The sequence below is a fragment of the Falco peregrinus genome, chromosome 5, assembly GCF_023634155.1.
Source record: "Falco peregrinus isolate bFalPer1 chromosome 5, bFalPer1.pri, whole genome shotgun sequence".
In the NCBI taxonomy this organism is placed as follows: domain Eukaryota; kingdom Metazoa; phylum Chordata; class Aves; order Falconiformes; family Falconidae; genus Falco; species Falco peregrinus.
The window spans coordinates 4936851-5080162 of NC_073725.1; the positions used below are offsets into that span (position 1 = coordinate 4936851).

Here is a 143312-nt window from a genome sequence, read left to right on the forward strand (position 1 = left end):
TGAACTTGGTTTGGGTTCTATCACCTTTCAGGACTTCCCTGCACTGCTGTGCCAGTGCTGAACTCTGCCATGGCCCTGGGGTCCCCCAGCTGTCCCCAGGGAGATGCCTATGCCCAGGGCTGGGGCTGCCCTGGTGTGTCCTGCTCCCTGGCTGGAGTGGTGGGACAGGGCCAGCCTGCAAGGTCCTGCCCTGCCACCCCAGGGGAGCTCCTGTGGTCCTAGACCCCAGGATTTATTGTACCAATTAGTTTAATAAAGAATGAAAAATAATTACAGCTGTTAAAGTAAATGAGCTAGGAGTGTTTTCCAATGCATTATCCTGACCATATATATATGTGTGTGTGTGTGTATGTATATTTGCTTGCTGAATTTTTCTGGTTTACAGTGAGAAAAAAAACCCCAATTTGCAGCAGTTTTCAGTTACTTGTGCCAATTAGCCTGTTTCTAGAAAAGCCATCACTATAACAAAGGGATGCATAAAGGCAAACTAAGCTGGCTTTTGCTGACAAACTGCACAGAACTGGGGAAATCTACCGAGGTAATGGCTGGCTGCGGGTGCTCCAGCTTGGCCTCAGCTCCAGCAGTGCTGATGCGCTGGTGCCAAGGGAGGCTGGGGAGCTGAGGCTTTGTTTCTCCCCTCCCTGTCTTGCTCCCTGCTAAGCCCAGAGTCCTCCTAACATCCCGCCTGTCAGGGTCTCGACTGACAAGCAGACTGATGAGAAATGTAGCCCTCAGGCAGATATTCCCAAACCAGCAGCATGGCAAATGCTCGTAAACAATGTTTGTAACAGCAAAGCTGCTTCCCAGCCATTTCTCAGAAAACACCAAGTATCTCACAAATGCAAACAAGACACTTGCAGGGTGAGTGATTCTCCTTCCCTCCACTGTCCTGTATACTTTGGCTATGCTGAAACTGTAAAGCAGAGACATAAAAATCCTCCCAGTCCCTCCTTGGCAGTCACCTATTACATTGCCAATTAAGAATAACCTGACCAATAAAGGCACATAAAAAGCAGCAACGTCTGCTACCAAATAGGTCAGACTTACGTATATCCCAAGATACTTATTTCTGATTGCAGCCTGCAGCCTGCTGGGTTGTCTCTCTTAAAACCTCTTGTTCCTTATAGCCTATACCAGGACCACCATGGGGCACGGTCTGTCATATATGTTATTTATTATGTTTGTACAGAGCCCAGCAGAGTGGAGCCTGTGCGTTGGCAGCCTTTGTTCCTGTACAAAACGGTAAATAAAATGTTGCGCTGTCTTGGAATTCAAATGGGAATCAGAGCATCGTTACACCGCTGCCCAAACCGCCGGTTCTGTGTGCAGAGAGGTGTGGGGACAGGCGAGAGGGTAGATCTGAAGTATGGACGAGCTTACATGAAGCTTGCGACTGAGAGAGGTCTGTAGGAGCATGGCCAGCATGACAAAAGCAAACAAGGCATGTTTTTTACTGTTTCTCCAAACACAGATCATATGATATAAGGGACAATTAATAAAATGGTCAGATAGCAGATTGCCCCGAGCAGCATACGAGGACTTTGTGGAGATCTAAAGGGCAAATGGGTTCAAAAGGGAATTTGATGAATCCATAGGAAATAGACCCAGGGACAGCTGATAAACATGACAGCCCAGATACAGCCTCTGGCAAGGGAAGAGCTGGTGCTGTGCATTTCCAGAAGCTGGAAGGGCTCAGCAGAGGAAGGATCCTGCCCTGCTCCTCACGCTCTTTTGATCAGCGCTGGAAATCAGTAGGTATAATGAATGATGTAGCTCCTGTTCACAGGCTGCAGTGATCCAAACACTAAATAACAATAGCTGAAAGTCCATTTACTATTAAAAATAGCAGTGAAAATGTGAAGTACGTCTTTCTTTTGTCCAAGCTCTGGAGGGACACATCCTTGCAGAACCTACTGCAGGAAGCTTCACCTAGAGGCAAGCGCTGTGACACCTAGGTGATTGCTATGAGCAAAGCCTCTGAAATCCATCGCTGCTTGGGAGTAGTGCTGAAGGTTTTCAGACCCTGCTCTGTGACATACAACTGTTTCCTGCACCACCAAAGAAATCTTACACTTCCTTTTGTGTGTGAATTTTCACAGAAATTGTAAGCTATTTCTTAGACAGATGGAGTGCTTGAGTCAGCCCTTCTATCGCTTTCTTTAATAGCAAAATGGATTTGTTGGGATTTTTCAGGAAGAGGGAGGAATAATTTTGATAGCTCTTCCATGAGCTCTCCTGCATTGCCGATTAAAAGGACCAGAATGACATCCAATAAAAAACCAGCAAAACTCTGCCCATTCTAGATCAAGAAGTGTATTTCTGACTCTAGCTGTGTGGACAGTTGTTTAGAATTTAGATATTACATTTAAAAAAAATCTGTACAATACCATATATAAATGCAATTTATAAATAGACACATTTGGGGAAGTGTCTTTACTCCTCATTTATCCAGGCCATGTGGACTGGTGTGATGATAAACTCAGTACATGCACATTCAGGATCTCTGGTTAGGCTAAATATTTGCCTGATTCAGCATAGCATGCTTTAATAATGTAATTCAATTTTTCCTCATTTTTAATGTTATTTCAGCCTGTTAACATAATTTGGTGGGCTATTACAGTTGTTACAGCTGCTAGTTTTGCCCTTAATACTGATTTCACTTATGACCTCAGTCAGAACTAGATTTAAAGTTTGAGATGATGTAAGTAAATAAGGATTATTAGATTTATTTGTATGGCAATTTAAATAAGAAACTGCCTGGCTTAGAATAAACGGTAAATGAAAAATGCATGTGATTTATAGACCTGTCCATTTCAAAGATTTATACATAGAGTAGGATGATTAAGTAAGAGACAGACCTGATTATATGAAATATGTAATTTTTATAATGCAATATTGGAAGCAAGCTGCTAAACAGCACCAGCATAACAATGATTGCCCAAACAGCTTTTATTACGATATTACTGTACAGCTGGTATGCAGTCATGTAAACACAAGCAGCAGGCCTCCAACCATTTCTATTCCTTGACAATTAGTAGATGGTGTTATGTTCTCATGAAAAGCTTCTTCCCCTCTCAGTGACTGCAGAACCATGTTCTGTAAGCAGGCTGTGAGACTGGAGTGGCCTCCAGGCTTTGTCTACCCCTCCCCTTTAAGGGTGTTGCAAGGCATCTCTGATGCTTTGCTATGAAAATTTGTTCAAGCACTTCCAGGGCTGCATGCCAGGATTACTGATCTTCTTCCATTAAAATCAGAAATACATAGAGATTTCTGAGATCTGGCAGAAGCAATCATACCTCTCCTTCAGGAACAAAGGTCCAGATGCATCGTCACAGAAACAATGGGATCAGCAAAAATCCTTCCACTCTTCTACTACATACCAGAAAGAACAAGTTCTTCAGTTCTTCCTTTGCTCTCCATCAAGCTTAAAGAGAAAGAAAAAAATATATATTTCTTTCATGGGTTTTAAGGCTGGAAGAAGCTGTTGCCATTATTTAGTCTCCTACCTGTATAATGCAAGCTGCAGACCTCCGTTCAGCAGTTCCAGCCACCTTCTTTAGCTCAAGGCTGGAAGAAGTCCTGAAGCTCACCATTAATACAGCAAAACGTCTTTGTGAATAACATCGGTGAATGGTGCTTTAACCTCCCTCATGTCAGAGTATTGCAACAACCTGCTGTGTCTCCTAAGGCACTATCTGCTCATGTAATCAAAAACCAGCAATACTGCTTGTGGTTATTGTGGCATTTTTGTGCATACAGATGTGGAAGTTTAAAAACCATGTGGGAAACATATATACACTGTGTATAGGAGCACTAGGCTATGCCATTCCACATGAATTAATACACTTTTTATGAGAAAGCTTAATAAATGTGTTCCAAACCAGGGGGTCTTCTATAACATAATTTGCATGAAACAGAATTGACCCAGAAAATTTTAATCTAAATCCCAATCTGATTTGTATAAAGTAATTTAATTTTCTCCCTAGTAGTTACGTGGATTTTATCAATTATACCAATTAAATTGTCAAGCAGATTTATTGACCAGTCATCTACAAGACACTTTCTTTGATGCACTATTCTGGTATCATCAACTGGTCATGCAAGTCTAGCTTTAGTTTTCAGTGTCATGTGTAGCTGAATACCCAAAAGAGGAGGTTCTAATAAACGAGTGGTATGAGCCAAGTTTTGAAATGAGGATGGAAAGCTCCTTCTTTTGAATTGCAGACAAAAAATTACAGGTAATGGCAGATGCAATCAATTTAGATGCTTAGCCATCCTACGTGCAAAACACACAGTTGATTTCTGACCTCAGAGCCTGGACCTCAGTTAGAGATCTCCATGCTAATAGCTGTTATCTAAATGTAATCATTCTTGCATAAATGCACATCCAGTTAATTTTAAATACAAAAACTGAGGCATAAAATTCAAGGTTGGGTTCGAAATTGGCAACCTATGTTTTTCAGTGTGTTGGATTTTTCTCTATTGCCTGGGTTCTAGACGGGTGGCAAATATTCCGAAACTACTTCATTATCCATCTTGAATAATTTCTTTATTCAAATAAATTCTAGTTTGCCAGAACAGATTACTAGAATCAGACATCTTCCATTGAGTGAGTCACAGTGCAACTTCCAATTTCTTCGTAATCTTTTCCTAATTTCCGTTTAGAAGTTAGCCAAGAAAATGAGAATAATACTTGACAAACAGTCAAGAAGTTACAGATCTTTGTAGTCCAGGAAAAAAACAGAAATACATAGTTGCTAAGTAAGGAGATTGCTGTGGAGCAGATTCAAAAGTCTAAAGAAAAAAAGCAAATGCCAATAATGAACCTGATGCCCACTGCAGTGTTGTAGTCCCCAGGCACGATGGCACGCAGCCCCCTCTGCCATTAGGGGTTCGGAGAATATCCACCATAGCCTGTAGCATGCTTGGTCTCCTAGAATATTCTTCTAGAACTAAGTTTTTTTAGAAATATTAGGCACCCAGCATGAACAGGAGAAGACAGAGTCGTCTACCATCAACAAAACTAAGTCCTGTGGTGTTGGTTGCAGGGAACCAGAAACCTGGTGGTAGGTGTTATCTCCAGTTACAACTAAACCTAAGATTTTGCTTTCCACCATTGACGTAGGAGGTCTGAATTTTTGGTTCGTATCACTGCAGTGCTTAAACTCAGTCTTAAAATATTTTGAGAAGCTTGTAAAAAGCAATAAATGCCATGAGATGGTAAACAGAGCTGACATGTAAAAGACAAATACCTTTTGGAAAGAAAATAACTTGTTGAAGCATTGAAGAGCCGCTTGGATTATTTCAGAAATACTTGGCGACATGCACAATCTCAGTATTTTTGGTAAGCATGACTGTGAATGTGTGCTTTAGCCAACAGCTCTGCATTGCTCTAGTGAATGATGGCATGAAAGATACTTCATGATGAACACGAAAGATAAATAACAGCTGGCTATGTCAGTGCCAAAAACAGACCACACGTGCCTCCTTAGCTGCTTGGTGGCTCAGGACTGTTTCTCTGTCATGTTTACCCTTTCCCATTCCATATCCGTGGTCCCTCCTTTTTCTCTCCAAACTCCCCAACATTTCTTCAGCCTTTATGTACATTTGAAATATAAAGAATAAGGGAACCAAAAGGTCAATACAAAAGCAAACAGTGTGGGAGAAAATTCTTATTTGAACAGGTAGCAGGTTGCTGATGGTTATGAAAACAGTCCACAGGAGTTCAGGGCAGCAGATACAGCTCTGGCCAGGACTGTGCCGAAGGCAACAGCACAGATGTTGAGCTGCACTAAAGCCACGCTAAGCAGGTTTGGAAACAGAAGAAAAACTTGATCCCAGGCACCTGGTTTCCCTTCACGGGACTTCACCCCCAGTCTGGTCTCCGATGTAGGGTAGCTGTTTTACTCACGAAGCACCTGAAGGTGATGCTGATGGGCAGAAGTGTGCAGGACAGTGAGAAGTCACACTTGTGCCAAAACAGAAGAAGGCAAGCCATTATAACACATATAGTCTGTATGAATCCCTCCACTTTGCCATCTGCTTTGCGTAGCCGGAGCAGCACAAAGCTGAAGAAGTTGCCTTTGGACCTGCACTGGGGCACGATGCAGATATGATATTGTGGAATTACTGATTGTCTTCATCCCATCTAGGAACCCTTTGAGTACTTCAGGTTGCAGAAACTTTAAGTTGCAGACAGGCACTGACTACAGCTCCCTTGTTCCCAAGGCAGATTTCTCACCGTGAGTAAGGCAGCAATGTTTCTGCTGGTTGGTTTTGTGATGCTTTCCCATTAAAGTTCAGGGGCAGAGAGCCAAAGCATACATGCCAAAATGTAGGGAGCAACTGAGCATTTGTCAGGCAGAAATCCAGGCTTTGCAGCAGGGACAACGGAATCAAAAGTGTCATTAACCTAGCTGGAGGGTGCCCTGCCAGAAAAATAATACTTTTCATTCTGAAGATGACACTGTAACACCCTGAATCTTAAGGAATATTATTTTTTAGCTACAGCAATTGAATAGTCTGAGTTTGATTTCTGGCCTTCAGTGTTTAACCTAGCTGTAATTACCTAGGACGGTGATTTAGGGAGGCAGTATTTCATTCCTTTCTCCCTATCTAAGAGTAGCTTAAAAAAATATATATTATTTAAAGTGGAGTCAAGAACGTACATCCGAATGACCTGAGGAGCAGGTATGGCAAAGAAGAATAAACCATTATTAAATGAACTCTTTCATCAGATGCAGGTCAGCATCTGACACCACGGGAGGAGGGAAGCAAGGTCAGGAGCGAGGTCCTTCTCTTGGCCGTGAGACCCTACTCCAGAAAGACTGGCAGGTCTCAGAGTTCGGTCCCAAACAAAGTGATGTGAGGGATATGAGTTGGCAGCAACTGATGTCTCCCGCTCTGCTGGCTCCTTTTGGCCACGAACATGGGCGATGCTGCCCTGTGGGCTGCCGAGCCGGCAGCACCTTGGTGGGTTACGCAGCAGGTGTCTGTACTCCCTGCACCGACCCACAGACCCATGAGGGGTGGTTTGTTTTTTTCATTGCCTCCTGTGAACAGCTCTGCCATTCAGACATTTAAAAACATCCCTTACCAAGTGACCAAAACAAGGCTCCAGGTTCAGAATGGTGTCAAATGTTCCCTAATATCTCCTTGCTTTAAAGACTTTAAAGAAGAAGAAGGATTTTTAGAAGTGCTTAAGAAAGTGGTGGTTCTAATTTAATTATGGGATTAAAATTCAGCTTTATACTCAGGCATACCTTTTACTCTATTAGCTTTGTGGGTTCAATACACACCAAGACAGAAGAGAGCGATTCAGCCAACATAGCATTTGCACATAAATGCAAATAGCAGCCTCCAACACTAGCAGACGCTGGGTGCTTTGCTGGTTCTTCAAATATCATTGTTATTGCTATTGTTAACATCCTTGTTGGTATTTTAGCAATAGCAACCATATTAAGGGTTTTGAAAGAGATGAGGTGCAGGATCCCAGCAGATATAAGAGATTTTAGCTTTTTATTTAGGCATGCATAGCTGGTGTCTTCCAACATGCTCATCACTTGAGGAAATTGGTGCAGAAGATGTTTTGCAAAAGGTTTTCAATCTGACAGTGGTGAATTGTTTTGTGTAAGTCATCCCAACCATAAAATGTGCCATGGGAGAAGACAAGCAGATACTCAAAAGAGACTGATACTGATGCTGAAAACATCAACAAAACAGAAAAAAAGAGATGTTTACCCAAACAGTGTCCAGGTAAACAGAGCATTAGCAATGCCTCTGTTTGCAAACTGCTTCCAAGAGAAAAAGCAGTATGGCACACATGCAGCTTCAACATATGTTTGCAGACTGAAGATACAGCCATTAAAAAGGTGGCAGCTGTTGTACTAATCTGGATCAATACAACATTTTCTACCTTTTCCACCCTTTCGCTGGAAGCATCCCAAAGCCAAACAGGTTGGGTACAGCGCATTGTTGGCACATAGCAACCTAGCGTGAGAGATCCATGAGTCATACAGATTTAAGATACCAGAAAGGAAAAAGAGACAGAAAGAGGTTTAGGAACCTTTAGAATGTTTTAAAGATACAGTTACAAAAAATTGTAAGCATCAATAGGCACTGAAGTAAGTTTCAAAAATTGCTCAGGCAACTAGAAATAACACAAATGCAGCTTGAGTAAGAAACATCAGAGCTGAAATCTTTTTCCACGCATAACAAAATATGTTCTGACAAGTGTGGATTCCTAAATGTGTAAGAATCAATCTTTTTACCTGGCATAGGCCTCTGCTAAAGAGAAACTCCCACATTCCAGCTGAAATCTCCAGCCTAACTTAAACTCCTGTATTTTCTGAATCATTTAAGACTGAGGTGAGTTTCAGAGCTACTTCCCTGAGCTCTTTGTGTCCCAGCATATGCACCTGAGTCAAACCATATTTGTTATTTGTTATTTAGCTCCACTGTGAACTCCATCGCCGGATGGACACTACCTTTCTAAATGCTGTGGCTGCAAAATACAGTGCAATCTCCCCTTTCACCTTGCACTCTCTTGCCTTTCTATCCTGAACTACTACAGTCTCAGTGACAACCTGGCATACCACTGCATCAGTAATGAAAAAGAAATGAAATGCATAAAAGATTTGTTTCTTCCAAGGGCTTTAGATGTACAGCTTGAAACGCATCTTGAAAGCACCAAGTGTTCTGTCTTTCCTATTTTCTTCTACTTTGGTAGTTAGTGGCCAACACTAGTGCAGCACTTCAGGCTATCAAGATTATCAAGATGCTGACTGCCTCCAAGAAGTCAGGACCTCTTATCGCATCACACTTCCTTGGATCCCTACCATGCCACTACCATGGCAGTGACAGCCAGCTTCAACAAAAAAGAAATGGAAATGTATTCCTTTCACCTGGTCAGTGCTAACCAGGTGTAGTAAGCAATGACTTGTCCTCTTCCCCTCCTGACTCCCAAACAAAAGCAACTCATTCCTGCCACCTCTGGTTATTTTCTGCATTTCAGTATATCTTGTTCTGGTTGAGATTGTTTAGAGGGTTTCTTGCTGGGATTTCCCCCCACCCCTCATCTTCTTTTCCTTTGGCTTTCAGCTAGTGTCCCTGCTGAGTTTTTTGTTGTTGTCTTTTGGCCTTGGGTGTTGGTTGGGGTTTTTTTTATATGAAAGGATCAATCACTTCTTATCACCCTCTCCAGGAAGAAGGCAAGTATTCCTCAGGTCACAACTGTTGTTTCCACTAGCCCTGCGCTCCAAGTATGTCTCTGTATGTGTGTGCCATCTTCTCCTTTGGCACATGCTGTCATGGCTGTGTTGGTAGGAGGAATTCCTGCTGAGCCATGGCCTCAGCTGGTCCCCAGCTACTGTCTGAAGAAGGAAGAAGGCATTAAGGCACAGATTTTCAAAAAAGCACGTAGGTGCCTAACACCCATCTGTACAGGGCCACTACAAACTGTCCTTGTACTGAGATCAGTCAATGCAATGAGAAGATGCCCACGGAAGGACAAAGGGGGGATTTTCCTGAGCTAAGGCTACTGGGCCAGGGCAAATGGCCTCCCATATGGAGGATGGAGAGGGAGTTCTCCTACCCAGGCACACCTCAAAGCAGGTGATACCGGACTTTGGAAGTCGGCTGTGTTTTGAACTGTGTCTCACAAGGAGGGAAAGCGATACCTTCCTGGTTTTAAAGGAATTGATATTATTTTATTTTCTCCAGATGGTTGAAAGAAATGCACTAAGTAGGTGGGCAAGGGCATGGGTCAAAAGAGAAGACCTGAGCCCACCAATTTTCTGTGGGAGCCTCCTGTGCATACGCAGAGCGCCAGCAAGAGGCGGGCAGTTTGGGTAGGGGTTTGGAGTAGAGTCGGCAGCTTGTTTAAGTTGTCGGGATGAATCTGGGGCATAGGTTGCAAAAAGCAGGTGATTTGCAGCTTCACATCACTTCTTGTTGCATGCTTAGCTAGTTGATTCTGTAAATGGGTGTCTCAATGGCCAGGGGATAGAGCTTTGTACTTTTTCAATATCTGGAACATAAGGTCTTTGTGTATGGAGACATAATTGACTTCTCATCCTGAGTGTGTGTGTGTATCTCTCTCTCTCTCTCTCTCTCTCTCTCCATATATATATTTTTTTTTTATATATATATATATTTATATATATATATATCTATATCTATCTCCCTTGCAAGAATACTGGGAGATGAAGCCTGAAAGCATGTATATGTCACAGACCTATTTTGGAGGATTTCATGAGCCACTCTCCTGTGATCTGTTGTCCAACGCTATAAACCATGGTCTCAGCAGCACTCATGCAGCTATTTCAGAACCTTGCCAAAGGATTTGTAGTAAGAGCTTAGTAAGATACGTGATCCATCCAGGTATTTACACAGTGATTTCACTGGTATAGTATCTGTGTATCTGACATGAAGGAGAGCTGGTTCGAGCCATGGGATAAAAGTGTGATGTGTAGAAAAGTGGGTCCCAGGTGTGTGCTCAGATGGTGCCGTTTGATTGAGAATATGCCAGATCTTGCCACTACAAGTTAATTGTCTTTTTCTCCTTTCTGCCCATGCAAACACCTTTAATTAATTATTTTTTTCCAAAGCACAGAGGAAAAATTTGACCAAAATTAACACTGCTAGGACTTACATATAGAAGGATTCACAAGAGACTGGTTAAAACTAATACCAGTTTTAGGATCTCTTACGCCAGAAGATGTGTGAAAGTAAAATTAGAACAGGGACACCCATTAGGAAAATATGAAAAATGTTGCTACCTTGGTCACTATCAGGGCGACAGACTAATGGGGTGGTAAGAAACCAGTCAGATAACAAAGTGGGAAAATGATTACAGTCTAAAACTAGGTGACAAATTCTTGACGTTCATACATTTGTGACTGACAGTACCTGCCTGCTCCGAATAAGGGTCTGAACTGAACATTTGTATTAGCTGCTGCAAGGATTTCTACTCGAACCCTTGGCCTCCACCATAAACACTGTGATGGTAAAGAGCCTGTCCTGCCTTTTCCATACTGGCATGAAGCACAAAGGCATGCTGGGGAGCAATGCACCCATCTGACACGGCAGAATCGATACCAAGTAATTGAGTAACATATTTATTAAAGCTGATGTTAATGCTTCTCTGAGAGAAGATTATCTATGAATTGCTTACCTCAATTAAAAGTATGTTTCACAAGAAAGGGGTTTATAAATTGAAATAATCAGAAACGATGCATGAAATGTCACATGCAAGAAATTTTGCTGATGTGTTATTAAACAGAATAAATTATTATCAGAATTTAGCAATGAGGAAAAACTAAACAGCTATTTACTAGATTCACTGAATGTAAGGCTAGCAGAGTACTTGAAACTACTGAGAGATTTTTCTGGAATAAATTACTACAGATGCATTTAGGAGCTGTAAACGGCTGAGATGTAATCTAAGCTCACCTGCAGCTCCATACACGGACACATATGCACTCTTTGTTCTCTAGGAATTCAGACCAGGAATCTGGTAAAAACACCGTGGAGCTTACCCAGGCTGCATGCCCAGCTCTCTCTTGTGCAGAGATGAGTCTGGGGGACCATATGCCATAGGGACCAACTGTCCTTTACATTCGAGTGACTCAGGAGAAACTGAGAAGTTACTGTATTGCAAATTGAGCTAAGAAAGGAGGAGGAGGCCTTCATTTTTACATCATAATATTTTTCACAGACTCTGATCAAGATTTTAGTCAGACCTAGGGAAGTCAGGTGCCTTTTCTCTGATCAGTGAGCTGCCAGAGCAGGGCAAGTGATAGAAAATGTCACGTTTGCTGTTGTGCTGAACTTGATTGAGAGGTTTGGGGAAATCTCTTGTTTAAGAAGTTCATTTTAGAAGCGTTCACGCTACAACATCATCTATGTAGTGGTCTTCGCGTTATGTATTAGTAAACAGGCACAGAAATAATAGTGACTTTGCACATCAGGATGAGGGGCTGACTGCCTTCGTACATGGCTTTGAATAGTGAATGCTGTGCCACTTATCTAAAGGATGACGCGCCTATGTTTAGTTAAAGTCGGGAGATGTCCAAGGACCCTTATTGCAACATGACGGATGCACAGACTGCTAAGGCCTTGGGTTGGTTATCTTTAAAAAGGGACATTTTGTCTTAGATTCCTGTTGTACATGCAACGTGGTGAAGATGGAGACTTTAAACGTGACCGCTAAGGAATAGAGTCTGCATAGAGACAACTCCTCAAGGACATTGTCCAGGCACAAGACATGTTAATGTTGTTAACTTGAGGATGTGCTAGGTCCTTGAATGGAATGTGCTGATTGTCCAGGCACAAGATATGTTAATGTTGTTAACTTGAGGATGTGCTAGGTCCTTGAATGGAATGTGCTGATTGTCCAGGTGTGAGATATGTTAATGAGTTCCTTGAAAGTTGATGAATAGACATGAGTGACTTGTATAAGGAGGGGGCTGAGGGGTTCCCTCGGTGGGTGTGCCTGACTTCGGTGGAGCCATCCCCCATGCACCCAGCGCTGCCAATAAAGGATACTTAGTCACTAAGAAATTTTGACTTCATTCTGTAAATCAATTTGGCGACCCAGATGGGACACCTCTCTGCCGGGCTGTAGGACCCGCTGGGGATAGGACCCCCTAGGGTACCCCTGGGATTTCCCAGAGGGACTTCTTGACTCAACGGATCACTGCTGAGGCAGACAAGGACCCCATTGCTGTGACGGTATTCTTTTTGCTGGTTTGTTTGTTTGGTAGACTGGTCATTTGGAACTGCCCATAAGTCAGAAGACAAAAGTTAACTTCTGCAGGGTGGTGTATACTTTTGTGGCTAGCACCTTAAGTATACGTTTGGTTTTGCTGGCATTCAATTGCCGTTTGGAGCCTGGCAAGTTCGCCTGTAGGGCTCGTTTGGTACTGTCTTGCTTATTACGGTTCTCTGACTTATTGGGTGTGGAATTTGACTCTTGATTATTGTTATCGTGATTTTGGCTATATTCTTGGTAATAATAGTGGGTTCTTGGTGTTGCTGTAGAAAGGTACCTGCGTGCTGCATTTTGTAAGTGCTAAGTGTGTTCTGTTAGTGTGAAGTGGGAAAATGGGAGGAAAACAAAGTGGTGGGATTTTAAAGAAAAGCCCTTTAGGATGTGTTTTGAGTCATTGGAAGGATATTGGAGGATCCACTGGTGGAAATGTGAATAGGAAAACATTGATAAAATATTGTAATCAATGGTGGCCGCTTTATAAGCTGGAATGTGGAGAAAAGTGGCCTTTTAATTAATAATTATAAGGTTATTAATAGTTGTTATACTCATTTATGCTGGAAATGTAAGAACATTTCTGTATTAAATATATTATAAATGTTGGTATGTCGTTATTGTCTTGAACAACCGAGGGGGGAATGTGAACCTCTATACATTTTAAAGTGTATATGGTGTAAAGAATTATTATCTGTATGGTGGGGACAAGAAATTGAATGCCCTTACTGTAAGGTTTGGATGCCTTGGGATAAGAGAGAGAGCTGTAAGTGAAAGTAGAGTCGTCTGCGGCTGGGATAGCGATTGAGGTAACAAAGTGGTGGAATAGTAAGAAAGAGTCCTTTGGGATGTGTTTTAAGTCACTGGAAGGAAATGGGGGGGCAGCCTGGGGGAAGCGTGAATAAGAGAACTTTGGTTAAGTACTGTAATCGGTGGTGGTCCCTGTATAAGTTAGGGGACGGAGAGACATGGCCCTTAAATGGGACACTGAATTATAATGTTTTATTACAGTTAATGTTGTTCTTGAGGCAAGAGGAAAATGGGATCAAGTAATGTGTGCCGATATGTTTCTGTGACAGGAGTGTGGGATTAACACCACCTGATCTTTGATTATGGCTCTAGAAAAAGATATAAAAAAACCTGAGACCTAAACTAGAAAGATGTTCTTGTTGAAATATTTGTGAAAAAAAAAAAAAAAAAAAAAAGAGAGAGAGCTCAGGTTGTGCTTCCTTCTGTAGAGCAACCAGAATGAAACACGTTATAAGATAAAAACTTGTACTAATGTATGTAAGATCTGAAGCAGGGGGGTGTGGGGGGTGTGGGGTGGAGAATCAAAGACCCTGTGAAAGTGTTAAAGTATTGGGGTGAGTTTGTACAAACCCCCATACCCCCTCGAAGGTGGATGCTGGACGCATGGCAGGGTGTTTGCTGTTTGCCTGCGAAGGCACGGTATGTAAGAACACAGAGCAACAAGTAGCAGATTTGCGTTCAGGGTAAGAAAGAGTTAAAACAGAAGTGCTGTTGCAGAGGCAGGCCTGTGTAACCTGCAGAGCAGGAAGAGCATCTCCTGCCCCGAACCCTTCTGATGGTGGGGAGGAGGGGGTTGCTGTTGCTGACAATTGAGCAGAAGGACCTGACAATGTCACCCCGATTGCTGCAGCATTTGCAGCACAACAGGACCGGTAACGGCCCCTTTAGGGCAAGGCAATGGCTCTGAGGAGAATAAAGGTGAATCTTTGATGGGGAAATGTAGATGTTTGAAAGTTGGTTGTGAATAGGACTGGATAAAGGTTCGAGTTGATTTTTACTAGGTAATCGTGATGTAGAAAAGTTGATAGAAGGAAAAGGAGACGTGTACAGAAGGTAAAAGAAGAAGAGCTTTAACTAGTAGAGGAGACGAAGCAGAGAGAGGAAGAATATCAGGCAGAAGTGAATGAACATATTGTAGGGAAAGTGGACACTGGAAGCGAGATTGCCCTGAGCTAAAGAACCAGCAAGGCGTTCTGGTGAACTAGGGACTAGGAAAAAATGGGGTGGAATTTTTAGTGAATACAAAACCAACTCATTTGGTGTTAAACTTCAGTGAAAAGAATTTGTTACAGTTGTGGGAGCTGCTGGCCACCAGGAAAACATCCTGAAACCTTTAAAGTACAAACTAGGTCCTTGAATGGAATGTGCTAATTGTCCAGACACAAGATATGTTAATGTTGTTAACTTGAAGATGTGCTGGGGTCCTTGAATGGAATGTGCTGATTGTCCAGGTGTGAGATATGTTAATGAGTTCCCCGAAAGCTGATGAATAGACATGAGTGACTTGTATAAGGAGGGGGCTGAGGGGTTCCCTCGGTGGGTGTGCATGACTTCGGTGGAGCCATCCCCCATGCACCCAGCGCTGCCAATAAAGGATATTTACTCACTAAGAAATTTTAACTTTGTTCTTTAAATCAACTTGCAAAACAGCCACCGTGTTAACTGGGAGGGGGAACCTGAGCTCTCTGACACCAACACCTTCTCTATGGGATGCTGCTAACTGAGCATACACTTATTCGCCACTGTTTGGGGGCAGGATTTTAAAGTCCTGAATACTGGGAGCCAGATTCCTGAACAGATCCCTAAATCCACCATCGTAAAATATCTCGAGTTGAAGGTAGCTGGGCTAGCCTGGCAGAGCTTTCAGTGCCTCGAGTGGCCCATGCACACTGCTGAGGATCTTAAGGACCACGACTCAAAACTCAGCTCAGATGAAAAACAAACAGCCGAAAGCAACTGCAACAGCACGGAGCTTCGGTGCCCTGTTAACCATTTAAACCTCATCACCTTGTAAAGGAAAAGACAAAGCGATTAGATGGTCTGTTTAACGCACGTTGCTGTATTAGCCTACAGTGGCCGAGAGGCTCTTGTCTCCCTTGAGGGCTGGGCTGCGCTAAGGGAAACACGACGCTGGTTTCTAGTACTGAGATGTGCCCCAACATCCCCCAGGGCCTCCTCCCCCACCGTACCCCCCCACACCTTCGAAACCTACGCTCCCTTCTCCATCCCTTGCAAGCAGTTCTATAGGCTATATTCAATTGTATATTTTCTTGTCACTGGAAGGCTTGAGCTACACGCTTAAAAATGACATGCAAAGATTTCGATTGTGCTGCAACCAAAAAAAAAAAAAAGAAAAAAAAAAGAAAAAAAAAAAAGAAAAAATGGTTAACACCAATGAATAGTGCAGAATGTAAGGACTTGTTGTGGTGGGTGTCTGTCTTGGCATTTGTGCCATGAATCAGAACATGTAAATGTAGTTCGCTTCAGACGTTTTTATTTTTGCAACAGCAAAATCAACATCGCTACTCTAGTTATACTTCTACTTAAGCCAAAGATCTTACTGCACCATGGGGAAAAAAAGCTGGCAGGGGAAGCCTCTATCAGATTCCAGTTCATTTGGATTTTTGAAAGAAAACTGTTATTTTACTGGAATTCAAGAAACAAGGTGCAGGCAGACGCTAGGAGTGTTGTAAGGCAGCCGTTGCACGGTATCACGCTGGATGTAACGAAAAAAAGGAAATGTCATCCGTGATAACAGAGAAATGAGAAACGGCGCCCATTACACACGGAGTTATCACTGAAGAAGTGATGCTCCAGGGTCTGCCCGAGCAGCCTTATGCCTTGCAAATGCCCAAACAAGTCTGAAACGCTCAGATAAGCAGAAGCGATGAGAAGTGATAAAAGGCCTTTGAGAGTGATATGGAGAAATAGTGCAAAATAGGGACAATAAACATCGATTGTGATTGTATATGTCTGCTCAAGGAGTGTAGGTATGATGATTGGTCACATAACCATATAGTTTTAAGGAAATGCCTACTCTTCTTCCTCTAACAAAGGGGCTATCTATAAAAAGGATGAGAAACATTCCAATGTTATCTAGAGATCTCCTCGCTAAAGAAAATCAGATGATCGACAAGGACATGAATTAGCTGCAAACTTGCAAGACCACCACATTCCAGGAAAAGGACTGATAAGCTAATTAACATACGAAGTGAGAGTATGTTTAGGTTTAGGTAACAAATATGTATAGGCGTTAATTGAATATTCATATGTTTTATTGTATAAATGTGAGATGGTTCGTCACTTCGGGCATGCACGCTTGCGGAGGAGCGATCCCCCGTGCATCTGCGCGCAATAAACATACCTACTTTATAACTTTCGAGTTATAGAGTCTAATTCCGTACGTCAAGAGGAGCCAGAGAACGGACCGGGGAAAGGTACCTCCAGCATGTGCGAGAGTAAGTTCGGGTGGCGCTGAGCAGATGTGCGGTGGAAAATGCAGTTCGGTCGGTGGGAAGGCAAAGGCATCGGAGAGGTGTTTAGACACCAGTCCGACTAATTAAAACCCGTACCTTGTGGGGTTTTTTTTACTTGGAGATTCAAAAAACCGGGAGGAGAAAAAAAATGTTTACTACCGGCGGCAGGTGGGGAATCTCTTTGCATTTTTAAATACAAATATTTTTTTCCCCTTCCCTCCCCCGCTGCCCTGCTTTCTTGACTCTCCTCCTTTTATCTCTAGCTCGCTCCAGCAGCCGGCGGCCGCCGTCCCCCCGGGCACGCCGGAGCCCCCGGACCCTCCGGACCCAGGTGAGGGTCCGGCCCCGCGGGGCGGCGCTGGGCGGAGCGCGGGGAGCCGGGGGGTGTCCGCGGCCCCGACCCCGGCCCCGGGCCGCCCTGGCGCCGCCTCCCGCCCGGGGGAAGGGCCGGTGCGGCGGGGGGCCGGCTCGGAGGGGCGGGTCTGTGCCGGGCTGCGGGAGCCGGGGCGGCCGCCCGCCCCCCTGCACGCCCCAGCACCGTACGGGGCGCGTCGGTTGCGGGGAGCAGCGGGCTCGCCGCCGGCAGCCATGGCTCAGTCACCCCCCGCGCCTCCCCGGGCTCCGCTGGCAGCCGGACCTGCCCTGCCGGGTGCCCGCCCCGCCCGGGAGGGCCGCCCCCCGCCCTGCCGCGGCAGGAGGACGGGCAGGCGGCGGCCCCACGGCGGAGGTAAGGGCGGCGGGACGGCCCCGGGGCGACGTAGGGGCTGCCCCGGCTGGGCTGTTCCGGGCGGCGGCGGGTGCCGGGCCTGCCCCGCCGAGCGAGGGGGGCGGGTGGGGGGGCGAGCGGAGGGGGGCGCGGAGGGGGGCGCTGCGCCGAGCCAGACGCGGCCCCCGCCCAGCGGCACGGTGAGGGGCCGCCCCAGGGCCGTGCGGGGGCCGTGCGCGCCCCCTTCCCGCGGCCGGGAGGGGCTCCCGGGCAGCCCGGCCGGCCCCACGGCGCTGGGTGCCGGAGGTAGCGCCGCGCAGCCTGTGCTGACGGAGCGACCGCCGGCGGCTCCCCCGGCTCCTGCGGCGCTGCCCCGGCCCACGCGGGGCCCCGGCGCCGCTCGCCCCCGGCCGGCCAGGGTCGCCAGAACGGCGCTGGCGCTTCTGCTCGGCGCGCCCTGCGGAGCCGCCGCCGTTTTCTGGATGCGGGCGCAGGGGCGGCTCGGGGAGACGCCGTACGGCAGCGGGCGGGCAGCGCCGCCGCGGGGCACCGCCGTGAGGGGCGAGCTGCGCCTGGGGCCGGTAACCACGCGTGTCGGGAGCGTCGCTTAACGTCCTGGGGGCCTTACTGTGCCGGGGCCGACCCCCCAGCCTCGCCGCATCTGCGCTGTTACCGGGCTGGCACCTTGAACAACACGCGCGGGTAGCGGGGACCCGGCGGCGGTGGCCGGTTTCCCAGCTTTGGCCACGCACCGAGCGGTCCGTACCGTGTGTGCCCAGCCGCGCAGACCCTCGTCCCACGGGAGAGCCGTGTGCGGCTGTGGCTCAGGAAGATGAGCTGGGCCACACGGCTGCAGGGGCTGGTGGGCACAGGGTTTCATTTTCCCCGAGTAGTTTATGATCCGAGACTTCTGTGATACCTTGTGCAGGTACAAAAGGTGCAGCAACCCCAGGGTGGGGGGTTGTGACTCTGACGTTCAGTACGTTTTGAAATATCGAGTGGAACTACCAGCATTTTTCAAGTTGGTTTTGAACTGTTACAAATAGCAGGTTCTTATCGTGAATTAACAGACCAGCATCAACTGGTAATTGTTAAATTTGTCTTGCATGGTAGGTTCTTTTTTTCTTCCTTTTCTTTTTCTCCTTTTCTTCTCCCCTCCCCTCCCCCATGTGTTAGCTTGGTTATTTTTGTAAAGTAGTTGGAAAACTAGTTTCAACACCCTAATTGTAAGGGATCACCCCTTTCTATGGAGAGAAGATGATTCATTTCTTTGCTAAATGTAGGTCTGCACCTCTTGCTTAAGCACATGGTTTTTAAGTGAAAGAATGATTGGAGCAGGATAAGGCAAGGAATGTTCAGTTCTTGACCTAAAATGTAAATGGACTTCTAAGTGAAAGCCCCCCATGCGTGTTCCACCAGACTTATTTTGAAGTGTGTGACAGGTCCAAAACATGAAACACTAAGGAAAAAGTTGTGTTTTAAAGGTGACCTCTGTAGGTCTGAGTAAGTCTACTTGTGCTGTCAAAATGTTATTGTAACAGTATAATGGATTTCAAACTGGTTTAGCTGATTCATAACCTTTGTTTTGCCTTTTGCAAAATTGACCTGAGATATTTAAAGTTACTCTTACCCATGCTGTATCAGGATGAAGAGCCTGTGTAAACAGATGAAAGTGATTGTTTTGTTCTGCTTGCTATTGTGTGGAGTTTTGAAAAGTTAGCAGTTGGATTCATCCACCCCTGGAATAACTTTATTTATTGGGCCCCAGTCCCTGCTGAGAACATTGCAGGCAACACAGTGCAAGCTGTGGATCCTCATCCTTTGGGAACTGGTATTTAAAACCGCTCTGGAGGACAACTGCAGATGAAAAAGAAAACTAATTCAGTGCCTGAAGCATGCTAAACTGCATGGAGCACCTGGCTTATTTTTTCTGTTCTGTGCTAAAATGAGAGAGAGTGCTGTTTAGGACAGTCTGGGCACTTCATCTTTGACGATGAGTAGAGCAAACAGGTGGGTTCCTACTTTCATCTTGCTGCCTAACATTCTGGGATCAGCCCTAACCTTTGCATTCACTATGTTCCCAGCAAACTGTTTCATTCATTCTGTTTCTGTAATCACATGTAAGTTTGCAGATGAAATGTAAGCCCCACAGTATTTTGCTGCCTTGGTAATAACCCCCCTAAAAATATATTTATTCTGAAATCATCTTTTAGTGGAGAAAATAATCATGTGGTCTCAGAGTCTGGCTACCCATTTTCTTAGGTGGATGTGTGTAACAGGACCAAGGATAAAGAGCGCTTGTACCCCAGCGGACACTACAGGTGAGAGTTTTCTGTTCTGAATCCTGTCCATAACTCACTGTCCTGCATTACCTACAGCAGGTCATAGCTGGTGCTTGGTAGAAGATGTGTAGGTTTGGTTCACACGCAGGTTTAAGATTGAGACTAAGGTTCTAGGGTTCCTGCCTAGGAACCATGAGTTACATCTTTAAAGAAAAAGCAGTGAACTTTTGCTTTGAGTAGCCAGGAAATTATGCATCAGTTCATGCAAGGAAACAGAGTAATTTCTGTAGTAATGAAAGCCAATTCAGGTCCTGGCCTTTGCAGAATGCTCCAAGATTTTAGGGTCCAGTGGGTATGTTTGCTAAGGAAATAGATAAAAAGCGTAAGAGTGAACCTTGTCTTTTCTTTGGGGTAATAATTTGTCATGGTACTTTGTTTCCAGGTACAACACTATTTATCCACCACCTAGTCTTCCTCTTCACGGTTTGCTGAAAAAAGAGATTGCAGTCTTGTTTTTTTAAGAAGTAATTCATAACGGGAGCACCACTGACTCCTTAATATTCAGCACCTATTTGAGTGCTGACATTCACTGTTGAAAACATGGTTGCCTAAACTTTTTTTGGCCTCGTCAAACCTACTCATGTAAGTAGGTCACATAGAATAGGCCATATGTGAGTGGGTCACACTGACTGACTTACACAGGTGAAGTGAGGCATGTCTGCTTTTTTTTTTTTTTTCCTCACTGACATGTGGAATTAAACTCTATAACTCAGTATAGATTATAAAGCTGGTATGTTTAATTCACCGGCGGGCATCAGGGTAGATAATTCCAAAAGCACCTGCTGCCCTGACTTCTTTGTGCACGTGTGATTTAAAGTATACATTCATACATCCTCAACAGATGCCCTATTTATATATATATATATAGAGAGAGAGAGAGAGAGAGAATAGGTTGGGTTAGGATAGTCTACTGAGAAGTCATTATCATAAGTTTCCTCCCATTCGCGCTTGCGCGCTGTCTCCTGATGGTGGTCATGGTGGTGGTTGAGGATGAAGGCTTAGCAGTCTCCCTCGCTCTGAACTTTTCACCTTCACTCTTTGCGCAGACTCAGTTGTGTCTCGAGTTTTTTCCAAACCATAAACCAGGACAGATCCAGTTTTCCTATCTCAAGGCACAGATGTACATACTGGTGTCATCTTATCGGCACACAGAGCGTCCCAGGTCCACCTTATCAGTACGAAGGGCCTCAGGACTGGGATAATTTGCAAAGTCATACTGTGAAGCTCCGCGCCTCATTTGCGAAGTCACACTACAAAACTCCTTTTTGCACGTACAATGAGAATTTTAATTATTCTAAGTTTTCCATATCCTATTAATCTAGTTATTGCTAAGCTTTCTATCACCACTGTGCTTCTAAAGTGTTGTTGGATTGCTCAAGGAATGCATTTTAAGGAAAACACTAAACTGAGACACTGTGGTGGGTAAATTTTGAAGTTTTAAGCATGGAAAAAGAAGAAGGAAATAAAAAGGAAAAAAGACATAGAGGTGTTACATTGGTAGGGAAGAGAGAGAAGCCAACCCACAGGCACGTAACCTGGGATGCAGTCCATGCCCCAGTCTAACTGCATTTTCCTTAGGCTTCTCTGTAACCCTGCCCCGACAACGCTTCCAAAAGCTGTTACGTTGAGCCATAAATCCATATGCAAAATGGATGAGGCACATTTTCCAAAGCACCTTAAACGGTGTGTGGGGAAATGGGAGGCCTCAGTGCTGCAGGATGTGGCATCACCCCTATGTATATGGTAATATTATTCACAAATACAGAGAAAGTCTCAAGAGGCTTTTCATAAAACAAGTTCTTAGCTGAAGATCTTGCAAGGGTTCAGAGCTGGCCTACTTGATTCAATAGTTTTCTTTCCCCTTTCTCTCTGTATATCAAGATTTCTGTGTGTGCATGTGTGTGTATATATGTGTAGACATTTGAAGAAAGGGAGTATAAAAATTGGATGCGTTCTTTGTCTTTCATGGAATATACGTGGGGATTTATTTAGATTAGCAGCAATGGGCTATGTATCTGTTCAGTTTTTTTATCTGTGGCCTGAATCTTACAGTAAAAATGTTCTTATTTTCCAAATCGCATGAACACCCAAGCACTGATGCTGCCCATGCCAGCAGAAGAGGCAGTACCTGAACGAGAGCGGTAGTTGCTGTGCTGGGTCATTGTGCCATTACATGAGACATGTTCCAGCTTGCGGGGGGGGGGGCAGGGAAGGAAAGCACTGCTCCCACTCAAACCAAGTACGTTTGCTGTATTTATTTGGATGTATTACATACTCTATGATGATTTTGAAGCCTTTCCAAAGAACTGAATTCCTGTGCTCGATTAAAGAACACCTGCTCTAATTAATAATTAACATCCTAACATTGCTGCTGTTTATGAATTATGGAAGTTAAGGAAGAAGATGCACAGTGGGTGATTTGTATTGTTTGTACCGTATGTGTGTTTGTGTGTGCTCTATGTCTGTGCTTAGAAAGGGCAGTTTGGGGCAGGTTATGTGAAACCTCATACAAGCACAGTTCTTTGAACGCTGCTAGAGGCAGACTTTCACAGTATTAAAGCACTGGAGGGGGTGAATCTGTCCAGGACTTCGGGCACTGTTTGAAGTATTTACACTGACTGAGGATAGTTTATGATTTTTATTTTTTTTTTCTTGGTGAGTGTCAAAAATTTGGTAAAGTAAAGGTAAGTAGAAACCAGGTAGGCTTTTCTCCAGCCCATTTAAGAGCAGTCCCACTAAGCTGTGTGCTTAACTTACAGAACATATTTAAATTTATTTTTTTTTTAACACATTGAGCACTAGGGCATGGCAATATTGCTACGGAGGGACATCTGCAAATAGTTCAATGGGTTGGGTCTCTGCTCACGGATGACTTATCTGTTAGCCAGAACTCACCTAGGTTTAGTAAGAAGGTGCATGAAGGACCGTGTGGTGTTTCAGGGAGAGGTGGGCTGAGAGAATAACCTCAGACATTTGAGGTACGTGTTGTCTTGAAAGACTGGGATTTTAATTTTTGTTATGGTGTGCTGTGGGATGTACAAGGGTTTGAAAAAGCTGCATCAAATGAGTGGCCAAGAAGTGTGTAGTGGGAGTCAGGCGGGGAAGGGCTGACCTACGCCAGCATTATCCTGCTCCCTGGAGAGCGGGGAAGGTATTCCCAGTGTAGGGTGTGCATGAGAAGTGTATGTGAGAGGTAATGAGGGGAATATCAGGCATAAAGAGGAAAGAATTAAAGAGTGCGGTAAGTGTGGAAAACAGAAGAGTTTACATACAGTGACAGACGCAAGGTAAAGATGCTCAATCCCAGAGGAGCTGAAGTATCAGGCTGTGGATTTTGCGCGTGAGTTGGCAGGCGTTTGGGATCGCCATGGGGCTGGTAGCTTGAGCAAGCCGGGAGCCGGGTACTTGAGAAAGGTGTTTGCCTGGCAGGGCTCAAAAGGAAGACGTCTGGAACGGAGTTGTGGATGAAGTTTCATCAGAAAGGGTGAGCCCTGCGTCCTGCCGTGTTTATTTAGTGACTACATCGTACCAGTGAGGACATACTACCAACCTAGCCTGGATAAGGGGAGACAAAGAGAAGAGTCTCTTACAGAACCCAAATGTCACATAGTTTAATGACAAAATAGACATGCAGGGACAGCAGAGGCATAGGAAAGAGGTCTCCCCCCCGTTCCCCCCCACCCTCCACTCAATCTGGAAAAGTGATTGAATAAATTTAATAACCTTCATCAGATTTACTGTCAGAGATGTTGCATTCTTTAGGATGAAATTCTGGTGCAAAACACTAGATGGGACCAAATGGCTGGAGTGTAAAACTCTTTTGGTTTATGATTTAGAAGTGGTTTTAAAAGTTCATTTTGAAGGGGATGTTGAGTCGTCTTCAGCATGTCTGCTTTTTTTTATTTTTATTTTAAATTTTTTTGGATTTTGAAATTTGATGTCTCAATCGAAATTAGCGGTACTGTTTGTGTCTGCTTCAACTTGTACCTGTTTCTGCCTTCATCTGGGAAGGTGGTTGGTGTTAATTCTGTGTTTATGCTGAACGTGCAGAGAGTATGTGTGTTTTGTAATAGCTCACATAGCTGAGCCACACTGTGTAAAGCCCTAGCACTTTTGTTTCAGAATCGCATGTGGTTAGAGGTGCTAACAACTCTCTGCAACAGGAGCGCCTTTAACCGTGTGCGGTTGGTTGCAGCCCAGATGGTATTATTAGGATTTAGATGTGTCGTGGACATTTGGCAGGTGCCACATTTGGAGTCACAGTTATCTACAATTCGATTTACTCAATTGCGTTGCTTAATTAGCATGGTTTAGTGTGATTTTTTTTTTTTAAGTGTAGCCTTTTATAACATAACAGTTACTTTGTTATTTGGTGTTTCCATCTGCCATTCCACCCTCCATGCTTTCTAAACCCTGACTACATTTCAAATAATAAAGTACTCTTCCTGTGTTTTCAGGATATTTTAGGGCTCATTATGAATATAGAGAAACAGCAAAAAATGTTTTGCTTTTAACTCAGGTTAGGTAGATAGCAATTGGTAAGATTAATTATTATAATTTAAATTATCATATTATCATCTACACAGGCAAAGAGCAACATCAGTAACCTTAGAGCTATATGATAATAGCTATGCATAATTAGATTTAATTACTAATTGTATGTAATTCTACACAGTAGTAAAGTGAAACTACTGGTGATGTTACTAAAAGTTGTATTTCTTTTGCCTAATGTCTACAGGTGTGGGACAATTTTTTGGAAATGCTACTTAATGATTCCAAACATAGCAAAGATCACCAGGCCTGTGCTGCATCTTTTCAGCTAGTAGCAAGGAGAGGGCCAGTTCTGCAAAGAAGTGCAGTTAATAAAGGAGAAGGGACACAAGTCTGCAGAAAAGCATCTTAAAGGTTAGTAATGACAGTAGTGGAACAATTTAAAGCTTGACAACTAAAAGAGAATGTAATGTAGGACAATTAGAAGACAGCATGTGAACAGGATACACGAGTAATCAGCACAAAACGTGATGTCCTTTTGCAAATAGTCGTGGCCGTATACCTTTGCCCTGGCACTGGGATATTCGTAGAGGTAACTTGGAGTCTGACTGCAGTGAAACAGCTTTTCCAGGGGCAGGTACCCCTGACTGTTGGTGCTGTCTGTGCACCCAGGCAGAACACCCTGTCTGCTCAGTTCTGCTGTGGTGAGATGTTGCTGCTATTAAGTCCAGAGCTAGTTCCAGTGTCTCCATGCACTTGTAGCCCTGAGCTGTGTAGTTTTAGCCCTGTTTAACAAATGCATGCTGATTGACAGCTGAAAACAGCTCGCTTATGCTTTCTGCTGCTCCTAGAGAGGGGTCTTGTTCACCCATCCAACGCATCGTGGTGGACCTATTTGTATTTTGGTATCATTACAGGTTTTGCTCCCTACGTGTTGTTTTATGGACAACAAATAATACATGAGTGTGGGGTGCAAAGGGAGGAGTTATGTGGAGGGATAGTTTGATGTACGGTGCACCCAATTCATGCTGAGAACGATACTCCAATGTATTTAATTGGAAACTGAAGGCTCTATTTTTAACATAGTAGAAAACTCTGGAAACCTGCCAGAGCAGGCGGCATCCTTTCAATTAAGCGTAGTCCAGGCCACCCACCTGAAAATCGTACTTTCTCTCACCCTCCACATTGATTCTTGGATCACCTTAAGTAGCAGCTTTGTCATAATTTACTATTTTTCATATTCCAAAGACTGACAAACCGAAGCTGTAGTTGACCTGTGGTAAGTTGTACGTTAGGGAATGGGCAGATGCACGGTTTGAGTCCAGCTCTCCAGCCGACAGGGCTGGTGGATAATTTGGTAAACCAGACTTAGTGTCAGATTGCGTTCTGTAGCCCAACTGAAACTACTAGATGGCAGAAGCAAGACTACAATTCGAGCTACTTGAGGATTTATTTTTTCATTATTTTTCGTGGGAGTGTTAGTGTAAACCTCCTGCCTTGTGCTTGCACAGAAATCCTTCCAAATGCAAATGGAAGGTTGTCTTCAGGTAGGGTTTCATGTGGAAGCAGCCTGCTGTGGGAGGTGTGAACTTCCACAGCCTCCAGCGGTAGGAGTGTAAAGACTGCAGCAGTAAATGGGGTTGGTGGTAATATTAAGTAATCTGCAATCAGCAAAAATCAGTCTTTTTCTCTGTACAGAGACCAACCACATGTGATCTTGATCTAGCTCTTGGGCTTGTAGTGATATGGTATTACTCAATTACTGTTTCTTCTGTTGTTAATGCAAAATAAGCAACAGGACAGAAATGCTAAGTGTGGCAGTGCTGTACGGAGTAAGTGGTATTTACACCTAATCCCTTTTGTCATTACATATGTATTCAGATTGCAAAATTAAGCTGTATTTAAGAAATGCCTTATTCAAAAACATGATATGGCTGTTTCTGGAGGAGTTCTCCTCCTGTTTCCTCCTGTTCTTCCCAAAGCAGTAGCCCAGCAGTCAATCCCAAGTGATGCGTAGGCATAGAAAGAAGCATTCAGTTGTTGAACAGTATTTTTCAGCTGTTCTTCATCACTGGGAAAGACTAACAAGCTGGTGGGAAGTGTAATGTCGGAGAGTAACTCTTTTAACAGCATAATCCAGGGGATTTTTCTTTAAAGCCAAAACTGAGAAACTGAGGGGAAAAGGTTCTGGTTGTGTTATGTGATTTCTGCATAGAGTGTTTCACTGAAATGATCCTCTACATAGAAATTGGTGCTGTGAGCAATCTTGCTTGTACTGTATCTGTACCACCGCTGGTGTGAAAAGCTGGTCACAGGGTCGTGCTCCTTCAGAAACTGCCCTGGCAGTGGTGAAACTTTTTTTTTTTTTTTTTAAAAAAAAGGATGGGTAACTTATTGCAGTAATAATCAGTGTGAGCAGGCATGAGCGTATTTTAATACCATCTGCTGGAGGAAGAAATTGTCGTGGTAAGACTAACATGGTGCAGCATTATTAAGCTCATTCAGTAAGGATGGTACATTCACTTTGGTAAACTGCAGTGAACGGTCGTGCTCACAGATGTGAAACCCTGCCTCCCTCCCGTCCCCACTGGCACCTCCATTCGCAACAGCAGGAGCTTTGTGCAAAGGTCAGAGGAGGACTCTGACCTCCATGCTGTTCTTAAGCCAAAGCCTCGTTGTGTCCTATGGCTTCACAGAGAAGATAGTCAAATACATTAATTTTTCTTAAAAAGATACATAAAAATCAAGGCAGACTCCAGATACATCCAATGATTAATTTTAGAATTTATCCCCCATCTCTTTAGTGGTCAACAGCTCTATATATTGATAGGGAAAGACCTGAGAAGTTAGTTGTCTGTGGCTTCCTGGGGAAACCAAAGCCACGACAGTCTTCACAAATTTCTACAATCTTCAGGAGCATTTAGTTTCTCTTTGGAATGGACCTGTCCAGTCAGGCATGTCAGAAATTCAGTTGTCCTCATGGTGGTGCTGGGAAGGACCATCTCCACCGTAGACTTCAGCAGACTAGCATTGTGTGCAGGCAGTTTTCCACCATAAGCAAGTGGAACTGTGGAGTGTTGAATGATCTCTAGGACACACTGTGAAATCTTCACAAAGTTTCCACAAGCTTTTCTCTTCCCTGGCACTAAAATAGGTTTGTACACCTGGCAATTTTAATAGGAGCCATCAAGTTGTCACTCATATACTTTCTGTATTCAAAACCAGTGCTTTCAGTTGTTTTTTCAAAGCATCACGTTATAGATACCGTATTTCTTAACTGGTTCCTGCATTTGCCTCTTCGTCAGCCACTAGAGTAATGAATTTGCTGCGTTATTCAGAGCTGAGTACTGTCTTAGCACCAGCAGCTTTCCAGGCCACTCAGCTAAAGAGGAGCTGCTTGAAGTCTTTAATAGCAGTTATCCTTGACTTCTTATCCACTTTTTGATGATTATGATGATGGATTTTATTATTTAGGATGATGATAGATCATATTCATTGGACAAGTATTAGGTTGGTTCTTTGTCAAATTATAGATGAGCCCTGATCTTGCGAATGTGTAATTATGGGACTAACCATGCCTGTGAGTAGGTCCACTGCACTCATTTAAGCATTTGCAAATAGCTAGTTACCATGTTCTCAGTGTCCCATAACGAAATTCCCTCTCCTGCTGTTTTACGACATAGAGGAAAACTGGTTTGGGGGGGGGGGTGTTTAGAAAAGTAATTTTTTCTTATTATTTGGCAATAACAAGTCATATGGTCATTGCCAACTGCAGCTGACAAAGAAGACACAATGAATTGGAAAGTCATTTTTAATAACTAGAAACTGTTAGGCATCATTGAAGGAAAGCACCTCTTGTATCAGAGTGACAGATGAGTGCCCTGTATATCTATTTCTTGTTAGAAATGCCTGTTTATAAAATGTTCCCTTCCAATCCTTGAAAAGAAAGTACAGAAAAATGGAAAGCCAACAAATTAAAAATAAAATTTATGTTCATAGTTTAAAGAGTAAATGTTAATAGAATTAATCAAAATGAAATCAATTTATTTTCAAATTTTATTTAACTTTACTCCAGAGTTTTGTTTTTAAACCCTCTTACATTTTAGTTTTAATGTATTTTGTATGAAGCAATAATTTTTTAAAAATCTCTTACACATTTTGGTGATGTTACAGGTGAAGCTTTTATATAGTTTATGCTTTCATGTAAAACCTGAAAAGTAAAATTTTTATTTTTAGAACAGGACACTAACTTAGAACATTTGCTGCTGTTGAGAGCTTGTCTTTCCTGCTCCTGCCATAGCATTTAACTGGGAGTATATGAAACTAATGTAATGCAGCCACTTGGTTTTCTGGCTGCCATTCCACTGAGTTTCTTGTTTTAATCACTCAGGCTTGCCCTATAAAAGATGAAATATCAAAGTTTTTAAAAATGTAAATATGCAAAGTCCTTTGGCAGTGATTCCTTCTTCCTTCAGCCCTATAATAAAAACACAAAAAGTCTGCTGATAGGACTATACTTGAAAAATGCTTCTGAGACCACTAAATTGGAACAGTTTCACTGATGGAGATTGAAAAAAAATTTTTTTTCACCCACTCCATCATGTGGATATATTGTAACTGGGTAATGACCGCATGAAGTGATGCAGAAACAGAGCTGCTGTTACCGTACCTGCTAAGGTGATGGTTTTACTTTAGCGAGGGATTTTGCTAGCTGGCCATGTGTAAGTGCCTGTTTTAAGATTCCACCCCAGAGTATATATTTGGCTTGACTATGTTGTGAAATGGCATCCATAGGACACTGATAGCACAAACTTTCCATAAAATCACATCTTCATGTGTCTGTCTAAGAAAAAATTTCTCTGCTGATGGGTTCAGTGCCTGGGCACCAGAACGGGAGGTGGTGTCTGCACTCCTGAACGGACACCAGTCTCATTTGGACCCCAAAGTCTACACAGAGTCAGTTCATCCGCATGAATGAACCGTTCAGCGTGTATTTTATTTGAAATGCTATAGCTGTAGAAAAAAAGAAAAAAAAGTGCGTTTTCAAGAGTAATTTTGGCAACGTGTTTTATTTGTGTCTCCAGGATGTTGACCTGAAAGCATGTCAGGAAGCTTTGGATCACTGCTGTCCACGCCAAGGAGATGATCAGCTGGAACTGCAAGAGAAGGAGGAAGAAGACATAAATCAAGTAAATAATGGAAAAAAGGAAAGAAGGGAAGACTGAAAAGGAAGTGAGGAAGGCTATAGGTCTTATATAGAGGTAATATAGGGATAGAGAGTGGTGAAAGAAAGGGGTGAATGGTGTTGAAAGGAATATCTGATTTCCTTTTTTCATTTGGAGTGTACACCTGGTACATCTTGAAAATTGCTTCCCCCTCTAGTATAGTTTATGTAGTTAAAATGTTGTAAGGTTTACAGAAGTGACTTGCAACTAACTATTTTTCAATTTGTTTTTATTTTCTCCATTGTGAAGATGTTGTGTTTGTGGGCAGATATTTTTTTTTTTTTTTTGCCTACAGATGCTAGAGATGTGGATGTTAAATTATACTGCTTTCACCATTTATGTAAAGCTTGATGTTCAGGTGCAGATTTACATTTGGGAGACTGGGTTGTTCAGATCTTAACATGTGTATTGTAACTAGAAGGCAGAGAAATAATCTTAATGGTGTTAAACCAAAACAGGTACACTTTGGGTTTTGTTCTCTCTGAAATCTACAATGAAAAGAAAATCTAATCTTCTTGAGACCTTGTGAGAAATGACAACACCGATCCGGGTTTCTCATTAGCTCGTCTGTTTGCCACTGCCCTGGCAGATAGGCTTTGAAAAAATACTTGATTTTTACACAGTTTTGGGTAGATGCAACCTCAGAGAGGAGGAAAGCCACAATCCCGTTGTTGTGGGGCAGAGCAGAGATGCTCCTGCCGTGGGGTTACTCCTCGTTCTAGCGACGTGACATCTCCCCTCGGGATGAAGGCTTGATAGCAGGGTCAGCAGCGGTATTTGACTGAGCTGTGCTCTGTTTTCTCTTGGACTTTGATTTTTACTTCCTTTTGGTTAAAATAACTGTGCTTTACAAAGTGTTTTTGTTTCTTCTGTCACAGAGAAACCACAACCATCTATATTCCCTTCTCAGAGGGCTATTTACAGCTTCTGTCATCGCAGATGGAAAACTTGCTAGAGGTAAATGAGAAAACACATGTATTACTAATAGATTGGAATACAGTCGGTGATTACTGGATAATGACTAACTCTGTTTTATCTAATAAAAAACCACCCAGGGAATATATCAGCAAATCAATGTAGTAAAACTTACCTGAAGACATTAAGGATACTACTATCTACCTTTTACAGCCACTTTCATTGGCTCTACGTGAAAAATTTTCCCCAGTAACTTGTCTGGATTTGAAAGCTACAGAGTCCTGCTTTTCCTGTGACCTGGTGTTCAAAGTCAGATGCAGCCACTGGACAACTTAATTAGTTCAACTAGTAATTCTCTTGCTGAAACCAAATGCCAATTCATATTTATATAGCAGCTCTTGGTGTGTTTCTCTAGAGCAACTATCAGCCATTAAGCATTTGTGGTGAAAGATTGCTGTTGTCATAAATACCGGGTCAAGTGCTTAGACGTGTACTACCCTCAAGAAGAACAGACCCATCTTTGCTGCAAATCAGGTCAGTCAGCATTAGCAGCAAACCCATTTTTTTCTTCTTTTTTTATCCTCTGGGCTTCTGATACTGTTGTTTACTTTCTAGGTGATCATCTTCACAAAAAACAATTGTTATCTTAATTGGAGTCTCCCTCCTCTCCCGGAGCTCGTAGCTGCAGTCATTAACCATGAAGCTACTCCCTACATTCCTTTTTTGCAATAGTCCAAGTGCGTCTTGCATGCACTTCCCATTGCAGGAGCCTGCCAGGATCATTAGTGTTTTCCAAATAACTTCATGGTTATCTTTGAAACACCTAATTTTGGGAATTTTTAGGTTGGATAGTGCCTCCTAGCCCATAAATAAGCCTCCTCCTCTGTTCAGCTTTGGTAGAAGATTGCACACTAAGGTTCAGAAATTCAACTGTTTAGTTTTCTCTGTTCCTTTCATAATTTGAAAGGAATTTGGCTGTAGCTTTTATGTAGCTATACAATACACGGTTGCATATTTTATGTAAGACTATTAATGCACTGCCATCTTGTGACAACCTATCTGGTGAAAATGGATTGCTTGTTTCTTCCAGGTAACAATTCTTTACAGTGTGGGGGGATTTTTTTTAATAGTTTAATTGTTAAGAATATTTATTTTCAAGGGCTTAATTGAAAATACCAGCTTTATCTCACAGGCTACAGGTGGTCTAGTATAAGGTAACTTCCTAGGAGAAATAAGGCAAGACTTTTTTTTCAGTTACCTGAGCTCCCAGTAAGCACAGTAGAGAACTTAAGACATTCTGGTCATTATGGTACGTCATTCCTTTCCTGTGGAAAATGCTTTTTACATTGTCTGTTCAATGAACAGCAGTCAGAAAAGCCCTTTCCTGCATCAGTGTAGGGATGCTTAGCTATGGAGGAATCGTATCATATGCTTCCTACTTGATCTATTTACATTCCCAAGTTTTTATGACTACTTTGCTTGTCTTCAAGTGCTCTGACATAATCTTGGGCAGTGGCTTTGTACTTCTAGGACCCAGCAAGTATATAACCCAGGCCCACAAAAGGTGGGCCTTGATGCTGCTGCAGCACTTGTTTGTTGTCTGGACTTCAGGGCTGAGGCATCATACAGCAGCTTTATTTTTGTAAAAGAAAAATTGAAGAGTAATTTAAAAGTCAAAATACATCCACAGAAGGTGTGATCTGGGGGGGGATGTTTGCTCCAAACTGATTAGTAAAGAGTTGAGAGTTGAAATCAGAACGCGATAGACCTGAGTTCAGAAGGAGCTAAGCCAGCGTGGCAGCTCACAGCCCCGAAGGCTTTATAAACTGTGAAAGGAAAGCAGTGAGACTGTGACAGTATGATCTTAACGTTCCTGCCCTCCTCCCCTCTTTTCTTACACCGCTGCTCCCACTGGCTAACTCCTGAAGGTGAGCTATTTCTCTTCTTTACAAGGTTAATTTTATAACTGTTCAGCACCTTGAACCAGGTCACCCTGGAATTGATTGATTATCAGTACCACAACCAGGGAAGGCTCAGGACTGCTTCTCCTAGGAGGACCTTTTCTTAGAGCAGATCGTTGTAACATGTAGGCTGTAGTTTGATGTACACTTAGCAACAGCCCCATTTCTACTTCTCAATACTCATCCGTCCCACACTGTCCTTTGTGAGTCCTCCTCCCATCCCTCCAGTCACTTTTCTCCTGCACCCTTCCTGCTTCCTCTTGCTGTATGCCAACATGGGTTATGCTTTGTACAAATGGGAAACAATATTCAGGATAGCTAGAAGAAGAGTTTAACATGCAAAATTTTGACTTTAATAGAGTCAAATAGTGGAATATTAAAAAACAAATTGATCAAGACTGTGTAAGTGAGGGATGTAGAGGCATTAATTTTATAAAAGATCCCATTTTTTCCCCTCATCATCTTTTAGGTGGGTTTACTGAAAGATATGCAAGTTGCTACTTCTAGTAGAAGCCAAGACCCATCATCCTCACACCACAATATAAGTTTCATCCAGACACATCACCAGTGTTTCAGTCCTCGTGATGCCACGATACTAAGTACAGACTACCCCACTCAATCAAATTCAGAAACACATTTACAAAGGCAAGAGTCTTTTCCTCAGTCAACCACTAATATCACAAATCCAGAATCATTACTTCATGGGTCGGATCTGACAGGGCTGTTTTCAGTTGATGACATCAGAAACCTAATAGCCCCTGATGGTAATTTTGATGAAATTAAATTCATGGTTTTGGCTTTGGAGGAAGGCTTTCATCCTAGAGAAGTTTCTCAGCTCTTTGAAGAAGCTGGCTCAGATTCAGGACTGTCTTTGAATTCGAATCATAGCACCACCTCTTACTCAGTCTGTAGTGAAGGTGCTTTTGGGTACAGCAGTGATGTTAAATCTGCTTCTTCACATGGCTTAGGAGCTGTTGGTAGCCATTGCCAAGAACACACTAAATATGGCCACGTGGAATATCCAGGTGATTCAGAGTGTTCTAGAGAAGCGACACTTGAGCAGTTTCTTCATACCCACACTTATAATCAGCTGCCAGGTCAACCAGCATCCACTCCAGAGCATCATCAACAGATGCAGATGAAGAAACCAAACAAAGTAAAGGGTAAGTGCCCCAATTCTACTGATACAAACCCTAGCAGCGATGAATGCCATGCAGAAGCTCTGAGAATACCGTTTTCAGATGATGAAATTGTGAGCATGCCTATGGACTCTTTCAAAACCTTGCTAGCAAAGAACCACCTGACAGATACTCAGGTATTACTTCTACGTGACATCAGACGAAGAGGAAAAAACAAGGTCGCAGTTCAAAATTGTCGTAAACGCAAACTGAATGCAATTCTTAGCTTGGAAGAAGATGTGTGTAACCTTCAGACACAAAAGGAAAGCCTTAAAAAGGAGCACTCTCAGTGCAGCAGATCAATCAGGCAGATGAAGCAAAAATTAAACAACTTGTACCGTGACATTTTCAGTAGATTGAGGGACGACCAGGGTAGACCTGTTAACCCACGCCAATATGTCATTTGTTGCCATAGTGATAGCAGTGTTTTCATAATGCCCAAACACTTTGTCACATCAAAACAGAAACAAGACAACAAAAAAGAGCAGAAACAAAAATAAGATGGCTGAAGATCTATTAGGTTTTATTTTCCTGAAAGCATAACAATATTTACGTGAAGACCGGAGGTCATTGACTACAATAATACACGCAGAAAAGACTACATTTGAGAAGACTGGATGTTCAAGGGTCTGGCAAACCCAACTGACTGATCTGTTAGAAGGGCTGCCAGCTGAGGCTTCCAGAATGATGAAATCTGTTTTAATTAGAATTAAAGGAGCTAGGCCATTGGTGTAAGCGTAGTTATATAGACCTGTGTAAAACTAGGAATTCTGGTGATGGGGGAAGGAGGAGAGCATTAATGGGGAAAAAAAGCAAGCTTTAGATCAAAGATACACGTAGAAGAAAAATGTGGTTTCAGTACCTGATTCTTCATACACAAAGTGACCTTATTTTATTCTTTTTTAGCACTGAAAGAAAAACTGTAGCTCAATTTAATCTTCACCTTAAATTCACTGTGGGTTTATGTATTCCTAAGAGATACTCTGTGCTTTGCATTTGTTCAGAGCTGTTCTGCTTTTCCTAGTTTCCCTTTGAGGAGAGAGGCTGAGGAAGCAATTGCATTTTTGCTTATTGCTTTCACCATCATGGCTCCAAGCAAACATAACATGCCGGTTAATTTTACACTCGTATGGAACATCTGCAAATAGATTCTGAAAAATAACTTGTATCTGATTCAATATTTTCTTACCTTCATCCTCTGCAACTGAATCATTCTCAGCTTTTCTTCCATGAAAGTGAGTAATGGTGAACGAGTTCCCCGTCGTTTCCTGGTTTGTGATGCATTTATTTGTGTACCTTCCCTCTTCTCCCCATTTGGATACATTCCTGGAAAAGTACTGAAGTTTTTCCTTTTAACTTTTTAAAACTGGTATTTTTAAAGTATCTTCAATGTTGTGGATTATTTTTTTTTGTCTCCCTAAACCTTTAAAGTAAATTAAACTGAAGCAAATTGCTATTTATCTGTACTTGTGATAATGAGGTTACACTCCAACAGTGGCTTGGAATGAAGAGATGAACTTTTAGTTTTGATATTTATTTTTGCTATGAAGAAGATGACATTTTATTCACTCTCATGCTTATTCACAACACCTTATCCTTTTCTCTTTTACAACCTGAAAAGGGTCTGGAAAAAAAGATGGCCTGAAAGGCATGTAGTGAATTATATGGAATGTTAGAAGTATACTAGTTCATAAGATATTAAAAGAATTACTAACAACTAGATAGCAAGAAATACTTTTTATATCTTTTATCAACAAAACCCATTAAAATAAAATCTCACTGATTATGGGATGATGACAACATAGCAACTTGATGATCAGGTATGTCAGAAAAAGCACTTGCACCAAACACAGGAAAACTACACATACATGCAATACAAGTTTAAATGCCAAATTATCCCTTTTGAAGAAATAAACTATGCCACTAGCATGTAAATAATGTTTGTTTGCTCTTGTGTGCACAGCACCTGGTAGCATCGAGTGGTTATTTTCTAAAAAGAGCGCACTGCCTCAGAATGCACTGAATTACTGATAATGAAAAGAGCCAGTTTGAACAGTTTCCTCTGCATTTTATATTAAAAGATTTCTTTATAAACAAACACATGCATCTTGCCAGTTTTGCCACAGCCTCAAATTGATAGAGTAAATTCATAGTGGAAACTTTCACTAGTGAGGCCCTGAAATTTCTTGCTGTTGGTTGAGCATCAGTGTGAAGCATCTCCATCCTAACCGGTATTCACAAGGCATTTATTTAATTGCTAGCTCATCAACCAAAACATGCCACAGGTAACGGGTACATAAAATTAATTGTGACCTTTATTTCTAGTTCCAGGAAAAATAAAATAGTATGTTTGAGTGAGCACAATTCTCATCTTTTAATTGAGTGACATAAACATTTTAAAGTGCATGCAGGTAGCCTTTGCAGGACCAGGTCTAAGTGGCCCACGTGCACACATTCTGACAAGATAGGCCTATAACTGATAAAACCAGAAGCCCAAGTATTTCTGTTTTAGTCTCACAAGTTTCTACAGTCCTACGAAGGAGGGGAGAAAAAAATATATATTCTTTTTTAAAATTAAAAATGGTTAAACCTCCTGATGCCCACTCATTCAGTAGCATTAGAGAGCAAGTTCTGGGGATTCTGCATACAAAAGCCAGCTACTAGTGGAGTAAAACATACACCCAACTGAGGAACAGTTGCATGGTTACATTTTGGCACCTGCTGAAAATGGGGAACCACGCTGAACTCTTTCAAGCAATCCCAATAGGAAGTAGCATGCTCCAGCTGAAGCATAGAAAGCGGAGACATCGGCCCCAACCCCATCCCCTTACCTGTGTATCTGCACATTGGAAAGTTATCACGAACTGCCCTCTGCCAATTACACTCATTATTGTTCAACAACTGTATTTCTACGAAGAAATTTACATATGGATCACAGTTTCTGAGAACACAACTAGCAACTGCACCCCTAACACAACCCTCTCGTGTGAATTTTGGGTGGACTGTGAGTAGTGCCAATGACACAGACAGAGCATCAGGGCTGGATGCACTACGTAATTTTCTTAAAACCTTCAGCTACCCACCCACAGAAAAGACAAAACTGTAGGCAGAATTCAGGATGATGTCCTGTTTTTTCCATTTTAGTAGACCACCATTCAATTTCACCTAAAAACTGCCGACACTTTTGGAAGCGTCTTCCCTTTCCGTGACTAGCCTGTTTGAAACCCACCCCAAAAAAACCCCCAACCAACTCCAAACATTGCCTTATCTTGCTTACACCTCATTTTCATGACCTTGTAGTGTTAAAAGTTAGGCTAGACGGATAAGGAAAGAGGGTTTATAGCAAGACTTCCTCCCAAGACAAAGGATTCCAGAAGCTACTTTTAATATGCTTCACGCAACGGCCTTGGACTGTACACTGTACAGGAGCTGAGCAGCGATTCAGGAAGAGCATTAAATAAAACTTTTAACTGAAATGATCGTAAAAGAGGGGAAACCCCCGACTACAGTCAATCTTGGCTTTCTTACTGGTAGATATAACTTTCAAGGAACTGAAAGCCCAAGTGTGCAAACCGGGAACTACCATTGTGTAAAAAGACACAACGTGGTATCAGACTTACTAGGGCTAGCATCCTACCTCACTGAATACTCAACATGGAGAAAAAGCATCTCCCTGAAGTAGGAACAATGAAAAAACACTTTTAAGACTTGCGACACTGCTACCAAACTGCAAAGCTGAGGATCGTAGATGTAGCTGTTGTTCTCATTAAAGTATCGTTCCCATGGTAAAGCTATTAAGTAGTCTGTAACATTTGAGTGGTAAACTGAATGAGAAGTAAGAGGTTATCTGCAAGAGGTTAGGAAAGGTTGAGTAAAAAGGAGAAACGGTGGGTGGCAAGGAAATCACAAAGCATACACATTAACTTTCCCATTACTGCCAGCAATGCCACGCATTGGCACTGCGGAACAGCATCAGCACTTCGACCCGTACCTCTTCCAGAGAAGCATCCATTAGAAACAAACCCAAGTTTACTACTTTAAACCAGCCCTCCCCTCCCCGCAGAGGCAACGCGTACCGCTGTGCAACTCCACTTTCGAATGACCACCAACAGTCCTGCACTGCAGCGCAGCTTTAGCTTTGCGTTCCGCTTTATTCAGCAGAGCTGGCTTTTTACAGAAGCTAAATTGTACAAGTGAAGACCATTCCTGCTCAATAGCTTACAATCTAGTTTAAACGGGGTAACTGGAGTAAGACACTTCAAAGGACAAAGCAACTTCATCAAGATCAGTTTAACAGCTTGTTATTTGCCCCAAAATACACACACTACATTTGTATCTCAAGGAGCCACCAGTATGGTTCCAACATCTCGAGGACAGAGCAGGCAGAGGCCTATAAATAAGGCAACAGGACACTCAACACCAGGTTTAGTGCAGTACTGTTTATTAAATAAACCAAACTGAGAAGACACGTGTAGCCATGTGAAATCATTACTGTAGCACACCTCGTGAAAGCATTGCAGCAACTCGATAGCTGCTGCAACAGCTACTACTAAGACTCCATTAACTGCACCAGCCATTGATTTTCATACAAGAATGCCCAGGAACAGACCAAGAAAGACCAGACCAAATAAAAGCGAGGTGGGCAGGAATCACGTGTTGGCAAGATCTTGGGGGAAACAGCAATTTTCTGGGACTTGCCCACAGTCACCTTGTTCATACAATGGAGCAGCATGGGAGGTCACACGAGCTAGTTCATAAACTACATGGTCCCCAAACACTGGCAGGGAGGTAAGAACACTGTTTCTTACTTCTTCGCACTGTCAGGCAAGTCACACAGCCATTTAAACACCGTTTACTTTTACTGTTGATAAAGAAACCTGTTCTTGCTTCATGAACTGAGTAACTTCTAAAAACACTGAAACTTCTGCTGCAACGCAAACCGACACTAGCTGCAATCAAGAACCGTTAAAAGGGACAGCGTGCACACAGAATCGTTACACAGGCAAACCCTGCCGTGACACTGCTACGCGTTCCTACCGTATCACCGTGTATGAGGGAGAAGAAAAGGTGGCATCTCCCTTACTGGGGGGGGGGGGAAGAGGGAAGTAACAGCAGTTATTATGGGATTCCACTTGCATCACAAAACTGAAACACTACAGCTACAGTAGGGAATGTGCTGCTCCAGTATGTTCCCAGCAAATCGTCCTCTTTCACAAATGCGGTCAAGCTGCCAAAACAAACTCGGCTGACAGCCGCTTCAAAACTCAGATCTATGGGGTTTGGGGGGTGCTTTTTCTTCCCCAGAAGTAGCATGATTTCATCCCCAAGGTAGTATGCACATTCATCGTCAAACCAGAAGAATGCAGTCTTCTTCCCTACACGTGACAATGTTAAATTCCTGCAAGTTTTACAGTATTGAGAGCAATTTTGCACATTTCCCTTAACACTTTCAGCACCTGAAGCGTAAGTAGTAGAAGTGGATGAGACTCAACTTGCATTGTAAGTAACACAGACAACACAAAGTCTGAGCAGCCAGAGCCCTAGTACTGACCTCTCTTCGCCACTTCATAAACGTAAGTCACACACTGTAGTTTGCTCCCATACCAGTTACCAACAAGTTGGTTGTCTTCCACATTCTTCACTCAGTTTATAAAGTGTTTGCTGGGGGCAAGCTGGGCCTAGTACCAACAACCTCATCCTCGGTTCTTAGTACACTGAAGCATCCTGACCCGCAATGCCACCGTTACTTTCAAAACAAAGTCTGCAGAGTGACATAAAAACCAACTACTTAGAAATAAAGTATACATTGCCTACAAACTGACAACCAGTAATTAACCACATGCTGGTTTTTATTTCAAGTTGCTGGCTTTCAGTGTTCAGTTGACTTAAAACAATGATTTCCCTCACTGAATTCATCAGTGAACACTGTGACTGTCACTTGCTTCAATTCTTAGGCACATAGCAAGAAAGAAAAGTCATGGAAGTTCAACAGTAAGACAACAGGAAACTTACTCCTACCTTTCAAGACTTCAAATACCCAGTAGCTGAGTTTTTGCGTAATGCTGTCCCCTATACACTCCCCTCCCCCATCACCAGTGTTATCAAAATTAAAACCACCTCAATATGGGAAATATAATGAAATTAATTCAAATAGGTTTTAAACTTTGTTGCAAAACTGCTGAAAGTATCTCAAACAGAAAAAAAGAACAATTACTCCTTGTTGAAGTGTGTTATGTCATGGATGTGGACTTGGCAACTGTAAAGAAAAACTTCCATCAACTAAATCTAAGTTACAGGAAAGAAGGCAAATTCCTTATCATCTGGTCAACTCATTCTGCTGGAAAGAAGAAAGTAAAGCAGATTGTGCATCTTCGTTTTCTGCTTCCATTGCAGCCCACTGGTTACCTATGCAAATACTTCAAAGTGCAACTTAAGAAACAGAAAAAAAATTTGTATGTGAATCCTTAAATAGTATTTTTGAATTATATTACGTTAAAGACATAATGATTCTGCCAAAGCAAGCATATAAATTTCAAGTTCAGAATAAACCGTGTATGTAGGGACCAGAGTAAAATAGTACAGACTGAAGATAGCTTCCCTCAGATACATTCCCAGCTGAAGCTTTCCCAAGCTCACACTTGCAGTTTGGTTTGGTGGTGGCTTTTTTGTTTGGGTTTGGGTTTTGTTGCCCCCCCCCCCCCCCCCCCCCCCAACATGCATCTATCAGTAGTACAGTTCTGGTACGTTCCGTTCAGTCTTTCTCTCTTGATGCTAAAAGCTCTTTACAGGTAAAAAGGATAAAACTATTGTCCTATCACATTTTGACAAACTGTCTGAAGCGGTTAGTTTCATTAACAGGAAAGGAGGAGGTATTTTTATAAAAGTAATATAAAACACAGCCAAAAAGCTATTTTAAAGCAATTGTGTCCAACAGCAAAAAGATCAGCACTTTTAATTTGTAGCACTGTTTCTCCCAACAGAGAACAGATGCCTACGGACAGAGATACAAGTTCTGTGAATACACTTGCCAAGTTGACTTTTTTGTTTTAAATTCACCTCAAAACTTAATGTTTCAAATCATGAAAGGGTCTAAAAGCTGCACATAAACATTATTTAATGTTAGACACACACTAAGGTTTTTTATTAAGCATTACACTAGAACTACTTTGGTATAAAAATACTTTATTTTAAAGCTATGAAAGTTATAAAAATATGTAGTTAAACTTTCTACTCACAGAATGTTTGCTATTTTAACATTAGTGATTTGTTTCTCCTAAGGAATCTGAATTTTATTCGAAAGGTTTACAAGACATTATTACTATAATTTAAAAAACCCAGCATTACAGGGAGCTGTACTAATTGTGATGTTTTATCAGTATTCATTTAACCTCTAGATTTTTAATGAAGGCAGCAAAAACAACTATTTTCTGATGATACAGAATTTCTTATTTCTTGAAGCGTTTCTGTGGTTGACCACTTCTTCATTAGTTACCTGCAGCATGGCACCTTCCTGCCAAAGAAAAAAAAAGTGTATCTGAAGAAGTTTATCACATATGTCTAAACCAAATTACCAATAGGGGAACTTCAGCCATTTTTTTTTTTTTTTTTTTTTTAAGTATAAGCAGTTCACTGGTGTGTCTAACACAAAAGGAACAGGACTTTTGTTAGCTGAGTCCACATTCTTCAGTGGGTAGCCTTTTAAAGGCAACGGAACTTTGAAATTAGGGCTTATTTTTGGTTGCTTTTTTTTTTGTGGGTTTTGTTGATTTTTATTTGAAAACCAAATCTAGCAGAGTATGCCACCCTTACTCTGAATAACTCATTACTTGGATGAATTTTCATTAATTTGAGGTGCAAACATTCAATGCAGTGAGAGTAAGGCTGACTGAATTTGGCACTAAGGTTTATTAGCTGCAAGAACTATAAAAAATGGTGGAAACCTCTACATTCTAGCCAAATTCCAATTTACGTAATTTACAGTATACACTTATGAAATACCACCTGCAGTTTCATTTGAAGTTTTCACTTCCCCTCCTAAAGAACTGCTTATGCAGTTGTTAAAAGAATGGACGACACATTCCTTCACAGAGGCAGATGTATTCTGTGGTGAAATTTTTTTCCTTACACGTAAACAGTCTACAGTTACTTGGGAACCTTCAGGATGAAACGTGTTATATAAAATAGATTACAGTAGACAAGACACACAACAACATAGTTCATTTTCAACAGCACAGAACTACCTTCATTGCATTACCTTGCAACCACCATAATGCATAGACTCCCAAGAAAAAATAAAATGTTGCAGGATGCAAAAATAAAGTTGTATGATTTAATTAACTTGTGACCTACCATTTTAACTACCAACACCAGGGATGGAACCCTTGCAAAGCTTTACTAATGGACACTTGCAGGTCTCATTTGTTCAACTGTAGCAGTGTACAGTGGCAGCAGTCTATGCTTGTCCAGGGTTCATATCATAGCTAGATTCCAGTAGGAAAAAAATATGTTAAGTAGCTGAAATTAACAAAAATTTGTTTGTAAAAAATTTAATAATACAAGAAAAACAGGATTCACAAATTTCTTTTCAATTGGTAATTGTTAATTCATTGCTATGTTAAACTACATAACGATAATCACTATACTGAAAGAATACTGTCATACAATATTAATTTCTTGGTTTTGGAACATTAAGAAAGGAAAAGTAAATAAGATCTTACCTAAAGAAGTTTAACTGAAGCTTAGAACTATTTTGCTCTACACCCTCAGCCTTCGTTGGCATCCTTATAAACTATTGTGGTTAAAGCTTTGCAGAAATACAGCGCAGCTTTTTAAGACTGGCTGAACTTAGTGACGTTTTCAAGACTTCTCTTGTACTAGACCTGTGTCCCTGGAAGAGTACCTCGCTGGGGATATTTCCTTTCCTTGCCATTGAAGAAGCAGCATCTAAAAGATCTAAAAAGGTGTTTCTCCTTGCAGAGATATCCCTTAAGTTATCTAGATATTTTAAACCTGATCATTTACAAACAACATACTTTTCTTCTGACCAGCATTTAATTTTACACGTACAACAATAGCTTTATATTATTTGTGGGACCTTATACTACCCACTCCTTGCCTTATTTTACAGTATTAAAAAAAAAATCTAAAATTACACAATATTTCCTTTAGAATTATTTTATTAAATCATAAATGTACAACAGCTTCTTAACTCTACACACGCACTTAAATTTTTAAAAGGAAAACGTTATGTCTTATTACACCATGATCCTGGCTAATAGCTTTTCAAAACTTTGAGAAAAATCTTAAAAAAGGTTTCACATGTCACCTGAAACTTACAAATTTAACATTATCAAAGGAATGCTTCTACACTTACAAAGACCACTAGAAAGAAACAACAATTAAAAAGCTAAGAAACTGTCTCAAAGGCATTTTTACAATCCTTCCTCCACAGTAAGGTAATGTTATTAAATAATCCAAATCCATTCACAAAATGGCTCTCTGCATCTGCTCTGGTGTCTTCTGCCATATCACTGCATATTTATGCATGACTGAGATAAGTGTTTCCTTAACATTGTTATTTCGATAACCTGAAGCTGTTCTGTTACCTCTGGGCTCTCATCCTCTCCTATTTATACAGTGAAGCCTGTTTCAACAGAAGTAAAGAGTAAAAAAATAGGTTATGAAATTATTCATCTAACCATTTTTTAAAGGAAAGATAATATGATCCTAAAAAGCTTTTAACTCCTGCAGCTACTCTCAAGAATCACTGCAATTTTAACACTTATAAACATACTTACCCATGGCATGCTTGCAGAAACTCAGTAACGGCTCCTCCCTCCATATCCACCACTTCCTCCACTGCCCCCTGGACCATAGTTTCCTGCAATTGCAGAGAAACAAGAAGCAGAACAGTTTCATCAGTAAACTTTTTAAATCTAGGAATGCTTTTGATTCTGTATGAAGATTAACATTTGCTTTACTTCCAGAGATGGCACATACAACAAAGATTTTAACATTTTGGTGTCCTCATCTAAGCAACTTCCAAAAACCGCCACAAGAAGTACATGCTGAAATCTTAGAAGATTCGACAGTGTTACGCGTAATTTGACGCACTGTACCATCTTGAGCCTGCAAGGGCTGACTTTACCTGCAGGCTAAGCCTTACAAGAAAGGGCTTCGTGTTTCAATTTTGTGAGTTCTACACGATGTATTAAATTACATTTAGACAACAGGAAGTGTCAGGAAAAAATAGCGCTACAAGGGGGTGAAAAAGAGAAATTCCAGCAAGTTTAGTGGACTTTTAACTAGACTGCCTACAAATGGAGTAAGCCAATAGCAAAGAACATTAAAAACTTGGCCAAAATCTTTACAAACTGGAAACTGCAAAACATTTCCTAATATTCTGGGGAAAAAAGTTAGGATCTTGTCATTTATAATTTCACCTTTACAGTCTTAAGATAAGAAATTGTAGCCAAATTGCAGAAAGAGCAGGAGCACTACAGTCCATTCTGTTGCTGAAGTTACCCAATTTCTACACATCCACCTCAGAACCATGGAATGGTTTGGATTAGAAGAGCCCTTTAAAGGTCATCTAGTTCCAGCCCCCCTGCCATGGGCAGGACACCTTCCACTAGACCAGGTTGCTCAAAGCCCCATCCAGCCTGGCCTTGAACACTGCCAGGGATGGGGCATCCACAACTTCTCTGGGCAGCCTGTTCCAGTGCCACCACTCTCATGAAGAATTTCCTCCATCTACCTAATCTTGACCTACCCTCTTTTAGTACAAAACAGTTACCCCGTGGTCCTGTCTTCCCTACCACCCTCCCAGAAGACGGAAGCCCACCCACTCTAACTCCAAGGCAGGCCAGAACATATACAATACCTCCACCATATGGTCCCCCCATGTTCCTGCTGCCACCAAAATTTCCACTCTTCATTGGACCGTAATTTGAAGGTTGTTGGTTGTAGTTTCCAAAATCATTATAGTTTCCACTTCCGTAATTGCCTGCATTATTAATGCAAAAGTGGAGAAATACCTAGGTGAGCTACAACGCATACAGGACTCACAAAGTTATCTCATCATTAGAATGCTGAATGTACAAAATCACACAGATATTCCAATAGTGTGTGCAACAAACTGCTTTTTCATGCTTTTTGGAAAACAAGAGCTTCCTTAGATAACATTTGCACACACACATCCCAGTCTTGGATGACTTGCACTCATTTACAACTAAAACACTAGGTAATTTCAAGCAAGTAGGTTACCTCCTCCATAGTTGTCATAACCACCTCCATAGCCTCCACCCTGGTTGCCATATCCAGGTCCTCCTCCACCATATCCTCCTCTTCCTCCTCCATAACCAGGACTGCCACCAAAGTTGCCACCTATGACAATACAATCCTTTTTAAAATAAACTTTTCCATGTAGAAGGCAACCAAATTCTAGAGAATAAGAGGATACTTTTCAGTCTAGAAGTCTACAGGGGAAGAAAGGGGTAGTTTTGTGAAGAAATTTTTATGAACACTGTTTTTAGAGGCACATGCTAACTCCCACCCTAACTGAACTGTGACCAAAACCCACTAGTCAGACTGCCTAAAAACCTCAATCAAAAGGCTTAATTAAAATCTTGATTTTTCAGGAAATCCAAGAAACAGAACAGGGCACAGTTGCCCAAGAAATAACCACAGAATTTGCAATATAAAGGTTTAACAGGGGCCAACAACCATGTGTGCTTCTTAAACAAAATGGCTGTGGAAATTATATATTTTCTACAAATGACAAGTGAATGTAAAAATGAAAAACGAATGCGGGAGTAACAACCACCACCACCAAGTAAACTAACCTCCAGGTCCTCCACCATATCCATTATATCCATCACCAAATCCACGGCCACTTCCATAGCCATCTATTGGAGAAAAAATCCAAAGAAGTTCAATTCACCTCTAGCAAACTAACTGAATTTGCAAACCCCTATGACTTTAAGGATAACTACCTCAAGACATTATTTATTAAGTATACATAGATTTGAATTTAGAAAAATATATGTGAATAACACATCCAATCACTGCTTAACATCTCCATTTTATTGCACTAGTAAGGTACCCCCGTTTTAATTTTGCACATAGCCCTTCCACTGTAAAGGTCTGGCAAGCGATGCATAGAATTACAGAGGAGAAATCTCTGAATTCCTTAAAAGAATTAAGTTGATTTTGGCTTTTAATAAAATCCTTATTTTTTAAAAAAAGAAAGAAAATAAATTCTATTTTATGGACTATCCACATAATCCATTTGTATACTACAGAAGAGGTCTGCAAGTTATTTTTCCCCCAAATGCTCTTAACTGCTACAGCTGCATTTATATTAAACAGCAGTATCTTACAAAGTTCCCCAGAACCAGAACGACAGTATAAATAAGGTAACAAAAAATATGCTACAAACATGCCTGTCTTACCAGCTCCCCCTCTGAAATTGCTGCCAGGTCCTGGACCAAAGTTGCCACCACCTCCACGAGCATCACCAAAACCGAAGTTTCCTGTAACAATTTAACATTTATAAGCAGTGAGATCACAGAAAGCAAACAGAACCAGCCAACAAACAAAAAGCCAACAACAAACCGCTAACCATTACATGTACATACCTCCTCTCCCACTCCTAGAATTTTGAACTTCCTGCATTTCCTGTCTAGAGAGAGCTTTCCTTACTTCTGCATTATGGCCATTGATGGTGTGATACTTCTGCACTGTAAACATATCAGGTAAGATACCATCAGCATTTAAGTACTGATCTGGCAACAAGAAAGAATAGCAGGCTTCCAAAAGGAATTTCCCAAATAATACATATTGTACATCATTTAAAAACACCCCAAACATATCATTTTTAAGCAAAGAAGCCAGTACTTATTTTAAGTACATGTTCCCATGCAATTCACCGGAACTATGACATAGCAAATACTCATGCACATACCTAATCTCATTATCTCCTTAGTTTAAGCTTTACACAATTACCCCGACTGCTAAATTTAATACTATCAAATGAAAGCGTCAAATGAAGCTTACTTACATACAATTTTATCCACAGGATCATGGTCATCAAATGTAACAAATCCAAACCCTCTCTTTTTACCAGACTGCCTGTCAGTAATAATTTCAATAGTGTCAATTTTTCCGTATTCCTCAAAATAGTCACGAAGGTGGTGTTCTTCAGTGTCCTCTTTAATGCCACCAACAAATAGTTTTTTCACAGTAACATGAGCACCAGGTTTTCCAGATTCCTGTTAAAAGAATCCTTTGAATTATCACCAAGAAAAATTTCACAAATCACTGTATTTTGGCAGTACTTCAGGAATGGAATACTAAGATTTTTCAAGCACCCTCTTACAATGCATGTCCCTGCAACCTTGCTTGGCAGGTCTTCTGGGAGGCAAATAACATGGGGCAATTAGGAGGTTTTTTCCTCCCTCCCTTTACATCAAAGCCTTAAGAAGCACTTGAAGAAGAAGATACAGGTAGAACGGCTATGAAATGCATAGAAGTAAGTAAAAAGCCTTTAAACAGATTTAGACAAAACATAAAATCAACTGTTTGAAAGAACGGCCTAGTATTTAATAACCAAGTAATTTAGTAGCTAGAGCACAATTTTTGTAACAAAGACTTATCAGCTTTCTCCGCCCATTTCCTCAAAAGCAGTGAAACCCACATTCCACTCCTATCAACAACAAAGGTCCTTCAACCTCAGCATATCCACACCTATGCATTTTAACTGCTATTCAAAATATGAAGACAACTCCACATTCATGGGTTTTTTTACACTTTGAGCATGATATCCAAGCTGCTGCACTAGCCAAGAATGATTCACCCTAAAGCTTAGCAACAGCTTTGTGTGTACAAAAGTATGCATGTATGCTGCTTTAATTACCTTTTCCCAAAGGCTAGCCAACCCTGCATTCTGCAGGGAACAGAAGAAAACCGGGATGGCTAAGAGAGGTACTAGCGGTTAAGATTTCTATTTCCCTTGACTTCTGGGACAACTCATTCAATTCGTTTGTCAGTCCAAATGCACTAAATACCTGGGGTCCTTGAACTGGTAAACCCTCCAAGAACTCCCACAATGTGGTAAACAGAAACTACATCTGCACTTGCTCCTCAAGTACCTTTGTGCCACAGTACCCTGGCTGCAAAGTTTACAAGTGTAGTGCATCCCTGTGCACACATCTAATTTCTACCCTGAAGTTTAAAACCATGTATGCCTGGGGCTAAAACCAGAGTCGTCCTAAGATGATTTTGTACACCACCATTAGAAAAAAGTTTCCCTACTACATTCTCTGTTTTTATTCACTTCAAGTTACACACCTTTTAAGACTATCAGGGAATAGTCAGGAGAGGCTGACAAGAGTTTACAATTCGAGGTTTAGTACCAGTAACTGTTCTGGACAAGAGTTAGATGGAATTTGCCTAATTACAGGCATTCAACATGTTTTCAATAACAATATTTTCAGACCCCAGTTGTGTCCCTTGCACACACAATTCCACAACCAGAGTAACTTAGTAATTCACTGTAATAAGGAACATTTCTGTAAGTGTCACATAACAGACCTAAAATGTGGGAAACAACGCCCCAACTACATCCTTTTAACTAGAGAATTTAAACCCAGGCAGTTTTGAACAAGAACAAAGCAGAACTGTCCGACCAAAACAAGAGATGCCTTTTTCAAAGCACGAAAAGTATCTGCTTTCAAAGTCATACTTACCTCTCTAGCCACAGCTCTCTTAGGCTCAACCACCCTTCCATCAATCGTGTGAGGTCTTGCAGCCATGGCTGCATCAACTTCAGCCATGGAGGAGAATGTTACAAAACCAAAACCCCTTGATCTTTTGCTTGCAGGATCCCTCATTACCTAAAAACAATAAACACATTTTAACCATTTCTTTCTGTCACCTAAGGTTAACACTAGCAATATTTACAGGAGACATGTAAATTTAACTTATATTTTACTCAAATTGATCTCAAAATACTATATTATAATGAAGTAGTAGGCTATGCTGGTTAAGTACATGAATGGCACTACTTGGCATCACAGAAATTCAAGCCATTGTTGTCACTCGGTGTTATGAAATAGCATTTACTGCTCCCAAAACAAAATCAGTGGAGGAACTTCTGCAGGAGTCACTGTCCCTGGAGGTACTTAAAAGGCACACAGATGTGGTGCTTAGGGGCATGTTTCAGTGGTGGACTTGGCAGTGTTAGGTTAACAGTTGGACTTGATCTTGAGGGTCTTTTCCAACCTAAATGACTCTCTGAAAACATCACACAGAAAGACATCATTTTCCAGCTTTACTGAGGCTTACCACTGTATCAGCTTTCTGCCAAAGGTTACACAGATACAATAGTGCTCTCTGTAGGCACTCTCTAATGCATTTCAGCCAATGACAGCCAAGCTAAACTGTTGAAAACAGTTCATCTGTAAGATTTTATAGGAAACTGTGAATGCTCAAGAGTTCTTGCAAGGGAAAGTCTGTGCATATGCTTCAATGGACTGAATCAGGTTTAAATCAACCAACTGTACACTTAAGAAAATTTAATACTCCATCTTTTCATTAAGCTATCCGAAAAACTCCGCCTGTTTACAACTTCTAAACATTCTATGCCATTATTGTGCATGAGTATGCCAAACTTACCACACAATCTGTAAGCTTTCCCCATTGCTCATAGTAACTCCTCAAGCTTTCCTCTGTTGTTTCAAAGCTTAAGCCACCAATAAACAGTTTGCGAAACTGCTCCTTTTCCCTCTGTCACAGAAAAGATTACATTAACATAACTAACATTATCCCCTTCCGCACCAGCATAATTAGACCCTAAGTAACATTTTCTGAATTGTTAAAAACTTGCAGTAAGACACATTTTTCAAAATTAGGCTTGCCTCTTTAAATGTTCTACCACTATTCAAGTAATTACGCAATTCTATGGGTCTACTTTTATGACACAGATTCTAGTAATGTGCTTCTTTCCATCTCTCCCTCCAAACATCAAGAACAAGGGATCACACTCAAAGATTTCCAGAATATTCCTCTATGTAAGATATGCTTTTTAAAGAAAAGGAAAAAAAAAACAAATCAAAAAGTTCTCATTACAGATAACATGTATTCATTCATACTGTCTGATGCTATTCCAGATGACATATATTTTTTATAAACCATTCTGGCTCAAATTGTTGTACATGAATACTATGATGCTATTTATCCAAGGCATTAAGCATAATGATGTATGAATATATAGCTAAAGATGTTCTAAAATGGGTCTCTGATTCAAGTTTTCTCATTAATTATTAAAATAATGAAAGCTGGAGCATCTGTAAAATCAATCTGGGATCCTGCACCATTGGAATTAACAGTAAACCTACCCATCCTCAACAGCAGCAATACCAAAACTAAGTAGATTCCCTTTAAGTTGGAAATGAGAATACTATGTACTTCCATATGTATCCACTAATATAAACTATGCTTTCAGTAAGACTTAGTTCTATTACCTTCCAGAGAAATTACCACTGCGCTTGTTCAGCAGCAATTTCTGCTGTGATGACAAGTACATAGTTGAAAAAAAAACACAGGACCACTAATAAGGTACTACATTTACTGGTTTGCATGCGGTATTATACCAAAGCAGGAAGGACAACCTTCCAACCTCTACCAGTTAAAAACACTTTCGTACTAACTTTTTATACTAAGCAGGGATCATAATTGCCATTTTCTACACAGAGTAGTATCACTGGATCATACATTTCACAATTTCATGTCAAAAAGCAACGATTTAAAAAATGTACTAAAAGGTAGTCCTCTTCCACAAAATTTAAATTTCAGAATGTTGTCTGAAAAAGATCTGTCCTGCTAGGGACAACAGAACGCAAATGCAATGATTACTTCAGCTTTATACTGTTAACTAATTGTAAAAAACAAGAAAATCTGCTTGGGTGTTTGGTTTGGTGTTTTCTTCAGGGTGGTATTTATCTTAAAACACTGAATTGTTAGCTATAACTGACAAACGCAACATGAACAACTATGCACTGGACATTAAGATAAATGTAAAAGGAAATTACGATGAACAATAACAAACAATGCGATTTGAAAAATAAGCAAAATAGTTCTGTGTAAATGCTTTAAAAAGTATTAAGCCAATCTGCATGTAGACCAACGCATCTTCCGAGTTTGTCCAAGGCAGGCCTGGATCTAGATGCACGTAACAGTTAAGACAATTACTGCAGTTAGTACTGAACCAGTTTTTGTTCAAAATACATCACTATTACCAGCCTAAGATACTGCAGCCTGACAAGGAAGTCAAACATTAGAACCCCCCCCAATAAATACAGTATTTGAGAACAATCAGTCTCTTAAAAAAACACTTGGCACTTGCTGTTGGATCTCTCATTTTTTCTTCCAAGGAATACAGAGGAAGCCAGTGCTGTCTTCTCCTTATACAGACAAGGAAAATAAGACATAAGAGTTCAAAAGCAGCAAACTCATGTGAAGTTTCCTTTCACCTCATCTCTTAAAAGGAATAAAGGAAAGGATGCTGCATACTAGACAAACCAAAAAGTCGTATGCTGCAAGCCATACTATCATTTAAAATCTCAGTAGGCTAGCCAAGAAGTCACTTTAAGAGATGATACTGCTGAAACAAAAATCCTCCCCTCAAATTACTTCTGTTTTGTTGCTTGAAAATTAAGGACTACTTAACTACAGTTTCATAGACCCACAAAAGACACTTTTCCCTATATAACTGATTGTCATGTGCACACATTTGAATTCTTATTATGAGAATCAAGCAAATTTAGTAGGCAGGCAGCATTTTTCCAGTGAGCCTTAGGTTTACCTTTGAAATCAGTTACAAATATGTAAATGAAAATCAAGAATGGGATCTTATTAGTTCTAACAACTGCATTTGTTTTTTAAAGGACACACATACCACACATTACTACTAAACATTAAGCAGAGCTCTGACCATCTGAAGTTTATGCTGAAGCTGTAAAATGTATGATAGATTCTCCAGTCCCTCTGAGAATCTCGATGAAAATCCTCATTTGGTAGAAACACCCCCCCCCACACACAGAACCCACTCCTGCCAAGGCTCACAATATAAAAGCTGGAAGAAAAACCTCTCTCAAGATTTCCATAGTACACTCTCTAGCAGGAATGGAGTGTGATAGGAAATATTTATGAACTCTGTAGAATCTTCATCAGTGCTTATTTTAAGTCTTCTTTCACAGGCTTAAAGCAGCACTTCAAAGGACTGCAAAACACATAGCCTTTGCTGGAAAATTCATGGTCAGAGCAAGGAAATGTGTTTAATATAGCAATAATGCATGCACAAATACTCTCAAGTTGACCGCTGGCTTCTGCAGAGTTGAGAAGGCGAGTAACAAAAATGGTTAACAGACACAAGCGAGAAGGATCTCTGAGCTTCCATGGCTAGGCCTGCCAAACGCAAAGCTGGGTTTACTGGTCCCAAACTAGAAAGCTACCGGCTCGCCCTCTTTCCGCCGCTCCAAGCGCCCAGTTAGGCCCTATACGCTCGACGGGGCTTTTGCAATCCAACAGCCTGGTTCTCCCCCTCCCCCGCCCCCGCCGTTATCAGGAGCGGAGCGGTTCCCGTGCCGGCTCCGCCATGTGGCGGCTATCAGGAACACAGGGGCCCCCGCAGCTAGAAGCGGAAAATGGCGCCCAGAAGCAGCCGTCACCTCCAGGGGCAGCGATGCGGCGGGAAGGAAAGCGCTGCTGGAAGCACCGACCCCAGATAGGGCAGAGGAAATAATTAACACCCGGGCCCTCGGGCTAAACACAAACCAAGCGCTGCAAACCGCTCCCAGCGTGCAGCTACACACACGGTACCAGGAAAAGCTTTGCAAGCGCTCTTCTCCGCCCCCGCAGCCCCTAGCCGACTACAGCTGCCTGCCTGCCCACCTCGCAGCCCCTACTGCCCTCCCGCCTCACTCGCTTTCCCGCCCTCGGAGCGATCCTCAGAGCCTCACGCACTGGGGAGTCTCGGCGCCGCCATTTTACCCCTCCCCCTCGCCACCGCCATTACTAGCAGCGCCACACCGGCCGGTCAGCACCTCGCAGGGCAAAGGCGACTCCCCCCCCGCCGGATCGCGGACTGACAGACCTCCATGGTCCTGCGGCCCCCTCCTCCTGCACCACCTTAACTGCAGCTCGGCCAACGGGTACGTCAAGTGATTTAAAAACTCGCCACCCGCCATGCACGGCTACTGCGGCTTCCGCCTCCCCTCTCGGCTGCGCGCTAGCCCCAACCACCGCTTCCAGAACCTTCCTCCCCGCTAACGCTTCCTCTGCGGGAAGACATCGGCCCCCTACCCGCGGCGCAACGACCGGGACCCAGCGGCGGCACCCAGACCTGCGCCAACGAGGGCTCAAGCCTGCTCGTAACGCCCAGACCCGAAAAAAATTTACTCCCTACGCACAAACGCGCCACCCTCCGTAAAAGCAAACTCTGAATTTTCCCTTTTCACGTACCATATTCTTCATGGTTTACGTATTCCTGCTTGAGAGTACCGTACAACTGGTCAGTAATGGCTGCCTTAACTGTTACGTAATTTGAAATTCAGCTCCACGTAGTGCTAGCGCCCTCCTTCTCCAGCCCCGGCTCGCTTCCGAGGTTTTCGTTTAAAAAAAAAAAAAACCAAACCAACAAACAACCGCCCTCGATTCTGGAGCTTAAATATCTCCAAAGCGGCAGCAGTTTGGTAGAACGTCCCTACGTATTTTTATCACGTAATAAAAAGTCATCAACTCCGTTAGTAATGGCTGTCTCCGAAATGAGCCGAAGGAGCCGTCGTCGTCGACCTTATCCGCTTCGACAGTCGCCGGAAAAAGCCGAAAGGGGAATGGAAGCCCATTCGACTCGCTTCGGCAACTTCCGGAATTTGCCGAAGCGGAGAAGAACGGCGCTCGGGATCTGCTCGGCAATTTCCGGAGAAAAAGGCGCAGCAGTCATCGACTATCTAGCCCGTTCGGCAATTTCCGACAACGAAAGAGACACGCAATACGTGCCCGAGCGGAGCCGAACCAGCCTCGAGAACCGACTGGCACAGTGCCGTTTTTTCCGGAAATTGCCGAACGGCTCCGAAGGCGCAACGGTCAAAGCGACGGGTTATAATTAACCGAAGGCGGCCTCGTATCGCCCCCCCCCCCAACCTCTCACCGGCCACCTGTGGTACTAGCACGGTGCGGAGCGCCCCCCCGAAATCTCCCCCAGTCACTGGCAGCCGGGCCTCGTCTTCCCCCTCCGCCCGGGCAGGGGAAAGCGGCAACTACCTAAATTTTGGCGCCAGCGCCGACACATCGCGGGGGCCCGGGAGCCAGCGGAGGGAAGCGGACCCCGCCGCAGCCTGCTCCGCTCTACCCTGCGCCGCTGACACCGCGTGCGCCGCCCGCTGCGGCTCTCGGCTCTGATCTTCCTTCCTTCCCCCCCCCCCCCCCCCTTCAGCCGGCCCCGCACGCACCGCGACAAAGGGTGAGTGCTGCCGCCCCGCGCGCCAGGGAAATGGCGATGGGGCTGCTCCTTTCTTCCCGCCCCCTCCCCCCCCCCCCGCCCCAGCTCTCAGGGAAAGCCAGCGTAGGTCCACCCGCGGTTCCTCGCCCAGAGCGTAAGCCTCCCAGTCAACTCCAAGCCCTTTTCCCCACTAATAAAGAGTTTTCGAGCTCCCCCGCGCCCCTGCTTTCCGAGCCCGCTTCCCTCCCCCCGCGCCCTCGCTAACGACTAGGCCTCCCCGCCGCAACGCGGGAAATGGCCGCGTTCCAAACGGCCCCCTCAGCCGCGCCGCATCGAGCTTCAAACGCACACCAGCGCTTCCTGCCTACCCTCCCCGCTCCCGGGGCTCGCCGGGGCCGCTCTCCCGCATCGACTGAGGGCCCCGCTCCGCGGCGGGCGGCGTCCGCTCTGGCCCAACGCGCCCTCATGGCGGCGGCCATCATGGCGGCTGCAGTTACCGGGCGCCGCGGGCCCGTTCCCCCCAGCTCACCCAGTCGCTTTCTCTGTCGCCGCGAGGCATCTTCCTTCTTTTGGACGCCTGACGCGGTCCTGCGCTAGCCCCCCGTTGGAGAGACGTCTTGGCCCCCCTCCTGTGCTGGCGGCGACGACGGTAGGAGGTTGCAGCTCGCGCGTAGGCGGCGTCGTGCGCTCTGCCCCGTCAGCCGCCGGCGCGCAGTGCTCGGCCAGCCCAGCCCCGCCAGCCGCCGCGCCCGCCCTGCGCCGCGCTGCCGCCCAGCCGCTCCCCACCCCCTCCCTCCCTCCCTCCCTCCCTTCCCCCACCCCCCGCCTCAGCCCCCCTCAGATGTCGCTGTTGCCGCCGCTGCTCAGTGCGCGCAGGGCGAGAGTGAGGAGGAGACGGGAGACCCGAGCGGCTGGGCACCATTGAAGTCTGTATCCTTCTCTCTCTCCCTCTTTCTCTTGCTGCAGCCGCCTCCTTCCCCACCCCCCCCCCTTCCCTCTGCGCCCCGCGCAGCGCTGCGCGGGCCTCGTCTGCGGGCCGCCGCGGGAGGAAGCGGGGCGCAGCCCGCCTGCGCCCCCCCCCCCCCCCCCCCTTCAGTACGCCGCCGCTTCCTTGGCGGCGGGGGGTGACGGGCGGAGCAGGCTGCCGGGGGGCCGCGGCCCGCACGAGAGAGGGAGGGAGGGAGGGCCCCGGAGCCAGCGGGCTTCGCCGCGGGAAGGGAGGGCTGCGCTGGGGGCGGGGGCAGCGGCACCCGCGCGGCGGCGGACGCGCTCGGGAGACAAAGCCAGCCCGCTGCCGCCGAGCGGCGGCCTCCGCCACCGGGCGTCCCCGCTCCAGGAGGCGGCGGCGGCGTGTGCCGGGGCCGGGGGAAACGTGGCGGGGTGGGGGAGGCGGCGGGGGCGCGGCGCGCAGGGCCCGCCGGGCGGCGGGGGCTTGCCCGGGGCGGGAGCGGCAGGCCGCCTCCCTCGGGCCCTCGCGCTGGGGCGGTGGGCCGGCCCCACGCCCCCCCCGGGGCAGTCCCGTTAGCTCGCCCGGGGCGGCCCCGCCGGCCTCACGTGCGCCCACCGCAGGCCCGAGGCGCAGCCTCCCCCAGCAGGCCTCCGCGGGGCTGCCCTTGTTTTCCGGCGGGGGTGGCACGGGGGTTTCGTTGCTCTTATTATTGTTTCTTTCTCCCTTTATCCTGCCTTTCCGACGGGGACGAGAGAAGCCCCTCTGCACTGGGGCCCTAGCTCCTGCCCTTCTCCCACCTCACCTACCCCACCGCCTATGGGAATGCCAAACCCCACTTGGTGTCAGGGGAGAGTTGGGCGGGATTGCCGAGACGGGGAGGTTTTCTGGCCTTGGAAGGACTTTCTCTTTTGCCTTGCAGAGGCATATGGGGAATTCTAACAGTTCTATAGTTTGCGGTGGGGCGGGGACAATACATGCCTAAGGAGGTGCTCAGTTTGAGAAATGACATGAGAAAGGGGATGGATTGTGTTCAACATAATTTGCTCAGGTTAAATGTGTAGTATGTACAGCCTAGTCGAGTTAATATTGCTCTCGGACTTTAACTCTTGCAAACTTCAGAATCAGAAGGCAACGTTATAGTTGCATTAAGATAAATATTTGCTGTTTATAAGCATTTACTATGATGTAAGGGTAATGGGAGACTCATTATTACACCACAGAGCTGTAGCTGCTCCCCACCAGATTCACAGTTAATATACCTAGGTATACCTCAATTAACTGCTAGAATCTGAACTCCTGTTCTATTGGGTGTAAGGAAATAAGCATCCCTGATGGTCCTCCCCCTTTTCCCTAGAAACGTTGCTATGCCTTAGAAGGCCTTGGGAAAAACCTTTTTTGACCCTATATACCACTTTGTCAGTATCGTTTATCCTGGCTAGCATAATGGTGCATTACTGGGTTATACCAGACAAAGTAGTAGCCTACTTTTTGTTCTGGATTTAATCCATGTTAGAAATATTATATGCAGTGAATACATGGGGGTTGGAACAAGGACCATGTTTGTATTGGGATGCCTTTCTTTGAGTAATGTAAACTTCCTTTTAATTGTCATGCATTTTTCTAGTAAAAGCTCTGCAAGTCTGCAATAAAAATGGCCTCCAATAAAACTACATTGGTAAGTTCATGCACACCTAAAGTATATAAGGATTTAATCAACATATTTTTCTTCAAACTTATAACTTGGCATCTCCATTTAAAAGATACATCCACATCTCCCCTCCCCAGCATTATTCTGACCAAAATTTCAGATCCAGAAAGTAAGGCTACTAGAAAGGACATTGGCTTTGGCTTTAATAAATCTGCCATTTCTAAAGAGACTTGTTGGGAAAAAAAACAACATTAAAGGACTCCGCACTATTTCGTCTGTTCTACAGTAGAAAACACTAAGGATTTTTTTATCCTACTTTCAGCATACAGTGTAATTCATCATATATGTAAAAAATAAAATCCAAATCATATATCCATTTAATTTCTCCCAGTGTATTTGGGGAATACTAATTGCCTGAGGAAAGGAGTCTCTACAGATGAAAAATAACATTATTGGGAAATGATGTGGCATAGTTAAGATGCCTTTTGAAATTATTTTTAACAAACAATGGTTTCTTTCAATTTCATAGGAGCAGAGATTATCTGATGTCAGCCCCTCCTCGACCATTTTAATGATGTATTCATGGATCTCGAGTCCTGTAAAGCTTTGCTTGGCATTAAAATAGGGACTTCTAAGGGCAGATGGTGGCTGGTTACTGTTCAGCTAATAATGACACATAGTTTTATGTAAGGCAGAACTGAAGAAGTATAGCATGAGATGCATCTGAGGTTGAGGTGGGAAAGAAAGCAAAAATACACGTATTCAATTCAGAATTTGGATAGCAGAACAACTGGCCTATAATGCACTCAAAAGGCCTGTTCTTAAAGTTAGTGAAATGATTGCTGGTTGACCCGTATCAAGATAAATTTAGTATTAACTCCTGGCTTAGAAGTGCAATGGAGTGCTTCCTTTACATTGTACAATAACAAACTATTTAAAAAGATTTCACCAAGGTGAATGTCTGAACTTTCTGTTAGTAATTGATTGCCCGCGTTTCCCTAATTTGAGGAAGAGAAGGGGTTAGCCAGCCTGGGGAGGGGATGCCTCAGGGAGAGGAAAGAATCTGTGAATGCAGTATTTTTAATCTTTTGATGTTGTTGAGAATTTTGCTGCACAGGTCAGGAAAATCAGTTATGGTTCCCATGGGAACCATAACTAATTCTGTTTCATTATGTATTTGCATGCAAAATCTAAATGTATTAAGGAATAGCAAAGCTCTGGAACTGTAATTCCGATTTTGTTACCTCTTGTATGTTAAAACACTTCACCACAGCGTCACATCAGTTGTTTTAATCTTGCCCCTCGAAGAAAGAGTGATCCACAGATCTGCAGCTGTCACACGTGACTTCTGAATGCAGGGAAGGAAGTGAGCCACAGATGAGCATTCAGTGGTCAGGTGCCCAGGTTGCAGTTTCTAACACGCAGCCTTAGAGAATGGAGCTTCAGGGGTCTAGTGGACCTTTAGTACCCTTTAACTTCGGTCAGGTACCAAATTCACTTGTGGGCTGAGATTTACATTGGCTTGTGTAATCTCAGAATGTACAGGTTATTAACAAATGTTCAGTAGTATTTCTGCAGGCTCTACAATAAAGCATTATTTTAATAGGTTGGAAAGCAGTCCTGATGCACGCAAGACATAATTAAACGCTAATATTTAAACCAAAAAGCAACATATTCTCAATTTTGTTAATTCTTCTTGCACTTCAAGAAAAAATACAGACCCCCATGACATTAATTTTCTTCTGTGGAAGATTATATAGATACTTAAGTCTTAGAAAGTAAAAAAAAAATAATTGTTGCTGTGATACAGAAATCCAAAACGTTTATCTTGTGGTGACAAGAATTAGTGAAGCCGAAAAGAGTACCGGAAAACAATCTTTCATTCAATCAAATAATTTTAGTCCAACAGAGAACACAGATGGAGATGTTCCCCGCTTGTATCCTGCTTGCCTCATCACCAGTAATATAATGTCATTACTACAGTATAGTGAGTCTTTTTTTTTTTTTCCCCCCTCTGCTTTTTTTGTTTTCCTCATCGTGTGCCCCTTTCTCTTTTTCACACTTACATTGCTTGAAAGAAACTGCCTTCATAGAAGCCTTGGACATCTTCATGTTTTTATTTTCCTTCAATTTCAGTCTTACATTCTTTTTCTTGCGGAGGCAAAAAAAGCCAGTGTGCTTAAGTTGACACTATTCAGACAGGAATACTGTGGTCAAAACAGACCTGGGATATGCAGGCAGCTAAAATCTAATTGGAAATACATGCTCAGTTTTAGATAATCACTCTTCAATGCTTCCAAATCAAAACCAATGTCACAGAAGATACAATCATATACAGCAACTTGCTGTTTGAAAGGGAAACTTGAAGTTTTCCTCCTCTTTGTTTTGCACCTTCAATTTGTGGGTTGCTAACCAGAGTAAAACTATTTTGGGATAGAGGGAAAAATCAATTATAAAAAAGGGGCACAAAGACAGACAGGGCTTTGGAAAGAAAGAATCAGCTTCAGATCTTCAGTTTACAGAAAGAAGGCAGTTTTCCTTGTGTCTAACACATACTGGTTTTTTACCTTTCACCACATCAGGACAAAATTCTAGAAGGTCTAAAAATTTGTCAGTTTCAGAATGGTTTTGCAGTATTCTCAAACTAACACCAATGAATTCTAGAGAAAGGCCAGCAAGCAAGTAGAGGTGCCCTGTGATTTTTGCTTGTGTGTTTTCTTGTTCTATAGGAAGTGCATTATGAGGAATTAGTTCTATCTACCTTGATTTAGGGTGCTGCATGACTATTATGTTTTAGGAGCTTAATACTGCCTCCATTAGTTTATGACTGCCACTTTAACAATTTCCTTATAAGGTGCAGTCCAAAATGGCAAGCAAACTGCTTTTGGTCTGCTGGTGCTCCAGAAATGTTACACAACAACATGATGGGCTTGTTACAACCTTTTGAAGATTACAAACAAGGAAATTCTGAAATGTGTCCTTCTATTACTATTTAATTGTGCCTTATTAAACTGGGAATGCCTTGAGGATGATGTGGATGTAATATTTATTTTTAAGATCTTAGAATATTATTTGAAGTATAAAATGTAAAATTAAAACATAAAGTTTTTTAAGTTAGCAAAATTTCATTTACGTGTTAAGTGCTGTACTTTTAAGTGTAGCTGTCTTAATTTTTTGCACCTTTGTGACACCTGTTTGAATGTAAGTAACATTGGTGCGTGGCTAAGAATGAGAAGGGACTGCAGTAACAGAATGGTCCTAGCATGCTTCCTTTTCAATAGTTATGGGTTATTGTTGAGTATTTTGGTTATTCTAGCAATACATCATAAACTTTGCTTCCATCAGCTTCTCCTTTTTTGGTTTGATTTGGGTTTGATTTTTTTTTTTTTGTTTGGGTTTGGTTTTTTTCGTTTGTTTGTTTTGGTTGGTTGGGTTTGTTGTTTGGTTTTTTTTTGTTTTGGAAAAGGTAGTAACCACCTTGTTGAGTACCATCCCTTTTCTATTTTATGCATTTTCACGGTTCCCTTATTACTTTCCTTTACTTCTGCTGTATGCTGTTTCTTGCCTTCTGCCTTTTCACGGGCATAGAGTTAACTTTTAGAAGCTTCATAAGTTTTTGAGCATGTAGCACTGAGAATTAAATTAATAAGGGAAGTAGAGGCAGTGAGTGTATGGACAAAAATATTTCACCTTTTTAAAAACTGGTGTTGAGTTTCTCATTAAGCACCTGAAAAAAACCAAAACATTTAACATGTCTTGCTCAGGTTACCTGACCACATGCACTAATGTAAAAAGGAGGCTGAGCTTCTGGTTTTAATGTGAATAAGTACATGATTCTTCGCTGTTTACTGAGCAAAGTTGGATTTGGCCAGTGAAGTAACTGTGTAAAGCAGAAGAATGAATAATGTCGTTCTGAATTTCTTTTCTAGCACAAAATGGGAAAGAAACAGAATGGCAAAGGTAAAAAGGTTGAAGAGGCAGAGCCTGAAGAATTTGTTGTGGAGAAAGTTCTGGACAGACGTGTTGTAAATGGAAAGGTGGAATACTACTTGAAGTGGAAAGGATTTACAGAGTAAGGCATTACCTTTTTTTTTTTTTTTCTGATAGAATGCTAAATACTAACCATTTATTTGAAATAACTGTGCAGAGAGGAGATTGGATGATGTGGATACATTTTAAAGAACCTCAAGGGAAGGGCATCCATAAATGCATCTTCAAGTCAGGCACTAAAGTATGAAAACAAAATAGAAGATACGCAGTTCAGTGTTTGTGCTATATACAGTGTTCCAAAGGTTTAACAAAGGATTGTTCTTTTGCCACTGTTCTTTGATTCAGTTTGTGTAAATATCTAGCAAGGTAAGCTAGACTGACAGTTGTCAGTTGTTACATGTGTGGTGGAATGAATGTTACTTCTGAGTAAGAAATTTTGCAGGGATTTAAACTGTAGGCAGCTCTTAAGTGTGAATTTGAAGCAGATAGTTTGCTTATTACTCACTTTTCGGAGCTGCTCTCAAATTAAATGAATTTGCATAAGGAGTTCTGTGGCATGGTCACCTTCATCAGGCATACCTGAAAGGTAGCTTTTGAATCTCTTTCCCAGGACTTGTGGAGGCACAAGAAAACCTTACGGTTTACTTAAAAAGTTGATTGATAAAGAAGGCACATATTTGTGCCTCCTCCCTCCCTTCTGTGACACTGGCAGACTGCTTTACTAGCTGAAAAAAGGGGATGCACCTAGCATTTGAATATACGTAGTTACATATGCAGTGATATTATTGCTGGATTCCGCCCAAAGTGATTGCACTGCAACACTGCATTCTAGCACCTGAAATTTGTGTAGTGATGAGTGCATAAACGCAATGTGTTTAGTATTTGAGGGTCTGTTTTGAAGTTGTGAAAATACGTTTTAGTCACTGAAAATAATTTGTAGGCATCCTGCTTGTGCAGTATGCTGTGGCAGTATTTGTGCATGAGGACTTCTGATGAGGTGCTTAGTTGTTGTAGGGAACACTTATGGACTTGTTAAAATTTTAGTTCACAAAATGCACTTACTGGAATATTTGCAATGCCCAGCTCTGGATGTGGAACCTTTGTCTCCTCCTGTAGTCAACTGAAGGAGGAAGAAAGTTCTAGGTGTAGTTGAGCTCAGTGCTCAGAGGCAGCTTTTTGAGAGTATTCCTCGTATAGAGAAGCCTAGACATACACGCTCTTTGTAGTGAGTGTTGTGTACATTCTGTTCTCTGTAAGTCTTGAGTGTTCATGATATAGGGAGTCAGTTTAAAAGGACAGGTAGGTTTTGGTAGGGTGGGGATTGCTTGTTTGAACTCTTGTGATCCCACATAGGTCACAGGAGTTAACACAGCTGCTTATTCTGCATTTTCAGTTTCAGAACATTATTTTCCAACAATAGCAGAGCGTACTTCATTCAGTCATCAAATGCAGTACGTGAAGGTTACTAAAGATGGCAAGATAAGCATCCTTAGGTTTAAGAAACCTGCCTTACATAACGAGAAAAAATTACCTTGCTTAAGGTGAGCCGTGTGGATAGTTTTACATTTTTATTCTTAATTTTACATAAATATGTGTTTCAGTGCTGACAATACATGGGAACCTGAAGAAAACTTAGATTGTCCGGAGCTAATCGAAGCTTTTCTGAACTCTCAGAAAGCTGGTAAAGAGAAAACAGATGGTGCCAAAAGAAAATCTTTGTCAGATAGCGAATCTGATGATAGTAAATCAAAGAAAAAGCGTGACTCTGTAAGTATATATTCATGTACTAAGCTTTTTTTTTCCTGTGTCTCTTCCCCACCTCTCTATCCCCATCCCCTCAAAAATCCTGTTGTGGCTTTGAGAATGAGACCAAACACGAGTTTAAAACCGTAAAAATTGCACAGCATCTGGAACTGTGGTTTGAAAAGGGTAATCCATGGTATTTAATAAGACTGTCCAAATAGTTGGAAAAAGATGATTGATTGACATGATGACTAAAAGTTTTTGCGTTGTCCCATGATGCTTACTGAATGAATAATTGAAATTAAGACTGGTTAAGAGTTCTTAATGAATGATATTAAGTGGTCAGTTTGTATTAAAGCAGAGGGTTCCTGAATAAACATGAAACAAAGATGAAGTTCTGCTTTGGCTTTCATATTTAGTATATGATCTTGAATAGGTGAGTGGCAAGATGGCAAAATGTGAAAACCAGGCAGTTACTTGGATTAAGACCAGATATGATGGAGAGGAAATAGAAAGGGTCACTGAAGAAAGCATACTTTTTTTTAAAAGGTCTGGGTTTCTCCTACAATTTAAATTAAAAAAAATTGACAAATGTAATGCTGGTAAGTATAAAATAATGGATGTATAATACTGTGTTCATTTGTCGCTGTAAACTTTCAAACTAGCAATTTGAAAACTAAACTGGTTGGCAAAGTCAGTGCTTTACCGAAGACAGCTGTTAGATGTGTGGTTACTGTCAAAAAGGTTGGGAGGCATCAGAAGGAACAGTTGATGAATAATACAAAGAATATTTTAGTTTCTGTATAAAGTCTGGTGTGTGGCTTCATCTGGTACAGTAGTGGCCACTGTCTCAAAAAGAATATTGTGAAGCTAGAGGAACTATTACAGGAAATAGTGATACTCCTTCCCACCAATGGGATCTCAGGCAGCCGGGAAGAGTTGAGGTATTCCCCAGGGGCGGTTTCACAGATGGTTTAAGCCAACCCAGGGCTGTTGTTTTGCTGAAAAGGATGTGTCTTTCCCACTTCCAGAATGCATTTTTGCTTTGCTGCTTTTGTTGGTTTTGCTGGCCATGCTTGTGTGTTTATGTTCTATAATGATTTTAGACCACTTGTTTCACCTATTGAGTTTTCAGAAATAAATGCTAGAAACATTGGTGTAAAATCCTTCATTATTACTCTTCATCTAGATGATTTGGCCTGAAGATCAGTCATGAAAAAAGTAATGTAATCTCTAAACAATAATATGTAACGATAGCTTTTGTAATTATGTAACGCTATACTTTTTTGTTCTAATACACACATATATGTATGTACAAGAATACGTGTATCTAGCACTAATGCCAGAATAGAATTTCATCTTAAACTAGATAACGGCCTTCTAACTTACTTAATAGGTTGATAAACCAAGAGGGTTTGCAAGGGGTCTTGATCCTGAGCGGATAATTGGGGCTACGGATAGCAGTGGAGAGCTTATGTTTCTCATGAAATGGTAAGTCTTATATCCACAGTTCGTGTGTCCATATTAAGGGGGGGCAGACAGTTGCACTTAGGCTAATGAGACGACTTAATTTCAGAAGACAGAGAAGCTGGTAGCCTGCTTATTAACCTTGTATTGTTAGAAAAACAAGGCTTCTATAATCAGTTAGTACTTAATCCCTGTTGCTTCGAAACTCGATCAGTTTCTGTAGCTTCAGTTTTAGAGAAGTAGAAATTTGAAAGGTAAATTCTCATAAAATATGGAAAAATTGACATTTGTATGGAAAAGCTGGATCTTTATATGGATCTTTATAATGTTCTTGCTGAGGGAATGGCAGGCAGAAATCCAGCTTTACATGTTTCAATAAGCATAAGTCAGTTGCTGCATAGCCAACCATTTAACCAGCCATAGTGCCAGCTGTTCTGGGTGCAGCCAAGTGGAATTGGAAGCAACTAGTGGAGGAAGCTGAGGCTGAGATGAAGAATAAACAATATGAAGGAGAGGTTTATTGTTGTGGGCTAGTAAGAGGTGAAATTGATGGGGAGAGGGTTGTGTTATTGGGAGAGCGGGTGAAGAGTGGCTTCATTAGCTACAGTGTTGACAGAGGACTTCTTGCCTGTGAGCAAGCAGGATAAACTCAGTACTTTTCCCAGTGTTGAGAATACAAGAGATTGAATTAACGTTTGCTGGGGGTCAGATTTCTTATGGTGGTAGGATGAGAAGAAAGGTGGCTTTCCACAGCCTTTAAGAAGGGCACAAATTTCTGAATGGAGAGAAGAATGATTTGTCATGTGATATGCCTGGACTGCTAAAGATTAGTGCTTTGGAAAATTCTGCCTCCCTTCTGGCTTTTCAAATTCTCTATAAATTTTATGTGAAACTTGGAAGAGTTGCAAAATACAGATTGTGACTATTTGAATTTCTGTAGAGATAATTGGAAAAATCAAACACAAAGGAAACGTACAAAAATAAACTGGTTTTTTTGTTAGTTCAGTTGCAGTTGATTCATTTTTCATAATTGATTGTAGGCAACAAACACAGATGTGAATATGTATGCGCAAAACTGACTTGTAAAGACAGCATATGCTTTAAAATGGAATCTGAAGCATGCTGGACTGGAATGATTGTTTTATCACCCCAAGACAGCATCAAGAATAGTAGTATGAAATAAAGCAAGTTACTTGCATAAATAGTAAATACAATTTGGATCCAAGTACCGCCTCTTAAGACTGATGCTGTTGATATTAAGGAGTCTCGCTTTGAAGTTTTGATTATGCTTTGAAAGACAAAATCAGCAAAGTTTTACTTCTTCTGTTACATACAACAATAGGTAACTGTATAAATGGTTCCCTTTGAGAATAGCATTTTCCTTTCAAACAGAAATGTGGAGAGGAAAGGAAGATGCAGCTATGAAACCTCGCCATTAGCATGGAAATTCTTGGTAGCTATAGCAAAAGGTATACTGAAAACTGATTTCTAGCTGATGTTCTTTTCAGAACTTATGACCTACCAAGAGCTGCTAAATGTACTGAATTATTACACATTTTCATAAGTCTCACTCTCTTCTACATCAGGAAAGACTCTGATGAGGCAGATCTGGTGCTGGCCAAAGAAGCAAACGTGAAGTGTCCTCAGATTGTAATTGCTTTTTATGAAGAGCGACTAACTTGGCATTCATGCCCAGAAGATGAAGCACAATAATTGTTTGCATTGCTTTTTTATATATATGAATATTAAAACCTGAAATTTGATTTGTTAGCCATGTGAGAAACATACATTCTAACAAGAATTAAATTTGATATTTTTTTGAAGTAGTATGTTTTGCATCAACAGCAAGTAAATAAAAGCTTTCTGCAACTTGTTTCATTTATCACAAGAGAGCATTTGATACTACTACTTCCTCCATATTAGGTAAAAGCTTTTATAAAATGTTCATAAACTTCCATAGTTATTACAGAATCATAATGAATGTTTAAACAAACTCACAGATGTTTTGTAGTCTTCTATACTATTGATGTGCATGTATCTTCTTTACCCAAGCCCCTAGCCCTTTAAACCTGTAGAGTTATTCTTTTTAGTATTTGGGATCACTTGGTCTCGAGAAGACCAAGTGACAACTAACTTTGTAGTAATTTGAATGTTATCAGACTGTATATTGTTTACTTTATTGTAAATACTGGTGAACAGTGGTCAATAAAATAGTTTTATATTCTTCCTTTATACTGACAGGCTGTGACTCTTTTGAAATGGTATGCTATTTCTGAACTTTTGATATGTTAAGCTCTCAATTTGTAATATATTTAAGTTAGGGTTTTTGGGGGGTAGATTGATCAATTAATATTACCCCATTGCTACTGTGTAATCACAATACCAGACAAATACCAGGCTTTGATTCTTTGTATTTTTTTGGTGAGCAGTGTCCAAGGCACAGGGTTTTTTTAGTCAGGGAGGGCCTGTGAAATGAACGTGCTTTTGGTACGTAAGTCACAGATGGCAACCATACTGCTTAGGTGTGGCTGTTGGTCACGAGGCCAAGTGGCCCCTGCAGGTGTACTATGAAATATTTGACATGCGTTGACAGTATCAGCCTTTGTTTTAATTTCAGGTCTTAGTACAAGCTATAGTGTAACTAGCGGTGGTTTGGATGGAATTATTCTTCAGGGCATCACCTGAAGAATACTTGCATAACTGCCTTTAAAGTGGAATATTTTCATGAAGATGCTTAAGTCATACACTTTAAACAAAATTGTTTCTGTTTCAGATTGAATTTTAAAATGAGTCCTATACTCAGCTGCTTGGAGAATGTCTTCAGAAGGGCAGTAGTAAGGGGTAGGGAACTCAGGAGGAAGAAAGTTGGGTTTTTTTCCATTCCTCTTTTCACTTGCTTCCATCTTTACACCTTCTTTTATTTGTGTTTTGACTACCATGGTCTAGTTTGCCTTGAGCTGTGCCTCTCCATATGTCAATGGCCATGCTTGTTTCAGAATTCTCCTGAAGAGTTTTGACTAAAAAAAAAAAAATAATCCTGTAATACACTACTGTCGGTGTCATAGAATCACAGAATGGTTTAGGTTGGAAGGGACCTTAAAAGATCATCTAGTTCCAGCCCCCCTGCCATGGGCAGGGACACCTTCCACCAGACCAGGTTGCTCCAAGCCCCGTCCAACCTGGCCTTGAACACTGCCAGGGATGGGGCATCCACAGCTGCTCTGGGCAACTTGTTACAGTGTCTCGTCACCCTCACAACGAAGAATTTCTTCCTAATAGCCATTATAAATCTACCCTCTTTCAATTTAAAGCCATCACCCCTTGTGCTATCACTGCATGCCTGTCCTCTCCAGCTTTCTTGTAGGCCCCCTTCAGGTACTGGAAGGCTGCTGTAAGGTCTCCCTGGAGCCTTCTCCAGGCTGAACAACCCCAGCTCTCAGCCTGTCTTCATAGGAGAGGTGCTCCAGCCTCTGATCATCTTGGTGCCCCTCCTCTGGACTCGCAGAGTCCTAGATACCTTGAGACAGTTAAGGTCGCCCAGCTATGTTTTCTTAGAAGGTGAAAAAAAGATGGGTAGGCCTGGAAACCCTCATATGGTGTGCTGAGGAGCAAATGAAAGAATTTAGTCTCTGCTTGGTGTTTTTTCAATACTGTTTTACAAATCAGTACTGTAAGTTTTCTCAGTAGCTTCAAAAGCCATTTATATTATGAATCAAAACTTGTAATTGTAAAAAAATTACAGTCAAACATTGCATTGGCTAAACTGATGATAAATTACCTTTTTACATGTAACAGCTTTGTCGAGTTGAGATTTTTTTTATTACTGGGTTTGGGCAGAATTCAGTCACCATCTATTTGTGGCTCTAGGAAAAACCTGATACGCCTGTTAGTGTGTGGGTTCCCTTGCACCAGGTAATGATAATTTCAGAGCTTAGTTAGCTTCTCTTGCCTGTTCCTTAGGCACATGACTCCAGCTTTGTCATATGGGTAAGCCTGCTGCAGAGTTCATGGCTTAATCCTTTGGGGCCTATGATAGAAATCTACGGATAGATAGATATACATCTAGTATATAGGATTCTGAAATCCTTGGGGTTTTTAACCAGTAGTTTGAGAAATGCACGGGCTAAACAAGGATTCCAAAGCGGTTTACTTTCTCCTGCCTGCTTCTTCAGTATAGAGTGCTTTTTAAAGTCTTAAAACTGTTATTCTACAGTTTGTGTTTTATTGTCTGAAACTGCATTTTCTATGCTTTGTTTCAAGTGTGGATATGAAGTTTATATGAAGTTGTTGATTTGAAGTGATACAGGTTAAACGGTTGATTTAAATTATTGGTTATTGTAAGTGGTAGACAGTTTTCTGTTGAAAGGTTGATTCTCCTCAATTGTTAACCCTTAAAGTACAGATTTGCAACTAGATACAGCTTTTACGTTATGTTTGGTTCTTCCTTCTGTCTATTTATAAATATGCACTGTATTCACATTAAACAGCTTTACAGCTTGTTAGGCAATTATTTAGATTTCTGATTTTTTACGTTATGATGGTAGAAATGCTGACTGGTACTTGTTTCCTTTTTCTCCTCACTTTGTGTCAAACTCCATTTTGATAGTAATGAAATGCAACACTTTAAAGTTACAAGTTATGTAAAATGCTGAATGTGCTGCATACATATGCAAAAGTTAACAAATGTTATTAATTAAAAATTAACTGATTAAATAAATGAGGTATCTTCTGTAGTTAGTGAGTTGTGCGGAGGTTTCTCATCATTGTCCTTTCTTATACCGAACAAATAGGTTTTGCTGTCCTTTCATGATCACTCTATATTGGTGCTGCTGTCCTGAAAAAAACAAACGAACACCACCACCCCCCCCCAGTTCTGCTTCTACAATCCTACCCCTCACCCTGGCTGAAGAAAATACGCTTGAGTTAAGGGTAACCAGATAGTGCTAGGTTACGCAAAATACAAATCATGATCAGTTACGGCATCATCCTCTCAAAGCCTGGTTCTTATTTCTTTGCTAGGAAAAAATAAAACTCTTAATTTGTTCATTAGTATTAAAGTAATTGCTGTTAAATGGAATAAAACAATTCTTAGTAACCACAAAAAACTATGGCGTTGCAAGTGAATTTTATCAGTTCAGTACAAATGGATTCTGTGTGCTCTGTGGTAACTCTAGTTTTACAGTCCAGTTCTCTTTAAAACTGATAGTTTCTTAACAATAGGTTACAGCACTTCTAGGACTCAACATATGTTGCCATCATTTCAAATGTAACTAGAAGTAAAAATTTCCTTTAACTGCAAATTATTATTTGTCTTATTTATGTGCCTGAATTAGGCTCTTGCACTATAAAAGATTGTCCTTCTTTCTGGTTCTAGCAGCTTTCTCCAACATCCTTGGCGTTTTCCTTACCTTGGTCTCCTTCTCTTTCTGTTTGGAATGTCTTCTCAAAATGCCACCTTTTTTTCAGCTGTTGAATTTAGCTGCTTATGTTAAGGCACATCTCCACTGCTGACAGAGGCCTCTGAACTTGGACTAGCAGGCCAGCCGGATGCCCCCAGACTTGTTTCCCAGGTGCCTCCCCCAAAATGAAAAGTCTTACTGCACATACTTCCTGCACCTTACGAGCTGAAGTGCAGCGCCGTGGAAATAACGGCTGTACGGTGCCCGGACCAGAACACTGCGGGGCCAAACAGAGCCCCGTTCTTCCCTGTGATAGATGAAGCTGTGTCTCCACTAGCTCAAGGAGTTGTGCTTTGTTTTGCAGAGCGAACACGCTGACGGGCTGTTGGGTTTATCTGACTCAGGTGTATACCTTTCAAGGGTAGTTTCTGACTAATAGTGTTTTGTGTTCTCCCAGCCTTTGGCTGAGACAATGCTTGAGCTGGCATAGAAGTGTTTGGTAGTACCTTTATCTTAGCAGGACCTGGAAAGAGTTGCAGAAGCTTTGAGCTTCACTCCTGCTCCTTCTTGTTGGGACATTCCCAGCTGTCAGCAACGTCAGATCCTTTTGAAGTTCAAATGGAAAACTACCATCTCCCAAAATCCCTTTCAGGGACCACTATGAAAGCACTCTGGGTTCTCATGTCAAATAAATGATAGATGGTTTAAGCATAATTTAAAAAAAAAAGCAGCACTTGCCCTAGAAAAGAGCCTGTAATTGATCCAGCCCCATGGAAGCAGGAATGGTGCTTTTCTTCCTTGTAAAGTACTGTGGGATTTACTAACGAGAGAGAACTGGGTATGATTCCCAGGGCTCCAGATAACGCCTTCCAGATGGGAGCTCATAGTCTTGTGTCTGAAGATGCTAGCATTGATAGCGTGGTGTCTGAGAATGCAATAGCCTTTTGTGATGGATTTTCTGACTAGATAATGGTTTTAGTCAATGGTCAAGTACTTACACTCATTGCAGTGTCTGCAAAATTAATCTGGTGAAAAGATAGTCCTCCTGGGTGTGGTATTGGATGGCAGGGCTTGGTGTGTTTCCTTTGCTGGATGTACAAACCTCTCAGATTTGCCAGACCAGCAGAGGTATCATTGGTTTCTACATCTAATTCCTTCTTCCCAAAAATGGTTTTCTTAGGTGCACTGCTCTGTGCGGGGTTCCTTCCCATTTGAAATCCATGTGGTTTTTTGCTTCAAAATTTGTCAAAAAACACTGGGCCTTGTTGCCTGACTTTGTATAAGCAGGGTCATCAGGAAGTTGCCTCTATAAAGAAAAGACATGTTAAAGAAACTTGGAATCATAGGATCAGTTAGGTTGGAAAAGACCCTTAAGATCAAGTCCAACTATTAACTACAAAGCCCACCACTAAACCATGTCCCTAAGTGCCACACCTACACCTCTTTTAAATACCTCCAGGGATGGTGACTCCACCACCTCCCTGGGCAGCCTGTTCCAGTGCTTGAGAACGCTTTCGGGGAAGAAATTTTCCCTAATATCCAATCTGAACCTCCCCTGGTGCAACTTGAGGCCATTTTGTCTCTTCCTATCACTTGTTACCTGGGAGAAGTGACGGACACTCACCTCACTACAGCCTCCTCTCAGGCAGTTGTAGAGGGCAGTAAGGTCCCCCCCGAGCCTCCTTTTTTCCAGGCTAAACAACCCTGGTTCCCTGAGCCGCTCCTCGTAAAACTTGTGCTCCAGACCCTTCGTTGCTCTTCAGACACACACGGTCCGGCACCTCAGTGTCTTCCTTGTAGGCAGGGACCCAAAACTGAACGCAGGATTCAAGGGGCAGGCTCACCAGTGCTGAGTACGGGGATGTGGTCACTTCCCTAGTCGTGCTGGCCACGCTGTTTCTGATAAAAGCCAGGATGCTGTTGGCCACCTGGGCACAGCGTCGGTTCATATTCAGCCGATTGTCCACCCACACTCCCAGGTCTTTTTTCACCAGCTATCTTCCCAGCCACTCTTCCCCAAGCCTGTAGTGTTGCATGGGGTTGTTGCGACCAAAGTGCAGGACCCGGCACTGAGCCTTGTTGAATCTCATACAGTTGGTCTTGGCTCATCGGTCGAGCCTGTCCAGATCCCCCTGTAGAGCCTTCCTGCCCTCCAGCAGAACAACATCCAACTTGGCGTCATCTGAAAACTTACTGAGGGTGCAATTGATCCCCTTGTCCAGATCACTGATGAAGATATTAAACAGAACTGGTTCCAGTACTGAGCCCAGGGGAACACCGCTTGTGACTAGCCACCAACTGGATTGAACTCCATTCCCCACCACCCTTTTGACTCGGCCAGCCAGCCAGTTTTTAACCCAGTGAAGAGTACGCCCATCCAAGCCATGAGCAGCCAGTTTCTCCAGGAGAATGCTGTGGGAGATGACATCCAAGGCTTTACCGAAGTCTAGGCAGACAACATCCACAGCCTTTCCCTTATCCCTGAGCAGGTCACCTTGTCATAGGGGATCAGGTTAGTCAAGCAGGACCTCTTTTCATAAACCCGTGCTGACTGGGCCTGATCACCTGGTTGTCCTGTATGTGCTGTGTGATGGTACTCAGGATGATCCGTTCCACAACCTTTCCCAGCACCACGGGCAGACTGACAGGGCTGCAGTTCCCTGGATCCTTCCAGCCCTTCTTGTAAACGGGCAGTTATCACATTTGATAACCTCCAGTCAACTAGGACCTCCCCAGTTAGCCAGGACTGATGATGAATGATGGACAGTGGCTCAGTGAGCACTTCTGCCAGCCCCCTCAGTACCCTTGGGTGGATCCCATTTGGCCCCATAGGCTTGTGTGTGTCTAAGTGGTGTGGCTGGTCGCTGACCATTTCCCCTTGGATTGTGGGGGCTTCGTTCTTCTCTGTGTCCCTGTCTGCCAGCTCAGGGGCTGGGTACCCCGAGAACAACTGGTCTTACTGTTAAAGACTGAGACAAAGAAGGCATTAAGTACCTCAGCCTTTTCTTCATCCTTTGGCACTATGTTTCTCATCACATCCAATAAAGGATGGAGATTCTCCTTAAGCCCTCCTTTTGCTGTGAAGGTATTTATAGAAACATTTTTTACGGTCTTTTACTGCAGTAGCCAAATTAGGTTCTAGCTGGGCTTTGGCCCTTCTGATTTTCTCCCTGCATAGCCTCATGACATCCTTGTAGTCCTCCTGAGTTGCCTGCCCCTTCTTCCAAAGGCCATAAACTAGTTTTTTCCTGAGTTCCAGCCAAAGCTCTCTGTTCAGCCAGGCCAGTCTTCTTCCCCGCCAGCTCATCTTTTGGCACGTGGGCATGGCCTGCTCCTGTGCCTGTAAGATTTCCTTCTTGAAGACTGTCCAGCCTCCCTGGACTCCTTTTGCCCTTCAGGACTGCCTCCCAAAGGACTCTGTCACCTAGGCCCCTAAACAGACCCTCTGGAAGGGCAAGGTGGTGGTTCTGCTGAGCCCCCTCCTCCGAGAATCAAAACCCCTTATCATTTCATGATCACTGTGCCCAAGACAGCCTCAGCCATCCCATCACCCACAAGTCCTTCTCTGTTTGCAACCAGGTCCAGTGGGGCACCTTCCCTAGTTGGCTCACTTACTAACCTGCCTAAGATACAAATGCGCTGATTCTGCTTAATTTTATCCAAGGAATTCTTACAAAATAATCCTAAAGATAGTTATAATCTCAAGGTAGGATGTGGAGACTTTATACAATGTAGTATCACAAGATTGTAAGTGGAGCACCATTGTCCATCCAGAGCAAAGATGAATTATGTCTCTTTGGATGGAAGGTGAGCAAATCTCCACCACTTGAAGGTATTTTAAATTCCAGAACTGAGGTTATTTGTTCACACATCTGAAGGCGCGTGTCTGCTCTGGGAAATCATAATGAAAAGAAGACAGAGGTAATTTTCTTCTTCTTCTCAATCATTTCTAGATTAAATGCTTTCAGTCAGAAACTGTCTCTTTCATCTCATGCCTCTGCTGTGTACTGCGGCACTGAACCACTGCCTTTCCTTCTCCCATCATCTTCATTAGGCTGAAAGTTTTTCTTGGGCCTGAGATCCAAGACTTAGAACTGGTTTAATTTGGTATAGCTCTTTATTTGTAGGAGTTTTTACAGACTGAAAGAGAACCTTGGTTATGCTTCTCATGATTTTTATTTTTATTCTAAGTATTAGCTAACCTGCTCCTAATGAAACAAGATCTATGTTTCACTCATGCTTAGTAGAAGATGTGTTCCTTTGTTTTGTGTTCTGCAGTGGTTTGATTCTTTGTGGGGATGTATATAGAGGCAGCTGTTCACAGACGGAACATGTATATTGAAGCAAATTGATGCTCTGCATGAACATTTGTCAGAGTGGAGCACTGCTTTTCAGGCTGAACTTCTGAAATTGTTTCTCACAGTATTTCTACCTGAAGGGAGAAGAACAAGGAGAAGTCTCACCGGAGCACACCTGCAAATCACAGCTCAGCATTTCACACTCAGCAGATTTAAAACAAGAGTTTATACTTTCTGCATGTTTACCCAAGCTGAAACTTCAGACCTTCCAAGGCACGCTTGCTTCAGTTTGATCCCTTTGAGATGCTTCACAGGACACATTCTCTTGTAGGTGAATTAGTTTCTCTCTGATCAGTATCGGGTTTAGCCACTGTACGCAGAATTCCTCCAAGCAGGAAGGTCTAATAAGGAGCATCATAAGAGACTGGTCATAATGTATTTAAATGCCAACAAGCTTGTGGTTTTCCTTCAATGCCATGATACTTCAGAGCTGATATGCTTAAAGCTTTTGTTTTAGTACTTGCTGTAGAGATTTTTGGTGGAAGTATATAGGCAGAGGAAATATTTGTATCCCAACTTCTCACCAGCTTGACAGCTAAAAATAGTGAATGATAACAATCACAATGGGGATGATTTGTAGTCATTTAATACATTATCTTCATATATCAGTGCATGGCATCAATGTAACACAGATGTTGACAGGAATGTTGGGAGGTGGTTTGCATGGTCAGGAAAACAGATGATACCTGAAAAGCTTTCTGAAATGTAGCCTGTGCCACAGAAACTTCTGCAAGTCCCTGCTTCTGATACCTGTGGTGTGAGTCTGTGGGTAATTAGGACAGTGACAGGAGCTCTAGCAGCTCCTGGGGTGTTACAGGCTGTGAAGACTGCTCTTTCTGTAGAGAGACCATTGGTACAGGGCTGACATTGGGGCCCATGAATGGGCACACCAGCCAGTGCCAAAGGACACCAGTCCTTTGCCCAGCCCAGCAAAACTCATCTGTACTGCCCTTTACCGGGCACACAATGAGTTTCTCTTAACACAGAGATTTCAGTCTGTTGCCTCCTTTCCTCCATGGCCTGGTCCTTCTCACAGCTGAGGAGGTCACTGTTTCTTGATCCTTCCCTTCTAGAGCCCATCCTTTTGGTACCAGCTCAGGACATCGTGTGAATCAGCAACAAGCTGTCCCTTCACGGCTTCCCCTGTTCCCTGCCTTTGCTTATGACCAGCTCTTGCCACAGCATTGCTGCTGCTGCAGTTCCCTCAGTTTGTCTCCCTTTGCCTTGGCTGCAGCTCTGGCATTCTGAACTGGTGTCCTCGGCACATGCTCTCCATAGCACTTACCGGGACTGCTGTCATGTAGGGCTTATTTGTGCTAACATAGGGAGTAGGTATAGATACTGAGATATATAGATGTAGATGTAGATGTAGATAGATGAGGTAGAGATAGAGATGGAGATAGAGATAGAGAGAAAGATGGAGAGAGATAGAGATAGAGATGGAGATGGAGATGGAGATAGAGACAGAGATAGAGACAGAGACACAGAGATAGAGATATATGTGTGTGTGTGTACTATTTTTTCCTGGTTGTTCCTGAAGGTGATTACGCTCACTTTGTGCCAGGAGTGGGCAGAGGCAGCAGCATTTTCTACTGCTGTTTTCAGTGTGAATAATGGCGTTTTGCTTAAAAGAACAGTTTGTTAAAACTCCTCATTTCAGATAGGAACTCAGCTGGGGCTCCATTTTGCAACCTACAGCAACATCTCCAATAACGACCTCGGTGACTTTCCCTTTTCCCCTGACAGACCATTCAAGAAATAAGCCTTATGGGAGAGAGACCAACAGTCATTCTGCATTTCAAGGATGTGAACAAACTTGCTGAGGTGATTTGTTATCACTCTCTAAAAGTTTACCCTTTTTATGGTACCCTTAAGCGATATTGAGCTAAGGGTTTTTAAATTATTCTACACAAGTGAGTCAGTTACTTGTTTTTCATGAGTGTTGCAGCAAAAACCTGCTCAGTCCTTGCAGCTTAAACCAAATTGGGATCAAAGCACTTTACTGATCTGACACCAACATGAAATTAAGCGGCAATCAATGAAGTGTTGCATTCAGGTAGTAATACAACAGGTAACCCCCCGAAATAGACACATTAATGTTAATGAACACCAGCAAATTTCTAAACACCTTCTGTGAAAAACACAAAAGAGATTTCTTAAATGCTACAAGCCTTTTCCATAGGAAAGGCAAGAATTGTGCAAAGCCCAGGTGAAAACTCAACTGTACCACTGTGGGCATGTCTCATTACTCGGGTTCAAGAAAGATAAATTCTGTCCAGGATGAAGGCAACCAAAGCAGTTGATTAGAGGCATGTAGAGCCCACAGAGGACAACTAGAAGGAGCAAGACAAAGGCTGGGAGGGCTGCCGTCACTTTCAAGAAAGATACCAAAGGTGAAGGCCAAAGGGGGAAAAGAGCTATTGAAGTGCAAGTGAAATATAGTCAAGAGCACAAAACAATTCAGGACTTCTTTCCAAGAAGACCTCACCATAAGCAGTGTAATAGCAAGTGTCACTTGGTGCATTGATAAGGAATGGTGAGGAAATCCTGCATGCTCTCTTCGTCTCTGCAAAGTTCATGCAGAGGGAACCAGAACCCTTTCTTTCACCTCTGGCATTGCCACAATGAAATGAATGTATATTATAAATGCCTTTATTTACATAGTCTGAATGTGCAGATTAATTCACAGGGACATTCAGCTGCTGTGACCAGTTCATGGCTGCCAAGGGCAGGGACAGCCCCCTGGGCCTCCCGGGGGGGGCTTGATCTTTGAGCCTCACTGCTGTCAGAGATGTCACCTTGTGCTATCCTGTGGAAACCCAGCCAAACTGGAAGAACACAGAAGATTTTCAGAAACTGCAGTTCACACATGCTTTTTGCAAATTTGTTCAGGTGCTCCAACTATCTAGAGACAATCCACAACTTTCACTCTCATCAGAAGGTACAGGCCTCCTCCCCACAAAGTGACAGAGTCAGGGCCTAGGTTGGGACATGATTCCCCATTCAAACCTTTCTGCCAGTGCAGGGCTGGGAATAAATGTCATCAAAAATTTCCTTAGCATGTACTCCTAGGGAAAGGAGGTAGGCAGAAAAATTTAGAATAGAATAGAACAGAATAGAATAGAATGGAATTAGAATAGAATAGAATAGAATAGAATTAGAGTAGAATAGAACAGAACAGAACAGAACAGAACAGAATAGAATAGAATAGAATAGAATAGAATAGAATAGAATAGAATAGAATAGAATAGGGTAGAATAGAGTAGGAATAGAATAGAATAGAGTAGGAATAGAATAGAATAGAGTAGGAATAGAATAGAATAGAGTAGGAATAGAACAGAATAGAATAGAATAGAATAGAATAGAGTAGGGTAGAATAGAATAGAATAGAATAGAATAGAATAGAATAGAATAGAATAGAATAGAATAGAATAGAATAGAATAGAATAGAATAGAATAGAATAGAATAGAATAGAATAGAATAGAATAGAATAGAATAGGGTAGAATAGAGTAGGAATAGAATAGAATAGAGTAGGAATAGAATAGAATAGAGTAGGAATAGAACAGAATAGAATAGAATAGAATAGAGTAGGGTAGAATAGAATAGAATAGGGTAGAATAGAATAGAATAGAATAGAATAGAATAGAATAGAATAGAATAGAATAGAATAGAATAGAATAGAATAGAATAGAATAGAATAGAATAGAATAGAATAGAATAGAATAGAATAGAATAGAATAGAATAGGGTAGAATAGAATAGGGTAGAATAGAGTAGGAATAGAATAGAATAGAGTAGGAATAGAATAGAATAGAATAGGAATAGAACAGAATAGAATAGAATAGGATAGAACAGAATAGAATAGAATAGAGTTGAGTAGAGTAAAATAGAGTAGAATAGGATAGGGTAGGATAGGATAGGAATAGTTCAGTTGGAAGACACCTACAACGATCATCAAGTCCAGCTGCCTGATCACTGCAGGAGGGCCAGCCAAAAGTTAAAGCATGATATTAAGGGTATTCTCTAAATGCCTCTTAAACACTGACAGGCATGGGGCATCCTTCACCTCTCTAGGAAGCCTGTTCCAGTGGTTGACCAGACTCTTGGTAAAGAAATGCTTCCTAATGTCTAGTCTAAACCTCTCCCAGTGCAGCTTTGAACCATTCTCATGTGTCCTATCTCTGGATCCCAGGGAGAAGGGATCAGCACCTCCCTCTCCACTTCCCCTCCTCAGGAAGCTGTAGAGAGCAATGAGGTTGCCCCTCCATCTCCTTCTCACCAAACTAGCCAAACCCAGTGTCCTCAGCTGCTCCTGACAGGACATTCCTCCCAGCCCTTTCACCAGCTTGGTTGCCCTCCTCTGGACACATTCGAGGACCTTCACATCCTTCTTAAACTGTGGGGCCCAGAACCGCACACAAGACCCCAGGTGAGGCCGCACCAGCGCTGAATACAGCAGGATAGTCACCTCTCTGGACCGGCTGGTTCTGCGGTGTTTGATGCCCCCCAGGGCGCGGGTTGCCCCCCTGGCTGCCAGGGCACGCTGCTGGCTCACACTGAGCCTGCTGCAACCAGCACCCACCCATCCCGCTCTGCAGGGCTGCTCTCCAGCCGCTCCTCTCCCCAGTTATACTTGTGCCCAGTGTTACTCCATCCCAGGTGCAGAATTCAGCATTTCTTCTTGTTAAATTTCATGCCACTGATGATTGCCCAGTGCTTCAATCTATCTAGATCCCTCTGCAAGGCCTCTTGTCCTTTGAAAGAGTCAACAACAACGCCCAGTTTGGTATCATCAGCAAACTTGCAAATGGTGCATTCAACTCCTGCATCCAGATCATTGATAAAAAAGATTGAACAGAGCTGGCCCTAGAACTGAGCCCTGAGGAGCACCGCTGGTGGCTGGTTGCCAGCCAGATGTAGCCCCATTCACTACAACTCTTTGAGCTCTGCCATTCAGCTAGTTCCTCAACCAGCACAACATCTACCTGCTCGCCTCAGAGCTGGACAACAAGTCCAGAAGGATGCTGTGAGGAACAGTACCAAAAGACTTACTAGAACCCAGAAAAACTATATCCACCACCATCCATCCCTTTACTTACTAGGTGGGTGACCGTATCACAGAAAGCTATCAAATCAGTTAAACAGGACTTTCCCTTTGTGAACCCATGTTGACTGTGCCTGATGATCACAGTCTTTAGATGTCTTTCAATAGCACGCAGCATGATCTTCTCCATAGTTTTTCCAGGTACTCAATCAGTTTTGCAGATAGACTTGCACATCAGGTCTACACCTCCATAGTAAAGGAGCTATTATAATGAATTATGTGAGGTCTAATGATCCTACCAGACCCCGCAGATCACTGCACTGTAATTCAGGACTTCGTGTTCAGTAAATTGTTTGCCATCGTTTGAAACAATTGGCCTGAGACTGGGAAACTCTGCAGATAAGCAACCAGCCCATTGTTCTAACTGCAGTATAAAATCCAGCAAAGAAATAGGTCAGTGCAACTCTACAGATGAGGAAATAAAAGGAAAAAGGTACTGCAAAGATACGCCTCAGACACATGTAAAGGTGAATAAAGAGGACTTGCTTCTTTGAGAAATTAGGAATTACAAATTTTAATTTTCAGTATCATTCTTAAGTGATGTCTGTCCTAATAGACTGGGCTGCGAATTCCCAAGTATTCTGTAACTGATGCCAGAAAGTCAGTGCTTTTCTCTTCACTTTATGACATAAAAAAGCTAGTTTAAACTAGATAACTACAGTTAAATCCAAATAAACCAGAGGAAAATACTGAGAAATACATAAATGCACTTCTCAGCTACAGACCACACTAGCACTTACTATTACAGTATTGATTTGTATTATCTTTTGCTGTCCCATGGGGAATAAGAATTTCTCCTTAGTGTACACATGCTATGGTCAGCATCTAAAAACATATCTCATTTTTGTGGACAATCCATTTCAGAAGAAGCTCAGAGAATTATACCAATCAAGATAAACACAGTTATGGAGGCTACTATAAAGGAACCAATAAGTTTTCACAACTTGGACAACATGAGACTGCTAAATGTATATTTTTTTTCTTCCACTGTGTAAAATTCAAAGGCTGCTTGAACTTCTTTCCCCACCTTTCAAAACACCAATCAAAAAGCAGGCAATGAATTCTGACTTTGGTTTTCCCAGAACTGCAAAAGGCTGTGCTAAATGTATTGGGAAGGTTAAGAACTGAAAAGCCATTTGCTCTTTCTGTCATCAAGCACCATGAGTAGCCTGGACAAGATGCAACATTTCTGTTGGACAAAAGTCAGCCGAAACTGTGTGCAGGGAGCACGCTTCCCATCACCGGAGAAATGTTTGTGTCTTTCCAGTGTTAATAATAATAGTATTAATGATCCAGGTGAAGGTGCTTTTGCTTTTATAGAATAATACCTGGTAGTCCTTAGATAAAAAGCAGAATTCGTGGGCTTCCCTTTGAAAGTCTGTTGTTTCTCTTAATTGCCACTGACTCACAGGTGCCATGCCTGTCAGTATTCTGTGCATCACTGCTTAGAAAATGTACGTTACCCCCTCAATTTAGAAAAAAACCTAGTTCAATCTATCTTTTTGAACGAGTTGTTGAGCTGGTTTTACTCCTTCAGGGGTAGCTGAAGATACAGTTGCTAGGTTTAAGCATTTAAACATGTTGTTAGATGTAACACGTAATTAAGATATCTCGTGTGCAGTGGCTTTTATTTCAAATGCTGTGGCTAAACCTACAAGCTCGAAACAAATCGCCGTAGGCAACAGCGGTGGTGATTCAGTAGGTGGCACCCCAGCCTGGGAGTCACGGAGCTGCCTGCACCCAACCTGCCAGCGCACTGGCTGGTGCCTGGGGGGTGATGTTTGTGTTCTCCCACGTAACTGCAAATAGTTCATAGCCAGTGTGCAATGCTGCAATGACGTACCTTCGGACTGCCCCTTTGGGTGCAGTTTACAACCTATCCGAATACAAAGGATCGGGGTCAAATTAACAATGTACTGTTTTTCCACGGTCAGTGCTCCGCAGTGACTTTGCTGCTAACACTCTAGGTGCTGTTTACACAGCACTGTGCACCATCGTTCTGAAATGACCACTATCCTAACCACTAATACTGAATAGATCTTCAGTCACATTGGCCCTCATCTTGGTGGATGACCTTGAAGAGTTGGAAGATGCCACCAGCCTGGCCACTGCGACTTAATGTGGTCAGCGTTGGAGAAGAGCAATCATGAATGCAGCACTTTCCGTACGGCTGTCTCCTTGTGATGCTGTGCTTGGGATGAGCTGGTCCCGAGAACGGAAAGGTGAGCAGCGGCCAAAGAATTTCAGAGGTGAACAGCGGCTTCCCTCGAGATGGCTCCAGGCATTGGCAACTTCCTTGAGGAATCTAATTGTGCTTATTGCTTTCTGGTGACTAATCTATTTGCTGCCAGTAGATCAGCAGTTGGAGCTGCTGTCATGAAGATCAGTGCCTCCATTAAGAGGATGTTGTGTTCGTTTAGAGGGAATGTGGGCCTGGGGAATAAAGGTTGTAATACAAATCTGTAACATTAACTGCTTAAGTATGGTTCAAGGTTTGAGTAGTCTTTGCTTTTCTTTATCCCATGGCAGACATGCAAGATGTATGTTGAGGTTTGCAAATGTATTTTTAGGATGAACAAGGATAAAGATCAAAAAGTTTAAACTTCAAGTGAATAGATATGTCAGATAACATTAATTAGAATATTAAAATGCCTTACCAAAGATGTGGTAAAGGACTCTCAACCTGCCAATGGTTCTGATGAAAAAGAATAGCTTCTCAGGCTGATTTGGGGACTGTCATGGTTACCTTCCTGCTTGTGATTTCGTGGCTGCTAGTCACACTGGTGATGACATGATGTCCTAAAGATCTGACTTACTGTTTGCTTCCTTGGCTTCCAAATGGTTTTACTGAACACTTGGACAGGAGGCAGAAGCTGTTTAACTTCATACAGGACAGTTGTGGAGTAGCAGTATGGAACAGATGTGGATGACTGGAGACTACCTGTACGTAGCCATGTGGACAGTTTTCTTGTTGTGCACATGTGCAAGAGCAACAGAAGAACCACAGCAAATCCTGGTAAATATACATTTGGGAAACTTCCTCACCAGTTGGAAGTGTTGCCTCTGAAAAATGTGAATATTTCAGATCAGTTAAAAGATTATGCATTGATAAATCGCTATCTTTCCAAGAAAGTTGTGCTAAAATAGCCCTTGAAGCAGCGCCTGCTGAAATGTTCCTGTTCCTTTTGCAATAACATCGGTAAATGCTGGGCTAGACTCACAGAGCTGACCTGCTGAGGCAAGGCTGAGGATGCACCACTGTGGCTGAAGAAAAACAATGCAAATAAATGAAAGCACTTTATTCATGTGGATAGAATGATTCTAGTGGGGATGTCACGTGGAAAGAACAGACATGGAACAGTTGCATTTCTTTACAAAATTGCAAGAAATGTACATCAATATCATCGCAGGCTTGATTCCTAGTTCCTCATGCTTTCTCATGATGAATATTAAGTGCTTTCAAAATAACAGATGCTGTGTTTTGAAAAAGAGGCGATTTGATTTGATCGGCAGTGTTTGCAAAGGCAAAACTGAAGTTTAAGGCAATACTAAACCTTCAGTTAGTAGAGGACAGTGTACATAAAGCCAACACCACTGGAGCAGATCTCAAAGACACAATTACAAACTTAAGAGGTACTCTCTTTAGTGGAGAACTGAAGTTCAAACAATTGAAGGCCTCCTGCTCTTCCTTCTCATCCTCCTCGTTACTTGCCATCTGAAGCTGCTCAATTACAGCTGCTACAGACTGCTCACTGCCTGTGTCTATTTTGACTATGCACAAAAATGGAACCAATGTCATCTTTTTGTGTCTGACCCAGTCATATCTCACTATTAAGACAACTCAGCAGGCTCTCACTTAAAATTTGCATGCCTTTTTCCTGTACCTAGTGAGAAATGAAGTTGCTGAGACTGGTCTGAGTGGAGTTCAGAATATCAAGGCCCAGACTGCTGAAGAGATGAAGAACATGCTCTGAAAAGGCAGGTGAGAGTTACAGGTAAGGGGGAGTTGCTTATGTACTCCCTTGAAACCTCAGTTCTAACTGTTCCCCTGATATCACACAACAGATACGTAATCAGTGTAATCAGTCTAACTGCACCAGCAAGCCCAGCTACCACGCTGTCAGTGCACAGGGGCAAAATGCTTTTAAAAATTGTTTTATTTCATTTAAGTAATAAAAAAACTTTCTGAGAAAGTAAATAAATTACTGCAAAAAGGCTTTTGGTGTCTTGCTTAACTGTGCTAATGAAGTGAGGGAGGGCAGCACAGTACAGCATGGAAATACTATTTGAAATCACAGCAAGTGCATGGTAGAGTCCCACGTCACAAACCGAGCTAAGGCAGGTGGCATTACAAACATCCCTATCAATATTGCTATACCAACAAATCCTGAGGTCAGACCAGTGAGTTTTGTCACAATTTAATGACAAAATTCTTAATACTCCTGCCACCGTGGAAGTTACACTAGTATCCGACACCGGTGATGACAAGGTAATTAAAAAATGCACCCAAATGTTTTAGAATTTGTAGTCAGAAAGAGGGAATCAAGCCACAGGAGGAAACTAAAGAGTCACTCAAATGCCTGAAAGCGTGTCTAATTAAGTAACACACATTTCAGATAGTCCCTAGCCTTAGCTTTTTTAGCCATGTAATATAATGAATAAACCTCATATGAAGTCATTAAAGGCAGGCAAAGCAATGAGCTATGCCATAGGGCTTGTCTACCCAGGAAAGAGCTCAGCACAGCCATTGCAGAGTATCTCTTCTGCAACAGCTCCCCGAGGGAATGCTTTTTTGCAATAAATATGAATTTGTGTGGTTTAGCTTAATACACGGGAGAAGTGAACTATGTTAAAAGCAAAGGCATCCATCATGGAGAATAAGAACATCTGCTTGAGGAACTGGTACACCATAGCTGCTGGGCTTTGAATTTTGCACTTCAGATTGTTTCACAGTAACCACCTTCTATAGATCAATCCACTGCTCCTTCATTGTAAATGTACACAATGAAGGAAATGGAACAACAGACTGCATGGTTTCATGATGAGGTAATAGTTAGCCAGAAGCTGCTTGTGGTGCTGAGCTGCAACTCACACACGTAGGCTCACAAAGTCCAGGCAGCCAACTGCAAAGAAGCAGCAATGCTCCAGTACCCCTCACACCCTACAACGTATTTCTGTGGCCATAAATGGCCTTGCAGATGTTTATGAGACAATGAAGAAGCTGTTTCAAATATACTAGTGCACAGAACCTAACTTACATTGTAACTTCAGATATTACACAGGTGTGACTGCTTATTCCATGTAGACTTCGGAAGGAGTCTGAAAAAAATAGCAGCGTTTCTCTGCTGTAATGCCTTTAAGGTCACAGGTAGGTTCCTCTAAGAGGGACAGAATACATGGGCAACAGGGAGGGCAAAGCCTGTCTGGTGTAGCTGGGCCAGGCAGCAGGAGGTACCTAATCCACTTGACTTAGTGTGGAAAGAACTAAGCAAGTTGCCCTAAAACACAGTGTCAAGAGCGGATTCTGAACACCAGATGGTTTTGCTTGCCCATCTCCTCCATATAACAAGCCAGCTGGTTCAGTAGATTTATCCACATGTACTTGTAAACTTTATTCACAACAACGAGGTATTGCTATAATTAAAAGTTGGCATGTTACATGCTGCACTAGAGGTTGTCTGTGTATGGCAGTCATACCGCCGCATGAGAGGAGCACCATTCGAACTACACAGGTGTGTCTTAAAATAATAAAACTTTGTCAAGGAGCTCATTAAATTGGCATTAGAAGGGTATATAGACAGGCTTGTGCCTGTGCTAGGGAAGAGAGTAGGTTATGCTAATGTATGATAGCTTTACATCAGCCTAATACATTAGTACTAGGAATTGTACCAGTATGTTTATGCTGGTAAAAGCATTACCCGCCCTAAACGGCACCTACACCGGCACAAACCCTGGATGTAACCAGGTCACAGGGACAAGGAGGGGATGGCAGGCAAAGCCCTGCAAGGGACCAAGCTCCCTCGTGGGAGCCACCCACCGGCACGACCTCGGAGTGCTGGGAAAGCAAGGTGATAGCATTTAACTTTGATCGTTCTTGTTTCCTGCTAAATGAGATTGTACGATGTGCCATTTACATGAACCAACAGCAGTGTCGGTGAAACTTGGGTGATGCACGGTAACTTGTTCAGCTGCCACATCTTCGGCACAGGCATGAACCCTAACCCTTTGCTATCAAAGTACTGAGGGGAAATGTTCGTTCAGTGTGGAATTAGAACAAATGCATGCTCTCCAGCTGTTTTAGGAAAAAGGGTCCCTTCCCCAGTAACACAACCACTGCCAGTAATGCCAGACCCTGTAAATCTTGGTCTTTCCAAAACTGCTTCTCCTAATTGCATCTCTGCTCTTCTTGAGCTTCTAACTCCATTGGTAGCTCACCCTGACGCAGCTTCACTTTTAATACTCACCACCAGTTCGACCCCTCCCATCCAAGCTCATCTCAGACAAAGAGTACAGATCCAAACGCCTTTCAAAATGACTGATTCCTCCCAGCCTCTCCACTGTCCCCACCTGGTTCCCATTGCTGGTACCCTTGTTTCTGCCTGAGGGCGACCAGAAGTTACCTTAGCAGGCTGTTGCACAGTCACTGTCTACAAGTCAACTGCAGAAGTCACCTCATGGGGTCAGACCCACCGGCCCCTTAGGCGTGGGGTACTGTCAGCAGTAGCAGCAAGTGTCTGAGGCTTCGGGAGTGTGAGAACAGCGGGGTCATCTGCCAAAGGGAACAGATGCTCATTTGGAAACACACATGTACAACTTGCTGAAAGCGGTGCTCCCTCTAAAGTGTATAAAGAATGGCTAATTTTTTCATGGTTTGGTTTTTTTTTTCCCAGATGTGGAACAAATGGCACATGAGAATTTATCGTGGGTTTCTTTGCATCAAAAGAAAAAAAAACCAGAAGAGAAATACAGGAAAAGGTATTTACTAATGAGAGTATTTGGACTGAGACTATCACAAACCTCTTCTTATGCCACCTCTTTTTATGAACGTCTCAGGACAGCGGTGGGGAGTAGACAGCAGACTGCCTAGGCACGGCCTTTTGCATGACACGCACATTTTCTGTGCTAACAGAATCACAGCTCACGGCCAAGCCTCTGCAAGAAAAACCTACCATTTCATTGCCAGCCTGACCCGCCTCCTACTTGAAGGTACAGAATTACCCTCGGCCGCCTTCCCAGACACTGGAGGCACAGGTGTGTTCAGAGGACAAATTATATCCTAGGCAATCTGAATTATCTGAAGGAGATGTTTGTATCTGTGTCGACTACAGAGAGCTGAGGGACAAGTAAGTCTGCCGTGTAGGTAGGGAAAATCGGGCACAGCCAGCTCCCTGGCCTTTGTGCCTTGCGTCCCAGTACAAAGAGCGAGAAATAGGAAGGCAACCAGGAGATACAGAAATAAACACTCAGCTGGAATCTCTTTCAAGAACAATATTGTTCTGGTTTAATATTTTACAAGAAATCAGCACACGAACAGTAAGAAATTGCAGGTGGAAAAACAGTGTCTCAGGCTTTTCCGCTCAACCACTGCTTTATGCTATTATTATCTTCTCAAATTTGAGGGCTGTGTATTTCATTACTTTAACATTTGCCCTGGATGCTGATTCTAATTTGTCAGTCTGGTGGGTCTGTGCAAATAAACATGTTACTCTATGTCATTTTTTTAAACCTGACTGAAAGAAACAAAACTAAACGGAACAAGCTGTCTAGGAAAAAAGGAAACAACAAGGACCTTTGAAGAAGCAACATTAGAGGAGAGAAGGGAGAAGAAACTCTGTATTTCTTTGCTTCTACCAAACATGTAAAGGAGGAGTCCCTTTAAAAATATTCCTGTTTGTTTCATCCTTGTTTATTTTTACTGCAGAAAATCATGCAAGTCTTGCAGGTTGGCCAGACAACTCTTTGCAGCACTGAGTGTGTGGCAGTGGATCATAGCTCCTTCTGATGGTTTTCAGTTTTCAATAAGGCATTGGGCTTCTGCTTGAGTTGAAAAGATGGCATAGAGATTTCATTAATAGTTCTTTTCTTCTTAATTGATCGTTTTCTTCTTTTTCACACTGAAAAAACTGAGGCCTTCCATTTTAGCTTGTCTTCAGATCAGATGTAATACGGGAAACTGGAATTACTTACAGGGAGAAAAGTAAAAAAAAGAAACAAAATAAACAGTCTTTTTTTATATTACATGCAAATCCAAATAATCCTCTCCCTCCCACAGTGTGACCCCATTTTGCTTAGGCAGACTTTGTTTTTCTAAGCCAGGCAACTTTGAGACTGTAGACTTAGGAGATACTACTGAATACGGGAGCACAGCACTTGCAAAATAAAGTTTTAAAGCTACTGTGTTCACAGTGCTACGATGGCAGTGTACTGACAACTCGCCTGTTCTAACCAAATCTCCTCCCTTAGCCACGCTCACACAAACAAATAAACCAAAGCCAAGTTGCATTCCTCCAGCAATTTTAGATAACAGAACATCAATCTGTCCCAGCTGCTTCAGGGAATGCCCTGCTCACAGGTAAGAGAATTTAAATATGTTCAACCCCTTATTGTTATACATACCTGGAAAAGGGATAAAAATTGTTGGCAGGACAGCAGCAAATGCGTTGATTTTGTGCTTTATTGCAAACAAGCTACAACAAAATCACTGCTTGCCAAACGTAATGTGACATCATGGATGAGGGACAACCGTTTTCCACCACAGAGCACAAACCAGCAAGGGGAAATCTTTGCAGTGTTCCTTCCTTTCTTCTCCTTTCTTAATCCTTACACCTTCCACATGAAAGGACCGAGCAACTTTTAGAACTGCAACCAGTGACACGACTCCTGTCACTACTTATTGGTGCTTCCTAAGAGTAATGCCTAAGAATCCCACCACAGCCTAATGCTGCACGATTCCCTCCCCTCTTTAGCTACAAAACCAAAACTATAGGAGAGTCTTAAAAACATATTTCTTTTTATTTTGTGTCCATAATATGCCATGTATGATTGTTCTTTAACTCTAGTTCTCCGGTTTGAAGAAGCGTAGCTTGCAAATTTAAGGATCTTCCTTTGTAGCTACAATTTTTCATAATTGTGATCAAGCAATCAGGATCCAGATAGTTGCATTTTCTGGATGCAGAGTTTTATTTCAGTCTAATGAACTAGTTGAAGGATTATAAAAATGTGGTAACAGAACCGGTACTTTAATCACTGTGCGACTTAGGCTATGTCTGTGTTAGCAGGCAGCGGGATGCAACAGGAAAAGCTCTGCAGTGCAAACCAGCTTGCATGGAGGACCCAGCCTTGACCCTCTGCGTGCTCTGGGGGGTTTGTTCCAGGCTGGCTCCATCAGTGGTTGGAATGCAGCTTTTGGTTACGTTTCAGGTAACACTAAATTTCTTCTGTGTCTTCTGGAGCTGCTCCACAAACCGAACCGAAGAGCAGGAAGGGAGGGCAACCAGAGGTCTGCTTCAAAAAATACAGATATACATCATCTGAAACAAAAATGCTAAAGTAAATGAAGGCACACTTAAGTTTGCGTTTCTGAGTCAATGGACAGCGACAGGTGTGGGAGATTTGATCTGAACTAGGTCAAACCGATGTCAAGATAGCAGAATAATAATTTATTTCAGTGGAAATTTGAAGAGCGTGTGGAATAGTTGTGTGTCATCCCTGCCCCCCCCCCCCCTTTTTTTTTTTGCTAAAACATGGAGAAAATATTTTATAGAGAGTCAATAGCTCCCTGAAATGCAATTAGTTTAACACACCACTGAGATGTAAACTCCTGGAGCAGAGAAAGAAGCTCCCTTAGACCAGCAGGTCAGCTGGTGCCAGCAGCGGGCCCCATCATTCACACCAGCACTACAGCTGCACCCCGAGAAAGGGCCACAAAAAAACCTTCATGCAGAAGCATTCCTGGACATCACGTGTCCTGGTTTTAGCTGGGATAGAGTTAATTTTCTTCTTGGTAGCTGGTGCAGTGCTGTGGTTTGGATTTGGCGTGAGAGCACACTGATGGTGCTGGTTGTTGCCTGCAAATGTTTGTGCCAAGCCAAGGACCTGCCAGCGAATGGGCTGGGGGGGATGACACAACCAGAACAGGTGACCTGAACTAGCCAAAGGGATATTCCATACCACATGATGTCGTGCTGAGCATATATAAGCTGGGGGAAGAAGCAGCAAGGTGGGGGATGTTCAAAGTTTTTCCTGAGTAACTGCTACGTATGATGGAGCCCGGCTTTCCTGGGGGTGGCTGAGCACCTGCCTGCTGTGGGAAACAGTGAACGCATTCCTTGTCTTGCTTTGCTTGCATGGGTGGCTTTTGCTTTACCTATTAAACTGTCTTTATCTCAACCCCACAGGTTTTCTCACTTTTACTCTTCTATCTCCCCCATCCCACTGTGGGGGGAGCGAGAGAGCGGCTGCGTGGGGCTTAGTCGCCCACCAGGGTTAAACCACATCATCATGTCAGGACACAATGCTGCTGGTGTGAAAAAAGCTGGACAGAAATAGTATGAGAATTTCACAGAAAATGCACAGGAATTTCCTTTATGCAAATTCTCAACTGGCAACAGAACTGAACTGGCAACACCAGTTTTCTAAAACTCCTCCTCACCTCTGATTTCTAGCGCTTTCCTCAGGATATTAATCCCCTTTTTCCAGTCCTTCGGTCTTTTTCCCCTCCCTGTTTTTCTTCTGCTTCCTCAGTTTTTTCGGTTGTTTTCCTAGGATGCCATATTTTACATTTTATCATTTAGCAGTGGCAATAATCCTGGATTTTGCTGTTGAGCTGACAGCTATTTCCCCTGCAGCAGGTCTGGTGGTAGATGCTCTGAGCAGTAACCAACAGGTCCCTCTGGATCTCTCACTGAGCAGCGTTATATAGCTCAAGGCAAACTGAGAGTCTGGTTTGCTGGCAAAAGGAAGAAGGAAACAGAGTTAGAGCATACAGTTCCCGTCATCCGTGAATAAATGGAGAGCAGAACATGAAATGGAAAACACCAGTGAAGATGACTGAGACTAGGAAAATTTTGTCTAGGCTAGCAAAAACTGGGTGCATTGACCAAACTAGGCTCCAGAAACAGAAAACCACTCTTTTGAGGAAATTCATCAAGGAGGTCTGGGACAGATCTTCCACTTGTACCGGAAAATGTGGATATTGTGGTGATTGGCCTCTGTTCCTTTTGATGTACGCTTTCGTGTAAAAGTAGGAAGGAAGAAAATTTCTGTAGGAGCATCATTCACATTCTGCTGCTCACCGCAGACAGTCATCTTAGTAAGGTCTGATGTCTTCCAATTTCCATTCTTTCCTGGAATATACCTGCACACCGTGTCCTTACGAAAGGTGGTAATTCAGTATGACACTGAAGTGGGACAGAGCAAAAGAGGTCTGGTAAACGAATTAAGGATTGAAATCCTACAAATAAGCAGTTTGGAAGTTTGAACAGACCTTCTCCAAAAGAAAAACTTGTGCCCTGTTGTAATTGTTCTTTCCTTTTTCATTAAGAACACTTGCCTGTACAGCCTGTTTGTTGAATTTAACTGTATCTAATTATGGTTTTTTGCTGGCAACACTGTGTGGCTTAGAGGTTGCACTGTTTCACATTTGAGCAGAGATAACTAAGATTCACAGATCTCATTGATAACAATTTTTATTATGCTAGATTATAAAAACAAAAATCTGATTTCTGAAAATGAGTTTATACTGGCAGTCCCACAGAGAGCTACTTAATTGCCAGTTAGCTTCACTCTTCCTTTCCACTCCCATCTTCTCCTACGCCGGCCTGCCATTGTGGATCCTTTCTCAGACAGGACGGCTGCTCAGCACGGCACCGGACAGGAACAGCCAAAAAGGCGATGTCCAGCCTTGGTGTTTCCACCACCTTCCCACCAAAATTGCTTCCACAGGACAAATGCCAGCAGCTGTTTTGAGCCCCCATCTGCGCTCACAGGATCTCCCTGCCAGTGATGTTGAACCACCATCACCAAAAGTGGCAAATATTTGGGGAAAAAAAAAGTCTGATGTAGACACCTAATGTAGCAGCCCTGTAATTCTCTGTACTTTGTTACAAGGAATCAATAGTTGTTCATATTATTCTCTACCTGTCCCTGTAGTATTTTGCCTAAGAGCTCGTCAGATGAAAGTTTTGGGGCACACAATACAAATTAATGACAATTATTTTCTTTCAGAATTTTTATCCTAGAGATCCCTTCACATTTTAATATCTTGGGGGAAAAATGAGCCCACAATTTACATAAAAAGACTAAGAAAAGAAAAGCTTCTAGTCTTTTCAGTATTTAGAAATGAAGTAAATATGTGTAATAGCATTGAAATTATTTTTCCTTTTTAAAATAGAAGTTGCTTGGATTATTTGGTGATTCTTTATCAGTATATAAGTTAAGTTCAATCAAGCTCTTCAGAAGCAGCAGCAGCAGCAGAAGCAGAAACTTACTTCTTGTTATAACAGAGAATTTACCATTTCCCTTCCACCCTCGTTAGTGGATATTTCCAAAGGCTCTTTTGTTTATTCCTCTTAAGACAATTTCAGCACACAAGAACAGCCAGAACTGATAACCCCTGAGCTGGTTCAGCTCCTTTTCAGAAGCCAGATTCCAAACCCCAGGAATCTGAGGTTCCAGGGATGTGGCATAAAATTTACTGTGCCATTCCCAAGAGGACCCCGGAGCGCGGGCACACAGCATTAATCATGTATTTCAAATCCCTCTTGGAACTTTTAACAACAAAGACGTGATTTAGCTAAAATAGGAAACCAGAACCAAAACCCAACGAAAACCAGTAAGGAAACAAAAAAAATTACAGTATTTTGGGTTCCTGAGAAATATCAAGTAAAGCTGGACATAAACCTTCAGGAGGGTTTTATTCATTCTTAAACATACATATATATAATAATTAGTTGAATTTATCAATCGTTATTTCTCTCTTTTTTCCTTTTTTTTCCCCCTCCTTAACTAGAAGGCTCCTAAAAACAGCTGGCGCCGAGGAGAGCCGCCCGCCGCACCTCCCAGTTTCCCGAATGCAGGTGGCGGACGCGGCGCTCACACAAGACGCAGCCGCCGGCTGAGCCCGGCCCGGCCCGGCCCGGCCCGCCCCCCCTGCCCCCAGCAGCGAGACCCGGGCCGCCCCCCCCGCGCTGCCGAGTGCCCCGGGCCGGGGGGCGGTGCGGGGGGCGGTGCCGGGGCGGGCGCGGTGTAGGGGCGGTGCAGGGGGCGGTGCCAGGGGCGGGGCTGGAGAGTGCGGCCCCGCCCACTGCTGGTGACGCGCCGGCGCCTGCGGGCCTATGGGTGGCAGCGGGAGCGGCGGGCCGTGCGCGGCGGCGGCGAGCGGTGAGTGGGGCGGCGGCGATGGCGATGCGTCGCGGTGGGCGGCAGCCCCGCCTGCATCCCGGGGGGCGCCGGCCCGGCGGCTGGTGCGGGGTTGCTCGGGCGGTGTGCGTGCGGCCGCCGGCGCGGGGGTGCGAGCCGCCGTCCTCCTCCGGTCCGCGGGTGCCGGCGAGGCGCTACCGGAGCGCGTTAGACTAGCGCGGCGGCGGCTCGGGAAGGCCGGGTACGAGCAGCCAGCGCCGCCGCGGAGCTGCCGGCTGCGAAGGGCTCGGTTCCGCCTGGCCTTTGGGAGCGTGTATTCTCCTCATCCTTGCCGTCGGGCCGCGCTGTGCCGCACGGCGGTGCGAGTGGCTGCGCGTAGTAATGATTAACGCCCGCAGTAACGCCTCGGTTGAGTTACCGCTCCTGCTTTGTGCCGCCGCTTTCCGCTTTGCCGAAGTGACTCCATCACCTTCGGCAGCTATGGTCTTTCCGTAGAAGCACGAAGGCTCTGCGTGTGTGTACATCGTGGTGTTAGCCTGCGTTATATAAGCATGTGCCGTACTGTGGACAATAATATATAGGTATATAATGTACATCATATAGCAACATTATTTTGCGTTAAATACACCGTGTTTGTTGTACCTTTTTGTTAGTCAGGAGGCGGTCTCGTTATTAACTTTAAATTCTCTGTGTTACTCAAATAAGTGGCCTGAGTGCTTTGAGGTGCACATGAAGGAAGGCGATGAAAATGCAGCAGGCGATGGAAGCAAACCAACGGATGGAGCAAAGGGCTGCGGGCAGGTTCTGGGCCAGTCCCGGGCTGGGTCAGGCAGCAGCAGGCGGGAACAGCCCCCACGACGCCCGCGATGCCCACGTTGGCTTGCTGTCTCGCACCCACGTGCTGGGGCTGCCCTGGAGAGACGTGCAGTCACCATCGGATCAGGGCACCGGGGTGTTGTCACAGCCCCTCCGAGGATGGGGCTATGCGAGAGGAATGTTGCCCAGTCCTGCTAGCGGTGGCGGGAAGGCGAAGGCAGGTGGAGGTGTGGAGCCAAGCTGCTGAGGGTGGCGGTCCGACCCGCTCTGAAGGTCCCACCAGGCACGTGCCCACATCACCCGTCGTCTAGGGAAAAGGGCGCTTGGGTCTTCATTACCTGCTCAGCTTCTCACGTTGACAGTAAATAGCTCAAGTGAGGAGAATGCAGCCTTCCCATTGCTGCTAGGGAAAACTGAAACTAAAAGTAACACAAGGCAGAACTTTCCTGGATGATGCAAAACGGGAATTCCTGAATGATGCAAAACTGAAATTCCCTTAGAAAAATGGAAACACCAATGTTTTCTCTGTGTACAAGAGGAAAATAATATTTATGTCTACTTCAGCCTAGGGTATTATTTATAATGCTTGAAATTCAGAAGTCTCTTGTTTATAATTTATATTTTATATTGAAACTAAGAAGTATTTACCTTTTAGTGAATTTCATTGTAAAGATCTTGCATTGGTACACCATGCTTATGTTCATACAAATACTTTTTAGTACAATCTTTATTATACTAAGTTTTATCTGCTAAGTAGTTATATTTAAGTTGGGTTTTTTTTTTTTTAGAAAAAGGAGAAAAATGTTCTGAAAATATTACTGCCAAGGTACTAACAACATATTTTCTCCAATGCTATAGTCTAATTAGAAGATACTAGCACCTAAAAACCTCATTCAGTTACTTGGGCCCCATGGTGGGAGCAATGCAAATGCAGACAGAAAGGTCCCAGCAGAGAAGTTAAGAATTAGAAAACATGATGCCATTTCTGACCATAGACAGGAGTAGTTGTTTAGTAAAGTACCTCCAAATGTTCATGCAAGTGGAAAATACATTATAAGTTATATTGGTTTCAAGGTTCCTATTTCATTTATGTCTCTGTAGCTTAAATGCCGTTAACTGTTATCAGCTGAGCTACAGGAATTAAAGTTTTGTACTTCTCTACCACTGTAAAACAGCAGTTGCCAGCTTGCAGATAGTCTTCCCTAAAATTAGCTGTTTTGTGATAGAATCTGCTGCAGGAGTTCTTATATTTGAATAAGATAGTGGTTTATTGAATGGTGCAATTTTTAAAAATGTTTTATTAAGATTTGGTTTTAGTGGTACAGACAGTCAGGGATGTTTATGGTACAGTCAGTCAGGGATAGCCCAGTAGAAAGCTGGAACAGCATCACTTCGCGTGTTACTGTGTTTTGTGAAATATTGCCTAGATCCTATCTTAGCAGACTTCCAGTTTTCTGGTTTGCCCTTGTTCCCTGCCTTGCAGGCAGAGCTAGGTAAACGTTGCCTTTAACCTTCAAGGTGTCTCCCTTTCATCTTTCAATACGCTTGGAAGTTGTTTTCAGCTATGCTTTTTTGTGTTAACTCCTGAAGAGCAACTGTTCTCAAGGCAGCACCTTTAACCACCCCTGGTGTACCTGCTTAAGCTAATAGTATGATCATTGCATGCCCATAGCACTGCGATGCTTTTGGCGTAGCTGCAGTGTTGGGGTCGGACATGAGTGGTGCCCTGCTGTGCTGCAGGCTCCCAGTGTCCTGGGACTTCCCTTCCCCAGCACGGTGCTGTACGGAGCAAAAACCACCGGGGATTTGGGTCAGACCGAGTAATTCTCAGGCATAAGAGGAGGTGGAGCATTAAATCAAGCCAGCACTGGGTAAGCATGTGATGTGACCTCTTGGACTGTCACTGTCGAGCCAGGACCCCGCGATGTGAATGATGCCAGGTAGTAGCACTAAACAGATGAGGACTGGAACACAATAAGGGCGAAAGCTACGTTCCCAGAATTTTTTAGAACTTACGCTGCTGCTGCACGTGGGTCTTTTACAGAATAGGTTTTTTCCATTCAGAAAGGGTCGTGGCAGTCATTGTTCTGAAGATTTCTGCATCCTGTTCCTGCTTAAGCAGCCCTAGAGCACCTTTCCTTGATGCTTCCCTCCTTGCTCCCCCTGTCTAAAGAGCACTGTTGCATTTGGCCCAAGGGGCTGCATTCGCTGGTACCAAATGCACTTGCTTCGGTGTGGTGTTCCCATCTCCCTGCCCTTCTGCTGGTCCTCTGGTCCTGTGGAGTGAAAGATGCTGTGAAGGGTATCCAGGTGAGGTTGGGCTCTTCTGACCATAAAGGGGCCGAATCAGCCTGGTGGCCCCATTTTAGTCAATTTTTCCTCAGTACTTTTCCTAATTGTCATCATTTCAGACAACTGAAGCTTTCTCTGCTTTTATCACACAATTTTGTAATTTCTCCATATGAAAGAAGGAAACATGTCTCTGGTAGGCCGGTTGGGTTTTTGTGGCTTTTAAAAACAGCAAAACCCACACTAATAAATCCCAAAGTAAAAGGGTAGTGAATGTTTGCTTAGCAGCACAGGCTGCTAGAGGTTTTGCTTGCTTCCTGGGAGCAGGTAGGTAGGATAGGAAACGTGGCAAATTGTGTGTGTCATATCTCCACAGTGTATCACATGGATCTTCATTCCATGCATATGTTATCTAGTATGCATAAGCTTTTGGCTTTTGTAAGCAGAGAAGTAAAAGAAATCTGGTTTATTTAGGGTATTCTGATTTTTTTTTTCTTTCATCTTGTTAAACGTTTTGCATCTTTTTATTATCTGAAAAAAATAACTCGGCAAAATTTTTGTTCTGATACTAAACATAGAGGAAAGCACAGCTATGTGTCCTACAAGAATTTCCTTACTACTTGGCAGGATAACTCTTGGGATAGAGAAGCAAATCATGCTACGTAATTATAGGGAACTACACATGCAAGTATGGTGTGTAGTGTTTGGCTCTGGATCTTTGTAGCATTCCTTGCTAAATCTCTACACAGTACTTAACAATACAAACACCTTTCATAAGCATTCTTCCCCAGCTTGGAGAGAAAAAAAAACCCAACAACCAACCCAAAAGAATCCTTGATTAATCAATATGGTTACAAAACATTCATGTTTTGCATGTATATAGACACTGAAGAACAGGGTAGTAAAATTCAAAGCTTGTTGTGTTGCTTTGGCGGCTGCAGGAATGGTCCCTCCACCCCCAGAAAGCAGCCTGCCATCCTGATCTCCTTGTCAGCAGAAGCTCTAACTCAATCACACCCTTGGTCAACAGCTCTCTGTTCTTTTAAAATCTGGGGGAGGGCAAGAACAGAGAGGCTGCAGAGAGAGCTTGGAGCTGAAACCCCTTGCAACAGCCCTGGCACGGGCTGACCCTCATGGTGGGGGATGCTGCGGATGGAGTGGGGTCTCCTGGGCACTGCAGGTAGCGACAGAGTGCTGCCTGTGCAGCATCCGTCAGCTTGGTCATGGCTCTGCTGCTTGGGTGTGGGTAGCTGGGGCCTTTCACGAGGGTTCTCCAAGAGGACTCAAGACACCTGTATGAGGCTGGCATCCTGACTGGTGACCTACAGCTGATCCACCCTCTTCTTTGGCAGCAGCTGAAGAGTAAGTAGGACACCTGGTGAGCATCCACAAAGACACTGAACATTTCTGTTCAGCTATCGGAATCCTACTTGTCCTGATGTCTGCAGAGCAGCGGGATCAGTGGGACATTTAATGGAACACAATCCAATAACGTAATCGCAAATAGCCCTGCGTTTCCCACAGTGGTGCTCCAGTGATCCTCTTCCAACATGGAGGACTTCTCTTCTCGAGGTCTGTTTAGTGATACGTCTTCATAGAATCCTAAAAAAGCCTCATGGCTTCTGGTCCCAGAAACTAGTTTCCTTTTGGACGCGGCTGGGCATGTTTTCCACAGAGTGTGCACTGAAGGAGCTGGTAGCCCACGCTGTCTCCAGCCTCTTTGCTGGCCTGGTACCCACTCCCTGCTACACTCCCGCCTTCAGTGCTTAGAGGACAGTCACGCAAATAATACACAATCTACATCCTTGTTTTCTTCTGTTTTGCTGATAGCCTGCAGTTACACAGGGTGTATCTTGGGATTAGCGCCGTGCAGGTGTTGCTCAGGGGCTCTGCACACCAGCGCTGCACGCTGTCTCACTGGTACCTCAGCATAAGTTATTTCAAAATATTTCCCAGTATGGCAGATAAATTCATCAATAGATGTGAACCTTGCAAAAACCTTTACAACTGAGCATGTCCAAAAGGAAGGACTTGATCAATTTGAAAGGAGTTTCTTTTTGCTCCGGCCTCTTCATGTGGCTGGGGTTACAGATGGCCAGTCTCGTTTAGCGGGATGCATACCGATGAGTTTCATTTGTTTGAGAACAAGTAAACCCACAATGATTTTGTTACGGATCTTCTCTCCAGTCACTCTTGTGCATAAAGAGAGAATGCAATTTACTTGCCATGCCTGCTTTTTTTTTTTTTTTGTGGTAGGAAGGATTTTCTGTTTTGTGGTATTTAAAGGATTTGTGGCTTTAGAAAATTACTTCTTCCTCTCCCCTTCTTCACTACTGGAGTTGTCTAGGAGGATGCACTCACTCGCAGGTAAACTACTCTTAAAGCAAAACAGGTATTTTAGTCCTGTAGCAAAGCATGTGTTTCACTATGGAGTTGACAGTGAGTAATACACGCTGACCTCTGCGTGTGTGCTGCCAACACATCCTGCAAGTTCCTGTCCCTCCTTTCCCTTAGGGAAGCCCAAACTGCTCGCCTACCTTGCTCTGTCTGTACAGCAACAGTCACCGGGTTATAACGTTGTGCCTTCTAATAGCCTTCATTTTAATTGCATAATGGGGATGTGTGGTTTTAAATTAGTCATAAGGTTGGTACCTGTTTTAATGAGCTCTTCAGCTGTCTTCCCAGAGGGGAAGGCTTTGTTTTCCCAGGAGCGACATGCCTGTTCCCAGAAGAAATGTGTTTCCACTAACGAGGGCATGAAAAGGCAAGGTGGTAAGGGGACTATTGGGAATGGTTAGAGGGAGAAGGGTAAATAGCTGCGAGTCCTTGGTGCTGGAGAGCATTTTGATAATGCCAGAGCCTATGATGTGCCAGGTGTTCACGTGTATAAGCACGGTCACGTCGGCACGTCCTGTCATTGTGATCATGCTCGCTTTGGTCACATTGGTGTGATCTAAATGGCATAGCCTCGTCTGTCATGGCATAGAGGAGCACAGCCCAGATACCCTCACGTGTCTTCAGACATACGAAATAACGAGACTGGTGTTTAATGGCTGTGACACCGGTTGGTCTGCTCCCTGAGAATCGATGGCTGTGTTGCATGTTATGTCTGTCTGGTCATGGTGAAGACCGATTGCAGTATGACCGCGTGGCGCTGAGTCAACAGAATTGCTGGGGAGACAGTAAGGCGCATCACTCGTTCCAGATGAGCTAAAGCCTCTTGTTTCCCCCTCTCCAGGCAGCTGAAGGTGGGCATTGCTCTGAACACGGTGGGGAAGTCAGCCAGGTGGCTGGCTTCAACAGTCTCTCCAGCTGCCAGACCACGAAATTGGGTTTGGGCAGTAAGATCCAAGAATGAGAGAAGTTTTATAGCCGAAATACCCCTTTGGGGATTTTAGGAAGTACTGTTTGACACTCATAAATACTTGTGCAGAAGTGAAGCCCTCCTAAACTGCTTGTCCACAGCAAAGCTTTCTGACTGCTGTTTCACTCATCATCGCAGGTAGATTTGGAAGGAAGATCTGTTTGACTTGCTGGCCAGGAAAAGGATGTCTACATTGGGTGTGTAGTCCAAGGCTAAATCTTAGAGTAGAGTTGCAAGTTCCTCTGGCAGCTGAGGTCTTTTTGGTGAGCTTTTCACAGCAGAATAACTGGGGTTTAATGCGGACCCTGGTAAGTAGGTGCTAATAGCTGAGATCAGCTTGCAAAGAAAAAGCATCTTGGCTTTCTCATTGGGAAAACTACCCTTCAGTACATGCGCCGAACCTTGTAACTCATGCAAGATAGCTGTAAAGAATATTTGGAGTACTGTGGACTGACTGCCTTTAAGAAAACATAAAGGCAGTCTTTAGGCTTCAGTCCACAGACAGATTTTGCGTTCTTTTTTGCCATTACATATTCGAGTTTAAATAAAAGATGTGAAAAAATAATATTAATATGCTGTATTATAGCATATGTGCATAAGCAATGATTTTTTCCAGAAGGATTCTCCATATTCTCCAGGCTCTCCAGAGCTACAGATCTCTTTGTCCAAGGCAAGTTTCGCGTATTAAATATCTTTTATCAGAGTAATACGTTTGGTCAAAAAAATACGGCTGTGGGATATACAGCCTCTGAAATACTTTAAAGTATACTTCTAATCTCTCACACGAGGCACCATCTCTCCTTATAGCACTGTCTTGCCTATACTCAGACTGTGGCAGCAACAAGCACTAGCGTGTTTCCGAATACTGCGGAATTATTTTGGCCACCTGAGGATGACTAGAGCTTCTATCATTCTGACCTTGACTGGTAATTGGCTTGTGGTGGACAACTGAAATAAAAGTCTGTCGGCAGTGTGAGAAATGATGATTGGGTTCGGTGTATATGATTACCCCTTCACTCTATTTCTGGCAAAGCTTAATTCTAAGGAGTGCTGTCTTTTCGCCATAAGCTGAGCTAAACCAGATGACTTGCAAACCTTGAATTGCCGCCTTCTCTCTTTAATGCAAATGAAATTCTGCATTTGCAGAATTGCAATGCAGTCAGTTAATAGCTAGCTCTTACAGTTGCAAAGGTTGTGTTGTTTTAAGGCTTGATGACAACCATTCTTCTTCCTGTTCTCCTGCTAGATCAATAAAACGGAACCTGTCGAGGACAGCACTATCCTTATAGAGTGCTTTCCAAGTATGTAAAGCACTTGCCTGTATATAAAGTGCTGCAGGATTTGAAACTTGCCTATAAAGCAGAATGCATTGTCAGTAATGGTTATTTCCACATCTGTTGGCCATGGTGACCCGTTTGCATCAGTTCTGCAGAAGAGTTACTGGCAGTGACCGAGTAGGCTGGATACCTGTGGCGAGGCTTTTCTTTATGGGCTTCCAGCCACGGAGGATGTGCGGTAACTGGTACCTTCTCCTCCCACCTCCTCTGGGCTGTTTGTTTCATCAAGTTGCCTTGACTCTTCTGAGATTTCTTTTGTTCTGAGATGCATGTGTAGCCTTGGACTGAAAAGTCATCATCCCCCACAACACCGTTTCTGCAAAACGGTGGAGCTGGAGAGGATCTCTTGGTGGTTGTCCGGTCCCATCAGCCACATGATAGATGTTTGTTGCAGATTTGCCTGTACAACCACAAAGCAGGGTTTCTAATATGTCCATACATAATGTGTAGGTTGCAAGTGGTTTAGCGAAAGGTGTGATTACATAAATTGACACTTGTTCTGTCTTAAGAATGGATTGTACTGGTTTTGGCCTGAAGTAAATACATTTAAGTGGACCTGGCATAAGCCTTATTTAAATGACACAAACCTAAACCAGTTTCTTCTTGTTCCATTATTTTCCCACAGGCTTGGAATACAGGCTGAACTGACCAGGTTTAAAATGAATGTAAACGTGTGCCTTCTGCTCATTTAAGCAGCACCTGCTCTGCAAGTAGGAAGTCTTTCCTCCTGCTGAAGGCAGAAAAAATCCTTCAGACCACTTAATGGTCTACTTGAATTTGTTGTTGGAAAAGTATCACGTGGGTTTGGGCACCAGGGGCCGTATTTGTCCTGTTTACCTTTGCTCCTCTTGCTGCTTGACCTTGTGCCAGTGTTTGTTCTAGGCTGGCCGGTGACTCCGTTGACTCGGCTGCGATGGCAGAGCAGTCAAACCCAAGCACTGCCTTTCTTCTCTTCCTCCTGTTTCTCTGTTTGTTGTGTCTCCTGCTGTCCTCTCACAACTTCTGAGAGGAGTTTTCTGTACCAGAAATCTGCCTCCTGTGCTGAGAGTTGGCGGAGGGTTGATGCCAGTCTTGCAAAGTCATGGTGTAGCAGTGGGGTCCGTAACTGGGGTGAAAGTAACCCAAATCACATCTTAACGTTTAGTAGGCACTAAAGAAATGAGAAGCAGAAAATCCGAGGATATGGATAAATCACTGATTTGCAGCCTGATTTTCTTGTGGGTCAGTCTCATGAAAAGTTCCTCCTGCAAAATGCTGTTCGCTCCTCTGAATTACCTGCTTTAGTAATGAGTAACACTATTTAGAAGCTGTTTACTTCCAAAATACTGTTTTCATGCCACTGGCACAGGCTGGCTTAGAAAGAGAACAAAGCCCGTTGAACAAGCAAGCTGCCCAGTTGAATTTGCTGCTAATGCAATCTTAAATGGTTAATTTAACTGTTGATCGATCCAGCTCATAAACTAGTGCAATATATGGATGCAGCTACGCAGATGCAATGCCAGTAAGACCCTGCGGTAACGATGGGCAATCTGATGCATCCTCCAGGGGAAGAGAGCCCGAAGAGTGAATTACTGTTGTGTGAGAGACTGGGTATCTGATCCAGCTGGACCGTTGTAACGATCCCTCTTGGGCTTGGTTGACTTAAAAGTCCCAAGAAACGCAGCATTTTGAACAGAGTTGCCCAAAATGCTGAGCGAGCATGCTGCATTGACTGCAGTATTTCCTGGCTTCCCCGCTGGTTTGAGCTGCAGTTACAGAGACTGCTCAGGACCGATCTGTCTCGGGACGTTACTACTGAACTGTTCACGTCAGTTTTGACTGCATCTGTGCTTGGTCTTTCCCAGCCGTCTCCCCAGATGCACATCATGAGACTGAGACTTAGAATTCGGTGGTTACAGTCAAAACTACCGCTTTTGCTTCACTTTCCTCTCTGGGGGCAAGACCAAGCACTTCCTGGATGGGACCAGCTGGCACGTCACAAAAATAGCTGGTTGGGTAGAATAAGGAAATCCGCAGCAGGAAGAAAGCCAAGCTAAAACATGTAGTGATGCAGTGCTAAGTAACAGCAATTCAAGCAGCAGAGAAAAATCATATCATAAATTAAGAGTTTGAAATCAGAAAAAAAAAAAAATATTTTTGAATCTCATGTGCCAGAAATTTGTCAGTGTTCCAGGGGTGAGTCAGGAAGGAACGGGTCAGGTGATGTCAGCCTCTGCACTTGAGAGACTGAGAGAGAAATGTTGCAATAAGACTGCACGGCATTTGCTGGCTTTTGCTCTGCTTACTCAGCAGCAGAGATACAGCTTCCATCAACCCGTCTTTTCCTGTGATAAGTAAAAATTAGGTATTACAAAGAGCTATCTCGGGGAAGTTAATATTTTGGTGGCAATCTGATTTAATGCAATGACATATTTAAATCCCATAAGAAACATGGAAGCTTTGGAAGAAAGAAAAACATAAGCATTTAAGATTTTTCTTAGGATTTTAACCAGTGTTTGGAAATGCTGATACTTTAGTCTCTATTTACAAATCCCTTCTTTTTGGTTTGTAATCCAGCTCGTAAAAGTATCAGCTGTCTGATGTGTTGTTTGTAACTGGCATCATACAAAAATATCTAGGAGTGGCTTATCTGTCTGTGGGTGACTTTTATATTGCTAGTTCTCCCTGGTGTATCTAATATGTGTGGTTTGTATGTGCACAACACGTATGTTTTCACTCATCAGTTTTGTAACCGAACACAACTTTGACTTGGAAAGTACTTGGGTGCTATGTCAGCAAGTGGTTTTAGTCTGGAAATTACTTGCTGCTTTCCCTTTGTTTTCAAAGGTAGCTTTATTGCCTGTGGTATGCCCTATTTATGTCAGTACTGGTGAGAAGTCTAGTGCCTCTCCAGTGTTTTCCACGTTGAGTATGGCTGTAGCTGAAAGATGATTGAATTTGCCAGATCGCCAGTGTTGCTGCTTCTTCTGAAACTGGTTTCCCCTAGTTCAAAGGATTTCAAAACTCTTCTGGGGCAAACATCTTACTGGGACTTTACCTTAGAGGTCACCACTGCTTCCCTTCAAAGACTGCCTTATCTCTTTGTTGGCCTTCTGAAAATGCCCTAGCAGCAAAACCTGCAATTATGTACACTACAAAATCATTCAGTGTAGTTTAAGCTACTTATTATGCACTGTAATATTTGGAAAGAGTAGCAAAGGCAGGCTCACGTGGCAGACCAGCTTGACAGGCTGCCTGGAGAACACAGGAGCCAGAGCTGCGGAAGTGTTTTGAGTGGTCCCCAGGTTGGCTGCAGAAGCTGCAGCAAGCATCAGCCCCGAGTCATAAATAATTACTGTGATGAAGATGGCACATACTGTTCTTTCGGTATCTTGACCCACAAATACCATTCTCTAGCCATTGCCTAAGAGCCCAGGCTGCCAGTGTGAGCATTACTGGTATTTTCTAATGTGAGAAAACCAAAGTAATAGTTGCTTTGGGGTCAGCAACCCACCACAACTGCAGAGTATACATGAAGTCCTTTGGTTGAGCATACGTCTGCAATTTGAGGCTGCCAAAATTAGAGGGGGGGGGGGGGGGGGGGGGAAAGGGCAAAGAAACATCTGATCTTTCTTACAATGAACAGATTTCTTAGTACTTCTTCCTTGTTGAAGCTTTTAGAGGCTTCAGAGAGGCTTGGCATGCAAGTCATGCTGCTGTCCAGCAATACGGTATCGACTTGAGGAAATTCAAAGTGTGGTGTAATACCACTGTGACTGGAAATCTGTGACCCATACCTGACACCGTAATCCACGTAACTACTTATTTTGGAGGGGAGCGGTAAATCTGTCGTATGTTTGATTAACTCCAATTCTCAGGTTCCTCAGAAATGAATTAAATTTTCTTTGGTAGTTTTTTTCAAATAAACTGAATTCGTTCTCTTCGCCAAGTGGGTCTTAATAGCTAGAAAGATTGCAGCACAAGGGAAGAGATGATCAGGGAGAAATGATAATGTAGTGTTTAAAGAGGAGCTGTCTTGTACCTGGTGGCCACAAGCAAGCATTTAGCAACCAAATGGAGTGGAATCGTGTCCGAAAAGAGTAGTTAACGCAGCATCATGGCAGTGGCGGCCAGAAGTCAGAATTTCAAGTACCACTGCAAAGGCATGACTATTGGCAGTGCGTTTCTACGTAGTGTTGTGGTTGGAGGGAAGGTGCGTGAATTCTCTTAGGGGGTTTGGAAAGCTCTTGTTCTTTTAAAAGCATTTTTAGACAGCGTGCTTGTTTCCTGCTCAGCAACGAAGCGGCTCTGCTGCCACTGTAATTACAACCCTGATGAAATGGGTACCCTGAGCCTGACTAGTGAGATGGGTGTGCTCAAGGGGTGCTTTATTTTATTGATCTCTGCTGTGCAGAGTTTAGGTGAAAATGCTGATGTCCTTCATATTCATTTCACTTCTGATGAACAAACCCTTAGTGATTTGCTTGAGGGTGAGGCGCATAAGCGGCAGGGTGGAAGAAAGAAGGAAGGATGCTTTGTGGTCTGCGCAGTCTGGAGTTACAGTCCTCACCTGGACAGTGAAGGGCTGAAGGGAACTCAGGACTCCTGTGATGAGCACACTCGGGTTGACCCCAGGGGTTAAACTGGACCTGGTGAAGTAGAAGGCGTCGACTGACACTGAGGGTGAGTTACTCTGGATTAACTGAAAGTCCCCGCTCAGGGAGAAGCATTTGAATAAGACGTTTCCCATCAACAGGAGCAGTAGCTCTGTGATGGCCGTGTACCTGATTCCTGCAAATGCCAGGCTATGCTATGAAGTGGTCAGTTTGGTGTTACAGAACGGTACATTTTATGTGTGTAAATGTATTTATAGTTTTCACTGTATACCTATTTGTAGTTTTCACATTACTTTTCTTAAAATAAAACTGGGGAATATAAGCACTCAAAATTTTGCTTGGTTTTCATACACTGGGCTCCCAGTACAAGTCATGATTTAAGTCACTGTTGGATTAGATGGACCTTTCCATTGATAGATGCAGTATGGCTGGCCTTATGACCCAGGCAGTTTTGTTCCATAAACAAGTTAATATTGCTTTCTTCCCCTTGTTATCCTTTCATCTGAAGCCTCTAAGATTTCATCTGTGTTTCTGACTAGCTATGAATTAGTACTAAGTGGGGATTTAGCTCCTCCATCTCACGCTTCTCCATCTCCTACTCCCTTGCAACAGCAGCGGAGCAGGCACCCTTCAGGTCCTCTGCTCTGTGCAGCAGTTGAGGAGATGCTCTTTCCCCAGCAGTGACTCTCCCTGCCGGTGACTGACCTTTCGGAGAACATGACGCTTCTGCAAATAAAATAAACACACCTCAAGAAACATTCTCCTATCCTGAATTTAAGTACTACTTTAGTTTTAGCATGGGATTGAGTTTATTATAGTCTTTTTTTTTTTTTTTTGAACTTTCCAGAGCTAGCATCTTCTTTTATTACAGCTCTGTCCTTCATACCCTCCCCCTCCCACCATCACCCCCAGCACATGTATTTTCCTTACAGATCCGTATGGATGACTTGCCTTTTGGGAGCACAGTGTCGTTGAGTGCACGCAGGCATCTTCTGTGATCGTGAACTGCACGTACAGATGCAGCTGAACTTTCTACAGGCTGTAGATTAAAATTCTTATGACTTCTTTTTTTTTTTTTAATGAATGTTAATGTAAGCAAAACAGAAAATGCAGGGAAGGTCTTTAGAGGTTTAATTGTGGGCGCGCTCTCTCTCAGTCACATTGAAGCCCTGAACGAAAGTTTCATTTGATACTGGTGATGGGAACAACCTTGAAAGTGTGGCTGAGGACTGGTCTTGTGGCTCGATGGGACTTTCAATCATCCCCAGGGTCTACAAATAAATCACTCTTCCTCATCAAAGCTTGAAGGTGGTCGTTTAGTTACGCATTTAGAAATACCCAGAGGTGGGTGGATGGATAATTCTTGAGCTGAAGATCAACGTTTGTTGCTGGAGGGGAAGCACTGGCCACATGGAAACTGCAGGCGCTCCCGGCGCAGACAAGAACGTTACAGTGGCCACTGGCCAGCAGTGGGTGAAATCATGAAATTTCAGTGCAACTAAACACAGAACTAGCGAGGCAGCTGGGAGGGCTCACATTTTTTTTTTGGCGCTGTTCTAATATCAAGTTGTCATGGTTTTTGTCTGTGGTATTGCTTGAATTTTCATCTTTTAGTTTGGGATTGTAGGGAAGTTACTTCCATTAAGAGCAATCCACTTACATGATAAAATGGTATTCCCCTAGAAATACTAAATAATCGGTTTTAGTTTAGATTTTGAAATATAAAATCAATTGTAAAATAGGAAATAAAATATAATACTTTGTAGTATTTATCTATTCTCTTTAAAAGCAGCACTGCAGTTTATCTGTTATCCCTAGGAAAAGCACTGCAGTACTTGGGTTGGGGGTGTGTGTGTGTGTTTTCCCCCCCCCCCCCCCCCCTTTTTTTTTTTTTTTAAGGCTACAATAAGTGTGACAAGTCATCCTATGTAATCTTTTTGCTTTTGGGTTGTGGTTGTTCCCTGGTGGTTTTGTTCGTTACGCAATTAATAAGATCAAAAATACGTGCTGCAAGGAGCTGGTGTTATATTAAGTATATGAAACTAATTTAAAAAAAGCACCTTCAGACTCATAATAGATCAGAAGCAGAATGCGAACTTACTTAAAGCAATGGGTTTTTTTCCCCAGTCACAGCAGAAATTATTTTCTAAAAACTACAGATCTACCACTACCTTTTTTGATTCTTTTTCCCAGCACTGGTTCATTTCAGTTGATTTTTTTTTTTTTTTTTTTTTTTTTTTAATGAGTAAAAGGACCAGCAACCTTCTGTTTGCCTTCTGAAGCCTGCTTCTCTCTGTCACTGGTATTTTGGGTAGGGTTTTTCTAAAGATAAAAAGATACGTTCTTAAGCAGATAGTTGAGCTGTAGCTTCTGCATGTGTTAAAAGTCCCAAAATATGTGTCTTGCTACCAGTCAGAATACTGCATTCAGTATGTTTGCAAGTGGCTGCAGCGTGGCTGGGGTGACCTCAGGTTTAATGCTGGTGGAAAAGGCAGCTTTGGGAGGCATTCATCCTCTTATTTTATTATTTCTTCAAATTACTTGATGAAAAAATGATGTATTTTAAATATTTTAGGAAGGGTTTTGGTACTGAAATATTAACTTTAGGCATAAAATATTTAAAAATGTGATGGCTGTTTGGAGTTTAAACTGTTCGTTCTAACCTGCACCAGCACAGAACTTGGTCATTAGAAAAACGGGTGACAAAATGAAATGTGTTATTTCAGCCCTGTCATTCACTAACAGCGTCAGGAATGAGACATTTTGGGCTGGCTTACTCAAATTTCTTACTCAAAACAGTTAAGAGACAGGAGAGAAAGAGGCTGCAGAATCTGATAGAGTAAAGATGTATAACTGGAAACAAAAATGTTGAATTGCCATTTTTTTCAAAAAACACAACACATTCAATGAGAGCAGAAAGGGTGTGTGTGTGGGGGAGCCTAACCCAGAACTATATAGGTTTGCAACTGCGCCCGTGGGGAGAGACAGCAGACAGAATCTTCGTCTTAACAGCCTGAGCCGTGTGGGGGTTTTGGTGGTGTGGGCTTGCGCTCTTCTCTCCTGAGATGTGAAAACCACGTATCTCCACCAAAAGGAAAGCTCCTAACATACTTCCATATTAACAGCAGCTGTAGCTGATGAACCAAATTGTTGCCCCTGCCTTGCAGAGCTGCTTGGCACCGCTGAGCCTGTGCGGCACAAAGTGTCCAAGTGCTCTTCTACGCCTTCAGCCTGGAGCGTATATGCCAGTTAGGCATAAATACGTCGAGTAAAAAAAGAAAATTTATTGGGAGTGTGTTTTCAACATTCCTTTGTGCTTTTATCAGCACCATCCTAGCTGCAGAAGTGAAATGGTGGTTGTACCTTTATGGAGATGGGAACCATGCTGATGGCACCATGAGGATATCTGAAGTCCTGCATACAGGCATTTGTATTTGGAGACAGAATATCCTATTTTGATATAATTGATCCTGTAGAAATTTGGCAAAGAAGTGTTTGTTCTGAAATAATTTCCTGGTTAAAGAAATATACGTGTGCTTATCTGTGTGCTCTGTTTTATGAAAACAGGTAGAATCGTGTCATGAAAGTTAGGTGTATTTGTAAGAGGCATTGGGCAGAAGTGGGGTGTCCAGGCTTGACCAAAATATATAGTTGTATAATAACAAGAGCAGCTCCAAGCTCTGTATTGTTGAACCTTTGCAAAGCACCTCCAAAAATATAGCCATGTGCCTTCCCTAGCCACGTACTAACTGTTTTCCAGCTGGCTGACAACAGCTGCTATTGCCTAAGCCATAAATTCACCTTTTCCAGGGGCAAGGTACCTGCTTGGAGGGATGTGTGGGAAGATTTCACTCAGCTGCTCCTGCTCGGTGGCATTCATCCTGACCACGGTGCCAGTGTAGGGAGCTGCACCCGCATCCCCTCTGGTTGGAGAGAAGAGGATGACTTTGAACAGCTGAGGAGGCACTAGGATGTTTTTGTAGCTGGGGGGTCAGTGTAGGTGTCAGCTGGCAGTGGCTAATGGCACCTGGGAGAGGTAAAGGGGAAATGCAAATTGCAGATCCTTTTCCTGTGGCAGTTGATTTAGGCAGGTGGGGGGGGTGTAAGCAAGCAAGTGAATAAAGCTGCCTCGCTTCCGCTGTGCGGATACCTGTCCTGAGCAAACTGGGTGGTTTACAGGACTGCAAACATTTATTGCATTTCCAGTGAAAGAGTAGATTAAAAATACAAGTTAATGATTTTTTTATTTGGTCTAATTACGTACTTCCCTACATGAAGGGTTTAAACCCACAGACGCCGTGAGATTTAGCCTGAGTTCTAGCAATCCTGCAGGATCCAAACAGATTGTCTCTGCTTATCTCCCTTTCAGAGAGGCAGCTGAGAGGCGCTTTTGATTCTGCTGACTCAGGTGTTTTAGTGTTTCTGAACCTCAGCCGCAGTCGTGCAGAGCCGTGCTTGGGTGCAAGGGGCCGGCAGCACGTGTGGGGTGCACTGGGGGTGCTGGCGGTGTGGGGGCTGTTGGCCGGGGGGTGCGAGGGTGAGCCCTGGGGCGGCTCTTGGAGCAATGAAGAAAAGCGCTGACTTCCAGAGATGGATAGGCATCACTGGACTGTCATGTATGACAAATAACCGTTGAAGGGGACTAAACCAGTGCTTCTGAAATGGGAATTTTTTTAAATGAATGAATTTTTAGGTATACTTAATGCAGACACATGTTTTGGTAAAGATGTTGTTGACCCTGGATCTTTCCACCATCTAATGTCTAGAAAAAGTGATAATGACCTTCAAGTAATTACTAAATGCTAATCTGATGTCTTTTTTGTGTTTTTTTAGGTTGATTTTTATTTTAATACAAACCAGTGAAGATGACACCAAAACACGAAAAGCAAGTAAGTGACATATGAGCCCTAATAAAAAAGGATTCTAGTCTAGTTGTTGTGGGTTGAATTTCATAAAGGGCTGCGTGAACCAGGAAGGATTGGTTATGCTTTTCATGCTTCTAATTGCCAGGCTACAGAATATTCTGGAGTGATGCAGTACCAGTTCTTTCTGTTACAGTTTGGTAGCAGAGAGAATCAAATATTCATTGGATCAGAGAGGAGGAGAGTCGTTGACTCTGTGCATAAGGGGCTCAGACACTGACACAGGAGGGAAGGACTTGGATTTTAGTCTTCTCTCCATCAGTCTTCAGGTATTCTTTTGGGGGCTAGGTCTGAGCTCTGATTACCAGATGCATGGACCACAAGAATCACACGTGCACGCTTTCTTTCACTCGGTCCCGATGACCACTAAAAGCTTCAACAAATTATTTTGTCTCAGCTGTTAGTCTCTTATCAGCCTTACTGCTCAGCACACAGGGAGTGAAAATGCCAACGCTTCCAGTGTGAAAAGCCCCATGTCCTTTGCAGTTGATTCTTTTACTAATAGGCAACCTGATGGGAACCTATTTTTCTTGGAAGCTTTGTGGAAAATGGCTCTCTGGGAGTTGTTGACTAATCAGATGTGTAACAGTGGCATCATGGAGCACGAGGTTATCACCTGATACAGTCCTGAGCACAGAGATTTGAATTAAAATGCAGCTGGAATGATTAATGCAAATAATCATCCAGTGTGAGATTATTTTTACTCCTCTTCCATGTGGTAGATTCTCCCCCCCCCCCCCCCCCCCCCCCCCCCCCGGTATTAAAAATAAATGTTTCCGTGTCAGATTTCCTATTTTCCTAATAGGAAAATTTTAAGAAGAGGCTTCTCAGAAACATTATTTTTATGGTCAAATTTGATGTAGTAGAGCTTCTGGCTTATCCTTGTCTCTGAGCAAACCATTGCGTTGTGCAGAAAAAGACTTCTTGTGTTCGCTTCAGCTCCTTTGGTGGTGTAGTCTTCCTTTTGAGACAAATCCAAATGGGAATACTTCAGTTTTCAGTGCTTGTGTCTACATGACCTCGGTGCTGCCTGTTGCCTCTGCTGTCAGCACTCGTGCTTTTGCATAGGACTGTAACCATGGGGAAGGGGACGTAAACCAGGCTTGGGGGTCACTTTAGCCATTCTGCATTTGTGTGACCCTAAGTACCTGGACTGCTCCAGGCCTTGAGGACAGGGCAGTGAAATGCCACCAGTGCCATGCCTAAACTGGCTGGTTTAGCGAGATATTTAAAGTTACATCTCGCCAGGAAAGCTGCTCTGCTGATTCCTGCTTCTTAAGTAGGTATGGCTGCTTTTTGTAGTAGTTACGACTGCTTTGGGGGCAGATTTGAAGCTCTTCATGAGGATGCTTGGCCCAGCATGGCTGCTGGGATCCATGTCAGAGCTATAGCACTGGTAGTTTAGGTCGGAAATGTTTTACTTATGATTTTAGCAGGTTCCAGGGAGAAGGAATAAATGGATGTAACGCTTCTTCCAGTAGCTTTCTGTTGAGCCTATACTGTTCCTGGTGCAATAAGCCTCCATGACCAAGCTTGGACACTTTGAACTGTCAGCAGCAAGTTCTGATTTGGGGAGAATTGTTACACTTCAGTGTTACAGGACACATACCATTCTTGAATGCATGATAGATATGCACGTATTGTGCCCCTCAATTAAAAAGAAACAAAACAACTCAACCCCCCCACCCCCCCCCCCCCAAAAAAAAAAATCCCAACAAAACACAACACAAAACCCCAACCAAACGAAAAACACCCCCACACCCCCCAAAAAAACAGAAAAAAATATATAATGTGGCATAATAACTAGATCTGCAGTTCTGGAAAAAAAAAACAAACCAAAACAAAACCCAAGCATAACTAGGGGGGGGAAGCAGACACCTTGATAAGGATTGCAGCTGATGAAAGCAAAAAGTCCCTGCAGCCTTGGCTGTCCTGGGGCTTCGTGTCCGTCCCAGTCGTGTGGCTGGACTGCAGTGCGGTCTCCTGACAAAAGATGAAATTAGTCTTCTTGTGGGCTGTGGGAGGAAGACCTCAGCCTCACCTCCCCTAGGTGAACCGTGTATTCTTGAAGACAGACGTGCCTATTGGGAGCATCTTAATTTTTATGGCAGGTTGGGGAGGGAAGGGAGTATATAAAGCAGAGAAAGGCAAATATTATCCAAAAGTCCTGTAATCTGGTGACAGTTTGTGACCAGTGAATGCAAGATGGATCGAACATACAAGAGCAATATCCCAGAGGAATATTCTGCCACCTATATCTGCTTGGACAGTAACGTAGCCTATATGCGAACATTAGCCTTTACAAGCCTACTTGTATAGGGACCGGGAGGCATAAGCACCTTTCGTGGCAGTGTATCTGCATCTATACCGGGCAGTTAAGGCTGCATTGATTAAATCAGTTTCGTTGTCCCAGTGGGGTCTTTTATCCTGGAGAAAGCTTAAAGGTCAAAAGAGAAGGGATAGCCTACATGTGGAATGCCACCGTTTCAGAGCAGCAGAAAATGTAACTGAAATCAGGATAAACACTTCCTGGATTCAAGATGTTTATAGGGGAAGTAACCATAAATCTTGAGAAAGGCTGTACATTTTTGGTTTTGTTTTGTAGTTGCTTAATGTCTATCTTGCTTCATTCTGAACTCGGTATTCTTTGGTAAATAAAGCGGGGGGGGTGGGGGTGGGGAAGAGAAACACCCAGTCTTCTGCTGAAATCTCCTGGTGTTTCAAATCAGAGCTGACACTGACTGTGTGTGTGGGCTGAGGTGCTCTGCTGTGCTGCAGATCGTTTTTACTCTTGGCTCAGTGATGTACTGCCTAGACACATGCCAGCCACAGCGTGTACAGCAGGTCTCCTTTCTTCTGCAGGTGGAGTCTGAAGGGTGCTTGACTTCACCAGTATTGAAACTTGCTGACTACTTAATTGGAAATTGAAAGTATACAGAGGGTTGGTTGTTGGTTGGTTGTTTGGGTTTTTTTGTGTGCAAATCATGTGGTCTGGAATGATTTGCAAGGTAACCTGTAGCTAACCCACAGCATATCCGATCTTCTAATCATAATACTTCGATATAATAGAGGTTGAAGGGAGCATTTTACTTCTAAGATTGTTTTGATCCTGTACAAGGGAGAGGCTTATAGACAGCTGCTTGGAAATAAAGTCGTTTGGGGAACCTGGACAAGAGGAAGGGCAGTGAGAAGCCGGTTTGGTGGATGACGGGAGGAAGGGGACTGAGGTCAGGTTGGGAGCAGGCTGCCTGCAGTGGTGGCTACTGGGCAGCCGAAGGGAATAGGAGAGCAGGGTCCTGTCGGAGGCCTCCTGGCGTAATTCCTCTCCTTCCACTTGCAGGGCTGATGCCTGCAGTGCTCAGGAAAGAAAGTGTGTTGAGGAGAAGTGGCTGCAGCTCTGGGGAGGAGTGAGTCACGGGGAAATAGGAGGCTGGGGAAGACAAAAGCTTGGGAGAACATAAGACTATGGATATAAAAAGATGTTACTGTGGGTCCAAAAATACGCTGTGTCTATATATGTATGCTAGCTATGACAGACAGTGAGGCCTGTGGGGAAAAAAAACAACCAGAAAATGGTTTCCTCTCTGTTGTTCAGCACATTGCTCAGGAGGGGGAATAACCTCCTCCTGTCTCCCACTAGCATCTTTGTAGAAGTAAAGGTGTGACCCTCAGCTGGCAGAAGTGGTTGCAGCTCGGTTCATTTGTTCCTCTTGTGCCGTGTTGGCATGGGGTTAAAAAGCTGCCGAGGAGGATCGGACCCCCAGTGCCCTTCAGCAAGGGAAGAAGCAGCAGAGGTGACGGGAGCCTTTCAAACAGCTTTCTGTGGCAAGGGGTTCGTCACACGCGCCAGGGGGGTACCCAGCAGCAATGCAGAAAAAAACCCTGTAACTAGAAGCTGGGCTAAGTGGGGTAAAACTGGGGGCTGTGTCCAGCATCGGGCCATAGGCTCCACATCCGTGGGGTGGTACGGGCTGGAAATCAGAGCAGCAGATGATTTAATCCAGATGATGAACACCTCCCTGCCATGTACAGAGTGCAGGGACGGTTCAGGAAAAAACACATCTCTTTCCTTTCAAGGTTGTCCCTGTTCCCTTGTCAGCCCGCTGAAGGCTGCTGGTGGCACGCTGGTGTGCGGTGCAGGGGGAAGGCCTGACTAAGAGTAAAGGTTTTATTTCTGACATCTGTGGCTTGGGCATGGAGAGACATATTCTGAGAGCTTTCTAGTTCAAGATTTCTTGATTCGTGCAAAGACATACTAAAAAAGCGTGTTATTTACCAGAGACACTGTCATTCCTCCCACAGCCGATTCACAGCACGATGCGCAGTGCCTTTCTCTCAGGGGGAATGCATCTATAGCTTAAAATGATACACTTTTTTTCTTTAACTGAGTCATTGTTTGCGCGGCTGGCTTAGCTCTTTGGGTGAATAGCTTATTTAAGCAGCTGAAGTAGGGCAGCCTCTTCATTTGCTCGGGAAATAGCCGGTAGGTAGGCACGCTTTCAACCTTTGTATTTTGAAGAAACCTTTTCCCACCTTCGTGTGAACGTACAAATTTAGCAGGCTTTTTGGTTTGTTGGTTTTTGGTTGGGTTTTTTTTTTTTTTTTTTTAAATGCAGTACACATTTTCATGTGGTCATTAGTTGAAGACACTCAGAAGCATTTAATTCTCAACCTCTTTCAGTTCCTATTAGTGATGCCCAGTTACAGTAATGCCCACAGGCCTTTCTCACTCCTTTGGGATCCCTCTAAATTATTATATAAATGTAGGAACGACAAGGAAATTGTTGTAGAAGTTGTCACATCTAACCTAATACGGTATATCATCCCTCCAAAACTGGGGGTTATGCTCTGCGGTGCAGCTGTGCTGCTTCCCTGGGTCGGTTGATGGGCAAACTGGGACAGAAGTGCCCAGGTCCTGCATCCCCAGCTGTACTCCAGGGCTTGGGTTCCTGGTGTATCGGGAAGGATATGTGGCAGAGGGGGAGGATTCATCTCCTTCCACGCAGTATCTGGGACATGGGGCTTGAGACCTTGGTTCTCTTAAGTCAGATCTGTGTCTCCAGGGCAATTAATAGTAGTCTGTCCTTTTCTGCTGGGCTGGAGCAAGTCATTTGGGGCATAGGAAAAAAGCGGTTCTTCAGCTCCTTGTGGAGATGCCAAGCTCCCCAAAATCAATGGTATAAATACTTGATTTAAGAAAAAAAATTGATAAAATGACAAAAGTAAATTTAGTAGCAAATAAAAATATGTAAGTATTGGGTACATGGAGCAGGTTTGTAACACTTTCTTTGTGAACGCTGATGACAAGTGTGCAAAAAAAGCCTGAAATACCCACCTAGTTCTCTTAAATGTGTGACTTTCAATGGTAGGTTTTTTGTTTGTAGCTACTGAGATCACCAAATCTCCCATGCATGAAACATGTTTGACTTTTCACAGTATTACTTAATCTGAAATAGTCCTTTTCAGCTAGCAATTTGATAAGGAATTTCCCAAACATGTGGTGTAGCTCAGATGATTCATTGCTTTTTGCTTCTCCTTTTAGAGGGTTGCAAAACTCAATAAAACAGCAGTTCAGCTTTTAATCTGAGCACAGTAGTTTGTGGAACAGCAGAGCAATCAAGAGTCTTTCAAGCTGCCTTTGTCTTCCTAAATTAATTGCTTGATTTTTATTATGCACTTGCAGGAATTTGTAACTGTCTTGGTGCGAGACCCCAGGACACAGAAAGAAGATTCATGGCATTCTTACATAGACTATGAAATATTTATTCATGTAAGTATAAAAATATTGGCACAGATTCTTTGGGCTGTTATTGCTGCTTCTGTCCAAGCCAGGGTTCTCCTTGGGGTACTAATGGAATTTCTTGACACCACTTCTGGGAGGCTGGAGACGCAGTGGAACAGGTAAGGAGGGTTGGCCAAAGGCTGTGTAAGTCTGGCAGAGCTCGGAGTTGAACCTGGTGTCGTGTTGACATGTGCACTCCACAATGTCTTGCAACAGAGACTATTCTTAGCTTTACTTATCAGCTAGAAGACTGTCATAGTCAGCGATGTCTTACCCATTACAGAAAAATTTTGATGCTCAGGTATTCATGGGAAACCAACTTTCTTCTCAAGTAATTATCTGCTTATTTGTACTTAAAATTCTTGGTTTGTTTTATTATTTGCTTTCTGCAGTGTGGTTTCCAGTGTATCTTGACGTTCATATTATGCTAGTTTAGTAGTGCTTGGGTATGTCAAGTAACTACATTTGGGCTTGTGATTGTAGTCTACCATATATTAATGGGAATGCACTTAGAATTACAGTTCTGTTTAGATTTCTGTCTGTAATTCTAAGTCTGTCCTGTGCATTATTTTGATTTGTTGATTATTCTGCTTTGGTGGATGACATATGGAAAAAGTTTCCCAAGTCTAGATCCAGGGATTTAATTGCAATGAAAAAATATTTTTGTGAAGTGTATCTGCTATCGGGTGAAGAATTTGAGAACACAGAGTTACACGGTTAACTGGGCACAAGGCTGAAAGCGTTCCTTGCTGTGTGGGAGAGTTAAGTGTTCAGTGTAATGAGAGCAAGCAGTCAAATGATGGCTTATTGAATGTCCAGCGTGCCAAGAACTTCTCTCCTGTGTGGCAATCAGAGCTGTGAAACTTCTCACGTTTTGCAGTGCAATTTAAGTACTGGTCCCAAAGCAATTCTATTTTTGACTTCTGTTAAATAGAGTTTCTGTTCATTTGTCGGGGCAGGTGCTGTATTACTGTTTCGCAGGCATTGGTGTCTCTGGCTAGAAGTATATTACTGGCTATCTCTGTGACTGCTAAGTTGGGGTGATGTTATTTAGACCCAGTGTGCTGCAGTTTAACCCCCGCCGGCAACTGAGCACCACACAACCACTTGTTCACTGTTCCCCACTCCCGAGCAGGATGGGGAGGAAGAGAATTGGAAGGGTAAAAGTGAGAAAACTTGTGGGTTGAGATAAGAACAGTTTAATAATTTAAATAAATTTAATTAAAATCAAAATAACAGAAATAAAAGCCAAGAGAAACAAGTGATGCAAATGGAAACAATTGCTCACCACTGACTGACTGATGCCCAGCCACTCTCTGAGCAGCGGCCCCCCAGCCAGCATTCCCCCGGCTTTATATGCTGAGCAAGACGCCATATGGTATGGAATGTCCCTTTGGTCAGTTGGGGTCTGCTGTCCCAGCTGTGTCCCCTCCCAGCTTCTTGTGCACCCCCAGCCTGCTCACTGCTGGGGTGGGCTGAGGAGCAGGAAAGCCCTTGGCTCTGCCTAAGAACTGCTCAGCAGTAACTAAAACATCCCTGTGTTACCAGCACTGTTTCCAGCACAAATGCACAACATAGTCCCGTACTGGCTACTGGGAAGAACATTAACACTACCCCAGCCAAACCCAGCATGCAGTATTAACGTGATTCAGCACTGGGCATCTCTGAAGCTGATAAGCATCTGCTCAGCTTCCTACCAGCCAGAGACCAAGTCTCTAAGTCAGTCCTACCATCCAGGCTTCTCAATAGATTCAAAATCTTGGGTCTGCTAGGCTCTTGAACCAGCTGGGTTCCCCTTCTGCCCAGCTCCTAGAGCATCTGGCTTCTTAAACCGTGAGGTATCCCATGTACTTGTCCCAGAAAGCTGCATCTTTGAGCCCTCTGCAACCTGCATCATGTGGCTGCCCGGGAGTCGGGGCTCCTGCCAGGTTGAGGGAGGTTGGACTGCAGGCAGATTTGTAACGGAGAACTGCCTGGTTAGGTGGGATTTCATCTAAGTGTATGCTCCACAGGACAATTTGGCAAAAGTATTTTAATTTCCGTGAATTGTTTCTCTTCTGATGAATTAGCACTTTTCTAGTGGACTAATAGTGTTCCGTGGGAAAATTTCTAACTGCTGCTACTTGTGGAGAGCCGTCACATTGGTTTCTTTGATTTGATATAAGTAGGTTTGCATACTGGAAGAACTCTATGTAGCTAACTTTTCAGGATTGTACTAGTATCGTTAAACATGATTTTTCTCACTGCAAGGATTGGCATTATCTGCTGGAACTTTGCTCTGAGGTCTTTTTTCCCATTACTGCAAGTTGTACCGTAATTCAGGTCTTTTGCTTTTAAGAAGAAGAAAAAGTGATGAAAAATATTTCCCTGAGAAGCAGTAAAAGCTGTCACCAGTCCTGCCTGAGGTGAAGCGCAGTCCTTAACCTAAACTGAATTAATGTCAAGCTTTCCATTGGTGTTTCAGGGATTAGCATCTTGGATGTGTTTTTAATACCATGCCTGCACTTAAGCTGATTTACAAAGTAAAATGTTTTTTTTTATTTCCTAACAGACAAACAGTATGTGCTTTACAAGGAAAACATCCTGTGTTAGACGACGCTTTCGAGAATTTGTTTGGCTTCGGCAGAGGCTTCAGAGCAACGCAGCACTTATGTGAGCAACTTCATATACGGCTATTTAATAATCTGTCAGTCATGGAAGAGGAGGATTGTTTCATCTTAACTATGAAAATTACAAAAATCAGAGCTGGAAAGTGTCCTGTGTTTCTTACTAGCACAGTTTTATTCTGTACAAGGGATTTTCTCTGCTTTAAATCTGGAAGAATGTTGTTTGTACTGATAGCCTTTGTTTGGTGAGCCCCCCTCTAATTTGTAACAGATTTGATCTGTGTTTCCTTTGCTATGCACAGGCAGCAGAAATAGCAATCTAATGTAGGTGTGTGCCCTACATTATGTATGTACATTATTATTATGTACATTATGTACAAATGTAGGTGTGTCTGTGCTTCTAGGATGGGCTTAAGTTTTGCAAGGACCGTGAGAGACCCAGCCAAACATGCATGCAGGCTTAACAACTGGACCAGAAAACTCAGATTAAATTATTTTTGTCTTTGAGGTGTGTGAAAAGCCTTCCGGTTTCGCAGTCTTGTGTTCCCAAATTCAATTTCGTGAGCTTCTGGAACATGACCTGCGATTTTTCACGTGCTTGGGGTTGGCATTTGCTTATTGCATTTCTCTCCACTGTTTCAGATTTGGTTTTAACTCTGTATTTTCTTTTTCTTTTATAAAGACAGCTACCTGAGCTGCCGTCTAAAACTCCCTTTTTCAATATGAACAATCCTCACCACGTGGACCACCGCCGGCAGGGTCTGCAAGAATTCCTGGAAAAGTAAGTACAGCCCATCCTAGAGATGTTGGCATTTTTATGATGTCATCAATTGCTGGTTTAAAATAGCTCATCCCTGGTACTTGAGAGCCACCGTGTGGTCATCTGTACGCTTACACATTTGGTTTTATTTTATTTGCACAGTCGTATTTCATACACGTGACTTCAGCTCTACTGATTACAAGGAAACCTCAGCCGGGGCTTTTCCGTTGTGTTTAACTGCACCGGTTATAGATAATCGTTTATGCATCTCTCTTACTTTCCAATTGTGTACTAAGGTTGGGAGGCCTTCCACCGTGATGTCTCTTTCAGCTTTCAAGAATGAGCAAGATATGCTCATACAAAGAAACGGTCTCAGTCTTTATCTTCATGAAAAAAATCAGTGTCTCTGTGGGCTAAACTCCTGGGAAAATTCTGTAGTGAGATCTCCTAACACAGATATCTCCTATAATGCCAGTTCCTTTGTTTACCGCTCCCACTCACATAAATAAGCTCTAGCAGCTGTGACCATTTCCAGTACAGCTGTGATCTGTATAAAATCATTCCTCAGACTTAGCTAGAGCCTGACCTGTGTTACAAGGGAGTGCTGTGTGAGCTTCGGTACTGCATCCCTCTGGCCCACAGCTGTAACCACATCACCTTCTGCAGTGACAGAGACCTTGTTGGTATAATTTTCTGCTTTCTCTGCCATTCTTGTAGTACCCTGGCACTGCGGGTGTGAGAGCAGGCTGCTCACAGCTGCTGGGGCAGGAACTGTGCCTATGTTTGCAGGCTGCCTTTAGCTCCTACTTGGGGTAAGGGCATGGTAAAACACGACGAGTAGAGACTATGCATCATCATCTTTCAGTGTCAATGTTTCCATTAATCAGAACTCCATAAGCAAAGGGCAAAAGCAAATCAGTTAAGTAGGCTTTAAGCCTTGCGGTCAGTGGGTGGAAGAAATGCTAGACTCGCTGTTTTTCCAGTCATCGTATTATAGCTATAAGCCTCCCTAACAGACAACAAATCATTGGTCCTGAGGTGTATTTGTTAAGCTTAACAGCTTGAAGACAGGGTGAGCCAACTGCTGCAGGAATAATATTCTGTATACAGTTATATAGGATCTGTGGCCAAAAGGATAGCCAATAAATACTGGTTGAAGGCATGTGAGACAGGGAAGGGAAAGCAGGAAAAGATCAGAGGTTTTTTTCTGTGTCTCAGAGATGAAGGACAGTGAAATAGAGCGACTGTGCTTCTAGAGGCAGTAATATTAATGGTCACATGAAGGGTGTGATAGTTCGGGTCCCTGGATCTGAGCAGTTCTAGCTTAGCTGTGTGCCTGATGCAGTAGTGCATTTCCAAAGTCACTTTCACTTCAAAATGGCGAAGAGGCCAGTCTGGTAACAAGGTACAGTTTTTCAGCATGAAAAATATTTACAACCACAGTTTGTGCTTCAGAAGGCGAAGGAGGGAGGTCGCTTCTTTTAAAACACATCCACACTCTCCAGTTTTTGGGAAGTCTGTAGTTTAAATGGGTACTGACGGCACGTGGGGCGTTTTACTTTGATGCCGTTAGTCCAGCGGCTACCTGTTGTGATTTAAATGTTTGAACTTGGATGGTGTTTAGAAAGGTGTCAGCTTGCTGTCAGCCCTGGGGAACAGCTGGGAGGAATTCTAGGGAGAGAATTGTGCTGTGATGAGTTGGCTTGGCAGTACGTGCTGTATCATTGCCCTCTGCTGGCTGGCACCTCTGCGCTGCTGCTGCTGCTTTGTACTGGCTCAGACTGCCATGGTGCTTCCCCCCACCTTTTTTTGAGTCTGAATGGAAGGTTATGATTTCTTCCTCTGAAATTGGATTTGTGGGACTCTTTTTAACAAGTGTGTGTGTGTGTGTATATATACATATATAAAAAAATATGTATATACACCCCCTTGAATTTATAAAGTTCTAGGTCTAGGTGCTGCGTGTTCTGTAGCGCAGCAGTGCTAGGGCAAGCGGGACCTTCCTGGTATATTAGAAGCGGGGTGGGAAGGGGCCCAGCAAGGACCCGCATCGGGCGCTGTAACCCAGAACTGCAAAGCTGAGTGCTCCGTTTGCCCCCGCAGCAGCGGCAGTCGCCGCGCACACGCTCACAGCCCCGCTGGTGTTTCTTTGTGGCAGTGGGAAGCAACGGGATTCGAGCCTAGATGGGCTTGTCAAGGGATGGGTTCGCAGGCAACACCTTTCAAATGCCTGCATGTGATGCAGGAACCTTAGCTCCTTGCTGCATTCCGTGTCTTGTGAGGTTATCAGGATCCAGGGTATCTCTGAAACAGAGCTCAGACCCTTCGCAGTCCCTGCTCGTGCCCTGTGCCCATTGCTGCGTGAGCAGCTTGCTGGAGTGTCTGCCTGGGCAGGAGCCACGTGCCCGAGGAGTACGGATCGAGCAGCTGGAGGCTCTCCGGTGCTCAGCTTCTGGCCCCGGGAGCATCCCCACACTGTCTATATGCGGATGGCCATGAAGTTCTGTCCTCCTCCTTCACGTGTCGCTCCGGAACGAGTCAGCACGTGGCAAGGTGTGTGCTTACACAGAGCCTTGGTGAAGCCCCTCTGCGCTGAGCCCAGTAGTGACAGAATTAGGCCAGCAGCTGGAAAGCTATAGCAAAGAGCTAGAGTTTGGTGGTATCTGGAAATGGGTGTCCCATTTTGCTTTGGCTTTGCGGCACAAACGCAGGGCGAGACCTGCTTGTCTTATAGGTTATTATCTCCGAGTGATGAAGAGCCGTAAAGCTCACTTCTTGTCTGGGCATAATTTAATATTTCAAGAGGCCATTTGCGTTAACGGAAGTCAGCTAGTCCCTTTTCAATTATGAATTACTTAGTAAGAATAAGGAAAATTATGTGTTTTGTCCTGGTAAGTATCCTCATCCTTTGAGGATGTCTGTAAATTCACATGAAAAGCTTTATTCTTAAATTAGAGGTCTAAATTAAAACCACTGTCTTATAATATTAGGTTCTGTAAGATCATTGCTTTCATCATTGTTTCATCCCTTTGTAGGTGCATGGGTTTAATTTCAGGATTTAGATTACCTTCACAGAGATCATTTGAGTTTGCTTATGAGAAAACTAACAAAACCATTTTAAATGAGATTGGGTTAAATTTTAATTGAATACAGCTGGATCCCCAGAATTTTGTGGTTTAGGAAAAAGGATGGTTTTCAAACACACGGTTTATGATGGGGTGGAAGGTATACTAGGGGTTCTGAGAAATGCAACACTTAGATGCACAGGAGATGAAGGGCAGGTGGCGTTGCTGGTCCGGCTCGCTGTGTGTTGGGCGCTCTCAGTGCTGGAGCGAGCGAGCCACCCTCAACTTGGCTGCCTAAGGCAGAGCTGTTCTCTGGAGGTGGCTGAGGGTTTGCCCTCCTCCTCACACCTCCTTACCGTCCCCACCACCGTCCCACAAGCAGGAGCTGGCGCGGGCTCAGAGGACCCTCCCAGAGGTGTCCCCACCAGGTGTTCTCTCAGGGATGTGGAAGGTGGGAGACTGGCTCCAAAAGGGATGGATGCCAGCTTGCTGGGGCTCAGTTGGAAGCATTGGTGACGGTGGGGCAGGTGGGATCTCCTTGGGTAAGTAGTGGTTGCCTCTTTCCAGTGGAGCCTTGCTAATATTTCCTATCCGGCGAGCGAAGCGAGCAATGCCGAGCAGGCGTGTGTCGCTTAATCCTTTCCTACGTGTACACATTATCGGATGCCCAGCAGTTGCTTCGCAGTTGCTTGCTGTCAGGAACGCTTCCCCCTTCTAAAAAATGAAGGAGGAAAGAGAGTTGGCTTTTTGTAAGAGGCAGCTGGGGGCTTTGTTTGCTGGGGGCTGGGGCTGAGGGCTGGCTGCTCAACAGAGGGCACCACAGCACCGGCTGTCACCGCCGCCTCCCAGCTCCTGGCTTTTTCCCTTGCTCTCCTGATAGGATGTAAATGGGCAGAGTAAATTTGTCGAAAACAAAATCGGAGTGTTAACCTTCCACACGCATGCAAGCGTGCATCTGTCATTGTATTAGGTTACAGTAGATACAGGAAATCTTTAGTTAGGATTAAGTTGTACTGTTCAGCCATATGTTGTTCTCCTCCAGCACAACAGTGTATAATATACCTAATAAAATCATGTTGAAGAAAACCAGATTTTGGATCTTGTCCAAATAAGACAAAACACATGTTTTGTCTTTTGCAAATGTTCTTGCTATAACACGGGAAGGAGAAATACTCCTCATATAGTATCCAGCTTTTCCTCAAAAATGACATTATTTCCTCTGGTTGTGAAGTGACATTTTTTTCGGCCCTGCTTCTTTAAAGGTCCGTAGATCACAAGCATTTACTGAAAGCTTACAAATAAAGATTCACATGGCTGTGAATAAAAAATGATTTTATTATCTCTAATTCAAATGTAGAGCCTTATCCTGCAGCCCCCTTAATCACGTAAGCAGTCATTATGCATGTGAGCAATCTGGCGGAGAGGAGTGAGATCTCTGACAAGTAATGACCACTGATGGAATCAAGACTTGCAGGGTTTAGCCTTTCATTCTTACTCCAGGCGTGCATAGAAAGTCTGTTGTTCTCTTAAGTATGCTCAGTCAGTTTATAGGAATTATCAATGTGAGCTGTGACTCTTCCATTAGCGCGGCAGCAGCGAGAACTGATTTACATCGCTGTAACCCCAGCTTTGCACTGGCGCTGGCTGCAATAAAACTGCTGGAGGAGCACTGGGAGTGCTACTGGTTGTGTTGAAACTGCGCACGCGTTCAGCCTCTGCGAAGACATCAGTATATTAATATTACGACGCTCCGCCTTTCCTCTTGCCTTTTTAATTTGTTAGGTGGTGGTTTGTAATTTTGGTATTTTTTTTTTCTAGAGTCCTTGGAGCCAAATATATTTTTTAGATATACAGCCCTGCACATGGTGAGTCCCCAGGACAGCGAAAGCCCTGGAGAGTGACTGCTGTACCAGCACTTAATACCAGTAGTACCATCTGGTGACAAATGTAACGGTTATTTCCTTGAAGGAGTATTTTGAACAGGAAAACATAACGCTTACGGATAGCACAGAATTTATTTTTCATTTTGATTGCTTGAAGAATGCAATTAAAAAGCAATCTAACCTGTTGGTTCAGAGGGGGCGGGAAAAGCAGAAGTTATTTTTTAATTAACAGAAAGAAGAAATGCTTCAAGGGTGTGACTGGGTGAAAGGTGATCATATATTTACTTTCAGGATGGTTTTAAATGTTTTGCAAAAATGCAGAGTGTTTGGTCCCTTCCCCCCCCCCCCCCTTGTGAACATAGATATCCATACTATATATACACATCTGTGTGTATGTATGTGTGCTTAGCTTTATGAACATCTTTCCATTTTTTCGCCTTGGTTTCTCTGCGCTCCTTTTGCCTCCAGATGGCACTATGAAGCAGAAAAGAAAATTACTGTGAAATAATGAGTCCAATGTAAAGTAAAATTGGAAATTGAATTATAGCTGCAGAGAAAGGACAGTAGCCTTGAGGTCCTGATCAGTCTGTACTCTTATCACTTTTGTTTGCTGTTCCATGTGTTAGGTTACTGCTGAGTTAATAACAGTGCTTTAGCAGTTCAAGGCTGAGCAGAATTGTACTGGACACGAAATAAAGCTAAAATGAATTTGTGTCCAATATCATTGACATTAGTGCTCATTACTTCTCTGGTGTAATGCCTCAAACCATCTAAAATCAATTTTAAAGATTACCCATTATTTTATAAAGAAAATAAAATACATTTCAAACAGCAACAGAGCTGTAAGTGTAGCATAATCTCATGAAGAGTTAGTTACTTGTGTTTTTGCTGGTTGGCAGGAAACTTTTGAAGGTACAGCAAGAGGAAAATCTGTGAAACTAAATGCCATACACAGAATTTAATGTCTTGGCTTTTTGCTGGGTTACTTGGTATTAGACACGCAAATGTTAGAATTGCAGAAATGTGCGTCCCCTCATTGTGCTCGTAAGCCTGCGAAAAACAGTAACTCCAGTTACTCTACTGTAAACTCCAGCATGTTATTTTATTTTTTTTCTTAGGGGTGGGTGGGTGCTGTTTTTTGTTTGTTTTGTTTTTTGTTTTTTTTTTTTGTGGTTAAGAGGAAGAAAATAGGAAGGAGAATATTTACTCCCACAGTTACATAAGCTATAAACGTGGATTTATTGTATGGAATGATACTTTTTCTTTACTTTTGTTGCAATGTTTGCCTTTGTTTGGAATGTATGTTTATCAAGAGTCAAGGCTGAAGTCCTCTTTTAGTGGCTGCTGAATGATGGCTTTTCAAACTGTATTCATGAAGCTGTTGCTGTAAAGGTGTGTAGACCTGTAAATTCTGTGTTTTAAATCATTTTTACACAGCACTTGCTGGCTTCTTTTAGACTACGAAGTTTTTCTGTATATTAATACACTGTGGGCATTGATTTTTTTACAGATGTCTATTTGCTGTGTTTGTTTTATGGTAAAATTGTGAGAATTTAGATTGGATTAAAAAGGCTTTCTCTGGGTATGAAAGCGTGCTTATTTTGAACTTCAACAAAGTCTGGTCCAAGACTGAATTTCAATGCACCTGGTAGATCACTGGGGTCATTGCAGACATTTCCTCATTGGAAGGTGTCAAAGTTTGAGTTATTTGGTTGAGTCTGTGTGTGTGTTTACGTAGGCAAATGAAATGTGCATGTACACAAATATCTCACGCTTTCAGTTAGGTATCTCTTATTACTTATTTTGATTGGAGAGTTTTTTATAGGCTTAGATGAAGCTGGAAATCCTTTTGTGTATTTATTAAAGGTTATTGTAATGTTGGCTGCTTTAGAGAACAGTTTTCTGAATGTATCTGTGTTTTAAAACGTTACAGTCCAAACACACCATTAATTTTAATTGAGAGAAGGAACCAATCAGTTATGCCTTTCATTTTAGTCAGAGTACCAATAGAATGCAGTATTTCTATCTGCTTTTGGTAGTTATTATAATAACGTCATTTCTTGTTTCCTATTGCATAGCAATTATTTTTTTTTGGTAATGAATGTAATCTAAATGGGAAGAAAGAGATAAATATTTACTCTTAATAGTTTTGATTTGTTTAAAGATACTTGAATAATTTTCGGTGGAGCAGTACTGTTTGGCATGGTCATAGGCTCTGATGACTTTATTACATGAGTAAAATTGCATGTACATATTGAAAAGTGTGTGCCTGGTTGTTCTAGGATTTGTGTATTAAAGAATTCCTTCTATAGAGAAATGTTGCAGCAAAGTTCCTTTCCCCCCTCCCAAAATAGTCACGATCTTCAATTCTCAGTCCTTGTAAAAGTATCTGTACAACTTTCTGTGTTACTGGAATGTATTGCATTATGTTTACTCTCACTTGATGTAGGTAAATACTATGTGCTAAATTTGTTCGAACTCTTAATTTATAATTCGTATAAACCAAATTTTAAAATGGACTTTTGAAAAGAATGGCTGGAATGAACTTGTACTTAAGACTCCCTGAAAACTGTTTGCAAGTAAATTTAAATCAGCGTTCAGTATTAGCATTTTCATTCTAGCTTAAATGTACACATATTTGTGAAAGTGTAAATGATCTCGGCTGGTGTTGGCTCTGTCATTTACAGGTATTTCAAAGTCCTGACACTGCGTGTGTATGAAGTCCTCTGTGTCTGTACACACTTCTTTCCCCACCAAAGAAACTCGTGACACGTTGTAACGTCTAGAAAAGCTTAGCTATTAAAAAAACCTCCCCAAAACAGAGCTCTCAAATGGAGACCAAATTTTCAAAAGAGTATATGCCTCTAACTGCCTAAAAATCATTAATTGATCCATGTGGTAATAACAGATGGTTAAATTGAAGAAATGTCCTTGAAGTTATTCTAATAGCAGATGTGCCTAACTATTAGCTTCGTGGTTTTACTTGCCTGAAATTCCAAATAATGTAATAAGAAAGTAACACACACCTAATCATTTTAATATGTTCATTACCTTCTGTTACTGATTTGGGATTCATCTGAAAACTTAAAAAGCAGGACATGATTTAGAATTTGTTCTGGTAGAAGACTTTACATAGATGCACATGCGGACGTGGATTCTAAAAACATTTGTCCTTTTTTCTTCTTCCAGGGTCCTACAAGACGCATTATTGCTTTCAGACAGTAGGCTTCACCTCTTCTTACAGACTCAGCTGAGCCCAGAAGACATGGAGGCTTGTGTGTCGGGACAGACCAAGTACTCCGTGGCTGATGCGATTCATAAGTTTGCCTCTTTGAACAGACGTTTTCCTGTAGAAGATGAAGAGAGAAAAAAAGGAAGAAACGATGCAGACTCTGATTCAGAGAGGTGATTTCTGTATATCCTTACTTTCTGAGATTATATATACATACATACACACGCGCATGCTTCACTTTTTTTTGTTGATGTAATACTAAGATAATGAAAAAATTAATTGACTGAGATTTTATTGAGCTGTGACAGCTCATCATAGAAGTCTTCACACACACCTCCACACTGAATTAATGAATGCAGTAGAAATTCAATTATCTGCATTCTGATTATGTGAATTTCATTTAGTCAGACTTGAATTATTCGCGTTTAAATTATCTTGCTAAAAAAATATCCAACTGCACTCCAAATGGCTAATTAAAAGTCCAAATTTCCTGTCTCTCTTTGTGACTGGAGATAATTAAAGTTCTCCTCTGTTACTCAGGCTTTGAGTGTGTTGTGAAAACCAATTTCCTCCTTTTATTTTTTTTTATTTTTTTTTCCCCCCCTCTCCCCTTTTCTGCAGTTCATCCTCCGGGCTCGGACCTAGTGGTGACAGTATTTCATGTGGATGTAAAGCAAGGCCAGCTTCTGAGGAATCATGAAAAATCATTCCTGTGTTGCGATCTTAAGGACAGCACAGAGCAGTTTCTGCCCCGTTTACTGGTTACGTTTACCATGTAAACGTGGCTGGCTGGTAAAGCGTACCTAAAAGACGCGTTGTCAATACGACCATATGTCCTTACAAAATTTTCAAAACAGACCTTGATACTATTGCTTTGTTGATTTATTATGTATGTTGAGTCAGATCTACATGCTACCTATTACATTTCATTTTTGGGGACTATTAAAATCTCAGTATTGAGTAAGTCATGCTCTGCTGACATACGTGGCAGTTAAAATATTTTCCCCTAGTGAGTGCATGTCTCACTAAAATAAAGATAACTTAATTCCTCAGCTTAAAAGTTGGTGTATCATATCGAATATATTCAAAGCATCTTTTTGCAATTTGCATCAGAGAAGTTTCATCTGTAGAAGTCATTTGACATTGGTGATGAAATTACATACCCCACAAGGTATTCACTTTTTAAAGTAGCTCAGCGACATCAGCAAAACAACACTTGTACAAACTATATGCTGCTGACAATTTGAGATATAAATATATCTTCCCCTGGTCTTTCTGTAGGGTTTATGGAAAGCTTGGTTTTATCATGCATAAGAACCGAAGGCCAAAATTCTTGAGCATGGTGGCTTAGAATGTAGAAATATTAATAAAAATGACATCACTTCTAGGCTCGCTGGAGATTCTCAGTTCCCAGGGAATTATGGACCCTCATTCCCAGTGACAATCCTGGATGCAGTCCATTGAAACCAGTGGCCGAATTTTGCATCGACCTTGGTAGGGCCAGGATTTCCCCCAGCATGTTTAGCTTGAGGCATCTATGTTTGAAGATGCCGGGAGAGATCTTTTAGTTTAGCAGCTGGAACAAGGGAGTCTCTCCCTCTCTGAAACGAGAGTCACGTAGCTCTGACACCGTAGGGATGTGGACCTCTTCACTCTTCGGGAGTAACAGGAGCTGCTGGTTGCATTGTGGCCGGAGTTAACGCCTTGGAATAGCTTCGTTCACAAACAAAAGGCAGGCTTGAACACAACTTCATAACCACCACCACTTATTTTGATTAAACGTCCGTTTTGCTCTTCATCGTTAACAGCAGCTGCGTAGTGTCTTGTCCCAGATTCTGTCAAAGGAATATATTTCACTGGGGTGTTGTATTTATATTTGACATTTAACTGCTATTAAAAAGAGCTAGGGGGTCTGATCACCCTAGCAAAGCTCCCATTAACTTCAGTGCTGTAGTTACCGATCTAGAAATGTGTATATATTTTTTTTATTATTATTTTTTTTACAAGTTCTGTGGATACTTGCAAAGAAGGAGCATTTTAAACCCATGAATTACGGAAACAATAGATTATTAAATGTCCAGTTAATAAAGGGTAGCATTGTGGGCATGCTTTTTTAAGACATCCAGCTGGAAATCTGTATAATTTTAAAAACATGTTTTATTAACCCAATAATAACATCTCTTAGGTAACAATTTAAGCCACTGTATTTAGTTGATGGGTAGCGCTTTTGTAAGATAAATATCCTTGTTTCTTTTTGCTTGGTCTTACTGAATTGCACAAATGTATCTATTCACTTTCTCAGCTTGTGTGTGAGTCAGCAACACTATTTTAATGTAAAAGTAGTAACAATTAAAGCAACAAATAATCACTAAAAATAGGTTAAAAAATAGCTGTTATTGCCAGGCAGAGATTTTGATTACTTGACACTTTTTTTTTATCCCACACTAAAATGGCACATTACAAGAAAATATGGTTTAACACATTTATTTAAAAGATGGGGAAAATATAACCCCAAAACCTGGAATAATGCCTGACAAAGATATTAATGTTTTTATTTAATGCAATGCCAGGGTAGTGGCATTTTATTTTGTTTTAAAATATTGAGCTAAACTGTTGAAGCACTTTACAATTCTGGCCTACTAACACCTCCTCAATATCTGACAAAAATTACAGAAATACAAGGCTGGGAGAGTCTTTGTGGCTATTTTTTATTTTCTAATTCTGGAGCATATCTGTGTGCCAGTGAGTGTTTTCCAAATGAAGATGTTTCAGAAATACTTGTTTTCTAATCGTTCTATTTTGTTCTGTTATTTACTTTGTCACCCTGTCCAAAAATTCTAAGACTAATACAGCAGAACTTTCTTCCCAGTTTTGACAGAAATTTGTAATTTGTTTAAATATTTTTGATTGTTGTTTGTGTAGCTAGTGTTACTGGAATTTTTCTTACTAAAAGGGAAGGAAGATATATTTCGTGCTTTCTAGTATGTCTTTTGCATCAGCTCTATGTAACTGCACTTAAATGCTTTAAGACATTTTGTCTAATTTGGAACATTAAATGTTGCTGTTGCAAATTTAAATGTAAAAAAAAAATATTTTGATGTCTTTTGTGACATCAATGATTTGGTGATTTATTTTTTTTTATACACTGTCATATGTTTTGATCACTGGTATTTTGAGTCTCATTTTTTTGTTTTGAATAACGCTGGTATTTCCGGCTTTTTTTTTTTTAACAGGCTAATATCTAGTTTATGATATCTAATTATTACTGCTAATTTAGATCTAATTGCAGTAATTCTGCACTGAAAAGCTTCGCTTTATCTTTTGCTTAAACTTTATATTCTCCTTTTTATGATGATTTCTTAAAAGCTTTTGTCATTAAATAAAACAAGTTACAACTGTCTTGTGTTTAAATCTGCCAGTAACGTTTCCTTTATTTCAATATCAGTATCCTAATCACTTCATGACTTACCATGTGTAATTGCTCTTTAACTATTTTTGTAGAGATGGAGAGTGTGTGTGTGTGCATACACACACATGCTCTTGTGTTTGGGGTTGTGGTTGATTTTGTAGAAAAAGTAAAAAAAGTAGAAAAAAAAAAATCCAGAAAGATAAGAAAGATTGTCTTTTGGAATTTAAATTACAGTTTTAATAGCAATGTAGTTTTATAAGCATTGAGAAAACGTTGACTTTTAAAATGCCCTGTCATGTAACACTGCAAAATTCTGTGTCCGTGGTGGTTTTTGGTGGGGGTTTTTTTAGTTGTTTTTGGTTTTTGTGTTTTTTTAGGTTTGTTTGGGTTTTTTTTTTTTTTTTTTTTGTCATGTGCTGTTGACATTTTTTCCGGAGCCCTCTGTTCTGTACAGGGGTGGCTGGCTGGGACTGGCCCTGTTGTCCAGTGCAACGTGCGTTCGGCCGCGGGAAGAACGGCGGCCCTCGCGTGTCCCGCTGCGGGTCCCGCTGCGGCCGGTCCCCCCGGGCCTGCCGGCGAGTACGTTTCTCCTCCAGCCTTTTTTTTTTTTTTTTTTACAAATGTTGTAAAAATGTAAACCGTGATGGCCGGGCTCGGGCTGCCTCTTGTCGGGAAAGGCCTAGAACGTTCAGGAAAGATGCGATCCTTCCCCTCTCCGCCGTTCCAAGTGCTCTGTAGGGAGCGGAGCTGCTCCGCTGCCGTGGGCCGTCGGACCCCCGCAGGAGCCCATTCGCGTCACCTTTGAGAGCGGCCACGGCCCCCACCCCCCTCCTCCCCCGGCTACCGGCCCCCCCCCGGCCTTCGGCGCCCCCTGGGTCAATGTGCGAGGCGCTGTCACGCAGCGGGGGCGGCGGTGCCGGGGGGGGAGCTCCGCGTACGAGCGGCGAGTGCGGGGAAGGGGGAGGGCTTAACAGAAATGGGGGGGGGGCTGGAGAACAAGCAAAGGAACGGGCTGCAGCAGGGAGCGTCCGCGGGGCGCCGGGAGGCAGGAGCGCCGCTCTCCGCCACCGCGCCCCGGTCCTGCCCCGGGGCCGCCCGGAGCAGAGCGGAGCGGGGGCAGAGCCTTACCTGGGCCCGCCCCGCCCCCCCCGCCCCGGGGCGCAGGGCTGGGAGCGCGCCCGCGCGCGCGGCGGCCGGCGGCTGCGTGGGCGCCCGCGCGTGCCCGCGGTCGCGGCGGCGGGGGGAGGCGGGGGGCGGCTGTCAGGCAGCGGGGCCGCCGGGCCTTGATCCGGTAACTCGTGGCAACCGCAGCCCATGGCAACGGCGGGGGGAGGGGGGGGGAGCGGGCCGGGGCGGGGGCGGAGGGGCCCGCACGCACGCACGCACGCACTCCCGCAGCGCCGCCTCCCCAGCCCCGCACCCACGCGCGGCCGCGGGAGTCGCCCGGTTCTCCCCGCGGGGGGCGGCGCGGAGACCGGAGCTGCGCGCCCCCCCCCCGCCCCCCCCCGCAGCCCGTCGCTGCGCCCCGCCGCGGGCTCCTTCCTGCCCCCCGCGCCGGCCGCCGCCGTGGTGCCGCCAGGGGGCGCTGTGGGGCAGCGAGAGGCGCGGGGCGGCGACCCCCGGGCTGGCAGCGCCCCTCATGCCCGCGGCGGCGGGGGGCTCTAACGTCGCTTCCGTTTATTTTTCGGTTTTGCCGCTCCCCCCGCCATCCCCGAGCGCCCCCCGCTGCCGCGCGGCTTCGCTTCCCGGCAGCACAGGGAGGCGCCCACCGCGCTGGGACGGGGCTCAGCCGGGGGGGGGGGCGGGGGCTGCACCTGCCTCCCTGGGGCAGCCCACCTGCCCCCCGCGCACCGGGCCCCGCGGGGTTTTCTTTTTGTGTTGGTTCTGGGTTGGGTTGGGTTGGTTTTTTTCTTTTTGTCTTTTTCCTTTTTTTTTTTTCCCCCAGTTTTTTTTCCTTTTTTTTCCCTTTTTTTTTCCCCTCTTATCTTTTTTTTTTTTTTTTTCTTTTAATATCTTTTACACAAAAGCAATTAGGGGCCAGTGCAAAGCCGAGGCGTGACATTTCGCAGCCCGGTGGCAGGCGGGCGGCACTTAAGCGGAGCCCTTTCTGCGGAACAACAGGAGCCAAAAGGCCCTGTGTCACCCGGTTATGTAAGACACAATCTTGCCTGAAAATGCACAATGAATCGGGAAGGATTTATGTAATTAATTGACCAGTCTTAACCTGTTATCGTGATGTAAGGAATTTGGAACTCATTAATTTGAGCCCTGACAGATTTCATATTAGAGCTGGCAAATATGGATTGAGCCTCTTATTCTTGTAGCAGCTGGAATTTCCATGACAGTGAGGATTAGTGAAGAAGACCTATTGCTGGAGTCAAACTGCCTCTTTTGTAATCAGCAGCCCTGCTCTGCATTAAAGGGGTAATGGGAAAGAGAAAAAAAATAAATACCAAAAGAAAAAAAAAATAAAAAGGAAATGTATTCATGTGTGGAGCAGAGCAGGGGAGGGAGAGGAGGGATGTATCCTGGAGTGTGGAGGCACCAGTGCAGGGCTGTCCCGGCCCTGTGGCAAGGAAAACACCCCGAAGGCAACCCTTTCAGGGCAGAAAGTGCCAGTGGCCAAAGGACAGGTCCGCAGCACCAGCGTGAGGCTTGCAGCCCCTCGCCAGGCCTCTAGATCGAGCCTCCTGCGAGCCACTGAGCACTCGGGGCCGCAGCGTCAGAGGTGCTGGGCGCCGGCTCTGGGCTGCCAAGAGCCAGAGGGATTTAAGGATAGAGAGGTTTGGGTGGTGATCCTGGGGAAGTGGGGACCAGGGGGTACCTGTCTTCCAGCCTGGACCAGGATGCCTTCCCCGGCAGGGAAAAGGATGCTGAGGGTGGGTAAGGACCAGATCTGGTATGAGGATGAGCCTCCATGCCACTGTGGCAGGGGTGACCTCCGCACCTGATATGCCTCAACTTCCCACACACAAAGACAAGAGTAAGAGAACTCCCCTTGTCTGCTGGTTCACGATAACCTTTCAGAATGGTTTTTCATGGTGCCTGGCCGGGGGGGGCCCTCATCCCATTATCATTTCTAGGCATTGATGTAATAGTAATAACATAGAATGCAGGCTGCATGGAAGCAGGCTAGGAGCTTTTATTTTCTCTCCTGGCAACCTGTTAATGACTGCTCTGGTAGTGAATGCAGTTGTTAGAAATTACTTTAAAAGGTTCCATGAGGCATCATCGTCTTTCTCCCTGCAAAGTGTTTACCTACTCTTGCGACAAATGCCGTGCAAAGGTGGAGGGGTATTTTTCCTATTCTCATCGTTTCTTTGCTTTATGCTTTTCGGTAGTTGAACATTTTCTCTCCACGATTGCTTAGATACACCGTTTGCTCCTGTGGATCACTTCTGTATAATGACTGGGAGAAGGGAAAAGATGTAAAACTGGGGTATGGACAGTAAACCCATGATTGTTTGCAAAGGCTGTAGTGGCAAATGCAGATTAAAAATAAAATGCAGCCAATAAGGCCTCTGTGGCTCAAATCCTCTGGACAACTTTGTTCGTGTGCGTATTGGCTTTGTCTCCCATCGGCGCGTTGGGGTGAATCCTGCTACCAGAACTGGAGCATTCAGTCCTACATCTAGGACTCGCCATGGGACTGAGCACTTGGTGCTGGAGACGTGCCCTTCCCAAACTGCAAAGTCTTTGGGGAAGGACTACCATGCCTTACTTGGAGGGTTAGGTCTAGCTCTGTGGTAGCCTTTGCATTGCTCTCCTAGTTGTCAACTAATAATCCAGATAGTAGCTTTAATCTCCTTGATTTTAAACAAAAAAAAAACCCCACCCCAACAGATTACAACTGGATTGTGCTCCTTCAAAGAATATCTTTTGTCTGACTGTCTCCTGATAAATTGAAACATCTTCACACATGTCAACTAGCTCAGATTTCCCCCAGAGGTAGGGAATAATTTATCTTTTATGGTGGTACACAGCCCCGACTCCACCATTGTCTCACCGAGTATTTCTGCTGCTTTTTAGCAATCGGGAGTGGCAAACCCCTCGGTACTACTGCAGCTATAGGTTTCACTCAAATGTTCCTCTTGTTAACATGTTGATCAGGTACAGCTAATTTCCATCTTAAATGTGCCGGCATATGCCAGAGCTTAGAATTATTTCAAACAGCAAAACAAAGCATTTTAAAGTTTAAATGGATATTGTAATTATATGTATTTGCACTTCCGCTGATTCCTTCCCGTGGATATATTTAACATGTGCTTGAGTTGTAAAGTTTCCTGTGACACCCGTGATTTTGGGTACCTGCAAAATTAAATTCAGTATTTATTACTGGTAGTGTCTTCCCCTCCTTTTTTTTTTTTTTTTTTTTTTTCTTGTAGGTAAGTCATCAGCTGAGATTAGGTATTTTGTCAGATTCTTACACTATTTTTATTTTTGGATGGTTGGTCAGAAAGCAAAGCAAACACTTGATATAGAAAACTGAATGAAGAAAAAACCCCACAGCTAAACCTTCTGAACATAAATACATTTGCTTTAGGTATTTTGCAATTTACACCAATACCAAAGGCCTGTTTTAGTTTCTGTGCAGATATGAAATGCTAATTTCACAGTGGAAGTGGTTAAGAAATATCAAACACTGGTTCAGCTGAAGTCAGTGGAAAAAACTTGGTGCTGCATATGCTGAAGGTGAAAAAATTCTGATGGCACTCGGATTAAAAATGACATTCTTGTTTGAACCAATAGGTGGCCTTTTTGAATGTGCTATGGTTAATTTTTTTCCTGAAAACAGGAAAATGTCTGCTTTGAAGTAGAGAACATTTTCACACAGTAATTTTCAAATACGGTGAAAATGTTTTTTTTGTTTCTGAAAGGCAATAGGTAGTAAATGAAGTTCTGGATTTATTTCCTAGTATTCTAGAAGTTTTTGGAACACTTACATTTATCTTAAGTCCTGAGTCTTCAATGCATGGTAATAATAGATAATAGCAATGATAAAGTGGACTACTTTATTTTTTGTGTGTTCGTGCTCTCAAAATGCTATATATTTCCAGTTTCTAAGACCTCTCATAGGTTCTTATTTCCTGTTGTTTACACAGGTACTTAAAACAGGTTTAAAAGAACAGTATCTTCTTGTGCTTCGGAAAAGGAGCACTTGTGATTTGTCAGAAGTCACACCTCTGAGCCAAGCATCAGCAATCTTTATTCTATTTTATTTCCTATATAAGCAATACATCTTAAAAGGGTTTTTGCAAGAAAGAAGCAGCCAGCAGCCATGGGTGGCCAAGCTCTCTTAAAAGCCTGGGTCAGGTGGGGGTGTTAAACACTTGAAAATGGAGACCTGAGTTCTTCAGAACATCCCTCCCTTGGGCCTTGACCCCCTGAGATATTTTAGCAGCTCAATCCCCGAGTTGTGTTTTTCTGGATACATGACTATTTATTTTGTTGGGGTTTTTTTTTGCCAGAATTTAGGCTTGTGCTTTTGTCCCTGTGAAGCCAGTGTGAGGCTGAGAGCTGGGCAGGTATCCCAGGAGGGAGGCATCACCTTATTCCCGTCCTGCCCTTGTGGTCTTCTCTTGGCACTTCCTGGTGACCTCTGTCCAAGAGCAGATTCAGAATCACAAGGACTGCTGGTCTGACCCAGTTCTTACGTTCCTTGAAGGCAATAGCTGTCAGGTAGAAATATAGCCTGCGCCCAGCGTTCTCACCGTGAATTTGGCCTTTAATTAGAGACCTCAGTGTGGGACAGTAGTTCACCAATGAAGTCCAGTGCACCTGTGTTCCCATTTGTGTCCGCACACCGTCTTTTACTTCCAAGGTTCATTTGAAGGTTCTGTGTGTTGAGTTATGAGACTGAAGAACCTAAGATGTAGGGAGAGTTTTTCTCAAAAGCTAACGTGAGCCCAAGGAGGCTGGTTCCTAAACAAATTTAGTTGCTCTGACTCATCCCCTGAAGGAGCCCTTCACTCCCTTGGGTGTGTGAGAGCCTTGGGAGACCCAGTCCTATGAGAGAAAAGTAACCCAATGGATGCCCACCTTGGGACACTAGTACTTAGCGCCGGAGAATAAAATTGTTGGAAAAGTAACCTGTATCTAGCAGTAGGATAGCTTCTTACTATATGGCAAGAAACACCTTGTAAGTGCCGTTTATATCAATCTTGTCTTTTATTACTATTTTCTGCTCTATAGGTGACCCACAACTCTTGCTACTTCTAATCATCTAAGACACTGGGAGGGGAGGTGGGATATGAATGTCTATCCATCAAAACGTTGATTTGATCACACAAAAAAGGAAGTCTTAAAGCAAGTTTGGCTCCTGGATGGTTTGAATTTTGCTGGGAAGTCAAAGTTCCCCTTGGCACCAGAGTCAGCACATCACTGGCGGGACATAGGAAGTTAATAATTTGTCTGTGTTTATGATAAAGCTTTCCTACCAGAATCTCAAAGCCTTTTGTGATGAGGGATTAATTCAGCCTTACAATAAACAGGATCTACTATTTTACAGCTGGGGAAACTGAGGAAGACTGAGGAGATGCACAGGGATATACGGGGCGTCTGTTGCAGATAAGGGAGAACCGGTGATCCTCCCGCTGCTGGGCTCCACCACCGCTTTACCTGCTGGCAGGGACAAAGTGCCGTGCTGCTTGTGAAAATCTCACCCCAGCTATCAGCACAAAGTGTTCCTAAGAGGTAGCAGAGAGGCCCCAGTTTTTTATGTTTGTCTTGAAACACTTGAAAAGGACTTACTTTTTGCTTCCAAGTGCTGTGCACTCTGGCACTTTGAAACCAAACTCCCTCCGGCACCTGTTGCCTCTGAAAATTTTGGGCTGATTATCCTTTGGGCTGCAGCATTCAGAACAGAGATTTATGTCTATTTTGGAAAAAGGAGGTTACTCACTCCCTTGCTAATAAAAAAACAGGAGGTGAGAAGAGAGAAGCAATTAGGGCATCTTGTTTAGTTTAGTTAAATAAGCAGCACTAACAGGATTTTCTCTGAGGGACACTTGCAGAAGTGCTGCGGTCTTGATATCAGATAGTGTTATTGGAAGCGGACTGAAGGGAGCAGGGCTGATGTTGACTACAAACTATAGGAAAGATTGATTTCTGCCAGATCTTTCAGTCTTTACTCATCCATCCATGATGGTACTTATAAAAATAGTTTGGGACTACTCGCGTGAGTAAAGACTGTTTGTGTGAACAAGCACTGCAAACCTGGGCTTTAAACTTCCCGAACTGAAGTTGTGTTGCCTGTTCAGCTGATTCCAGCAGACCTCCTCACACCACGGAAATTTATTTTGCCAATGGGATGTGTGATCTGGCCTTCTGTACTACCAATAAAAAAAAAAAAAAGTCTCAAAAATTGACTTCAAATGCAAGCATTATTGGTAAATATAGTTTTCTGGACTGCAACATCCCATTTGATTCAATCCAAGTAGAATCCCTTCAGGTTCATATTTTGCTTTCTGACCAGGTCTTCTTCTTGAGGCAGTGGCTGAGACACTTCCCCAGAAGTCTGTGAGCTTATCCTTGGTTCTGCATTGTTTGTACATCACTTCTGAGCAGGAGATGAAGACTGTGCCAAGGACAGGGCATTGTGCTGTGCCTGGAGCTTTACTGGCTTTTTCCCTCCTGCTCTGTTTCTTGCTAATCACAATGGCTTCCTACAGTGCATTTATCAGCACAGGGCACTGCCTGTAAATAAAACAGTTCTTGTCCTTTCCAAAAGCCAGAAGTACAATGTTATCTTTCCTCTTTCCCACAGAAGAGAGCCATTAGGAAGTTCCTTGGTTTAGTTTGTCCCTCCTTGTTCCTGGATGATGTTTGAGCCATTGTAAAAAGACAAGGCTTGTGTTTCCTTCTGAAGATGGCAAACTCATTGATGCATTGGATTGATGAGCTGGATGTGCACTGATGTGTTGCATCCTGTCAGGCGAGGAGCATTCTGGGCTACTTCAGGGCTCCGGAGTCCACAAAGCATTTTGCTGGTCTGGGAATTACGTAGTTGGGATTTTTCTGGGTGAAACACAAGGAAGTATAGACCTGAACATTAAATTTAGTGAAAAACGATTTGGGGAGTCAGTTCATGGCAAGGGTGGTGATATGCTTGCACTCATTCATGACCGTCACCCTTAGCATCCCCTGAAATTTGAAGGCAGTGCCCTAATTCCCATGTGAGCATAAATTGGGAAGGAGACTTCAAAGATTTGGCTTTATAAAGTGAAATGCAGCTCCTGCAGAAGGATCCTCTGGAGGTTCTGCCATAGCAGGGAGGAAAAGGAGGGGCCCCTGGCTCAAGCTCTCCTGCCCCAACCGAGGGGGACTGCTTTGGCTGCAGATGGTGTCAGGGATGTCACCAGCAGGAGGGTCACCTGCTCTTGCTCATGCAGCGTTTGCACCCCTTGCCGTGGTTTTGCTCAGCCCAGCTTCCCCCCTAGGTAACGGTACTTTGGGGCTCGTTAAGAGATGCTTGCCGAATTCTGCCACTTGAATGCATGGTGCTTTGCTGCTCCCCTGATAGATCTGCGGAGTTCAAGCTCCCCTCTCGGTTAGGCAGCTGTTAATACTGTGCACATGCAGAAACTCTACAGGCAGAGAAAGGATTTTACTTTTTGCGGGGCAGAGATTAACAACCAAACCATCCTCGCTTACAGGAGTCATCCCCTGGGGTCAGAAGAACCATTTGTGTTAGCAAGAGAGCCGAGACCTCCCGAGATGCACCAAAATGATCGTGAGATGAAATTGCTCTGATCTTCCCGGGAGGGCCTGCAGCATCTCACAGGGTCGGCTGCATAAATTGTAAGTTCTTCAGGGCAAGGACCTTGCCCCCTGATTTGTCTGGGAAGCACATGTTTGGTGCTCTGTACCGCAAATAATAAATAACCACTTCAGCTGATGGCTGGGCTTGGGATTACGAGTCAGTTCTCCCTCCTGATTCATTTCTTGTTCCGAGATGCCAGCGATGCACTTTTACTGGAGTATGTCAGTGCTGGTGTTAGCCCCCTGCTCTTCCCTTGCTCACGGTAAGGCAACTGTCATCTCCTGTCTACAGCATACTTTACAGCACTGAGGAAGAATATCAGTAAGACTTCCAAAGGGCTTGCTGCCACTTTTGGTGGAAAGGCTTCCTACAAAGGATGTGCAGCAAAACTCCCAGGAGACAGATGGTGAAAACCCTCCCACCAAGAAGAGCTGCTGTCATCCTGTTTCATTGTCTGTGTCACCGTAACACCCCTGTGACTCTGACACGCTGCTCTGTGCTGCTCTAGCTTGTGCTGCTCAATGTGATTTCCTCGGCTGAACATCTTTATTTCAGATTTGTAACAAGGTATTAACTAGTTTCCCTGTGCCTGTTAGCTGTTTGTGGTTTAAGGAACAGTCTCCTTCCTGTTAAGGTCAGCTAGACTTTTGCTTTTCCTACTTTTTTTTTTTTTTTCATCACACACATTTTAAAAAAACTGAACTCTTACATGCCATATTTTTGTCCCAGTTAAGGGCTCAGGATCACAGCAGTGCATGTGACAAGGAAACCAGAAATGCACTTTGTCAGTGAATAACAAACATGTTTAGCCCAGCAGCCAAGAAAAGAAGAAGGTAGATGTGGAGAATCCAAATGTTAGGCTACGAAGCCTGCAGTTTACTAGATGTGCTTCTCCTGGGTGAGCTGGCAGAGTCAGTGTTCCTGTGAAACTACTAGGAGTGCCCTTTGAAAAGCACTGGGCAGCCCCATTGTGGTTTCTTAGATGTGTCTCCCTACCGCTGCACCTAAGCCCGCCCTTGATGGTCCTAGGGGGTGGCCGCCCCTGCCCTGCTCTGGCAGGACACCCTGTACTCCCACCACCCCTTGCCAGGGGAGACCCTTCCTCTGCGCAAGCGGCTCCAGCGGGGTGCAGCTCTGCCACAGGCACCTTGTCAGGACGTGCCTGGCATCAGTGGTTGGGAGACAGACCGTCTTTTACAGGTCTGCTCCTGAGGACGCCCCTTAAATGGGGCATCCTCGGTAAGTCTGTGAACGTAATCTAAACAAAGAGCAAAGTGCAATGGAAGAAGGCTTTTAAAGCAGAAACCCCCATAAAGCTAATTGTCAAAGAGCTCCCGTCAGATGTTAGGCAACCTCAAGCCAATGCAGCAGCTGCCTTTGCAGATCTTGACCTTTGTTATTTTTATCTTCTTTGGGTTCAGGGAGACAACTCTTAAATGGAATTAGGAGTCTGTGAGCTGGCTCTGTGTTTGTAAGCAGATGCTCATGAAGCAACTGCAGGGCTGACCAACAGATTGCAATACCTTTTATTGCTCATTCATGCTTCATATCTATATTTTTTCTATAGTTGAATAAGTGTAATACTTTAAAAAGTTTGACTAATGTATCAGTTGCATCATCCAGGCATAACTTTTAATATTGAACAGTGATGTTGCTTGGTGTATTCAGATAATAAATCCCTAACTCCTGTGTAAGGCATATTATATTTTTGTTTCGGTTTGTTTTCAGATTGAAACCGGGAAGCTGATGTACATGAGTTGGCCTGTTCTGAATTTTTGTCATCTTAGACAGCCCTGCTTATTGTCAGCTCATTTCACAGAGATCTATTTCAAATCAACTCATAAATTATTAATAGTACATGTGTAGGTCAGAGAGACACTAACCCTGACAATCACGCCCTAATATTCTCTCTTTAGCATCAGAAATAAGAAAGGAGATGTGAATAATCAATATTCAACAACCGAGGTACATCTTACACAGATATGGTATATGCACTTAGAAAAAAAAGAGCCCCTGTCTTTGCAAAACCTGTCAGGCTGGCATTAATCTTGCATGATGAATAATGTGGCAATCTATGAATTTTTAACACCTTTAAAATGATAAAATTGTAGGATGTGATATCCAAAAGTAAATTTGTTCAAATTGGAGAATATTTTTGATCAAATGGAGATATTGAATAATGTGTATAAAAATATTTAAACATCAATTTCAGTGGCACAACAGGCAAGAGGGTTTGTACAGGTTTGTGACCGGGAGCAGCTTTTCATCACAAATAATTTGCCTGAAGATTTAATTATAACTCAAAGCTTAAGCAATAGCTGTTCTGAGAAGAGACCTAACCCTGGAGGTCCCCAGCGGCTCCTGGGACTGGCAGGGCAGCTCTTGCCTCCCAGTCACCCCAGCACAGGAGGGGCTGCACCGACCTGGCAGAGTCCTGGGCCAGAGAGGGTTGCCTTGCCTGGTTCCTGCTGTGCAACACCCTCTGCAGAAAACCCCACCGAAACCAGAGTGGGATGCTTCCAGAGAAAACCCCACCAAAACCAGAGTGGGATGCTTCCAGAGAGGACGTACCACAGTGGCAGAAAGGGGCAGGAGCAGGATTTCACCTTTTGTTCTCAGTGGGGCTGAACCCTGGAGGTGTTGCACACAGAGGTCTCTTGGCTACCCCGGGGCACTGCCAGTGCTCACAGTGAGCAGGATCAGGCCTTGTTCAGCCGATTGTGCCTGGGGGAAGGGGGCAAATTTGGGGGTTTAGGTTGGAAAAAGAAATGAATTGCTTGTGTATAGGAGATAATGGGATGGCTGCCATCCAGCTGAATCAGTATGAATTTGTGGTTGACATTCGTGGGGACAGGATCAGACTTTACATTTGAAGTCGCCTCCCTTTGAGATTGCCTGACAAACACTAAACCAAAATGTTTCATTTAGAAACTGTCAAAAAGGAATTACTAACCTTTTATACTTATTAAAATTGCTATATGTGTTCCTGTAAAGGGACTAGAGAGCAGCTGGACATTTTAATTTTCACTCTATGCAAAATAAAAATGACACTCAAGAACTTTACCTATTTTTTAACTCCTTCTAATGAAAGCATTTTATTCGATTTTTATTGAACAGAAAATAAAATGTGTTTGTTTCCCCTGATTTGAGGAGAATTAACGTGTATCTGATTGTTAATATTTGATCCTTCTTTAATTATTTATGGTATCAAGGAATGAATCTGTCAAGTAAATAATGAAATGCGTACATGCAGCATATGTAATTAGGTTAGGTGCATAAATCCAAAGTGTTCACTTTATAGTTGTCAGTGCAAAATTTATTAATAATGAGAAATGCTAAGTGAAGAAAATCCCTAACAGTCTACTCATTAGTGTAGGTTAGAACAGTTGCTGAAAAGGAAAGTTATCATTCCTCTGTTACTGTATTTCATCATTTAGAGAATGTTAGTCAATCGCTATACATTTTCCTCATCTCTTCTTTAAATCTGTAATAAGAGAAGTCTTCAAGTTGTGCTGGGAAGGTGCACTTTATCATTGCTCTGCCAACAGACAGCTATCAAAGCAGAGGTTTTCTGCAGCTTTGTGTACTTGAAAGTCAATCTTACACCTCGGTCTTGCTTTCCTTAGGACACAGGAGTTCCTATAGATTTAAAAGGGAAATGCATTGTATTTATCTCCTGGTATTTTAGGACTGAAGTTGATGAATGAATGCTTATACACAAGAGCAAATGTGACGGCACATTTGTCGGGGGGGTAGGACACAGGCAGTACATGATGGTGGGTGACACACGTGTACCTTTACTTGTGTGGTGTGCCATCTCCTGCTTTAGCACAGGTCACGTAGCCACAGTCTTCACACAATGTGTGTCTTCCTATAACATACACGCAGCAGAAAAGCTCAACACTTAGAGGTCCAAGTCTGTAACGATCATGACACCATCATTTTGAGTGGAGTGGAGCATCTGAATATTTCTTGGGCCATGGGTGATTTGGTCCATGCAATCAGAAACCTTAATGTATTGCCAAGGGCAGGTGACCTGGGTGAGGAGCTGTGTGGCTGTGCCCAGATCCAGGAACAGATGAGCCAAACTAATTGGCTTTAACAGT

The 143312-nt window shown here is 43.2% G+C and overlaps 4 protein-coding genes and 1 long non-coding RNA gene across 19 annotated transcripts; 4 read left to right on the forward strand and 1 right to left on the reverse strand.

Moving 5' to 3' along the window:
• Nucleotides 1-17930: 17930 nt before the first annotated feature.
• On the forward strand, nucleotides 17931-34901 carry NFE2L3 (NFE2 like bZIP transcription factor 3). Its single transcript, XM_055805653.1, is given in 5 exon segments — nucleotides 17931-18336; nucleotides 29673-29777; nucleotides 30692-30720; nucleotides 30722-30770; nucleotides 33159-34901. Coding segments are annotated over 5 exon segments (1491 nt in total). The 5' UTR covers nucleotides 17931-18237; the 3' UTR covers nucleotides 34368-34901.
• On the forward strand, nucleotides 18871-22183 carry LOC129784551 (uncharacterized). The gene is made up of 3 exons (XR_008747410.1): nucleotides 18871-19765; nucleotides 20018-20076; nucleotides 20480-22183. It is a non-coding gene; the product is annotated as an uncharacterized LOC129784551 (long non-coding RNA).
• A 6131-nt stretch (nucleotides 34902-41032) lies between the features above and the next one.
• On the reverse strand, nucleotides 41033-55104 carry HNRNPA2B1 (heterogeneous nuclear ribonucleoprotein A2/B1). Of its 9 annotated transcripts, none has more exons than XR_008747409.1 (12): nucleotides 54897-55104; nucleotides 49543-49653; nucleotides 48615-48761; nucleotides 46928-47138; nucleotides 46506-46607; nucleotides 46320-46400; nucleotides 45711-45773; nucleotides 45133-45252; nucleotides 44750-44872; nucleotides 43665-43747; nucleotides 42217-42347; nucleotides 41033-41377 (listed from the first exon to the last, which is right to left on the reverse strand). XR_008747409.1 is itself a non-coding variant. In XM_055805658.1 (11 exons), the coding sequence occupies exons 1-10, from the start codon at nucleotides 54924-54926 to the stop codon at nucleotides 43686-43688; spliced, it is 1050 nt and encodes a 349-aa protein (XP_055661633.1). In that variant the 5' UTR covers nucleotides 54927-55104; the 3' UTR covers nucleotides 41033-41377; nucleotides 43665-43685. The 9 variants fall into 9 exon arrangements, 7 of the variants coding, with proteins under 7 accessions (XP_055661633.1, XP_055661630.1, XP_055661632.1 ...); XR_008747408.1 differs by having other exon boundaries at nucleotides 46311-46400; XM_055805658.1 differs by lacking the exon at nucleotides 42217-42347.
• CBX3 (chromobox 3) lies at nucleotides 52958-66396 on the forward strand. Of its 7 annotated transcripts, none has more exons than XM_055805662.1 (6): nucleotides 54040-54181; nucleotides 56941-56991; nucleotides 60894-61036; nucleotides 62556-62721; nucleotides 64094-64188; nucleotides 65751-66396. In XM_055805662.1, exons 2-6 carry the CDS (start codon nucleotides 56968-56970, stop codon nucleotides 65875-65877), a joined length of 555 nt encoding a protein of 184 aa, XP_055661637.1. In that variant the 5' UTR covers nucleotides 54040-54181; nucleotides 56941-56967; the 3' UTR covers nucleotides 65878-66396. The 7 variants fall into 7 exon arrangements, with proteins under 7 accessions (XP_027642273.1, XP_055661637.1, XP_055661641.1 ...); XM_055805661.1 differs by lacking the exon at nucleotides 54040-54181 and adding an exon at nucleotides 54370-54388; XM_055805660.1 differs by lacking the exon at nucleotides 54040-54181 and adding an exon at nucleotides 55173-55293.
• A 25925-nt stretch (nucleotides 66397-92321) lies between these two features.
• On the forward strand, nucleotides 92322-130447 carry SNX10 (sorting nexin 10). The gene is made up of 7 exons (XM_055806236.1): nucleotides 92322-92406; nucleotides 109620-109675; nucleotides 115392-115478; nucleotides 118042-118142; nucleotides 118779-118877; nucleotides 126994-127209; nucleotides 127658-130447. Exons 2-7 carry the CDS (start codon nucleotides 109652-109654, stop codon nucleotides 127734-127736), a joined length of 606 nt encoding a protein of 201 aa, XP_055662211.1. The 5' UTR covers nucleotides 92322-92406; nucleotides 109620-109651; the 3' UTR covers nucleotides 127737-130447.
• Nucleotides 130448-143312: the final 12865 nt, after the last annotated feature.

Bases quoted from the DNA above. Each gene is read 5' to 3' on its own strand.
- HNRNPA2B1 (XM_055805655.1), bottom strand. From the start codon at position 54,926: ATGCCTCGCGGCGACAGAGAAAGCGACTGG. The intron at 47,139-48,614 runs GTAAGTATGACT...TTCTTTTAACAG, and splicing joins AGAGAGCTGTGGCTAGAGAG to GAATCTGGAAAACCTGGTGC. The intron at 45,253-45,710 runs GTTAGTTTACTT...GTATTGTCATAG, and splicing joins ATATGGTGGAGGACCTGGAG to GTGGCAACTTTGGTGGCAGT.
- SNX10 (XM_055806236.1), top strand. From the start codon at position 109,652: ATGACACCAAAACACGAAAAGCAA. The intron at 115,479-118,041 runs GTAAGTATAAAA...ATTTCCTAACAG, and splicing joins ACTATGAAATATTTATTCAT to ACAAACAGTATGTGCTTTAC. The intron at 127,210-127,657 runs GTGATTTCTGTA...CCTTTTCTGCAG, and splicing joins GCAGACTCTGATTCAGAGAG to TTCATCCTCCGGGCTCGGAC.
- CBX3 (XM_055805662.1), top strand. From the start codon at position 56,968: ATGGCCTCCAATAAAACTACATTG. The intron at 56,992-60,893 runs GTAAGTTCATGC...TTTCTTTTCTAG, and splicing joins CCTCCAATAAAACTACATTG to CACAAAATGGGAAAGAAACA. The intron at 64,189-65,750 runs GTAAGTCTTATA...CTTCTACATCAG, and splicing joins CTTATGTTTCTCATGAAATG to GAAAGACTCTGATGAGGCAG.